This window comes from Pistacia vera, unplaced genomic scaffold (genome assembly GCF_008641045.1).
Source record: "Pistacia vera cultivar Batoury unplaced genomic scaffold, PisVer_v2 Contig482, whole genome shotgun sequence".
Lineage (NCBI taxonomy): Eukaryota > Viridiplantae > Streptophyta > Magnoliopsida > Sapindales > Anacardiaceae > Pistacia > Pistacia vera.
In genome coordinates, this window is record NW_022196315.1 from 44838 (window position 1) to 185439 (window position 140602).

General features: G+C 35.9%; 15 protein-coding genes and 4 pseudogenes across 19 annotated transcripts; 10 read left to right on the forward strand and 9 right to left on the reverse strand.

Annotated features, from left to right (window-relative positions):
• Positions 1-11096: 11096 nt before the first annotated feature.
• LOC116146695 lies at positions 11097-11699 on the reverse strand. The gene has a single exon (XM_031432118.1). It carries the CDS (start codon positions 11697-11699, stop codon positions 11097-11099), a length of 603 nt encoding a protein of 200 aa, XP_031287978.1.
• Positions 11700-14137: 2438 nt separating this feature from the next.
• Positions 14138-18135, forward strand: LOC116146696 (pectinesterase-like). The gene is made up of 3 exons (XM_031432119.1): positions 14138-14970; positions 15045-15205; positions 17279-18135. Exons 1-3 carry the CDS (start codon positions 14138-14140, stop codon positions 17971-17973), a joined length of 1689 nt encoding a protein of 562 aa, XP_031287979.1. The 3' UTR covers positions 17974-18135.
• Positions 18136-22237: 4102 nt separating this feature from the next.
• Positions 22238-24879, forward strand: LOC116146694 (endoglucanase 17). Its single transcript, XM_031432116.1, has 8 exons — positions 22238-22574; positions 22680-22886; positions 23044-23244; positions 23331-23423; positions 23525-23686; positions 23783-23894; positions 23997-24160; positions 24309-24879. The coding sequence occupies exons 1-8, from the start codon at positions 22323-22325 to the stop codon at positions 24639-24641; spliced, it is 1524 nt and encodes a 507-aa protein (XP_031287976.1). The 5' UTR covers positions 22238-22322; the 3' UTR covers positions 24642-24879.
• Positions 24880-26502: 1623 nt separating this feature from the next.
• On the reverse strand, positions 26503-32656 carry LOC116146707 (sucrose synthase 2). The gene is made up of 15 exons (XM_031432127.1): positions 32444-32656; positions 32217-32349; positions 31377-31528; positions 31057-31249; positions 30751-30869; positions 30390-30606; positions 30110-30205; positions 29830-30003; positions 29021-29137; positions 28749-28915; positions 28285-28509; positions 27588-27909; positions 27229-27473; positions 27008-27146; positions 26503-26812 (listed from the first exon to the last, which is right to left on the reverse strand). The coding sequence occupies exons 1-15, from the start codon at positions 32539-32541 to the stop codon at positions 26774-26776; spliced, it is 2436 nt and encodes an 811-aa protein (XP_031287987.1). The 5' UTR covers positions 32542-32656; the 3' UTR covers positions 26503-26773.
• Positions 32657-34255: 1599 nt separating this feature from the next.
• On the reverse strand, positions 34256-40093 carry LOC116146697 (annotated as a pseudogene).
• Positions 40094-48314: 8221 nt separating this feature from the next.
• Positions 48315-51405, forward strand: LOC116146693 (probable serine/threonine-protein kinase PBL16). Its single transcript, XM_031432115.1, has 8 exons — positions 48315-48671; positions 49004-49101; positions 49229-49920; positions 50107-50273; positions 50371-50439; positions 50642-50770; positions 50953-51099; positions 51199-51405. Exons 1-8 carry the CDS (start codon positions 48315-48317, stop codon positions 51268-51270), a joined length of 1731 nt encoding a protein of 576 aa, XP_031287975.1. The 3' UTR covers positions 51271-51405.
• A 3162-nt stretch (positions 51406-54567) lies between these two features.
• On the forward strand, positions 54568-62649 carry LOC116146708 (putative GTP diphosphokinase RSH1, chloroplastic). The gene is made up of 24 exons (XM_031432128.1): positions 54568-54854; positions 55019-55212; positions 56086-56262; positions 56381-56446; positions 56551-56643; positions 56733-56864; positions 56997-57098; positions 57177-57254; positions 57340-57411; positions 58010-58117; positions 58297-58394; positions 58770-58830; positions 58930-58992; positions 59092-59148; positions 59256-59357; positions 59557-59715; positions 59846-59977; positions 60080-60166; positions 60293-60364; positions 60934-61020; positions 61124-61580; positions 61832-61893; positions 61992-62060; positions 62198-62649. The coding sequence occupies exons 1-24, from the start codon at positions 54830-54832 to the stop codon at positions 62300-62302; spliced, it is 2658 nt and encodes an 885-aa protein (XP_031287988.1). The 5' UTR covers positions 54568-54829; the 3' UTR covers positions 62303-62649.
• Positions 62650-63278: 629 nt separating this feature from the next.
• LOC116146709 (high mobility group nucleosome-binding domain-containing protein 5-like) lies at positions 63279-65413 on the reverse strand. Of its 2 annotated transcripts, none has more exons than XM_031432130.1 (3): positions 64924-65413; positions 64800-64836; positions 63279-64513 (listed from the first exon to the last, which is right to left on the reverse strand). In XM_031432130.1, exons 1-3 carry the CDS (start codon positions 65202-65204, stop codon positions 63356-63358), a joined length of 1476 nt encoding a protein of 491 aa, XP_031287990.1. In that variant the 5' UTR covers positions 65205-65413; the 3' UTR covers positions 63279-63355. The 2 variants fall into 2 exon arrangements, with proteins under 2 accessions (XP_031287990.1, XP_031287989.1); XM_031432129.1 differs by having other exon boundaries at positions 64749-64836; positions 64924-65412.
• Positions 65414-65838: 425 nt separating this feature from the next.
• LOC116146692 (proline-rich protein 1-like) lies at positions 65839-66700 on the reverse strand. Its single transcript, XM_031432114.1, has 2 exons — positions 66467-66700; positions 65839-66339 (listed from the first exon to the last, which is right to left on the reverse strand). The coding sequence occupies exons 1-2, from the start codon at positions 66666-66668 to the stop codon at positions 66008-66010; spliced, it is 534 nt and encodes a 177-aa protein (XP_031287974.1). The 5' UTR covers positions 66669-66700; the 3' UTR covers positions 65839-66007.
• Positions 66701-73562: 6862 nt separating this feature from the next.
• On the forward strand, positions 73563-74307 carry LOC116146698 (annotated as a pseudogene).
• Positions 74308-77538: 3231 nt separating this feature from the next.
• Positions 77539-79959, forward strand: LOC116146715 (60S ribosomal protein L19-3). The gene is made up of 5 exons (XM_031432137.1): positions 77539-77698; positions 78363-78485; positions 78843-79156; positions 79562-79614; positions 79699-79959. The coding sequence occupies exons 1-5, from the start codon at positions 77587-77589 to the stop codon at positions 79721-79723; spliced, it is 627 nt and encodes a 208-aa protein (XP_031287997.1). The 5' UTR covers positions 77539-77586; the 3' UTR covers positions 79724-79959.
• Positions 79960-82797: 2838 nt separating this feature from the next.
• LOC116146714 (ethylene response sensor 1-like) lies at positions 82798-86682 on the reverse strand. Its single transcript, XM_031432136.1, has 6 exons — positions 86562-86682; positions 84820-85742; positions 84238-84606; positions 83877-84140; positions 83439-83566; positions 82798-83277 (listed from the first exon to the last, which is right to left on the reverse strand). Exons 2-6 carry the CDS (start codon positions 85720-85722, stop codon positions 83037-83039), a joined length of 1905 nt encoding a protein of 634 aa, XP_031287996.1. The 5' UTR covers positions 85723-85742; positions 86562-86682; the 3' UTR covers positions 82798-83036.
• A 2553-nt stretch (positions 86683-89235) lies between these two features.
• On the forward strand, positions 89236-89806 carry LOC116146699 (annotated as a pseudogene).
• A 3626-nt stretch (positions 89807-93432) lies between these two features.
• On the forward strand, positions 93433-95408 carry LOC116146701 (annotated as a pseudogene).
• An 8898-nt stretch (positions 95409-104306) lies between these two features.
• On the forward strand, positions 104307-105696 carry LOC116146711 (ethylene-responsive transcription factor ERF071-like). 2 transcript variants are annotated; one of them, XM_031432132.1, is made up of 2 exons: positions 104307-104681; positions 104784-105696. In XM_031432132.1, exons 1-2 carry the CDS (start codon positions 104510-104512, stop codon positions 105500-105502), a joined length of 891 nt encoding a protein of 296 aa, XP_031287992.1. In that variant the 5' UTR covers positions 104307-104509; the 3' UTR covers positions 105503-105696. The 2 variants fall into 2 exon arrangements, with proteins under 2 accessions (XP_031287992.1, XP_031287991.1); XM_031432131.1 differs by having other exon boundaries at positions 104311-104681; positions 104772-105695.
• A 3826-nt stretch (positions 105697-109522) lies between these two features.
• LOC116146704 (60S ribosomal protein L19-3) lies at positions 109523-111943 on the forward strand. Its single transcript, XM_031432123.1, has 5 exons — positions 109523-109682; positions 110347-110469; positions 110827-111140; positions 111546-111598; positions 111683-111943. Exons 1-5 carry the CDS (start codon positions 109571-109573, stop codon positions 111705-111707), a joined length of 627 nt encoding a protein of 208 aa, XP_031287983.1. The 5' UTR covers positions 109523-109570; the 3' UTR covers positions 111708-111943.
• Positions 111944-116184: 4241 nt separating this feature from the next.
• LOC116146702 (ethylene response sensor 1-like) lies at positions 116185-119428 on the reverse strand. Its single transcript, XM_031432120.1, has 6 exons — positions 119419-119428; positions 118207-118991; positions 117625-117993; positions 117264-117527; positions 116826-116953; positions 116185-116664 (listed from the first exon to the last, which is right to left on the reverse strand). The coding sequence occupies exons 1-6, from the start codon at positions 119426-119428 to the stop codon at positions 116424-116426; spliced, it is 1797 nt and encodes a 598-aa protein (XP_031287980.1). The 3' UTR covers positions 116185-116423.
• An 814-nt stretch (positions 119429-120242) lies between these two features.
• LOC116146716 (ethylene response sensor 1-like) lies at positions 120243-124127 on the reverse strand. 2 transcript variants are annotated; one of them, XM_031432138.1, is made up of 6 exons: positions 124007-124127; positions 122265-123187; positions 121683-122051; positions 121322-121585; positions 120884-121011; positions 120243-120722 (listed from the first exon to the last, which is right to left on the reverse strand). In XM_031432138.1, the coding sequence occupies exons 2-6, from the start codon at positions 123165-123167 to the stop codon at positions 120482-120484; spliced, it is 1905 nt and encodes a 634-aa protein (XP_031287998.1). In that variant the 5' UTR covers positions 123168-123187; positions 124007-124127; the 3' UTR covers positions 120243-120481. The 2 variants fall into 2 exon arrangements, with proteins under 2 accessions (XP_031287998.1, XP_031287999.1); XM_031432139.1 differs by having other exon boundaries at positions 124036-124122.
• A 941-nt stretch (positions 124128-125068) lies between these two features.
• Positions 125069-131930, reverse strand: LOC116146705 (ATP-dependent RNA helicase DEAH13). Of its 2 annotated transcripts, none has more exons than XM_031432124.1 (11): positions 131685-131930; positions 131456-131525; positions 131308-131382; positions 131177-131226; positions 131003-131063; positions 130532-130915; positions 129836-130102; positions 129505-129735; positions 128862-128975; positions 127536-128765; positions 125069-126846 (listed from the first exon to the last, which is right to left on the reverse strand). In XM_031432124.1, exons 1-11 carry the CDS (start codon positions 131735-131737, stop codon positions 125377-125379), a joined length of 4005 nt encoding a protein of 1334 aa, XP_031287984.1. In that variant the 5' UTR covers positions 131738-131930; the 3' UTR covers positions 125069-125376. The 2 variants fall into 2 exon arrangements, with proteins under 2 accessions (XP_031287984.1, XP_031287985.1); XM_031432125.1 differs by having other exon boundaries at positions 125377-126846; positions 129836-130078.
• Between the last annotated feature and the right edge of the window lie 8672 nt (positions 131931-140602).

A 140602-nucleotide genomic window follows, 5' to 3' on the forward strand; every position in this document is an offset into this window, starting at 1 on the left:
ACTACCTGGTTAAAAGCAAAGTATTCAATTAATCAATAACACAAATACACAATATATAATTGATATTCAAATTATAGTCTTCAGACTCAAACACAATATTTAGCCAAGATTCAACTATAGTGTCAAATTAAACACATAAGTCATAACAAAATCAAAATTCAAAATCGAATAAGAGCTCCAAACAAATAAAATACACAAATAATACAACAAAGATTCAAATTATAGTTTGTAACAAAAACTCACAAAGTACATAAACAACAATAAGTCAATAACAACTCAAAAAAGAGCATCGATTTTTTACTGATTTAATTGGTAAGTGAGCTGTTAAATTTTTTACCTATATATATATGAAGCAACTATAAGATAGATAAGATGCCTTTTATTCATACCATACTTAAAGATAACCATGAGACTAACCTCATGGCATACAATGCTGCAAATAAATAAAATATTAAAAGAAACCAAACATGTTTCAAACCAAATGACAGACACATTATGATAAATAAAATTAAAGACTCAAACACCCTGAGGCATGAATAAACTAAACAAACTGTGTTCTGGCAGACACCCTTTTCAACATTCTAAACCATCAAGGATTTCAGTAAAATACGTCTGAATCCAGGATGATTATATCCATGAGGAGGCATCATATTTGGATTGAAGCCAACAGACTGAAGATCAAATGGAAGATTAATCCCTCCACCACTTGATGAACTCGCTCCAAGAAACTGTGGAGGACCAGAATTCTGGATCATAATCTTCTCAGCTTGCTTTGCCGCATTCTTCTTCAGCTCCTCTAGCGCCGCTTTTAACTGCTCAAGTTGTGGCAAACTAAGGTCTTCAATTGGATTCTCCCACCAACACTGAGCCTGAGAAGCCTTCCTCATCTGAATAAGCTCTTCAATCGGATTCTCCCACCAGCATTGAGCCTGACTGAGGAAGAAGAACTGTTGACTGTCGAAGAACTGAAGAAGAACGACTGAACGAGATTTGTTTTAATTTTTTGTAAAAACCCACCAAAACGACGTCGTTTTGGGGGTGTAAGATTTTGTTTTTTTTTTATTTTTTTTTTCAAAAATTCGCGAATAATTCGCGAATTATACGCGAATTATATGGAAAACCTTATTATACGCGAATTATACGGTAGATTTTACAAAATATGTATACGCGCATTTTATACGTAAATTATACGGCTGTCCATACAATTCGCGTATAATACGCGTTTTTTCTAACTAGGATAAACGCTAACCCTGCACTCCTCTCCAATTTCAAATCATCCAATACACAAATGCAACTGTATTTGGTCGAAATCCAACAAAGAAGTGATTCGATTTCTTCATCAGTGCAATTACCCAAGGAATCATTTGTGATTGAAGAAGGCATGTTAGGTTTTCTCTTGATTTTAATTTATTTCAAGTATTAAAATCATTTATTTTGTGTTTTCGAGGTAAATCGTGTTGTTTTGACTTAGCTAGAGTAGTTTTTGAATTTAAGATTGCATGTTTGTTGGTTGGTTTAGTTGTGTGGATGGAAAATAGCAGTGGCGGTGCAACTGTGTGCGATTTTTTATCGATATACTTAGGTATTTGTCACTGTCGGTCACATTTGGTCAGAGAGCTCTTTGCCAAAATGACTTTGAATAACCGTCTATAAGCCATCGGTTAGTTCAATTTTAGGTAAATCGATACCTAAAATTGAATTGACAAATACTTCATGTCGATTATTCAAAGTGATTGATATCATTGTATCAGTCATTTATGGACTAACCGAATAGAAATTATCAGTCATTTGTGGACTGACCGAATAGCTGGTATTGGTCACTATTAGTCATTTAGGCAGATAGCTCCCTAATGAATGTGACTGACAATGAACAATACTAGGTGTCTCTCACTTTAACTGAAAATAGTTTTAGGGTTTTTTTGAACTTTTTTTTTTTCTGATATTCTATCCTTTGTCATCATGCAGGATTAGGATGGTCTCTATCAGTAAGGATTTGGTTACACCTGCGAATGTGCACCACTATCGGGCGATTGTTACAAACAAATGTGTATGCAGACTGTCTGATGCCTTCTAAGTTGTCGTCTAACAATGGGGGGAGGTTCATCCAGAACAACTAACAATGGGGGGAGGTTCATCCAGAACAATCCAATCATCATTTTCACTCAACCTGGCAAAACGGACGGGTGGGCTGGGTATGGCCTGGGTTTAGTGACGTAGTGTCTAATGGGTATGAGTTCTAAACGTGTCCAAAATATTAGACTCGGATCCTACCTTATGCGGGTAGGGGTGAACCCGCGGGTATCCGTATACTATACACTTCAAATTTATATTAAAACCATTAGCTTCCACCACCGTGGTCGACCTTTTCCACCACCAACCCACAACCAACCATGGTATAACAGATTATACCACAAACTTTCCCTTTTCCTACACCAATTATCTCCAAAATAAAAATAAGAAAAGGATTAAGATATAGAACAAAAACCAAAGCTTGTGCTTTTATTGGTTTGCTTATCCACTCCATCTAACCCATCTTACTTAGCTGCTGCCATACCACAACAAACCCACCAACAACAATAATAGAGAAACGGCCATCAAAAATCAATCTCCACCACACCATTATCATTACTTTTTGAATTGGATTTCTTAGATTTCAAACAATCTTCCATAATCAAAATGAAAACATTTACAACAATCACAAATTAGCAAAACTCAAAATGAAAAAAAAAAAAAAAAAGAAGAAGAAGAAGAAGAAAACGTGGTTTGGGGCGATTGCCAAGGAAGAAACAGCTTTGCGGCACACGAGGCTGTGACGATAGGGGGATTGAATAGAATGGCGGCTGGGTGGGTTGAGCAGAAAGTTGAGAGAGGCGGCAAGTATGTGATGTGAGAATGAGGAGAAGAGAAAGTTGAGAGGCCGTGGGTTGAGTAAAAAGTTGAGAAGAAGAGAAGTTTAGGCTCCGTTTGGTTGGTTTTTGGGAATACTATTATTAGTATTCCCAAAAAAGTTAAACTGTAAAATGCTCAAAAACTCACAATATTATCCAATATTATTCAACTTTTTTAAACCCCCTAAATTTGTTAATTTAATTAAATACTCCAAATTTTTTTTTTGAAATTGGAAAAACACCCCTAAGCCCACATTATACTAGATTTCGGCCATCACTATCGGAAGTTGACCAGAATCTGATATAATGGCGCACTACCGGTTGAATCTGGCTGGTAGTACGCTGATGTGGATCTGGCCGGAAAAGGCCAGATCTAAGACCAAAGATCTGGCCGTAACCAGACGTCAACGACGACTAACATATGGTCGTCGTTGACCATCAATGACGGCTGTATCTTTGGTCGTCGTTGATGAGCAAATGCGGCCAGATCTAGCCGTCAATGGCCAGATCTAGCCGTAGATCGGCAAAGGCCATATCGACGCACGACCGGCAAGATCCAGCCGGTCATGCGCCGATATGGCGACTCTGGCCACCCTCCGGCGGTGGTGGTCGGCTGTGATTATTCAATGGGTGGGTTGGGGCTGTTTTTGTTAACTTTCAAAGTTTTATTATAGGGGTGTTTAGTAAATAAACAAACATAGGGGGCATTTTTATTAATTTCCAAATCCACATCATAATACCCGCCCAATTCAACTTTTTTTAATTTTTTTCAAAAAAAATTTCTAAAAACTGCAAAAAAGTGAACCAAACGGAGCCTTAGGAATTAGGTTAATTTTTTTTTATTATTGTTAATTTATACGGGTAGCCGAATATACGCGGCCCATCCACTAAAAAACAGGTTGGGCCAGGTATGGGTCCAAAAAAAAGGGGTTCAAAATCAAAGACCCATACCCTATATTATTTTGATGGGTACGGGTCCACCCGTGGGTATGAACCCGTTTTGCCTAGTCTAATTTTCAACTACTAGATAGGCAAATTCTAGCTATGCCAGCCTAAATTTTTCATTGTCTTACATGTCAGAGTAGTATTTGTAAGTGTCAATTTTGTTATTTTCTCTTAAAACTGCCAAAACATGTTTGCATGGAAGCCTATCAAGCTCAAAACGATGGCAAATGCACGTCCTCGCTTCCATTATCACAACCGATTTGACACGACTTATCGATGAGTGAATGTCCAACATAATAACAAGTTCTTCAACTTCTCCAATAACACATTTTAGCTTTGTCAAAAATAATCCCACGATTCCTTAGATTCAACTTCACCAACCCTAAATGCCAAAAGGAAAATATGCTCGTTTTCATCTTTACATGTTGCCAAAAACAACGACCCCAATTACTTTAAAAGATATGTTGCGTTTATGGCAATTAGAGGTCGTATGTTCAAAATCCTCTGATTGTAGCACCCATAGCCATAAAGAAGAGCTTAAACCAGTTATCTCTATCAATAACCACATCGTGGTTGTCCTAGGATTATTTCATTTGAGCATGTGACAATACGATGGTAGCTTAGCGAATGAGTCTTCACTTGCTCCCCTAAGGAGCTTGAGGACATGCTTTTTAGCTTTCCATGTTTTATTGTATGGTATACGATGGTAGTGAATGTAGTTCCACAACTCTAGCAGAAGCATTGCTATTATCAAGGAGAAGTTGATCTCTAGAAAAAGTATGTACAAAGATGAATTTTTTTACTTCAAAATATGGAGTAGGTATCATCCTCATTGCTTAAACCCGCCATTTACACTTGACACGAACCTTGCATACGGCCTCAAATCGGTCTCTAGTGGATCGATACTCCTTATACTCAAAGTTATGTTGTAATCTATATCGACCCAATCAATCTTTTATCTCTTTGTTTTGTATTGAAAACAAGTACAGCCCAAATATCACAATCTTTTGTGGTAGAAACAACATCTAAAGCCATTTCAGGTGATCCAAGAATAGAAACCCCCAGTATCTTACCACTATATAGGCCCGCATAAGTTGGTCTAACTCTAGTATTGGTACTCTATGGTAGACGTGTTGGTGGATTGGGTGCTGAAACGATATGTTTGTTGGAACAAGAATGTCTGTTAGCGCTTCCTTTTTTACAAACAAGAACAAAGAAAGAAATTCTACAAAGAAGACAGAGAAGAGAGAGAGAGAGAAAGTTTCGTGTATATTCAATAAAGTTGTAGAGTGCCTTTACACCTCAGCTTTCTATTTATTAAAAATACTGCATATTGACTTTTCTAAACTAATGACTTACTGTACACACTTACTAAAATAATGACAGCATAATTTATTTACATAAACTAAATATACAGCTAACTATATAGTCAATATCCCCCCTCAAGCTGGACACTGATGTATATCAAAGAGTCCAAGCTTGGATATGAAGTGTTGATGTTGACGTTTGCACAAGCCTTTAGTGAAGAGATCAGCTGGCTGGTCAGTAGTAGAAGATGAGCAGTCTTTATGATATTGGCTACAATTTTCTCACGAATAAGGTGACAATCAATTTCCAAATGTTTGGTCCGCTCATGATAGACTGGGTTTGTTGCAATATGAAGGATTGCTTTATTGTCACAATACAAGAGAGTCGATGGAAGATTGTCTATTCTCAAATCTTTAAACAGACTAATTATCCAAGTCAGCTCACAAGAAATGGATGCCATAGCTCGATATTCAGCTTCACAAGATGACCGAGAAATAGTGGAAGATGCCCAATCAGCATCACAATATGCTTCAAGGTGCAATTTCTTGTTAGAAGAGAATAAAATCCCCAAACCAGGACTTTGTTTTATGTATTTTAAGACTCTCATAGCAACTGTCATGTGAGACTGCTTGGGCATGTGCATATGCTCTTAACCTCTGCACAAAGTATGAAATGTCAGGACGAGTCATACAGAGATATAATAGTTTACCAACTAACCTCTTAGAGGAAGAAAAATCATCCAATAAATGATCATTTTGATTTGCACTTGAAAGTTTGTCAAGTTCAACTGAAGTTAATTTCAGATGTTGCTCAGATGGTGTATCTACTGGTTTAGTAGCAACAAGACCAGCTTCTAAAAGTATCTCTAAAGCAAACTTATGTTGATTGATGACAATGCCTTTGCTGGATCTGCTGACTTCCATCCCTAAGAAGTAGTGCATATGGCCAAGATCTTTGATTTTGAATTTAAAATTGAGATACCTTTTTACTTCATCAATGGCTGCAATATTGTTTCTCATTAGAAGGATATCATCCACATATAGTAGTAAGATAACAAAGCTGGAACCTTTCTTCTTGGTGAATAATGAATAGTCTTTTTTGGACTGTTGAAAGCCATTATGAAGCAAAGCATTGGTGAACTTATGATGTCATTGCCTTGATGCTTGTTTCAATCCATACAAGGATTTTAGCAATCTACAAATTGTATTCTTATGCTGAGCAGTGTGTTCAAGTCCTTGTGGAAGTCGCATATAAATTTCCTCTTGCAAATCTCCTTGTAAAAATGCATTAAACACATCCATTTGGAACAAAGGCCAATGATTCATAGTAGCAAGAGCCAAAACAGTCATAACAGTAACAATCTTATCAACGTGAGAAAAAGTTTTAGTATAATCTATACCTTTCTGTTGAGTGTAGCCCTTAGCTACAAGCCGAGCCTTATACCTTTCTATAGTTCCATCAACTTTGAATTTAATTTTGTAAACCCATTTGCACCCTATTGCTTTCTTTCCTGGTGGCAACGGAACCAATTCCCAAGTTCTATTGGATTTCAAAGCTTGAAGTTCATTTTCCATAGCAACTCTCCAATCTTGGTGTTGGACAGCTTGATGATATATTTGAGGTTCTGTGTGAGTTGATAAAGAGGAAAGANAGAAAATGAAGTATTGATGTTGATTGTGGCAAAACTTGTAGTATTGGAGGCCACATGGTGTTGAATGGTTGCTATTAGAAGTGTTGATGTGTTGTTTGCATTAACTTACAATGTTATAGCAATGATGGATGATCATGGGAGTGAGGTTTTATCATTCCTTTAAGATGTTAAAGACTATTAAGGGGAGGTTTAATTGATCCATAAGTTGACATATTTGTTAATTGTCAATAAAAGTTGATATGGCATGGTTTAATATGAAAAATTCGGATTTGGCAATTTTAGGGGTTATGTTAAACATGCTTCAGTATTTAGACCATAACTTGACTTATACAAATCGAAATGAGATGACTCTTGAAGCATTAGAAATTTAAGACATAGCCCTATAACTTTTATGTTTATTCCAAGAGCCAATTCGTTTGATAAATGGATGGAAAATGGCCTGAAGAATAAACTTCTGGTTATTAAAGTTTAAGATTTAACATGATCAATTCTTATGATTATGAATTGATTATTAATGTATTGTTNGGGTTTGTAGATTTTAATGAAACCTTAAATTAAGGCTTTAAGGCATAGAATTAGTTGATGGCACATGTAGTTGAACCCATTAATGTTATTTATTGCCTTGAATTCATTATACATGAAGTTATTGCCATTTATGTTTCATGAGTTGTTATGTTTAATTGAAGAAAATGAAGTATTGATGTTGATTGTGGCAAAACTTGTAGTATTGGAAGCTACATGGTGTTGAATGGTTGCTATTAGAAGTGTTGATGTGTTGTTTGCATTAACTTACAATGTTATAGCAATGATGGATGATCATGGGAGTGAGGTTTTACTATTCCTTTAAGATGTTAAAGACTATTAAGGGGAGGTTTAATTGATCCATAAGTTGACATATTTTTTAATTGTCAATAGAAGTTGATATGACATGGTTTAATAAGAAAAATTCGGATTTGGCAATTTTAGGGGTTATGTTAAACATGCTTCAGTATTTCGATCATAACTTGACTTATAAAAATCAAAATGAGATGATTCTTGAAGCATTAGAAAGTTAAGACATAGCCTATAATTTTATGTTTATCCCAAGAGACAATTCGTTTGATAAATGGATGGAAAATGGCCTGAAGAATAAACTTCTGGTTATTAAAGTTTAAGATTTAACATGATCAATTCTTATGATTATTAATTGATTATTAATGTATTGTTGTAATTAAGCCATGTACTAATGTTTACCCATTAGTTAGATGATCTTTGAAAGATATACATGGCCATGGATGCGAATGCATGATTAATGTTATGAAATGGCATAAAGATGCAATGTAATATATGTTTCAAGATGATGAATGTGAGCAAGAGGTAATGTAAATGGATTGATAATCTATAGATGAATCAAAAGTATTAAGCTCACTTAAACATGTATTTACATGGCATAAAATGTTAGAGATGCATATAGATAGGATGGAAAACACGTAAACATATCCTCGTATACCGTTGAGGAAAAATGAATATATGCTTTAGATGCTAAATAACGCGTAAGCACGCCTCTCAATGATATGAGCTGTAGATGAATTTGAGGCTAGATGAGAGGAAAGATGAACATATACTTTAGATGCTAATTAACGCGTAAACATATCCTCATATTCCGGTTGAGGATAGATGAATATATGCTTTAGATGATAAAAAACGTTTAAGCACGCCTCCCGATTATATGAGCTCTAGATGAATTTGAGGCTAGATGAAAGGAAAGATGAATATATGCTTTAGATGCTAAATAATGCATAAGCATGCCTCCTGATGATATGAGCTCTAGATGAATTTGAGGCTAGACGATATGAAGTGCTTAAGATTCTAAAAAAGTCCAATAGGCTAGACGTTAAATGATTCATATGCATTTAGTTGCATTACATGAGTTATAATGTTATTTACATCATGAGATGATTTGTACTTATGTTAGATGATATTTAGATGTTATGTCATGACATGTGATGTGTGTGCACTATGTTTACATACTTATTTGTATGTGTACACTTGATATTTTATATGATCATGGGGAAGATGATGAAAAGTATATGAGTTAGTAAAGAAAATGAACCATACATAGATGCAAAAGAGGTGTCGTATGTGAATGAATGTCAAATAACATATTTGATATTAAATGGATCATTTCTTATTGAGCTATTAGCGCTCACCCTTTCATGGTTGAATGTTTTATAGGTAATCCAGAAGCGAAGCATGTTGGAGATAGCAAGGCTATGCGTGAAGGGAGATAATTTATTGTCATCCTGATGTTTTATCTTGATGTAAATAATGTAAATGACAAATGTTTTTGAAACACCTTTTTAAAGCTTCCACCATCTGAATGAAAATGGCATTAATATGTTTTGATTGATTGATGCCCAAATGAATTCAAGTTTTTATTTTTATTTTATTTTTGAAGGTACAAATTTTGATCCTGCGGTACATCTTATAGTAATGTTTTGGACATTATCATAATCCTTGCACAGGTTTTCTAAATACAACTCATTCCCCAGACATGAATTCTCTAGATTCTCATTAAGGGATATTCAGAGGGTACCTGACTGGAGAGGGGTTTTACACATTAGGTATTTGTGGTTATAGCATAATCTTTGTGCAATATAGGAGGTCTAGTGGGTTTAGCGGATTTTCTAGTTGGAAAAGGTTGCATAGATTGAGAAATAATATCAGTTGATGGAATAGAATTAGGAGAGGAAGAAGAAATTTTACCTGAAGAGGAAGAAAAAGTTGGTGAACTATGTACTGGTTCAGATGAAGGATTATTGTGCGCAAAATTGGGCATGAATCAAATATAGTCTTTGCACTAGGAAATAAAGCCGCATACTATGTATATAGTTTGGAATCAGAATATGGAAAAATGTGTTCAAAAAAATCAACATCTTTGCTGACAAAAATCTTATTGTTCGTAATATCAAACAATTTATATCCCTTTTGAAAAGTAGGATACCCCAAAAAGATGCAAGGTAAAGCCCTTGGACTAAACTTATCTGATTTAGGCAAAATCATAGCATAACAAAGGCATCCGAACACTCTCATGTTTGTCAAATCTGGTGTTTTATGAAAAAGCATTTCATATGGAGATTTATTTTGAAGAAGAGGTGTTGGAACCCTATTAAGGATGCATGTGGTAGTTAAAATACAGTCTCCCCAAAAATGAATAGGTACATGAGATTGAAATTTAAGTGCTCTTGCAATATTTAATACATGTTTGTGTTTCCTTTCTACAACCCCATTTTGTTGGGGTGAATAAAGACATGAACTTTCATGAATAATGCCTAGAGAACTTAAGAAAATATTAAAATCTTTGCTAAAGAATTCAATTCCATTATCTGTCCTAATTTTCTTAGGTGTAATGGAAAACTGATTTTGAACCATCACAATAAATTTTTTAAAAGCATGAAAAGTATTAGATTTTGTAACCATAAAAAAATGTCCAAGTTGCCCTTGAATGATTATCCACCAATGTAAGGAAAAACTTAAAACCATCATACATAGGTTCCTTATAAGGACCCCATATATCGATATGCAAAAGATCAAAGATTTTATCAGAATGAGAAATACTGTTTGAAAAAGACTTCCTACATTGTTTAGCCATTGGAAAAATTTTACAATGATGAGTTGATTCCTTTACATAAATGTTCTTAAGAGATGAAATCAACTTTATTGTAGAAAAAGATGCATGTCCTAATCTATGATGCCAAACAGAATCAGTAACACTAGTACAAGCATTCAGACTTGATGAACAATCTGATTTATTATCTACAACAGAGTAAGACAGATTATTATCCTGTGTTTTGACCAAATAGTATAGCCTATGATACTCTTTACCAATCGCTATCATCGATCTAGTCCATAGGTCCTGAAATAGGCAAAAATGAGGAAAAAAATAGGACAGTAACATTATTGTCCTTATAGAATTTAGATACAGACAACAAGTTATAATGAAAATTGGGAACAAAAAGAACTTTTTTTAGTTTAACTCTAGATGAAAGGGATATGTCACCAGTATGAGTGTTTGCTGTTGTCATACAATTTGGAAGATTAACATTGGGTTTTTTGAGAGAGTTGTATGGAGAAACATTTTCCAAACTTTGGAATACAAAAGTCATATGGTCGTTGGCTCCTGTATCAAGTATCCATTCATCATTTAAAATTGTTCCAAGAAGAGAAATTATATTACTTGCTACATTTGGAGTAATCTCCTGATTCTCTTGAGTCAAATTGTTGGTGATGCTTGAACCTTCTTTCCGAAGAAGTTTGAGTATTTACTAGTACTGAGTTGGAGTAAAGATGTTTGAAGGCTTGCTTACAGAGGCAGAATTTTGTTGCTGATTATCATGCACATCAGATTCACTATGATTGGGAACGGAAGTCTTGTAATTAGATCCTTTCTTTGGCTTATTTCTTTGTTGGCCTTTAGGGTATCCATGTAGCTTCCAACAATAATTGACAATATGATTTGTCAAATGACAGTATTCACACTCCATAGATTTCTTTTGTTTGGTACTTTGAGTTTGGTTATTTGGAGCCTTATGAGTAAAAAAGGCTGAAACTTCATGTTGATTGTTGATAGTGTTTGTAATTTCTCGCTGTTTCTCTTCTTGATTGAGCATTGAATAAGCCATATTAATTGTCAGTAATGGATTCATCAACAAGATAGAACTTTGGACTGCCGAATAATTCTCATTTAAACCCATAAGAAATTGCATAACCTTTTGGGTTTGTTCATGCTCTTTGGTGACTTTAGAAACAAGACAAGTATAGCTAGCAGGCAGAAGCATTGAAGCATATTCATCCCAAAGAATCTTCAGTCTTGTATGATAAGTAGGAATCGTGGATGTACCTTGTTGGATTGTAGCAATCTCCTTCATGATTGAGTAGATTCACGATCCATTTATCTTGTTATAGGTTTCTTGAAGATCTTTCCAAACTGTGGCTACATTTTCTCCATAAATGACCCTGATGAGTAGTGAAATGATATATATATTCCATGATTTGAGGGGAAGATTGTAGGGAATTCGTGACTTTTATAGATTATTTTTATTCAAGTTCTTTACATGTTTTTATTTGCAAGAATCACGGGTATGTGTATGAGTTTCAAGTTTTCAGGCAGAAAAAGTGAGGAATTTATGCTCACACGATGGTTGGAGGCTTTGTATGTGCTAAAGAAAAAAAACGGATCGTCAAACAGAAGAAAGGAAGTGAATTTGCTGGATCGCGCCACAACATGGACTTTTCGCTTCGCGGCACGAGAAGCTGAAGTTGGGCAGAAAGTTCATGCCGCGGTGTGACAAGGCCGTATTTTTGTGGAAAAATTATGCGCCACGATGCTAGAAATTCACGTCGTGACATGGATCGCGAGAAAAATAAAATCCTTAGTTTTTTTTAACTCTGACTCGAACTTGGACTCTTCCAAAAACACCCTTAGTAGAGGAAAAGTATAAATAGGACTTTGTAATTTAGTTTAGGGTTAGCTGAAGATTGAGAGGAGAGTTATTTTCTTAGTAAAAAGAGAGATTTTCCTAGGGTTTTGAAGATCATTCATGCTTTGGGGAATTTCGGGTTTGCTCTTTTCAATGTCAATGTGTAACTAAACTCTTCTCTAGAGATCCAATGTAGCCTAATTTGATGGCTCTATGTGTAATCATATATTTATTGTTGTCAATTCAATGAAATTCTAGATTCATTCATGTATTTATTACTCCTTTAATTTCCATTATTGTGTGACGACACTTAGTGCAAATTATTAGGTTGTATGTGTGACGATTATTGAATGAATGATTAATATTCTATGCATACACCCTGATAGAGTATTAGTAGGTTCATGATTTCTTGGGTAATTAGTGTTTGTGCACACGCCATGACAAATACGCCTTTGTTCAGGATTTCGAGTACTACTATGTTTAATGGGTTTTTAATTCACAGGCTAGACTATACGCCCTAGATAGTCTTGTATTAAAAATATTAGGTTAATCCCGAAAGCCTTACGGTAATGCCTTGATTTTGTGAGTGCGAACCCTAGAAATTGGATTGTGATAACAATAGTTTGATAGTTGGCATAAAACTGGATTATTATGGTGAAATTGGATACCTAGGTTGTAGTTTATTGGTTCTTAAATTAGTTTTTATTGGTGTTAATTTTTATTTTCTTTTTACATTTAGTTTTAATCACTAGTTCTTTAATTTTCACTAGTTCTTTAATTTGCTTGAATTTATTTGTTTAATTAAGACATAGTTATTAGGATTACTTGATAACTTACAAATCTCTATAGGATCGACCCTTGCTTTTGCACACTATACTGCGATAGCGATTCGTGCACTTGCGAGGAAGTAAAATTGTTCATCAGACCCCAACGACTAAATTTGTTGCAATGGTGTTCATAATCCAAGACCTAATTGTCGCATCACATTGGTCCCATTGCTAAGCTTGAATAGCTTCTGAAGGATGCATAAAGGACCCATCGATAAACCTAGCTTATTTTTGGCCAAAAGAGCAATTTGCATTGTGCGACTCCAAAGCCCATAATTGTCTGTTCCAGTCAAAATTTGTCCAACAATTCAACTACCAGGAGTGTCGGAAGGATGCAAATAGAGTGAATTGGTATAGTTTGTCACCATTATCACTCCTCGAACACTGTTACCCTTAGCTTCATTCATCTTCGATCAAGATTAGTTCAAGAAATCTTCTCAAAAGAAAGGAATGATTCAAGGAACGATCAATAAAGGATCACTTGGATCTGAATGTTGATTCTAAAGAGAAAAACAAAAATTGGGTCTGGATCGAAGCTCTAATACCATTTTACAAACAAGAACAAAGAAAGAAATTCTATAGAGAAGACAGAGAAAAGAGAGAGAAAGTTTCATATATATACAATAAGGTTGTAGAGAGCCTTTACACCTCAACTTTCTATTTATTAAAAATATTGCATATTGACTTTTTTAAACTAATGATTTACTGAACACACTTACTAATATAATGACAACAGAGTTCATTTACATAAACTCAATATACAGCTAACTAATTAAATATACAGCTAACTATAGAGGTTAATATTGATAACTATAGAGGTTAATATCTATATAGTCAATATTAACCTCTATAGTTTCAAACCAAGATTCTGATATGATCGTGTACACACAGGCCCGCAGCCCATAAACGCTAGTAAAGTCCTATATCATGCCGTCCTTGTGAGATGAGATCCAAAAACAACACCCCTTTCATTACTGCTCTCAACAGTCCTCACCAGCTCTATTTAACTACTACTTAATTACTCTTTTCTTCATTTTCCTCTTTTCGGAGACTACCAACATGTATGGTTCCAGGCGAAGAACTAAACTCTTGCTTACTTTCTTACCCTTTACCACCATTGTCTTACTCCTATTCTCTGCAATAGCAACTCTCAAAAAGACCACCAAAACCACAGAAACTCCACGCTTGCACGTTCATAGACACCTCCAAATTGCTCACTCCACATGTGAAGGCACACTCTACCCAAAGCTCTGCGTCTCAACTCTCTCTTCGCTCCCGGATCTTGCCTCCAAATCTGTCCATCAACTCATCTCCGCCACCATATACCGCACATTGTACGAGATTAGAGCCTCCTCCTCAAACTGCACTGGCATTAGACAAAAGCACAAAAACCTTAACGCACTTGAAAATAGAGCTATTATTGATTGTCTTGAACTTTTTGATGACACCATTGCAGAGCTCACATCAGCTCTCCTTGATCTATCCCCTAAAAAAACGACCTCCAAACATTTCCACGATATGCAAACTTTGTTTAGCGGTGCAATGACAAACCAGTACACGTGTCTTGATGGGTTTGCTTACAGTATAGGAAACGTGAGAGACGCAATCAAGAACAACTTGTACAACATCTCCCGACATATAAGTAACTCTTTGGTCATGCTGAAGAAAGTCCCTGGTTTTAACATGTCCTTAAAGTCAGAGTCGGAGGTTTTCCAGGGTTATGGACGAATGAAGAGAGGGTTTCCAACTTGGTTGTCCTCAAAAGATCGAAAACTGTTACAGACAACAGTGAATGGCACCAAATATGATCTGATAGTGGCTAAAGATGGCACTGGAAATTATACAACCATTGGTGATGCAGTGGCTGCAGCTCCCAACTCAAGCACCACCAGGTACCTAGGTATTCATTAAGCGTATTAAATATTCACGAACATTGATATGATAAACATTATTTTATTTCTGGCAGGTTTGTGATCTATATAAAAGCTGGGGCCTACTTTGAGAACGTGGAAGTGGAGAGGAAGAAGACAATGTTGATGTTTATTGGAGATGGTATCGGCAAAACAGTAGTGAAAGCGAGTAGAAATGTTGTTGATGGATGGACTACTTTCCGGTCGGCCACAGTAGGTGAGTTCAAAATTTTCATTTTCATTTAGATATACAGTTTTTTAATTGATGTTGACTGCTTGAGGACTTTTGGACCACCGAAACTGTAGTTGAACTTGTATCTGTATAGTAATGCCACAATTGTGGGACCAGTGAATCACAGCATACGTATGTCGATTTTGTCGTTAAAAAAAAAAAGGACTAATAATTCGAATAGTTTAAACTCACGTGAGCATTTTGCATTGGCTCTCTCCACTCAGATCCTAAGATATAAATTATCATAAAGTGATTCCAATTAATGGTGGAATCCAGTAATATTAGGCAATTTAAATTAAAATAGTTGTATTAATTTTCTCCCCCAAGAGAAATCAAACAATCAAAAGATTCTCACAATGATAGTGGGTGGGCCGGAAATGGGCCTCCCTTGACCATGGTGGTTTCCGATGCTAGGTTTTTGGCGTGGAGTGGGAAGTTCTAAGAGACGATTTATGGAGACTCAGTTGGAAGTGTAGAAGCTCGATTTGATTTTTTCTCTTGTTTTTAGTTATAATTACCTCGATTAGAAACAATAATACAACAAGACAGAACCTGTCTTACTGTAAGATCTTACGTGACAAAAGTGCTAAAGAAGTTTAGGGTGTCTTAGGCTTTGTCCTCATCTAACTCCGCTCAATTAAGTGAAAGGTCCAGGCAGTTGCTTCCTCATGTGTTCTTGCCAGTTTTGGTTGTACAGGCATTCCACATGATACGAGATTGAAATAGAAGTGCAGTAATCAACTTATATAAATATAGTGAAACAACAGTCAAACTCACCTAGGCATGGTCTTGTCTCTTACATAAATGTAGATCTAAATATTAGATTAATTTATAGATACAAGATTCATTGCAGCATTTTTCACTATACACTTATCTCTTTAAGTTGGTGAAACAGTGATGGGGATGATTGCTTCTGGTCCCATTTTTAAGGGTAAGATAAGAGATTTGTTTATAAAGAAGAGTAGATAATTATTCTTTACACCTATCATAGGATATAGATAAGGCACTAACACTCTTTGAGATGTAGCTGTAACCGACATATTTGCTCATGTGTGTTGGTACTCGATCAGTACTCAGTAGCACCGAACCATAACTTTGTTAACCGTGTTTCTTAGGTCATTGAAGAGCGGACTCCAGCTACAAGATTCTTTGTCTTCTTCTTCATTTTTTAAGTACTGTTCTTTTCAACTATTACTATTATTGTTTTTTTATTAACAAATATCTTTCTTGGATAATATTACATTTAGAATTCAATCTCATAAGCTTTCCTTCACAATCTTGATATAATAGTTCATAATTAATCAGTTTACAAATTGATCCAACCTATCTAATTGTGAGCTGTCATATCGGGATTATGAGAGAAAGTTTATAAGATTGGGTTGTGAGCCAATCTTTATCCTCCATTCTTTGACACTGTTGTTATAACGAAATTCTTAAGGTAATACTACACTTACAATCTTAGTTCATAAACTTTTTCTCATAACTTCATGCTTATAACCCAATCTCACAAATTTTTTCTCATAACTCTGACGTGATAGCTCGCAATGGATCTTGCCTGTCCAACTATAAACTGACCAATTGCGAACTGTCACATCAAAATTGTGAGCGAAAGTTAATAAGATTGGGTTATAAGCCAATCTTTATTGAATTTTCTAAGAGGGGTCATACATATAATTGAATGACTTGGGCCTAAACTGAAACGGATTTAGACAGATTTGTTCCGTATAGGAAATGGGGGATGATCAAAGGTTAAATGAAATTCAACTAGCTTCTATATGTATGCATAATTGCTTTATTTGATCATGTGGCTTTTACTCTAATGAATAATAATGCATGGAAGGAAAGATGCTAAACTTATTCAAGGGTAATGCTGGGACCATGATCTGGGGTGATGACAAAGGAGTGATCTGCCCTGCAGATTACGGCCCACATAGAATATATGAAATATCAATATTTTGCTTAGCTGGTTTGCATTTCATATAGCTTTAGCAGTTATACTTCATTATCATCCAACCCGATTCACATTCTTTATCTCTTTATATGTTTGATCGCTTTCAGCTGTGGTGGGGAACGGATTCATTGCAAAGGGTATAACCTTTGAAAACTCGGCAGGCCCTAGTAAGCACCAAGCAGTGGCCTTAAGGAGTGGCTCAGATCTCTCTGCATTTTATAAATGCAGCTTTATTGGTTACCAAGACACTTTATACGTTCATTCCCTTCGGCAATTCTATAGAGACTGTGACATTTATGGTACAATTGACTTCATATTTGGCAATGCAGCTGTGGTCTTTCAAAATTGCAACTTATATGCTCGTAAACCAAATGAAAACCAGAAAAACATATTTACAGCCCAAGGAAGAGAAGATCCCAACCAGAACACAGGAATATCCATCTTGAATTGCAAAGTCGCTGCAGCTGCAGATTTAATTCCAAATCAAACGAATTTTAAGACATATCTTGGTCGTCCTTGGAAAGAGTACTCTAGAACAGTTTATCTTCAATCTTACATTGGTGACTTGGTTGATCCGGCAGGATGGCTTGAATGGAATAGCACATTTGCATTGTCTACGCTTTACTATGGGGAGTACAAGAACAGAGGCCCTGGCTCTAATACAAGTGCTAGAGTGACGTGGCCTGGTTATCGAATCATTAATAGCTCCAATGTGGCAGGTCAGTTTACAGTTGAGGGATTCTTGCAGGGTAGTCAATGGCTTAATTCTACTCACATTCCTTTCTTTCCTAATCTGAGTTGAGCCCAATTTTTTTTATTTTTGCCCATGATGTCTCAACAGTCAACAACTGGCTTTCGTCTGGGAAAAAATTATATCCATCTACTGAGAAAAGTTCTAGTGTTATTGTCAACCACTATGTACTGGAATAAAAGTTGTTTAATAAAATCCTATTGTTTAATCCTATGATTGATCTTGTTAAAGGTATTTGTTACTCCAAGGTGTAAGTTCTGTAGAGTATAAAGGTTTCTGTCTGATTCATTCCATCACTATTTTGTTACGAGTTTTACTCTAAAGATGGCCCTTAATTTGTCTCCTAAAGACACAGCGTTTATATATATATATATAAAAAAATATAAAAAAATTCCAACGAGAAAAACGATGAAGGCAAGACATGGAGATAGGATTAACAAACGGATTTTGTTTTACTTGGGCTGGACCAAATAAGTGTTAAAAAAAGGGCCTAACCAGTCTCAACGAGGAGGAAATGGCCGTTACTAAAAATGCCAAGCCCAACTCCTCAGGGCATAGTAATGTGAAGTATAAAAACAACTAAAGCCTAGAATTTGTTTTTAAAACAGGTATTTAAAAAAAATACTTTCAAAAAATCAGAAAATTTTATTCTATGGCAAAACATCAACAGTTGATAAAGAGCATTCACCCAAGAAAGAATTAGATAATACCATTACAGCCTATATGATATGTTAAAATCAGATCATACGGAAAGATTCTGACCCACAAATTATTGTTGAAGATTACAATTGTAAAGACTAAAGAGTGGTTTATATTATATTTAATTTATGTATTTTTAATTTGCAGTGGTCAAGGGTATGGTCCCTGGAACGGCTACATATGATGGTCATAGGCTATATAGTCTACGAAGAATAATAACAATTCCTGCAAAATCCGGAAATCACGGGATGTAAATGAGAAATTATGTTCAGATTTCCAAATGGTGGTAATCATGAAACTCACTGCTCGGATCCCAGTTACTATTTTCACACTCTGGTTTATTCATGCTCACGGGTTCGTTTAATCAGTAGGTTAAGAAAAAACAGTGAATTCATGTGGAAAACTTAATGCATTTGAGGATTAGAATCACTTACTGAACCAGATTCCCTAACAAGTTAGCTGCATTAATGGTCAGTAAACCCAGTTGCAAAATTGAAGGCTTTGAGCCGAGTTTAGTTTCACTTTCACACATTGTTTGGAAGTAGTCCAGGTAGATTTGAGTTTTCAGTCCATAATCAACGACATCAAAGACTCCAAGTTATTTTCTAAACTCATCTTCACTCACATACTCCCAAAGAGAAATGCGGTGTCAGCTTTTTTGCTGCAGTGTGATTTGTAAGTCTTTTCTCCTTTATTTTGACAGTGAAGCACATATAAGATGAACATGAATGCATGCTATTGCATGTGGAAGGATATCAGAAGAGCACATGATAACATAACATTGATTGGGTCAATCCATCGCTTTCTTATCAAAAAGAACTATAGTCTATATATGCGTGACACTTGTTTTATTTTTCAACCTTTCTTATCTCAATTTCCATTATTTTTTTGTACTCTATGATATGTATTTTTTGTGATTCAATAATGGAGACGTCTCCCTGGCCATCTTCCTTTGTGCTACTTTTTTCTTTCTTTCCTTTGGTTGGCCCCTATGTATCATCACTTGCTCAACATTTTGTTCAGCCAACATGCCTTGGGTCCTTGCTCCTCCTCTCCTCTTCTACGTGTTCACTTAGTAACGAATAAAGGCATCTCTTTTACATCCACATAAATTATATATATATATATATATATATGTGTGTGTGTGTGTGTGTAGTCAATTAAAGGAATGCCGTATGCAAACAGAGACAGACCAATCATTTAAAAGAAAAGATTGTGGAAAATAATTCTCCCCTCACATGGAGTATCACGCTTTGTCAAAGGATGATCTACATAGAATTTTCTCTCATTTTATTTACCCGACAAGTGTTATTTCTACAGATATATATTAAATTAATTGCTTTATCTTTAATTAATTAAAAGCGAGATTAAAAAATCTCTCTCTCAAAAGAAAAAAAAAAAAAGAGGGGAGAGAGAGAGAGAGTGAGGGTTCAATCAAGCTGCCCCGGAAGCATTAAGGATTTCTTTGTGAACACGATTTCAACCTCTTGTCCGAATCAAAATTTCGAAGTTGAAAATTGACATGACGAGACAAAAAGTTATTCTGAAATGTTACTATTTTTGCAGCATTGTGACCCCAACACTAACATGTAATGTAATAAAAAACCAAACAAAAACTCGTAGTAAAGAAATCAGATTCAAAACATCGCTTCATTGAAGCGAAATTTTTATTTCCGTGTTAGGGTTTCTATTATAGGTTTATTACCGACCTGTACCAAAAGTTTTATGAAAAATCCACTGTATACACTTCTATTATTCAAAGCACTCAAAACTCAAAAGATTGAAAAAAAAAAAAAGAAATTGAGGGGGAGAAAATAGTATGGATATTATAAGGATAAAACAACTAATTAGAATAAGGTTCACTTTCTAATTCTCACGTGTGCTATTTACCATGTGTTATAAGAGTTGTTAGCCTGTTAGGTAACCATAAATTGGCAGCCTTTGAACCCGTGACTATTTCTGGACTTCTTCTTTAAGTAGTGGGCCAAACACCCACTCATAGTTTGCCATAAAGACAACGTGGTACCAAAAGATTTGAAAATAACAATTACCCACTTTTTTTCAAATCTGTTATCAAAATCCGTAACCAAGGATAATATAATAATTTTATATTCATTAATTTTAAATTAATCCATAAATCCCTAATTTTTTATTTCATTTTTCTCTTCTCCCTCTTATGTTCTCCTTCATCTCTCCCTTCTCTTTCTTTCTTTTGTCCGTCTTTACCCTCCTCCCCTTCTCTTTTTTGACTTTTCTTCTCCCACTTTTCCCTTCTCTTTCTTTCCTTTCTTCTCCGTCTTTTCCCTCCTCCCCTTCTCTTTTTTCCTTTTCTTCTCCCTCTTTTCCCTTCTCTTTCTTTCCTTTCTTCTCCCTCTTTTTCTTTACCTTTAAACAACAATCTCTGCTCCTTCGGCTCCAGACCAGTCTCTTGGGCAAGAACCCTTTTCAAATCCCCTTCCATTGAACCAAATATACCCATTGAACATCAATTTCAAAATGTCTAATAATTCAAATGCTGTAGCCTATGCCTATCCCACCAATTAAGTACTTAAATTCTTCATATCATTTTTCTTTAAGAAAAGAGGAAATTCAATGAGATATAACGTATTAAACATTGTAGCTACTGGGACAATAATAATTCACAGAACATTATAATAATCAAGGAAAAAAAAACACAGAAGATAAAATTACAAACCCAGAAAAGAAAAACACAAAAAAACACAGAAGATAAAATTACAAACCCAGGAAAGAGAAGGGGAGGAGGGAAAAGCCGGAGAAGAAAGGAAGGAAAGAGAAGGGAAAAGAGGGAGAAGTAAAGGAAAAAAAGAGAAGGAGAGGGGAGGGAGGAAAAGACGGAGAAAAAGAAAGAGCAGGGAGAGATGAAGAAGAAGATAAGAGAGAGAAGAGAAAAATAAAATAAAAAATAGGATAAAAAAATTAGGGGGATTAATTTAAAATTAACAGATATAAATTAGTAAATTATTATATTATCTTTAGATAAAAGGATTTTACTAAAAATAGGTAATTACCATTTTCAAATAGGTAATTATCATTTTCAAACTTTTTGGTATCAAATTATCTTTATAACAAACTATGGGTAGACGCAAATCTTCTGCCTAAGTAGTGAGACCAACTTCATTTACAATTCACATTTCATTAGTTTTTTGTGGGTTATAATCATTTAACTCAACAAAATCCATATTCAATTGACATCATCCACTCCACGGCGATTCCAATCTAAGCATTAGAAATGTGTACTCCGGTGCTTACATGTCATAAGTCATAACACGATTGTAAATTTACCAAAATTGTTCATCTTAATATTATTAAAATCCCATGCGAGCGGTTCTGCTATGTCATTAATGCCCCTATATGTCTTTACTCTCATGAGTTGAGTTCCTGAATTGACAATACCTGACTTCCAATGGTTATGTACAGTGAAGTAAAACAATGAACAAAAACAGGCCACGGTGGAATAAAGTAAATAATATTAATTAATTAATGCCAAGCAGCTGTTTGCTGATAGGCTGTTAGAGTGTGGTTTGATGAGTGTTGTAACACAGCAGGACTTTAGCAGAGGCAGCTTTTGCTTTATAAATACAGAGAAAGGCTAGTCTCTGTTGTTCACTGCGGTTTGGTTGTTGGTTGGTTAGTTGGTTGGTTGGCTGGGTTGGGTTGTTTACTTTGGGAAGCCTGAAAATATGTCTCTCTCTCTTTCGGCTTGTACTCTCTTAGCCCTTCTCACTTGGTTCACTACTTCTCTGCTTCTCTGTAATGGCTTCCCTGCTTATCAACACCACCACCACCACCCTCGCTTTGCTACACACAACTACAGAGATGCTCTCACCAAATCAATCCTCTTTTTTGAAGGCCAGAGGTCAGGGAAGCTTCCTTCTAACCAGAGAGTTACCTGGAGGAGAGACTCCGGTCTCTCTGATGGTACTGCAATGCATGTATACATACACATTCCCTCTTTCTCTTTCATTTTAGAGTTCATATTTTGTACTTTTTCCTTATTTTGTGGGTTTTGCTGATCTGATGTGGAATCGACAATGCAGGTTGATTTGGTTGGGGGCTACTATGATGCGGGGGACAATGTGAAATTTGGATTTCCCATGGCTTTCACTGTAACCATGCTTTCATGGAGTGTTATTGAGTTTGGTGGGTTGATGAAAGGTGAGCTGCAGCATGCCAGAGAAGCCATTCGTTGGGGTACTGATTATCTTCTCAAAGCTACTGCACACCCAGACACTATCTATGTTCAGGTTTATACCATCTTCACCGCATTCTTAAAATTTACGCTTGTTCTGTTTGCTGGAAAATAAAAAAAGGGCGTTTTATATAACCTGGTCATGTGCATTGTTAGACATTTGGTTAGGAAAAAACACAGAGCAGGACTAATTTCGGGTTTGTTGTTTGTAGGTGGGTGATGCTAACAAGGACCATTCTTGTTGGGAGAGACCAGAAGATATGGATACAACAAGGACTGTTATCAAGATAGACAGTAACTCTCCCGGTTCTGATGTGGCCGGAGAAACTGCTGCTGCTCTGGCTGCTGCTTCTTTGGTCTTCAGGAGATGTGACCCAACCTACTCCAAGCTTTTGGCCAGGAGGGCTATGAGGGTAAAACTTCAATTGGAACATAACATAAACTGTGACAATTTCATATTTGTTTATACACCTTGGTTTTATTTTGTTTTTATGTGAAGGTGTTCGAGTTTGCTGACAAATACAGAGGAGCTTACAGCAATGGGTTAAGGAAATATGTCTGTCCATTCTATTGCTCTTACTCTGGTTACCAGGTAAAGTTTCTGCTCTTGAACTTCTCCATCTAATTTTGGGAGTGGTTTTTTTTTAAATGTGTGTAAACTTAAATCTTTTAATGGTGACTTAACGATGAAAGGACGAGCTGCTGTGGGGTGCTGCTTGGCTGCATAAAGCCACCAAGAACCCAAGGTATCTGAACTACATTCAAGTTAATGGACAAACCCTCGGAGCTGCAGAGTTTGATAACATCTTTGGGTGGGATAACAAGCATGCTGGAGCAAGGATTCTTCTTTCTAAGGTCCATATAAATATGATCTCACCACTTTTTACTTGTTTATTGTCTTAGTTATTGATGAAAGTGGGCCTTAATGAGGGTTTGATTTTTCATTTGAAGGCATTTCTGGTTCAGAAGGTACAGTCCCTCCATGATTACAAGGGTCATGCAGATAATTTCATTTGTTCTCTCATTCCAGGGGCGTCATTTTCTTCATCCCAATACACTCCAGGTTACCCATTATCCCCTTTCGTTGTCTTTCACAGATACGAAACATTGTATAACTTTTTATTGTAACGGCTAGTTTTGTTTTTATCTTATGAATGATGAACAGGAGGACTTCTGTTCAAAATGAGTGATAGCAACATGCAGTATGTTACCTCCACTTCATTCTTGCTCTTAACATATGCCAAGTATTTAACCTCCTCTCACATGGTTGTTAACTGCGGCGGTACAACTGTAACTCCAAAGAGGCTCCGGGCCATTGCCAAGAAACAGGTATATAAATCTCACAGTAATTATTTTTACACACTTCTACAACCAGAAAGAGGATATTAATAAATAAATAAACCATATCATATTTACTGATTTTATTTTGGAGGTTAAATATTAATTAATTTGAGTGTAAAAATGCATCATCTATCAGGTGGACTACTTGCTTGGTGACAACCCAATGAAGATTTCATACATGGTGGGGTATGGTCCAAGGTACCCACAAAGGATACACCATAGGGGATCATCGCTGCCGTCCGTTGCTGCACACCCAGCCAAGATCCAATGTTCTTCAGGCTTCAGTTTTTTGAACACTCAATCTCCCAACCCCAACATCCTAATTGGAGCAGTTGTTGGTGGGCCTGATCTGCATGATAGGTTCCCAGATCAACGGTCAGATTATGAGCAATCAGAGCCATCCACTTACATGAACGCACCCCTTGTAGGAGCACTATCATACCTTGCTCACTCATTTGGCCAGCTCTAAGCCTAATATCCTCTCCATCTCCAACTTATTAGTAACTTTAGCAAATATAGGAACTCGTTTAAGTTGTTAATTAGCTCTTCTGTGAATGTGCACGAGGCGGGCAATAGAGTCAAGACCTAAGGGCTCGAGCCCCAAACCTTGAAGCACAGTGGTCAAGGGGTTATTTTTAATATTATTATTGACAGATTTAGCGGATGTTGTGAGCGTAAGTGTCGTGACAAGAACGGTGTTTGTAAGATTATATATGGCTTTTGGTCATGGACAGGTGAGAACAGGATTAGTTTGATGTTTTTATCAAAAGTATGTAAGTCTGTTTTTTGGGACTCGTAATTATTTGTAAGAACTTTGTTGAGTATTTTAACTCGTTCTCTCTCTCTCTCCCTGTATGCTTACTTGCTTAGTTTGTTTGTTCTCTAGAAACGAACAACAAATTATCAGAACAAAACGAGGGATAACAAATTAACTATAACAATATTGTCAGTGGATAATGTAGTTAACATATTGAAGTGTTGATGGGCAGAGTATTTGACTGTTTAAAGCGGAGGGAAGGAAGAGAAGATGATGAAGTATATTTTTAGAATTCAACAATAAGTGAGGCATGTGGGCTTGATGGAGGTTGGTCAAAAAAGCTGGTTAGGCTTGTCAGGAGTGTCAGAACTCGACTTTAGCTTTTAAGACAGGGAGAGGGAGATGAGATAAAAGAGAGCCCAAAGCCATGACTGGCTGCCGAAACGATGGATCTAAGTGAGAAAAGGAATTCGACAGACATTCCCACTGTCCATAAACCACCAATTGATTAATGTTCCATTGTGATGCACAGAGAAAGACCTCACTTCATTGTTTAATGTTTACAGTGAAAGAAAAAAAAAAAAAAAAAATATTCCAACTTTTTCGAATAAAAATATATATTTAAATATTTTACATCATGTATTTTACCGATAAAAAAGGGAAGATTTTTCATAAAACACGCCTCACGTTTTTTAATCATCAACTTATGGCACTTTGGTGGAAAATTGTTAAAACCACGCCTGAACTGTAACGCTATCCAATTCCATTCAAGTTGTAAGTTGAAATTTACATAAAATTACCGTTTTATCTTCACTTTCGTTATATTTGAAATTGTTTGTTATTTTCCAATAATTCAAACCTAACACTTCTAAGTATTTAATTCAAAACTCTAACCAAACTATATATTAATAATACTTTATATAACTTATTCTAAAAGCAAAAAAAAGTTAAAAAATTAAAAATTAAATAAAGATATCACACATATAACTTAATTTCGCCAGATTTAGTGAATTAATGATGAATTCGATTTGAAGGCAAAAATCTTTTTATCATATTTAATGAGTGAGGGCAAAATTGTATTTTTATAAAAATATAAGTTGCAAGTTAACGGGATTGAATGGTGTTAGGGTCCAGGGGTAGTTTTTGACTATTTTCCACGAAAGTATCATAAGTTGATTATTAGCAAAAAGTGGGGTAGTTTCTGAAAATCTCCCCTAAAAAAGTAATGACCTTCTCTGTGCAAATTTTGACTCGGTCCACATAAATAGGACCTAACAAGGGACCCACAGGCTCTACCACATAAGTAGAAACTTTATATTTAATAGGTATATAACAGTCACTCGTTGCATCAATTACGTGAGAATGGAGAAGGTGAGCAAGAATTACATGTTTACTTTAATGAGTTTTATCATGCTGATTCGCTACTCGTTTAATCTGGAATGATTTTAAAATTTAGATAGTAGGAGTTCCCTTGTTGAGTAAGTGATTGTGACATAGATATTAAGGACAAAAATCAAATCAACAATGGCTATGAATTCAGAATCAGCTTGGACGAGATAAGGGGGGAAAAAACTAACAAAAAAAATTTGGCAAGACAATTTCTTTTTTTTTTTCAGCACAACAGCCAGGATACACAAATAACTTCCAACATCAGGGAATAGTGTAAGACTTTCATAGAGAAGTTGCCGGAGCAAGTGAGTCACACATCTCTTTAAACATACAACATAAATAAACTTTTACATCCACAAACAAACTATTGACCCCACTTTATTTATATTTATACATTATATGTACTACACGACGTAGGTGGTCATAACATATGCAGTTCCTTGAGTACCTGCACCTCAATGCTGGTCGTCAATTGCCAAAGGAACAGACTTGGCCTGAAAAAAATAAAATAAATACAAGCATAAAATGCTGTTAGAAGTTCAAACACAATAAAACCAAATAACCGCCATAATAACAACTTTACTACATTTGCACACCACTTTTAATTTTTCAAATCCTGTGAATTTCATTAATTTGTTATATTATGTTAAGTGTAACCAAGGGGTTGCAACTGAAACTCCAGCACTCACCAAATCACGAAACTTGAGAATGTAGAACATCTCAAGGTATCTACGAGTCTCACGCCTCTCAAGTTTCGAGACATACTTCCAGAAACTATATACTCCAGCCAATGTCAGTAGCCTTTCAGAATAAATATTCCAAGTATACCTACAATTCAAGATCTCTTTCTAAGCCTCACAAATTGACAATTACTAGTAAAGAAGTACCAATTCTGTCAGGATATGCTAACCTTTCGTAAATCCTTTTAAGCCCTCCATCAGAGATTTTAGTCCAATGGTTTGGATCTTCCTTGCACTTTTGAAAGAAATCAGCCATGAGTTCAGCAGTCTGATCAGGGTGATATGGATCAATATGAAATCCTGACACACCATGCTCAATAATCTCTGCAGGGCCACCATGGCAAGTGGCAAATGTTGGAAGCCCACAGGTCATAGCTTCCACAACTGTAAGTCCAAAAGCTTCATAAAAAGCAGGCTGCCACAGATAAATAAAAAGAAAAGATAAGAGATAGTAGCGGGTTTAGTAATCAAAACAAAGAACTGATTAGTATGAATAGCTAAATTTCAATAGCATGAAATGCACATATACCTGCACAAAAGCTCCTTTGGTGTCAGCTATGTAGCGATAGAGCTCACCATTGCGCGCTCGATTTGTTTGGGCTTCTATCCAACGAAACTGACCATCCAAGTTGTATTTCTTCATAAGGTCATGCATCTTCTCAATTTCTGCAATTTCTTCTCTGTCTTTGGACTTCTTCACATCAATGTAACCTGCTACGACAACAAGGTTAACCAGTTCCCTCAATCTGGTATTCTTACCATAGCACTCAACCAATCCTGACATATTTTTCACGTGGTCAAGCCTTGCCATGGAAAAGATTACAGGCTTCAATCGATCACTCAATGTACCACTGCAATAATAAAAATGAAAAATCAGAAAATTTTCTATTTTTGAAAGTAGAATCTAACTGCCATGTAAATTTATCATTATATTTTAACTTTGTCAGAACTACAGCTAATAGTAGATACAATAATAATCTTTCCTAGTGTTGAGCAATCTATTACTATTAAGAATTATGTATTAGCTTTGTTCACTGCCATTTATCATTTTTGAAAGAGTTTCCTGACAAAGTCCAAGGAGGCATTATACTCGTATAGGAATAATAATAGTACAAGGGGTAGCAGATGCAGAATTGTCACCAGCAAAGATATATTTGTTTCATTAATGTGTCCTTTAGATATACCTTCTAAGGTAGAAGAACATGTAGAATCAGGAAGATACTCACACATGCTCATCGTTCTGCTCAGGATCATACAGCAACTGTTCTATTGAAGCATGGAGGGCTGTAAGTCTTTTTTGCTTTGCAGAGTACGGGAAATAAATGTCCATGTCTGCGCCCGGAGAGACAATATTGAACTTTGGATCAAAAACATCAATGCCATGAACAACTCGATACAACCCCGGAAGAGTGAATGCTGTGTGACTCTCATACTGACCAACAGTATTCTTCCTGAAAGAATACAAAGATTAATTATTACTATAAGTAATTTAGATGATTCCAAATTTAAAAAAGAGTTGACATAGTTGCTAGTAATGATGCACATCTTTATTTTATAATTGTAAAAGCAGGCTGAAGTTAGCATATGGGAACGGGCAAAATATGCCATGAGGAAGAACATTACTTTTGATAGCACATAAGAATAATGAGTAGTCATGCAATTGAAGCTGCTCATAAAGGGTCGGACTTACGTTCCTGCAATCTCCTGGTATGTACTGGTGATGATAAAGTCTGCATTGTTCATGGCTATCAGGTCAGCAGTGAATTGGCATGAAAAATGATATTTTTCATCAAACTTCTTCCAATATATATCCGAATCTGGATATTTTGTTTTCTCCAATGCATGGGCTATGGTGCACTACACATCAACAATTACAAACATGAGCTTCCACTCTTAGAACATAATATATTCATATGACATGCCTCACATTTCAAACCAAAAAGTTGAAAAGTCATAATTAACCTGAGTAATTCCCATTTTATAAGCCAACAAAGATGCAACGAGGTTCCCATCACTGTAGTTGCCAATAATGAGATCAGGAAAACCCTGTAATTCACCTGTAATTTCGCTTGCTACATCCTGATCATACACAAAAGCAGTTGGCATATTTATAGCTGAATTAGAAAAAGCATGTGAACATGGAAAATTAACAAACATAAACAAAAAAACACCTTTATTTTATAGAAGCCTAAATACACATTTGACCAAAGAAGGTATGATCAAAATAGGGAAGAGAGTAATTTTGGCATCAGCCGGAAAAAACAGTAGACAGTAAAAGATTATGATTAAAGATGGCAGGTTAGCAGAGATGGGTAATTTGTTGGATGTTAATCAGTTAAACCTAAAAAATAAATTTTGACAAAAAGAGCAAATTAGTAAATTAAATATAGATCTTCAATTTTCAGGTTCAGTTTTTAATTGAAATAGTCTGCCAATCGATAGTTGATTAAGAAAAAAAAAAAAAAAAATCCATTGTTGGGTCTGGCAAGATCCATGTTCACCCCCCCAATCTATGTCTTTGCAGATTCATAAGTCTTAACTTAAAATTAAAATTCAAAATTTTAACATAAATTCCCAATCATTGACTATAGTTAATCCAATGGTGTATAAAGTTGCTAATAGGCAACATTATTGGATTAAATAATCGAGAATTTATGTCAAATTATTCAGTCAAAATTTTATATTAACAGATCCCAAATCCTATATATATTAAGTATATAGGTTAAACTATAAAAGTAAATTCCGTATGTTAAAAGTTAAATAGACTTTACCTCAGCAAAGGTCTCTAGGTATGGCCATACATCAAATCTAGATATCCATTTACGAAGAATGCCTTTCTCTGATCTGAAAGGAACCCGCAATATATGAGTGTGTTCTGTTCCACTGACTCTTTCAAGCCGTTGGTTGCAAGTAGTCCCTTTTGCATCAGGTATCAACCTGGTCACCTTTCATAAACCAGCGAAAAATGTTTTAGAATTACAAAAGGAAAATAAGAGAAGATATGGAACAAATTGAAGAAATCCAATGTGAACAAAGAATAAATATACTTACAATAAGAATTCTAGGAGTGATGTCCAGTCCTTGCCTCTTAATCCTAAGAAGCATTTTATTCTCCAGGGCACGCACTTGGTCCAGAATATAAACAACCTTCAAATTGTAATGGAAAAAAAATTATTAGAAGAATTATATATCCTCTGAATGATTTATCATTGTAACATTTACACATAAGAGTTTATAATTCATGCATGGGACAAGAAGGAACAAAAATGTTGAAGTTATCCACGTTTGCAGCATAAAGTTTCCATAGGGATTATCATATTAATTATAATACCTGCCCACCAGTGTCAGGCAAACCTAGAACATTAGCTTGGCCGAAGTATCCATGTGGTGACAGGATGACAACATTAAACACCATTGGTATTCTCCCGAGGAATTTCTCTAGTGTAGAGGGATCAGGAGCCTGAAGGATGTCCAAGAGAAGATGCATCATCTCCAATACATGTTCTGCAGTATCCCCCCAACCTCTCTCAAAACCCATACCTTGTAATCTGCACAAAGGAAAAACAGAAATGTCAGGCATTGAAAAATATGCTAGTACTTATGTAGCCTGATTTAGACTGCATCAATTAAAAAAAAAAAAAAAAAAAAAAAAAAAAGAAATTAAATGTGATAACATGAATAAAGAAGCTTACACATATTCAAACTCAGAAAAGGGTGTATCAGGTGGAAGCTTAGAAAGATGATCTTCTGCCTTGGCCAGAGAAGATTGAAGTTGGGGTATGCTTTGAACCCGATCATTCAACATTAATGACTGCATATTATCTTTAGTCAAAACTCATTCCAGAGAATCCCCAATCAAAACAAAATACCACTGAGAAACAGTCAACTTCCATTTACTGTCTAATCCCACAGGTAAATTATATGGATCATCAATCTGACAAAATCACATGATAAAATTTTAAAATCATACAAAAAGAAATTCAAGTCATAGCACTTACATGTCCTTTATATCTGTGTGTTCGAAGGAAATCAAGCAATGGCTCCAAACAGTCTTTGTTACGGAACATACTGGAAGAAAGGTGGCGGTTGAGAAAATGAACACCATTGCCAATGGATGAAGACCGGTTGGGGCGAGGAAAAGTTGCATTGAATGGCTCGAAATCGAGCTCAAGCACAAATCTGTCATTAGACCTAAAAATTGTGTGCAAACAAAGAGACGTTACTGAGAAAAAAAATCTAAAGGGTTGTTAAATTAGGTATGCATAATTCAATTTTTTTTTTTTAAGAAAAATCTTCATAAGATATTGAAGTTACTTACGTCTCATCTACTAGTGCTTCTTTAAAGTGAAGATATTCAGATACAGTTAATTGGTCCACGCTAAGTTCATGGACGTTAACACGGACATATTCCCAAACTCCTGGTCTTGGACGAACTGCTATGACCACGAAGGGAGGCAGAATGATTGCTTCCTATCAACAAATTATACCCAAATTACGTTTGTTCTTCACAAAATGGAGGCCCACAAACTCGCTGCAGCAGCCCAAAAGAAAAGAAAAAAAAAAAAACATGGAATTCTTTTCTCCTATACCCTCAAGAAAATATGATTGTCTAAATGGCTTTGTGTTTTTTTTGTGAACATTGTGTAACTATCTTTTTATTTTTTCCTCATTAAATATTTAACAAAATCAAAGATAAAAACCTAAAACGCAGCAAGCCTTTTGTGTTAAAGTATGTGTTATACCGATAGCAGAGCTGTATCTGAGATCACATTGAACTGTCGAAATTGTCCTTTCGATTTCAATTCCTTTCATCAAATTAATAATTCAAGCAGAAAGAAATATTCTACAGTATTAAAGAATCATGAGTGAGTGACTAAATGAGCAAACAGCGTAGAATCAGCAGGTAAGTAACCAACAATAAATATTGTATTTGGATGATCTTAATTTGCATTTTAAGTTGACGTGGCGAAAATCCAAAAGCAATTAAAAAAAAAAAAAAAAAAAAAAAGGGATGGTCCCCTACATTTAAGGTAATAGAGAAAAAAAAAATTAAAGGCTTATCAACAAGTTATTCGACTCTGGAAGCCTAGAAATCAAAAGTATGTGGTAACAAAACAAAATCAGTGGCAACGAAACAAAGATAGACAAGGAAATCAACCTGAGCAGATTTAAGAACTTCACTAAATGGACCATCCCTCAGCTGTTGACGAGCTTCATCGTCGCCGATAATGTTGTCAAACTCATCAATTAGAACATGAGGTTGCAAAATACCTTTACCTTGAGACACATACCTTCAAAATTCAACAAACATCACTCTTCATTACAAAACCCTAACGGAACATATTATCCTAAAAAGGAAAAACAAAAATGGATGTGAAAAGTAACCTGGAGAGGAGAGAAACAAGTTCGTTACGATGAACAGAGAGAGTGTCCTCCACGCGCTCTCTCATGCTAGGAATCCGAGCTAGCTTAGAGGTCGCCATGATTGATTAAGTTGTGAGTGTGAAATGTTAATCTCACTTCCTTTTGCGTTACAGTATGTGATGATCAGAGGGAGGAAAGAGAAGCAAACAAGGATTTGACAAGTGTGAGTTGTAGGTAAAGAGGCAAACTTATATTTATATAGAGTGGGCTAGTGAGTAGTGGCTGATAACAAGAGGAGAGGAAGTGGTGGACAAATCAAATTGGTGTTTTGAAGTTTTGAGACTATGACGTTTTTTTTTCCAGCGCGATTGGGAAGTGGGAAAAATACAGCTAAAAAACCGTTATACGGTGATATCAACACCGTTACTATGTCCAGTCCAATTAAACCATATTGTGCCACGTCAAATCAATTATGCAATTTAAAAAAAAAGGCCACGGTTTGACATTTTGACCTTATTTGGAGGTTTAAAATGGTATCTGATTGAATAANATTAATGTTCCATTGTGATGCACAGAGAAAGACCTCACTTCATTGTTTAATGTTTACAGTGAAAGAAAAAAAAAAAAAAACAATATTCCAACTTTTTCGAATAAAAATATATATTTAAATATTTTACATCATGTATTTTACCGATAAAAAAGGGAAGATTTTTCATAAAACACGCCTCACGTTTTTTAATCATCAACTTATGGCACTTTGGTGGAAAATTGTTAAAACCACGCCTGAACTGTAACGCTATCCAATTCCATTCAAGTTGTAAGTTGAAATTTACATAAAATTACCGTTTTATCTTCACTTTCGTTATATTTGAAATTGTTTGTTATTTTCCAATAATTCAAACCTAACACTTCTAAGTATTTAATTCAAAACTCTAACCAAACTATATATTAATAATACTTTATATAACTTATTCTAAAAGCAAAAAAAAGTTAAAAAATTAAAAATTAAATAAAGATATCACACATATAACTTAATTTCGCCAGATTTAGTGAATTAATGATGAATTCGATTTGAAGGCAAAAATCTTTTTATCATATTTAATGAGTGAGGGCAAAATTGTATTTTTATAAAAATATAAGTTGCAAGTTAACGGGATTGAATGGTGTTAGGGTCCAGGGGTAGTTTTTGACTATTTTCCACGAAAGTATCATAAGTTGATTATTAGCAAAAAGTGGGGTAGTTTCTGAAAATCTCCCCTAAAAAAGTAATGACCTTCTCTGTGCAAATTTTGACTCGGTCCACATAAATAGGACCTAACAAGGGACCCACAGGCTCTACCACATAAGTAGAAACTTTATATTTAATAGGTATATAACAGTCACTCGTTGCATCAATTACGTGAGAATGGAGAAGGTGAGCAAGAATTACATGTTTACTTTAATGAGTTTTATCATGCTGATTCGCTACTCGTTTAATCGGAAGATTTAAAATTTGATAGTAGGGGTTCCCTTGTTGAGTAAGTGATTGTGACATAGATATTAGGACAAAAATCAAATCACAATGGCTATGAATTCAGAATCAGCTTGGACGAGATAAGGGGGGAAAAAACTAACAAAAAAATTTGGCAAGCAATTTTTTTTTTTCAGCACAACAGCCAGGATACACAATAACTTCCACATCAGGGAAAGTGTAAGACTTCATAGAGAAGTTGCCGGAGCAAGTGAGTCACACATCTCTTTAAACATACAACATAAATAAACTTACATCCACAACAAACTATTGACCCCACTTTATTTATATTTAACATTATATGTACTACACGAGGTAGGTGGTCATAACATAGCATTCCTTGAGTACTGCACCTCAATGTGGTCGTCAATTGCCAAAGGAACGACTTGGCTGAAAAAAATAAAATAAATACAAGCATAAAATGCTGTTAGAAGTTCAAACACAATAAACCAAATAACCGCCATAATAACAACTTACTACATTTGCACACCACTTTTAATTTTCACATCCTGTGAATTTCATTAATTTGTTATATTATGTTAAGTGTAACCAAGGGGTTGCAACTGAAACTCCAGACTCACCCAATCACGAAACTTAGAATGTAGGACATCTCAAGGTATCTACGAGTCTCACGCCTCTCAAGTTTCGAGACATACTTCCAGAAACTATATACCAGCCAATGTCAGTAGCCTTTCAGAATAATATTCCAAGGATACCTACAATTCAAGATCTCTTTAAGCCTCACAAATTGACAATTACTAGTAAGAAGTACCAATTCTGTCGGATATGCTAACCTTTCGTAAATCCTTTTAAGCCCTCATCAGAGATTTTAGTCCAATGGTTTGGATCTTCCTTGCACTTTTGAAAGAAATCAGCCATGAGGTCAGCAGTCTGATCAGGGTGATAGGATCAATATGAAATCCGACACACCTGCTCAATAATCCTGCAGGGCCACCATGGCAAGTGGCAAATGTGGAAGCCCACAGGTCATAGCTTCCACAACTGTAAGTCAAAAGCTTCATAAAAAGCAGGCTGCCACAGATAAAAAAAAGAAGATAAGAGATAGTAGCGGGTTTAGTAATCAAAACAAAGAACTGTTAGTATGAATAGCTAAATTTCATAGCATGAAATGACATATACTGCACAAAAGCTCCTTTGGTGTCAGCTATGTAGCGATAGAGCTCCCATGCGCGCTCGATTTGTTGGGCTTCTATCCAACGAAACTGACCATCCAAGTTGTATTTCTTCATAAGGTCATGCATCTTCTCAATTTCTGCAATTTCTCTCTGTCTTTGGACTTTTCACATCAATGTAACCTGCTAGACAACAAGGTTAACCAGTTCCCTCAATCTGGTATTCTACCATAGCACTCAACCAACCGACATATTTTTCACGTGGTCAAGCCTTGCCATGGAAAAGATTAGGCTTCAATCGATCACTCAAGTACCACTGCAATAATAAAATGAAAATCAGAAAATTTACTATTTTTGAAAATAGAACTAACTGCCATGTAAATTTATAATAATTTAACTTTTCAGAAAACAGCTAATAGTAGAAATAATATCTTTCCTAGTGTTAGCAATCTATTACTATTAAGAATTTGTATTAGCTTTGTTCACTGCCATTATCTTTTGAAAGAGTTTCCTGACAAAGTCAAGGAGCATTATACCGTATAGGAATAATAATAGTACAAGGGGTGCAGATGCGAATTGTCCAGCAAAGATATATTTGTTTCATTAATGTGTCCTTAGATATACCTTCTAAGGTAGAAGAACAGTGAATCAGGAAGATACTCACACATGCTCATCGTTCTGCTCAGGATCATACAGCAACTGTTCTATTGAAGCATGGAGGGCTGTAAGTCTTTTTGCTTTGCAGAGTAGGGAAATAAATGTCCATGTCTGCGCGGAGAGCAATATTGAATTTGGATCAAAAACATCAATGCCGAACAACTCGATACAACCCCGGAAGAGTGAATGCTGTGTGACTCCATACTGACCAACAGTATTCTTCCTGAAAGAATACAAAGATTAATTATTACTTAAGTAATTTAGATGATTCCAAATTTAAAAAAGAGTGACTAGTTGCAGTAATGATGCACATCTTTTTTTAGAATGTAAAAGCAGGCTGAAGTTGCATATGGGAACGGGCAAAATATGCCATGAGGAAGGACATTACTTTTGATAGCACATAAGAATAATGAGTAGTCCTGCAATTGAAGCTGCTCATAAAGGGTCGGACTTACGTTCCTGCAATCTCCTGGTATGTACTGGTGATGATAAAGTCTGCATTGTTCATGGCTATCAGGTCAGCAGTGAATTGGCATGAAAAATGATATTTTCTAAACTTCTTCCAATATATATCCGAATCTGGATATTTTGTTTTCTCCAATGCATGGGCTATATTGCACTACACATCAACATTAAAAACATGAGCTCCACTCTTAGAACATAAAATATTCATATGAACTGCCTCACATTTCAAACCAAAAAGTTGAAAAGTCATAATAACCTGAGTAATTCCCATTTTATAAGCCAACAAAGACGCAACAGGTTCCCATCACTGTAGTTGCCAATAATGAGATCAGGAAAACCCTGTAATTCACCGTAATTTCGCTTGCTACATCCTGATCATACCAAAAGCAGTTGGCATATTTATAGCTGAATTAGAAAAAGCATGTGAACATGGAAAATTAACAAACATAAACAAAAAAAACACCTTTATTTTATAGAAGCCTAATACACATTTGACAAAGAAGGTATGATCAAATAAGGAAGAGAGTAATTTGGCACAGCGGAGAAAAAACAGGAGCGTAAAAGATTATGATTAAAGATGGCAGGTTAGCAGAGTGGGTAATTTGTTGGATGTTAATCAATTAAACCTAAAAAATAAATTTTGACAAAAAGAGCAAATTAGTAAATTAATATAGATCTTCAATTTTCAGGTTCAGTTTTAATTGAAATAGTCTGCCAATCGATAGTTGATTAAAAAAAAAAAAAAATCATTGTTGGGCTGGCAAGATCCATGTTCACCCCCCAATCTTGTCTTTGCAGATTCATAAGTCTTAACTTAAAAAAAATTCAAAATTTTAACATAAATTCCCAATTGATATAGTTATCCAATGGGTATAAAGTTGTAATAGGCAACATTATTGGATTAAATAATCGAGATTTATGTCAATTATTCAGTCAAAATTTTATATTACAGAACCAAATCATAATAAATTAAGTATATAGGTTAACTATAAAAGTAAATTCCTATGTTAAAAGTTAAATAGACTTTACCTCAGCAAAGGTCTCTAGGTATGGCCATACATCAAATTAGATATCCATTTACGAAGAATGCCTTTCTTGATCTGAAAGGAACCCGCAATATGAGTGTGTTCTGTTCCACTGACTCTTTCAAGCCGTTGGTTGCAAGTAGTCCCTTTTGCATCAGGTATCAACTGGTCACCCTTCATAAACCAGCGAAAATAAGAGAAGATATGGAACAAATTGAAGAAAACCAATGTGACAAAGAATAATATCTTACAATAGAATTCTAGGGTGATGTCCAGTCCTTGCCTCTTAATCCTAAGAAGCATTTTATTCTCCAGGGCACGCACTTGGTCAGAATATAAACAACCTTCAAATTGTAATGGAAAAAAAATTATTAGAAGAATTATATCTCTGAATGATTTATCATTGTCATTTACACACTAAGAGTTTTTGCATGGGACAAGAAGGAACAAAAATGTTGAAGTTATCCACGTTTGCAGAAAAGTTTCCATAGGGATTATCATATTAATTATATACCTGCCCACCAGTGTCAGGCAAACCTAAACATTAGCTTGGCCAAAGATCCATGTGGTGAAGGATGACAAACATTAAACACCATTGGTATTCTCCCGAGGAATTTCTCTAGTGTAGAGGGATCAGGCCTGAAGGATGTCCAAGAGAAGATGCATCATCTCCAATACATGTTCTGCAGTATCCCCCCAACCTCTCTCAAAACCCATACCTTGTAATCTGCACAAAGGAAAAACAGAATGTCAGGCATTGAAAATTGCTGTACTTATGTAGCGATTTAGACTGCATCAATTAAAAAAAAAAAAAAAAAATGTGATAACAATGAATAAAGAAGCTTACACATATTCAAACTCAGAAAAGGGTGTATCAGGTGGAAGCTTAGAAAGTGATCTTCTGCCTTGGCCAGAGAGATTGAAGTTGGGTATGCTTAGACACGATCATTCAACATTAATGATGCATATTATCTTTAGTCAAAACTCATTCAGAGAATCCCCAATCAAAACAAAATACCACTGAGAAACAGTCAACTTCCATTTACTGTCATCCACAGGTAAATTATATGGATCATCAATCTGACAAAAAACATGATAAAATTTTAAAATCATACAAAAGAAATTCAAGTCTAGCACTTACATGTCCTTTATATCTGTGTGTCGAAGGAAATCAAGCAATGGCTCCAAACTGCTTTGTTACGGAACATACTGGAAGAAAGGTGGCGGTTGAGAAATGAACACCATTGCCAATGGATGAAGACCGGTTGGGGCAGGAAAAGTTGCATTGAATGGCTCGAAATCGAGCTCAAGCACAAATCTGTCATTAGACCTAAAAATTGTGTGCAAACAAGAGACTTACTGAGAAAAAAAAATCTAAAGGGTTGTTAAATTAGGTATGCATAATTCAATTTTTTTTTTTTTTTTTAAGAAAAATCTTATAAGATATTGAGTTACTTACGTCTCATCTACAGTGGCTCTTTAAAGTGAAGATATTCAGATACATTAATTGGTCCACGCTAAGTTCATGGACGTTAACACGGACATATTCCCAAACTCTGGTCTTGGACGAACTGCTATGGCCACGAAGGGAGGCAGAATGATTGCTTCCTATCAACAAATTATACCCAAATTACGTTTGTTCTTCACAAAATGGAGGCCCACAAACTCGCGCAGCAGCCCAAAAGAAAAAAAAAAAACATGGAATTCTTTTCTCTATACCCTCAAGAAAATATGATTGTCTATGGCTTTGTGTTTTTTTTGGTGAACATTGTGTAAATATCTTTTATTTTTTTCTCATTAAATATTTAACAAAACAAGATAAAAACCTAAAACGCAGACAGCCTTTTGTGTTAAAGATGTGTTACACGATACAGAGCTGTATCTGAGATCACATTGAACTTCGAAATTGTCCTTTCATTTCAATTCCTTATCAAATTAATAATTCAAGCAGAAAGAAAATTCTACAGTATTAAAGAACATGAGTGAGTGACTAAATGAGAAACGAGTAGAATCAGCAGGTAAGTAACCAACATAAAAATAGTATTTGGAGATCTTAATTTATTAATGTGACGTGGCGAAAATCCAAAGCAATTAAAAAAAAAAACGGATGGTCCCTAATTTAAGGTATAGAGAAAAAAAAAAAAAAAAAAAAAAAAATTAAAGGCTTATCACAAGTATTCGACTCTGGAAGCCTCAGAAATCAAAAGTATGTGGTTAAAAAAAAAAATCAGTGGCAACGAAACAAAGATAGACAAGGAAATCAACCTGAGCAGATTTAAGAACTTCACTAAATGGACCATCCCTCAGCTGTTGACGAGCTTCATCGTCGCCGATAATGTTGTCAAACTCATCAATTAGAACATGAGGTTGCAAAATACCTTTACCTTGAGACACATACCTTCAAAATTCAACAAACATCACTCTTCATTACAAAACCCTAACGGAACATATTATCCTAAAAAGGAAAAACAAAAATGGATGTGAAAAGTAACCTGGAAAGGAGAGAAACAAGTTCGTTACGATGAACAGAGAGAGTGTCCTCCACGCGCTCTCTCATGCTAGGAATCCGAGCTAGCTTAGAGGTCGCCATGATGGATTAAGTTGTGAGTGTGAAATGTTAATCTCACTTCCTTTTGCGTTACAGTATGTGATGATCAGACGGAGGAAAGAGAAGCAAACAAGGATTTGACAAGTGTGAGTTGTAGGTAAGGAGGCAAACTTATATTTATATATAGTGGGCTAGTGAGTAGTGGCTGATAACAAGAGAAGAGGAAGTGATGGACAAATCAAATTGGTGTTTTGAAGTTTTGAGACTATGACGTTTTTTTTCCAGCGCGATTGGGAAGTGGGAAAAATACAGCGAAAAAACCGTTATACGGTGATATCAACACGATTACTATGTCCAGTCCAATTAAACCATATTGTGCCACGTCAAATCAATTATGCAATTTGAAAAAAGAAGGCTACGGTTTGACATTGTGTCCTTATTTGGAGGTTTAAAATGGTATCTGATTGAAAAAAAATGTAATTTTATGTTTTAATGTAAACTTTAAAATTTAAATACATTTGAAAATCCAAGGAGGCTTGATGAAAAAAAAAAACCTATGAAGATATGTTATATCTTGTTAGAAACATGCCGTCAGAGATTAAGCAATATTTTTTTAAATTATTTTTTACATATGCTATTAATTACAATTTTAGATTTTATAACTATGAAATTTAACTTAAAAAAAAAAAAAAAACCATGAATATTCTTGTAATTTTGCTTCAATGGTGTGATTACGATGCAGAATTATAAAGTCAACAATGAAAATTTTATGACCCAATGTCGGCTGACTCAGCTAATCCTAGAATCTTATGTCTTTGGATGCTTACAGTTTTCCCCTTCGCCCATAGCTTTTGCTTTTGCTTTCGGCCTTGGGGGTGCCGTCGTTTCCTCAAGTTGCATAATAATGTGGCGTGAGTATATTAAAATCGATTTATATGCTTTTCATATTCTCATCTTATTTCCATACAATGCATCATTCACTTTGAAAATTTCAGTAGCATGTGGACCCTATAGAGAGCTGTAGGTCCATCACACTACAAACCATCAAACGCCACCTGATTCCAGTAACTCTGTATTTGCAAACCGATAATGTAATTAAATTGGGTTGGTTCCTTTGTTTTGTTATTTAGTTTTGGATTCTTTTTCTTCTTAATTATTATTCTTTAAAGAAATGTTACTTTCACAAAGGCTTTCCACCAACAAATCATAAACTCCACGCTCCCCCTCCATCCGTCAATGATCTTTAATTATAACATTAGTCAATCATGGTTAGTAGGATTCCAATTAAGATAATAGGTAAAATCAATACCAAAACCAAACCACTGCCTGACAAAAGACTCCAGTAATGAATCGCTTTCATCTATATTTTCGGATAATATAAAGACAGATATTTGGTTATACAAGAACCTACATAGAATAAAGCTCATTCAAGACGAATTTATTGATGTTGAAATTACCAATTATACATTGAGACCATAAGCAAACAGTTATATGCACCCGTACACAGGGACGGATCCAGAAATTTCTGCTAGGGTGGGTCAAAATAAAAATTAATTATACATCAGTACTTTTGTCCATTAATATTTTTGTTATGGTGGGCCAAAATATATAAATTATACATATTTACATTTAAAAAAAAAAAAATCAGAATGAGCCAAAAAGTGGCTGGATCCGCCCCTGCCCTCAGGCAAGCAATAATAAACTTTGCTGTAATTCTGTTAAAATGGTTCCTCAAGCTAATCTTGAGAAAATAGGGAGGAAGAGGGATTTGAAATTCTTGAACAGCTCCTCCTAGAGCAGAAGAGAAAGACAACTCAGGGTGGAAAAGTAGTGGCGCCTGGCCATCAAGTGCAAGACATGGACCGTGATCAGGTCTCTAGCCAGGATGTTCGGTGGATCATGCATCAAGTACTTTCATCCAAGAAAAGCTACTTCGAAGCTAGAAGCATCATTTCTGATAAAGAAATACTACATTTACAAATATGCATACAAAGATAAATCCAATCCTTGAAAGAAGGGGAAAAGAGAGAGAGAGAGAAAGACAATCATGAAGATTAAGGGTAAGATTTATCTTTGTATGTCCTTCTTTATAAACATCTTTGTAAGACTAGCATTTTCCCTTTTTATATTCAACTCTACCTGTTTTAATTTTTAGCATGAGTCTTTGGCATATATAGCTTACTTAGCGTTCATTGTTTTGGTCCTTTAAGCCATTGTGGCCATACTTTAATTTTCACTAAGTCAGAGCTCAAATAATATACTCCAGATGGAAGCACAAGAGGTAATCCGATTTTTTTAAGTCTTTGGAATTGTTAGATTAATTTAGATAATAGCATATACAGAGCAAAAATATTACTATGATCGTTGATATTCACATTTTAAATGACGAGTTAATAATCATGCAAACTAGTGGCACCACTTCTTTTTGGCACAACTTTGCCAGGTGGTAGAATAAGATTCAGCCAGTGTGATGGCCTACTCACCAATTAATATATGGTGGTTCTACTTTATTTCTATCTCATGATGCTGAGGAAATTCTTATCCATATCTAAATTACAACTTTACAGTTTACACCTTTTTCAACAACCGAAAAGGACTGGAGAGAGATCCCCCACTGAAACCGACAAAGTGGAATATTAATTGGAATATTCCTCAATTACAAATTTACAATATATCTTCATGGCTAATCCCTTATCCTTCTTTCTACCTATCCTGAATATGCTGTTCCCCAAATATTGGAAGAATCGGCCCATTTGAATCCACCTTATACTTTTTAGCCCAAAATTCAATAATGACCGTTCCATTATCTGTTTTCACCACAATAATTTAGGTAAGATAGGAAGAGAGATGTTCCCAGATGACCAAGTACACTAGTTAACTGACTGACCACACAAATATGCTGATGTTGGCAGCTTGTTTTCTCTAAGGACAGGAAGGAATTTTACTAGCGGCATCAAATGCGTAGCCACCGAAAGCAAATAAAATGGATATATCCACCATCTTTTATGGAAATTTTGAAAGAAGAGTGAGAAACTGTTAGAATTTGAGATGGGTCTGACTCCTCACCTAATAAGACTTTGTTGAATAGGAGGATTACCCCCTCTTATAACCCAATAGGCTTGAGCGTGTCTAGTCAATGTAGGATTCCAACACTCTCCCTCACGGTCAAGCTCATATGTTGGGTCATGTCTATTATTGGAGGTAGTTGCTAGGGCTATGCAAAAAAATCCGATATCCGATATCTGATCCTGACCCGATCTGAAAAAATCGGATATCCGAAAATTCGAATAAGATACGGATCGTTATTTTAAAAAATCCGAATATTCGGATCGGATACCGGATCGAGAATGTTAAAAAATCGGATATCCGAATCTGATCCTGATTTTACTAAACTACGTCGTTTTGAGTGTAACAATAACCCTAAGTCTAACACAATTAACTCAATTACTCTCTGTCTCTCTCACTCATCTCAGTCTCTCTCGCTGGAAGCCTGGAACACGCAGTCACGCACAGTCGCACAGACCTCACACACTCTCTGTCTCTGTCACTCTTAGTCTCTCTCGCTGGAACATGCAGTCATGCATAGTCGCATAGACCTCACAGTCTCACTCACAGTCACTCAAACTCTCAGACCAGATCTCAGCTCAGTCTCTCACTCTCTCTCGCTCAACTCTCTCGGTCTCTTTCGCTCTAACACGCACAGATACAGACAGACACACAGTCAGTCAGCCACTCAAACTCTCTTAGACTCAGATCTCAGTCTCTCTCGCTCAACTCTCTCGGTCTCTCTCGCTCGAACACGCACAGTAGCCAGTCTCTCTCGCTCAACTCTGTCAGATCTCAGCCTCTCTGACGATTGAAGCCCCAAATCGATCGTAAGTTAATTTCTTTAGAATTTAGAGTTGCTGAATTTTGTTCACGTTATGACTGTTGTTTGATTGCCTCTGGTTATTTGATGTTCTATTATGTGATATGTGTTGATTGTTGAAGTGGGAAAATCCAGCCAATTGGTGGCTGGTTTGTTTGATTGGAAAAATAGAAGTGTTTTAATTTTTTGCAAGTTGAGTGGGGAAATTGTTTAGATGCTTGAGCAGTGAATCTTCTTCTAGAAGTTGTATTTGTTATGGTTCTTACTTCTTCCTAGTGGTTCCTGTACTCTGAAAACAGCTATCTAATGCCCAAAATTTTTGTTCCAAACTACTTTTTCGACCACTAAAACGAAACAAAACAAAAAAAAAAAAAAAAAAAAAAAAAAAATTCAAAACTATATCAGTGTCACTGTCTCAGTGAGGGGCTGAAAACCAAAAATGAATAAAAAATTATCCACTTAATGATCTAGTTAATATGTTCTCTTTCATGGATTGCAATATGAATTGGTCATATAACCAATAAGTTGACTGATATCTGGCAATTCAAATAATTCTGTTAATGGCAATAATAATATGGTATCCAATTTTTTGCCTTAAAGTATATAAGTAGAAAGCTATATCCCTGCATCTTTGGTGCTTCTAAATTTACCTATGGGTTACATCAACACCATTGAGGCCCTTTTGTAGCTCTTGCCATTGATTTACTCGAATCTCTTGAACTGCAGGTGCTTGTGAATTCTCTCCTTTATGTAACCAATCAAAGCATAACATTAATATCATTGTTTTGCTGGAAATGACTTTTGGTTGCATATACCAACCTGTTTCCTCCGTGGTTTACACTGTAGTTCTACTCATCTGATTTAATTGTGGAAGCTTCTTTTTACTTTGCAGTCAAGAGAGCTAATTACATTATGATTTGCTCTACAGGATGTAGACTAGTGCTGAAAGTATGTGAAGGAGAACTTAGGGAGCATTACATTATTATCCATATGATTGGAAGTCAAAGTTAGGGGGCATTTTGATATTGTAGCCTCATGTTGCTGTTCTGTCTTCTGTGTTCTCTAAGCATGTTGGGCTAATCTCTCTAGCACTTGCTTCAAGTGATGTCAATGACAATCTAACTCTGGATGGATATAAAGTTAAATAATGCTTTTTCTTATTGTTTTAATATAGAGTATTTCTAGTTGGAGTCATGGTATTGCTTGCTTGTTGGTGTGATCAAGTTTAGTATATGATTGGAAGTCAAAGTTAGGGAGCATTCCAAATGCATGTTGCTTTAATCGGTTTATTGAGCATATTTTCATTTTAAAAATATTGATTTTATTGTTAATCTTAAAAATTGTTTATTGAAATGGTTTATTTGTTTTGTTTTGTTTTGTACAGGAGGATGATGACGAGTAGTTAAGGGAGACAAAGCCATCTGATATGAAGATAAGCCTANGAAAAGCTACTTAGAAGCTCTGTTTTAAAACCCGGACCAGCCCGGTAGGTTTAACCGGTTGGACCGGGACCCAGGGCCTTCTCCGGGTCGGGTTACTCTTTTTAATTGTTTCAAGTTTCAAATATAACAAGCACACCCCTGATTAATACGCATCAGTCCCTGAAGGTTTCAAATCTAGCAAACACACCCTCTGGCCAAATGCAAATCGGCAATGACCTCCCCTTTTCCGGCGACCTTCCACCTTCCCTTACTGTCGGAAACCACCTTCTGACTTTCTTCGACGCTGTCACGCTTCATCTCCAACCGTCGCGTGATGTTTCATCGTCCACCTTTGTCGCATGATTTTTCTTCCATTTCTCGGCGTCGATCGGCCTTCTCCGGCATCGACAGGCTTCCTCAGCCACCGATATACCTTCTTCCAAGCTCACTTGCCATCGTTCACGAAGACCCAGTCATCTCACCAAAAAAAGCCACCGTGACCATTGACTTCCACCACCAATCTGCCATTTTCCGATGATGCCTCTACTTGCTAGCTGCCGATTAGCCCTCCCCATCATCCGATCTACCCTCCCTAGTGTGTCGCCGTTGCTCTCCCAATCGATCGTCGATTTGCATTTGGCCAGGATTGTGTTTGCTAGATTTCAAACCTATAGGGTCTGATGGTATTTATCAAGGGTGTTTTTGTTAGATTTTAAACCTGTCAAACTATTGGCTCAACCGATGGTCTAACCGGTTAGACCGGTTGAACCGTGACCCAACCATCAGAGCGGGTTACCCTCCGATCTGGTTTTTAAAATAATGCTCAGAAGCCAGAAGCATCATTTATGATATTCAACTCTACCTGTTTTAATTTTTAGCACAAGTCTTTGGCATATATAGCTTACTTAGCGTTCATTGTTTTGGTCCTTTAAGCCATTGTGGCCATAGTTTAATTTTCACTAAGTTAGAGCTCAAATAATATACTCCAGATGGAAGCACAAGAGGTAATCCGATTTTTTTAAGTCTTTGAAATTGTTAGATTAATTTAGATAATAGCATATACAGAGCAAAAATATTACTATGATCGTTGAAATTCACATTTTAAATGAGGAGTTAATAATCATGCAAACTAGTGGCACCACTTCTTTTTGGCACAACTTTGCCAGGTGGTAGAATAAGATTCAGCCAGTGTTATGGCCTACTCACCAATTAATATATAGTGGTTCTACTTTATTTCTATCTCATGATGCTGAGGGAATTCTTATCCATATCTCAATTACAACTTTACAGTTTACACCTTTTTCAACAACCGAAAAGGACTGGAGAGAGATCCCCCACTGAAACCGACAAAGTGGAATATTAATTGGAATATTCCTCAATTACAAATTTACAATATATCTTCATGGCTAATCCCTTATCCTTCTTTCTACCTATCCTGAATATGCTGTTCCCCAAATATTGGAAGAATCGGCCCATTTGAATCCACCTTATACTTTTTAGCCCAAAATTCAATAATGACCGTTCCATTATCTGTTTTCACCTCAATAATTTAGATTAGATAGGAAGAGAGATGTTCCCAGATGACCAAGTACACTAGTTAACAGACTGACCACACAAATATGCTGATGTTGGCAGCTTGTTTTCTCAAAGGACAGGAAGGAATTTTATTAGCGGCATCAAATGCGTAGCCACCGAAAGCAAATAAAATGGATATATCCACCATCTTTTATGGAAATTTTGAAAGAAGAGTGAGAAACCATGTTCCAATTATAGTGTAAAAAGTGGAATAAAAACGTCGCTATAAAAGGGTCGTAGGGCTCCCGTGTTTGATATAGCACAAGCACAAGCACAACTTAACAGATACTGTTAGAAGAAGCTAACAGAGAATTGCACGAAATGGAACCATCAGCAGACCTAGCAAAAGTTGGAAGGGAAGGCTTTGCATTACTGGAAGAATGTGTAGGGCGAAAAACAAGGCCTGTAAATCAAAATCATCATCCTCAGCACCAATTTCAGTATGCAGCTACTCAAGGTTATAATCCAAGCGTTGAGATCGACTGCAATGAGGCAGCCAAAATGTACGGTGGTGTGGTAATTACAGATTATCGGGCTAAGAAACCCCTGAATATTCCAACTACAAGATATAATGGTTTAAGCAGAGAAATGAATTGTCCCCCACCAAACATAAGTATTATCAGGAAAGAGTTCACAGTCGCCACCTACAATTTTTAGAGACGAGATCATGAACTACTTTTGTCTTTTTTGTATTTGTAACTAAAATAATTCACTACAGTTTCACCAATCCCAAATATTACCTGGAGATATAAGTCATTTGGCAAACATCTTGGAAGTTCTCTCGAAAAATAGTTTGCACTTAGTAGAACTGTACTATAAAAAGATAACTCTCCTGGCTATGCCAATGCGATGATGGCTAAAAGGAAAGCTTAGCAATAACCTCTCCTGTTTTTCAATGTACTGGTAATGGCTACATAAGCTTGCAAAAACATAGGTAGCCTGCAGCAAGGTCTCATGTCATATGAAATTGACCATATTTTCATGTGCCCAAAAAGAGAAAAAAGACAAATATAATTATTTTTTAAGTAAGTTGACCTTCACTTGAAACGACAGCCGAGTTTCTCCTAGGCTATGGCGTTAATAGTCACGCGAGCAAACACACTGGCTTGCTACGCCGAAATGGGAGGATTAGCATTTACCGTCCATTACTGGGGATATTAAATTGGTGGCAGTTGTTTTGCCGCCTCTAAACACTCCAGCTGTTTGAAGAATGTTCCCATGTTGATGGAGAGCTAATGTTGTCTTACATATGATTGGGTATTTGGGTATCTCGTAAGACTTTTACCTTTTAACAGGGAGAAATCTAGAGATAGAGAAGCCGGGGTGTTCTGTTCTGTTATTGTCCAGATTGTAAAATCCAGTGATAAAATTTGGAAAGTCACAATTCAATTATGCAAATGGTATTGGAATGAATAAAGAAATATTCTGTGACGTGTAATGTGTCCCGTGACGCGGCGAATGGTAGCAAGAAAACAGAAAAATCTCCGGTGAGCTCGAAGTTATACGTTAATTACTAAGGTGGAAATTAACAAGAATCATTATACAGACATAACGCCACCACCCATGCATCGAAATGCATACAAATAAAGCCGTCTATTTGGTTAGAACTATTAGACATGTATCTAATGAAAAACATACACATTAACAATTACAGTATCCAAAAGTAAGAGCTCATAATCCATTCAAAAAAATGATGACTAGAAAAAGGAGGGAGAACAAACTGAGCGTGCTTGTGGTATTGGAAGGAATCAAGGCCTCCAAAGATAGGACAGGTATTGCACCGCTATGCAAGGCTATGCGAGAAGTGAATAATGATGAGGATGAAATATTGGTTCTCACAATTCTCCCTGCGAAGGAGGAATCTGCGACTGGAACGTCTTCTGATGTAGGCAATAGTGAATGTGGGCCAGATCATCATCATCTTCAATGTAATCAATCATGGGGACAAGATTCATACATCAACTTCCTCCGCCAAGAGATCACTCAGAAAATGGAGGTTTACCGCCGGACTTTTAGGCCTTTTTATGATACTTGCAAAACAAATGGAGTAAGTCCAATCTCTTACCACCGCAACCATTTTGACTAGCTTTGAATTGGCTTTGTCATGTTATAAAATATAAATTAAATTTATGAAAATAGTTTTTCTTTTTCTAGTTTCCCATATATAAGAAGATAGATTTTTAATCCTACAATTTTTTTCTAGCTTTAGACAATAGAAAATGTTGCTCCCAAAGTGAAAATAAATTATTTACTAATGACAGTTATTCTTTGTAATTGCTAATTGGCCTTTTATTCTTAGTGATGATAACGGTCATGTGTATTTTTATGCTGATCTTGTAACCTCCTAGGTTCCATCATAATGAATAGCTTTTGTGACAGGTCAAATTTCAGGTGAAGATTGCTGCATGTTTCCGGCTGAAGGATATTATAATAGAGGAGGTTAACAATGCCAAGGCCACTTGGATTTTTATGGATAGGTTCTCCTGCTCCTTCCTCCTTCCATCTCCATACATAAAACACAACTGAATCAAGGATTTTTCAGACTCATATTGTTTTCTTATTCTTGATTACTTAATCCCTTGGAAATTTTCCTCATTGTTGCAGATATTTTACTAGGGACCTCAGTTTCCGACTCAGTGGCGCCGAATGTAATGTATCATTGATTGGTGATGACGACGAATCCATGGTTCCTGATCACTTGCTTTTATGTGATGGATCAGAATGTTCAATGGTCGTGGAAGAAAGACTAAACCCAAAATCTCCAAAGCCCATGAATGGATCCACACAACAGGAACCGTGTATAAATTGTTCTTTGGCTGTACTTGAACTCTCTTCTCCATCTCTGGCAAGTACAAGAAAAGAGAGGGGAAAGCAAAAAATATCTGAGCCACAAGAGCAAAATAAAAACGTAGGAAGCTTGGAGCCACTCAAAGAAGAGATAACTCCACATGAATATACTCCAATAAAATACGCAGACGCCAATATGATGCTTGGTGTACCAGTGCAGTTAAGCTGGGAAGAGATTATGGATATTACAAGTAAGTTTTCGACAAAGTTCTGTGCGAGGCAGAAGAACTATATGACCTATACTGGATATTTGACCCAACAACAGAAGTATGTCTTGGTAAAGAGATTCACAGGAAATTCTAGCCGCATTTTTCAAGCAGAAAATAAAGCAGCCTTGTCTATTAACCACAAAAACATAATGCAGCTACTTGCTTACCACAAAAGTGATACTACTACAGTTTTACTCTACCCCCTACCAATAGAAGGAACACTGGACGATATTCTTTCCGGTGAGTTCTGACATCTCTTCCTTTTAGATCATTACCAAAATTCTTTAAAAGTTTAGCGGACATAATCAATCATTACCAACTATTCTTAATACTTCAGTGGAAAGAATCAATCTTCAATAATAATTGATTCATTGAAAATCATTGCAGATTTTATGACTAATAATGTCTGCGGCATGTCATTATCAGGCTTGGGGGAATATAAACTGAAACTGAAATTTCAACAAAAATTGAAGATCGCCATAGGTATTGCTCAAGGCGTTCGATACATGCACGAAGAGTGTCCTGGAGGCCCAGTTGCTTATGGTCAATTACAGCTAAGCAACATTTTTCTAAGATACGACTTAGAGCCATTGGTGAAATCTCAAACCTGAGTTTCTTGTTAAGGGCGTATATTTATTTTCCCCTAACTGGGCGGCTCTCTTTCTTAAATCTAAATGGTGGTTCTGACAGATCTCTGGCTTTGGTAAAGCAAAATGGATTCATCTTGAACAACCATCATCTATTTTTGATAAGAGGTATGCTTTCAAGCCAAGTTACTCAGAATTCCTTTCCACCAAATTTTAGACATTCAATCTACTCAGTACAGTCAAAGGAGACGAAGCTAAATTAATACATTTTAAAGTGTGATTTAAACTCTTTAATGAACAGGCCCAAACACATTTTTGTTAAGTTTGATTATGATCCATTAAATTGAAGTTGCTTTTGGTGTTAAAGGTGCAAGCTTAAGGATCCTTTGAACCATGGATCAATGGAATTACTGAAATCAGATGTCTATTCCTTTGGAGTTCTGCTCTTAAGGCTCTTTTGTCGGCGACAGTTACCAGAGGACGACAGAAGTTTGATTGAGTTGGTAAGTGGGCAACTCTTTTCATATTATGCTCACGGGTTATATCCGTTTCCATGAATTATACATCTCCTATTGTGATTGGTGAAATTAAATACCTTTAAAATTTCCTCATCCAACCCTTGAAATTGGCTTTAAATCTAATATTGCCGCAATTTTATGTGTAATACTATATGAAAATTTGACAGGCTCGGCCTTTGTTGCTGGAAAGGAAATTCCATGAATTATTGGAGGAGAACTGGGAGATCTCCGACATGCATGGATTTTACAGGGTGATGGCTGCTGCAAATCAATGCACACAAACTAAGCCAACTTCACGACCCTTTATGAGTGAGGTGCTCATTAACCTCTCATGTTGTTGTATGCTCCTGCCCTTTTCTAGAGTGATTTCTTATGTTATTATAATTTATGTTTTTCCCTTTCTGTTCATTCAGGTGATTTCCATTCTTAAAGGAGATAATTTCAGTGATATAGAACCATCTTCATCTAGCAGCAGTTCTTATTAAGAGGAAGCAGAAACATATATCCCAGGCCTCCATAAAAACTCAATTGTTGTAATGTATTTACATCAAAAATATTATTGTATCAGCCTCATTGCCCAAAAACAATGAAATGTGAGGAAATATTTAAAACCTTTACAGTTATGTACTGTTTTTCTTTCTAGAAAGATTTGAAAAACAAAGCGCCTCGTCTCGCCAAAGCAATTGATTTTACAGTATGTTTGCAATTGTTTTCAAACTGTAAAATGTTTGCAATTGATTGCAGGAATTTGGTCCCTTCTTAAAAAAAAATATTTGATCCAAATGGATATTCAGTTCACATTCTTTCTACTTGATTTAATTTAACCTTAACGACAGTTAATGCTTAAATAATGTACAAAAAAAACCTATAAAGGTGGTCAGTCTACCATAAGACAAATTCCTAAGATAGGATCAAAACAAAAGTCTAACCAAGACAAAAGAAGTATACAAAACATTATCTTCCAATGCACATTCTATCACAGGACAATCCCTGAGTTAGGACGAAAACAAAACCTATACAAGACCATCTTCAAAACATATACAAGACAACTATCACCAAAACAAAGCCAACTAACAAAAATTCACTATTTAAAAATGCACATTGATAACCCCTAATCCAGAGCAAGACTCCTATTACTAATGGTTCTCTTCATCTTCCTAAGGTCTATAGCTTTATCCCTCACAATTAACTTAATCATAGTAATAATTGAAGTTGCATCCTTGTACCCCCCACCAAACACTCTATTGTTTCTTTCCCTCCAAATCCAATAGACGGAAGCACTCAAACACAACTTCCCTAAGGCATACTTCAAGTTATTCCTCTTCCAATTATTGGACAGTCAATGCTTTGATAACTTTCCAGAGGATATCTCTTTAATCGTTACAATGTGAATGATTTTATACTATTACTCCCACCAACTATCTCTTCCAGAAACATTTGAAAACAACTAATATGATTTATTCACGTATAGGTAACCAAGCACTGCCTCATTCTAAGCTTAACTCTTCTGTGCTTTGAATTAATTTATTTCGCAACCGTAAATATGATATTCATTACATGCTTTCGGCCCCATGTGCCATATTTTTTATAAGAAAAATATTTCTGACCTAAAAAGTTTTTTTTTTTTAATTTTAATTAACTTTACAAATTAAATACCATAATATCTTGCTTATTTTAGTTATGTATTTTGTCGATTGTAGATTACGCGTTGAGATGTTATAACCTCTTTTTTTATGCCACCAACTACTCTTACCTAATCACTTATGTAATAATTTCCCAACAAAACCTAGTGCTTCCAACCAGTGTTTATAATAATTTATTCGTTAATTATATTGTGATTAAATACCACATTACTTTTTCATTAACCAAGAATACTGTACTCAAAAGCATTGCCCATGGTGTTGATTGCCATAGCGCCTCACATTCTATTACCATTAACCTTTTCAACATTATTATATAAATATATATTTTCTCCAGCTTTCTCACCTTGCAACTGCAAATGCTACCAAATTTAAATTACATTAAAATTTTCGTAATATGTAATTCTTCAAAACTCCTTTTTACACACCGAGAATTATATTATTAATTAATCAGCATCATCAAGTCACCTTGACACTCCTACATAGCACCGACATTTGCAATAGTCAAGTCTTTGAACACTTTTTGTGCAAAACATTGTCCCCCGTCTAAAGAAATTTAACACGCAAACGTAGAAAACAACAATACAGGGAAAGGCCGAATGAGTTGTGTATACCCAAGGTTTGTTATAACGACAAGTTGATACCTAAAAGGTTTTGAAACGATAAATAGGTACCTTCCGTCATATTCTGTTAGTGATTTCTGTTTATTAATAGTGAAAAGACTAAAATGCCATTGAAAGTTTGAATTTTAGTTTTTTATAAATTTAAAAATTTCTAAAAAAACCCCCTAGGTTTACAAATTTAACAAAATACCCCAATATATAAAATTTTTGTAAAATAACAAAAACACTCCCGCCACCCGCAGTGCCAGATTCCGGCCACCACCGCCGGAATCTGGCCGGAAAGTTGCGTTACGACACAGACCCATCGGATCTGTGTCGTAACGTGTCGATCTTGCCTTTTCCGGCAAGATCTGCCACAGATCTGGCCGGAAAATGCCAGATCTGGCCGTCGAAGCAGCAGCCAGATCTGGCCTTTTCTGGCTAGATCCGTGGCTGATTTGATCGGAAAAGGCCAGATCTACGGCCAGATCTAGCCGTCGACGCCGCAGATGGAGTTTGCGGCGTCGACGGCCAGATCTAGTCGTAGATCTGGCCTTTTCCGGTCAGATCAGCCACGGATCTGGCCCGAAAAAGTCAGATCGACGCTTTACGACACAGATCCGACGGGTCTGTGTCGTAATGTAACTTTCCGGCCAGATTCCGACGGTGGTGGCCGGAATCTGGCACTGCGGGTGGCGAGGGTGTTTTTGTTATTTTACAAAAATTTTATATATTGGGTTATTTAGTTAAATTTGTAAACTTAGGGGGTCTTTAAATTTACAAAAAACTAAAATTCAAACTTTTAAGGGCATTTTAGTCTTTTCACTATTAATAAACAAAAATCACCAACATAACATGACGGAAGGTATCTATTTATCGTTTTAAAACTTTTTAAGTACCAATTTATCATTATAGCAAAACTTGGTATGTGTAAGTCGTTCTCCCTGCAGGGAAATACATAAGACAATACAGTAAAGTACACAATTCACAGGACATAATGCTGCTAGTGCTAAATGAAAGAAATAAAATTTAAAAAGTTACTGTTGGAGTTTCAAAATAAATATAAGGGCATTATTGTAAATAAATGTGAAAAAAAAATGTGGCTGTTGCCAACGTGTCTTTTGGCGTCAAATTCCATTCTACTTGGCACAAAAGTCTACTAAGATCCCAGCCCATGGAAATTTTCAGCGCTTCACGATTCACACGAATCACACCTAGAAATTGCCAAGAAAATTTAATTATTAAAAATCAAGACAAATTCAAAAATTCTGTCATCACCTATAAATCAGGAGAATAGAAAAAAGAAAATAAATATCTTTATCGAACGGTATTTNCTACTTGGCACAAAAGTCTACTAAGATCCCAGCCCATGGAAATTTTCAGCGCTTCACGATTCACACGAATCACACCTAGAAATTGCCAAGAAAATTTAATTATTAAAAATCAAGACAAATTCAAAAATTCTGTCATCACCTATAAATCAGGAGAATAGAAAAAAGAAAATAAATATCTTTATCGAACGGTACTTGTGTGGCCTTGGCTAAAACTCAATCTCTCTCTCTCTCTCTAGATTATCTCTTCACCTCCTTCCTTCAAATCCATCGGTTATTTGTCCAAAATCCCCCAAAACACGAAACACAAAACACAACTCTTCTCTGTACCACACTTAATAACACATAATCTTCTCTCTCTTCAATCAAGAAAGCTTAGTAAGCATTTGATTCAAAAAAATTTAGTTGTTAATCTTTGTGTATTGATTAATGCTTAGTTCGATTCAATGAGATTGTTCTCTTTCATTACAAATGGCTTCTGCTTCGTCTATGTCAGGTTCGTTATCTCTTTCTTGTCAATTTTACACTTTTATAAGCTAGTTTGGCTACTGAGAAAGTCTAGGAAATCAAATTCATTAGAGTAATTCACTTAATTTGGCCTAATACGAGTAGGTTTTTTAGTTTGACTGTAGCGTAATTGCGTATTAAATAATTTTGTAGTGTCAGTGGAATGTGTGAACATATGCAAGTTTCCGAAAGGCGACGTCAGTGGAAGATATTATGATTGTAGCGTTTTCTCGTGTGCTTGGAAAGCGCCGAGAGCTCTGACTGGGTTTCTTGCCAGCACTGCACATCCTGCTCACTGTTCTTCTTTGTCCTATTCTTCTAACGGAAGAAGAAATCGTATCAATTCGGTAAGTTCCTTTTAATTGAGACTTCTCTCTTCTCTTATGTATTTTGTTCTAAATTTGATGAGATATTGTGACTGTTTTAGGTAGTTCGGTTATTGGACCAGTTAAAAATACTTAAAATCAATTAGTTATAAAGGTTGTTTGAATTGTGTTTAAGTAGGTTTATATAATGCAATCTAGTAATTGAGTATTGGTGGAAAGATTTAACCTCAATCATGACGGTGGAAGAGTGTTGATTTTAGATATTTGATGTTCTTAGCTTAATGTTATATGTCAGGTCCAGCCAACAAAGGAAATGAGATGGTATTTCCTTTTTGTACTTTTCAGAATAATATTAACTTTGGAATTTGGTGTCATAAATTGGGGACAGACATCTTTCGGGGTATCGTAAAAGGGATTTATAGAACCTCAGATTTTTGGTCTAATAGGCAGCTTTTCTTTCATGAAACCTTTTAATATCAGCTACTAATATACGAGCAATAAAATGAGTTCAATAATACTATACTTACTAAGAAATCTTACAAAGATTTCCGTACAAAGTGAGGTAGCAAAAAATGAATGGAAGAGTGAAAGAAAAAGTCAAACTCATTAAATTCACTCTTCCATTCATTTTTTGCCACCTCACTTTGTATGGAGATCTTTGTAAAATTTCTTTGTAAGTGTAGTATTACTCAAATGAGTTTATGGTTGGACAAGTATTATAAGTTGTTTTTGCTTTTTTTATTTTTTTCTTCCCTTAAAGTTGTGAAATTCTCCCTAAGCCTTTAGGAAGGCTGTATAGATGGATGATCTTATGTACTATAACTTAAGCTGTAACATGGACACTTGTTTAACTTATTAATTTTTGGTATTGGTTTGACCTTGAACTCTTGCCAGAGATGTGAAGCCTTTGATGTTGGAGGTTGGTGTACTGATGCTTCAGACTTTATACTTCTTGGAAAACTCTTCAGATCAAGTTTGCTTAATGTTCCTTGTAAAAGATGGCAGTTGTGCTGTTCCTCACCCATCTCTTCAACTGCTTTCAGCAACGTTTCTCCTGAAAGGTTGTGGGAGGTATAATTGTCTCTTGTTGAACATGCTAACTGTCATAATTGTTCTTGTCTTGCAAATGGGCTATATTTTATTCATTGCGGTCAGAACCATACTTATTGTCATATAACTGTTGTCTCAGGATCTTAGACCCACCATATCATATCTTTCCCCTAAAGAATTGGAATTGGTCCATAATGCGCTTAAGGTAAGGCCTCTGCTTTTCGCCAGGAATTTTAGCATCCCTCCTTTTTAAGCCATTTCTTTTTGAACTGGTGATTATGTCTAAATGTAGCTCTTGTGTTGTTATAGCTGGCTTTTGAGGCACATGATGGTCAAAAAAGACGCAGTGGAGAGCCTTTCATCATTCATCCTGTGGAAGTTGCACGAATTCTGGGAGAACTTGTATGTTGTGCAAAAAAATCAATCACGCACAAGTTTGGAATGTAATTATGTTGCATTCTGCAATCTAAGTTGAATCTTAACTGCTGTAGGAACTAGATTGGGAATCTATTGCTGCTGGATTACTGCATGACACGGTTGAGGATACAAATGTGGTCACTTTTGAGAGAATAGAAGAGGAGTTTGGTGCTACTGTAAGACACATTGTAGAAGGAGAGACCAAGGTGCTTTATTGTTTATTTGAAACAAGTGTTTTCTTCAGCAACTCAATTAATTAAGTGCAGGGTGGAAGTTGGAAAATTCTCCATTTTAATGTGTGCTCACTCTGGTTTCTTTTTCATCTTTTTCCTGGTTAGGTATCCAAGCTAGGAAAGTTGAAATGTAAGAAGGAAAACAATTCAGTGCAGGATGTTAAAGCTGATGATCTTCGGCAAATGTTTCTAGCCATGACAGAGGAGGTAACCTTTTTATAGTTTTTGGATGCCTTTGTTATCTATTTTCAAAGCCAGTTGGCAACTAAATGGCTGCTATTTCAGGTCCGTGTTATCATTGTCAAATTAGCTGACAGATTACATAACATGCGCACTCTTTCGCACATGCCTCCTCATAAACAGGTGCTGTGTTAATATTGATTAAATAAATATTTGGTTATTAGTTATGTGGCTGTCATGGTTTCTAATATTATTCATTTGTGTCCAGTCCAGCATTGCAATGGAGACATTGCAGGTCTTTGCTCCTTTGGCAAAATTGTTAGGGATGTACCAAATAAAGGTATACCCTTATACTTCATTCTCACATTTGTAATTGCTGTTTGTGCTTTTAAAGTTCAGATTGTAATATGATATGTACATGCTGCTGACATACACTAGTAGGGATGTAGAATTTTGGTATATTATTTTCATTCCTGGCTGCCATATTAAATTTCTCTAGTACAATCAATTACCATCTTGAATTTACATAGTTCAAGATATCATATCCAGTGTGGTCCAAACTAAATTGTTCATGACTTCTTCATCATTCAAGATGAAATGGAGTGTTTGATGCTTTAATCCTCATTATTAAGATGTACTGCATAGTAGTTCACTTTTGAGATTTGTAACTATTTATTCGACACATACAACTAGAATTTTTTGAATTGCATCATTTTATTTTCAAACCTGCTATAAATGAGTCATTATATAGTTTTGTTTCATATCTGCATCACTTTGTTTTTCTTTATTTAAAAGTGGTGCTGATGTTATGTTCCTTCATCATTTAGCCAAAACCCTAGCAATGAGGAGGATTTTCACTTTAAAGCACTTATTACATCATATTTTTGGTTAATGGTCCTGTTAATTCATAATCTGAACTCTTATTAACATTATTGCAGTCTGAACTTGAAAATCTATCCTTCATGTACACAAACGCTGAAGATTATGCGAAGATCAAAAGACGAGTTGCAGATCTTTATAAAGAACACGAGAAAGAACTTGCGGAGGTAATTTTCCTTCTTTTGTTATAATAATGTTGGATAGAGGTCTAAAGTTGTCTTTATCACAGGCTGGTTGGCATGACTATCATGTCGACCATTTAACATTTTTTGACTGTCAAAGTTTTTTAGTCTCTAAAACTGAGTCTGTATCTTTGTGATTCATAAATTTTCTTTTTTCGTACTAGGCAAACAACATTTTAAAGAAGAAGATTGAGGATGATCAGTTCTTAGGACTTATGACTGTGAAAACCGAAGTTCTTTCTGTATGTAAGGAGCCTTACAGGTGAAGCCATGGATCAATCTTCTAATATTCATTCATTTATTTGTTTAGTTTGTGTGCTGATTGTTTAGTTCATGATCCCTGTTTCTTTGTCAACTGTGATTTACTAGCTTTTTTGGATGGGTCTGTTGCCATTTTAATGAAGTTCAACGCATAAATTGACTAAAGTTTTCACATAGTTTCCCTGGTTAACATGATTATCATGCAATTGAAATACTTCGCAAGACTGTAGTATATGTATATGTTCATCTTGCTGGAGTTTAATATACTGATAGGGAAACTTTTTTGCATAGATGTGATAATGAGCTCTCATATGTTTTCAAAGAAACAGACTTTTGCTGATTTTTAATTGGAATTTTTTTTTTTTTTTTTTGGCAGTATTTATAAATCTGTGCTTAAATCAAGATGTTCAATCAATGAGGTTAACCAAATTGCACAGGTTTGTTCTGGTATTTGTCTAGATTATGTTGATAACTTCTTATAAAGAAACTTTTCTTTGTTTGTATTCACTTGTTAATATGTTGTTGGTCATGCCCAGCTTCGCATTATCATAAAACCAAAGCCATGTGTTGGAGTTGGGCCTTTGTGCAGTCCTCAGCAGGTGAATTCTTTGCCCATGCCAGAGGAGCTGGGTATCTTTTGCCAAACTGTGTGCTTGGTGTGGCATATGGCCTTTTTCTCATGTATGTGCTTTCTGCAGATATGCTACCATGTCCTTGGGTTGGTTCATGGAATCTGGACCCCTATTCCTCGAGCTGTGTGTATTCTTACCTTCTCTTTTTTCCTTCTTTTTGAATCTTGAAGTAAATAGTTGTTATGTTAGGAAATTACTGTACCTTAATATTTGTTTTTCCATTGTAATAGATGAAAGATTACATTGCGACCCCAAAGCCTAATGGTTATCAAAGTCTCCATACCACTGTGATTCCCTTTTTGTATGAGAGCATGTTGCGACTGGAAGTTCAGGTAGTTTGGATGTTCATTTCTTTATCATTTCCTTTCTGTCTTCATAGTTGAGGATGATTTTTTTTGTTTATTAGTTATTTGTTAATTATTCTTCTTTGAATGCCACTATTTGCTATAATTACTGTAAAAGTCAATCAGAATTGTTGGTTTGGTTTGTTGTGAAGATATTTACACACAAATTTTTATTCATTCTCGGCAGATAAGAACTGAAGAGATGGATCTGATAGCTGAGAGAGGCATTGCTGCTCACTATAGTGGGAGAGTATTTGTCACTGGCTTAGTTGGACATGCAATGCCTAATGGTAGAAGTTCAAGGGGGAAGACTGTCTGCCTTAACAATGCAAACATTGCACTCAGGGTATATCACTCTACCTTGATGCATCGTTATAATTACTAGTCATCTTTAAAAGATATTTCTTAATAAACCATTTTCCAAGTCCCCTGATTTTGATGCTAATTTTATGGATGAAGTCCTTTCTTTCCTACAGATTAGCTGGCTCAATGCTATTAGAGAATGGCAAGAGGAGTTTGTTGGCAACATGACCTCCAGAGAATTTGTAGATACTGTCACAAGAGATCTCTTAGGTAGTCGTGTCTTTGTCTTTACGCCCAGGGGAGAGGTAAAATAGTGGATTGATTCTCTTTTAAGGATTATAGAGATTTACATATATATTCAAATGGAGCTGATTATGCTCTTGATAATTATTTTAATATATGTACAGATAAAAAATTTGCCTAGAGGAGCAACTGTTATTGACTATGCTTATATGATACATACTGAAATTGGCAACAAGATGGTTGCTGCAAAGGTATTTTTCTCACTTCTAATTGCTATGGTGTTCATTTTTCAGTCCTGAGTTATACCTACAAATCAGAAGCTAAAAGCTGAATGAATTATGAATCAGATTTTTAGTCCTTGATTTTATTTGTTGCAGGTCAATGGTAATCTTGTTTCTCCTACGCATGCACTTGCCAATGCTGAAGTTGTGGAGATAATCACCTACAATGTTAGTAGTCATTTGTCTATTCTATGAGCTCTTTGTATTGGGAACTACATTTAGGTTTAAAGTTTTCAGTGTATCATAGAAAATGAAGATTCCATATTCTTCTTCTTCTTCATCATCTCGCTGTCTCTCTCTTCATGAAGTTGAAAAGATCATGAACAGAGTTAGAGTTGTGTTATTAGGGTTAGTTGTTCTTGTTAACATGCTACTTTGTGGCATGTTACAGTTTTGCAGCCAACAGTGCAACTCATCTGTTTCTTTCGAAGATCTGTGCTGTCTTAAATGATTAACTGATTTTTACAGCACAGAGAACAAGTTATATGTTTTAATTTCAGTCTGATGGTTGCTGAATTACAATCTCAAGGCTAGTTGTCTCTCCATTAGTTAATTTAGTTTCCTGTGGTCCGAGCAAGAATAGGAATTGTCAATGATACATTGATTACTTTTTTAACATTACTTGCATGTGTTGTTTAGTTTCTCTTTTCCAGAAGTTCATCAGGTTGCATATACGCATATTATTAGTTAACAAGTGCAACCCTAATCAGCTTTCACTTGCTTTGTTGTTTTATCAGGCGCTCTCTAGCAAATCGGCTTTCCAAAGGCATAAGCAGTGGTTGCAACATGCTAAAACACGTTGTGCCAGGCACAAAATTATGAAAGTAGGTTTACTTAGAATGTGGATTATTATTTTTTCCTTTTATCCTCTAGGATGGCCTCTATTTTCTTTTTTCTTTTGTTTTCTAATTCTTCATCTGTGATTAGTTTTTAAAGGAGCAAGCCGCAATGTCTGCTGCTGAAATAACGGCAGACACAGTAAGTAATTTTATTGCTGATTCTGAAGAGGAGAGCGAAGGAGAAGAGCTTTTAGGTAGTTCCAAACAGAGCAGACCTTTGTGGGAGAAGATCCTTATGAATGTTGTCGACATGTCCTCTCCAATTAGAAGTTCTAAAGATATATTTCCTGTTAACAATGGAAGTATTTGGCGTCCAAAGGTCAATGGCAAACATAACAAACATGTACAGCATGCCAGTTCGAAGGCCAAGGGAGAGTTGTCTTCACAAGAAAATGGTTTTGCCAAAATGATGTCAGCAAATATTCCTATGTATAAGGAAGTCTTGCCTGGTTTGGAAAGTTGGCAAGCCAGTAAAATTGCTGCTTGGCACAATCTTGAGGGGCATTCCATTCAATGGTTTTGTGTGGTATGCATAGAACGAAAAGGTAATTTTCGTTCTGTAAAAGTAATGATGCAAGCTAGGAACTTAATCAGAATATTTCCTAACAAATTTCTGATTGGGTTTCCAAAATTTATTGAGCATCTGTGGATAGTGATGGACAAAATCTGCGTATGGGGGTATGGAAAGACATTGACTGTGTTTGTTCATACCCTCTGTGCTAAAATCCACTGCCTGCCTAGATCTGAGTGTCTGGTCATAATGCTTAAACTATTAACTAATTACTTTTTATTGCAGGCATGATGGCTGAGGTGACAACAGCATTAGCAGCTGTAGGCATCACTATATGTTCTTGTGTGGTGAGTGGTAAAAATATATCCAATATATTGCTAAACTTGTTTGTTTACAGTCCACATGACTATGTATTATTTTTAACACTTGCATTTCCTGTGTTTAGGCTGAAATTGATAGAGGAAGGGGAATGGCTGTCATGTTGTTTCATATCGAAGGGAATCTTGAGAGTTTGGTAGTGTGCCCAATATTTCTTTGCTGATTCTCGTTTGTCACTGCTTCAATGTTGTCTTTTCTTCGTTTCCCTATTTGTTTTTTAATGGCAATATGACCATCTTGTCCTAATAATGGGAAGTGTATCTGCTTTCTCAGGTTAATGCTTGCTCAAGTGTGGATCTAATCCTGGGTGTTTTGGGATGGTCTATTGGCTGTAGCTGGCCAAGCTCCATGGAAAACCATCAATTTCTTGAATGCTAAGCAATCAGCAGAGCCAGTTGCACATATTGAAATGGTTAACCCAACAATTGCAATGTTGGGTATGAAGTTTTGTCCCAGAGGATTGGTTGCTTATAATAGATTTTGGCTAGTTAGTTACAAAGTTCTCATCTATTTGTTGGACATAGTAACAAAATAAACCCGCAGCAGCCATTTGAGCTAAATCTGTGGAGTCAGGGCACTGTATATAGAAAAAGAGTGATAGTTAGAAGCGAGTATACTCTATACACTTGCAAAGATACATGCTATAAGAGGATGGCAAAACATATATACAAAGCATTGTACGGATCTCTTGCTGCTATATGTAAATTTTCTTTGGTCGGTCTTAACTCGTGCTTTTATGTATTGCTTAGCTTTCCCTTTTGAGAATTGTGCTATGTATTGTACTTCTGAGTATGGACTGGAATTTGCAGCCTATAACTAGTTCTAGTTGACCAGAATTGTTTTCTAAACAATCAGCCGCATGGTGCAGCCAGTATAATGGGTAACTACAATCTGGAGTCAGCAGTCATCATCATGACTAATAGTTGGCAGTTTCTAACTCATGAATTATAGTTGGCAGTTAGTCAAGTATAATTACGGTACAAATAGTTAGTCGAGTGTAATTACTCTTAACTCAAGAATTATAGTTGGCAGTTAGTCGAGTACAATTACGGTACAAATAATTTTGCCAGGTTGATTATGCTAGTGGTAGAAGTTGCATTTTTTGCTACTTCATGACTCTATGCATTTTTTACCGGCATATTTATTTATATGGATGATGTTATCTAATAGAGATCTCTCTACTAATGTGTCAATATTATATAAATTATAGGAAAGTAAATCTTTTATCAATAGATTATAATTATATATATAACATTATTGATTAATTAATTTTTACATGCATAAATGTCTTAATCACATAGTATTTATATTAACAGAAGTTGGTATATGGGTTAATCGTGCATTGCTAACAACGTTGACAATGAATAAAAGCCTTTATTGTATACTTCAACTCATGGAAAATTCATTTTTGACAGGGACAATTTATTCAATTCAAGGAACAGTGACAGGTTGATGATAAGTAAGATTGGCGGGGACAGCTGTACGATGAATATGCAACAGTAGCAGCAGCAACAGTAACACCAAAATTGACCAAACCCAAATTCGCCGGTTCAGATCGTTCACTGTTAGATCCTTCATCATGACGACCGCCTGAGCTGCTTTCTTGTGAAATACAGTTGTTGCGTTTTCAGTAGTTTCATTATTGCTTTCGTCTTCAATCTTGATATTTCTCTTCCTTTTGCAGTCCAAGAAATGGTAATTCTCTGTTTCGTTTGCTTTCTTCTGGTTGATGGCATTCAATCCTTTGAGTTCCTCTGACAAGGCCTCTATCATCTCTGCTGGCCAAATTGCCTGAACGTTAGATTCAATAGATGAGCATACAGTTCCTTCTGAGCTCTCTTCCTCTTTCTCCATCACATGTTCTTCACCACTATCCTCATCATTGTTGTCGTGGCCGTCTTCTTTTTCCTTTTCAGCTGATTCCATTGCTGCATTTTCTTCTACTGACAATTTTCCTTCCGAGCTTTCTTCCTCTCTCTCTATGTTATGTTCTTCGCTACTATCATCAGCTTCTTCCTCTTCAACTGATTGGGTTGGTGAATTTTCTTCTACTGCCAGTTTTCCCATTTCTCCCCACTCATCCTCTTTCTTTACTTCATCTTCCACTGACCATTCTCCTTCTGAGCTCTCTCCCTCTTTCACCATGAGGCATTCCTTTCCCCTATCACCAACACCATCTTCTTTTTCTTCTTCTTCAACTGATTGTATCGGTGAATGTTCCTCCAATGATGATTCTTCTTCCAAGCTCTCTACCTCTTCCTCTGTGACATCTTCATCACTACTCCCACCACCATCATCATCATCATCTTCTTCTTCTTCTTCATCTTCAGCTAATTGAATTGGTAAATTTTTTTCTACTGCCAAATTTTCCGTTTCTACTTCATCATCCCCTTTCTTTACTTCAATGGTTTCCTTCAAATGCAAATCCCCACCAGATTCATTCTTGATCATATTTTCTGTTTTAGCCAAAGAGGGGCCATCAGGCGCTGGCAATGAAGACACTTCAGCGCTAATATTAGAGAAGTTTTCTGGATGAAAATTGCTAGGTTTCTCTTTTTCTCCATCCAATATCGGCACAGCTTGATCTCCCTGGATCAAATTACTCAGGATATTAACATTTGTATCCTTTTGGAGCACATAATTTATTAATAGTCACGAAGGTTTGTTTCACAAATTTTTACAATTTACAATATGTTCATACACACCATGGCCATAAAAATTGATAATGCACAAAATGTCAGTTAAACGCAAAGATTTATTTTTTTCTTTTAAAAAAAAAAAAAAAAAGGTACACGGAAAACACTTCGTGGAAGGGACAAATTACCAAGGCCAAACTATGGATAGAGACAGTCTCGGGAGAATCAATTTGACTTACAGTGACGGCAACCTTTGATGTTTCATGGCTTGTGATGCTGCAAAGACTCAGAATTAATATGATAAATCAAACTCACGCAGAAAAGACAAAATTTAACTTAATTACTCAATTTTCAAAGCCTAACCATGAATTCTGATTCTGGTGCAAAGGGGTTGATGGAGTTTGAAGAAACAAATCGAGGCCTTGTGTGGCATCCTTTTTTTCGTTGGAAGGAGTGGCGGAGTTATCACACTTCTTTCCATTTCTGTTCTTGATGATTGAAAAAGCTGCAATCAAACCTGCAACAGCCAAACCTCCACCCAACAAAACAATCCCTCCTATACCATCTCCAGCACCAACAGTTAAGCCTAGCCGCTGAGACTTGTTCTTCTTCCCATGCGAGCTCTTATTAATCTCCTCCGTCATAATTTTATTGAATTCTTGATTGTAAGTGTTAACTATTGATTTAATTTGTGGTATAGGCTTCAATATATGCAACGGTTTTCTTGATTTTTAAAGAGGGGATTGACTCGGGGAGGAGTGAAGTATCAAACTCGGAGTTTGAAGCGGACGTCTCTTTGACAGCGGATTTGTTACTTGGCATCTTTATTTCCTTCCTCACCGCTTGCTCTTTGATATTCTGCTACTATAACTGCCTGTCACATATATTTTCTCACCCGACACCTATGTGGAAACACTTGACAAATTATATAATAAATAAGTCAGCAGTAACCGCGGTGAGGTTATCATGCTAAGGCTAAGTCTCCAAGTTGTGTCCTTTTGTCTCTGGATTCATCCGAGATCCAGGCGGTGGTGATTAACACGAGTTTTAAGTGTCACTGCAACACAGATACGCAACCAAAAAGGATCTTTCTTAGAACAAACCTAACCTAACCTAACCTTGTGTACATTAACGATGATGCATTTATTGTAGGTAGGGGTGGTTAAGCCTCAGCGAATTGCTAGTAGCTGAGGCAGCATGACTTTAAGTGGAAGCTCTGTGTTAGGTGAATCATATTTACTGATCCAACATTTTTTACCTTCCAATTAAGGGCAATTCTCTTACCAAAGTCCTATAATTAAGCAAACAAGTTTAAAGGAGGTAGGTGGACAAATTAGGTTCCTTTCCAAAATTAATGTCTTGCTCATTACATTTCTTCAAAGCAAAATGGCCAGTAAAATCAAACAATGAACAACATAATTTATTGTCCGTTCATCAATGAATTAAGTTAATAACCATTGGAGCTTGTTTTATCTTCTTGGAAATAGAAGGGCCAAACGGAGAACATTATCATATTCTTGTTTTTGATGGGGCGATGCTTAGCAAGAACATAACCACTTGTCCCATTGTTAATGTCAGTGGGAACGTTGCAAGTCTCAGATGGAGAGAGCTCAAGAAAAGCCTTGCACTCTTTAAGCCTCCAGTTATGTTTCATCTCAGAAGGGGACAACGTCGCCAAGTAGTAGCCTTTATTATCAGTTGCATCACTCAAGATTGAGAAAGGTGCTATTTCGTTGCCGCGCTTATCCACTGATAGGCATGTTATCCTTGCCACAGCTCCTGCTCCATGGCATAAAACATCATAATTTTAGGCAAATCTCTTTACAGAAAATGGGACTACTTTATCTGGTTAGATTGATCGACTGAGTCTTTTAAGGCATAAAATACAAGCAAGTAGATTAATTACCTTCAAGTGGGGTGAATTCTGAGCCTGATTTGCAATATATCGTCCCTTGAATTCCTAAGGTTGTGGATAATGAGTTTTCGGTTTCTGCTGGTCCCGGTTTTTCAGTTGCGGGAGCGGTATCATAGCCACCATCAGCTGAGACAATAACCATTGTTGAAAAAAGAAGCATGAAGACTGCAAAAAAGGAATTTGTGAGTGCCATTTTCAGATACAAGATCGATGCTGACACAGAGAACAAGGATTGAAGAGTAGTCAAGTATGAAGCGTTTGAGCCATGGGCTTTTATATGTTGATGGGATTATATCGTGTTGTTCACTATCAAATAAAATAATATGCAGTATAGGAACTAACTTGGCTGCACGACAGAAACGAAATCTACATATCAAAAGCCTGGCACCTATTAGGCTATTTTATTTAACGAGACGTGCAAACCGCAAAGCTGATAATCAATAAATTAAAATAATTTTCATATTCTTATTTCAACCCAATCTTTAATGACAAAGCAGACAAATTATCTACATAAAATCTTGTTGTCTTGCAGTGTTGAACGCAGTCAGGGTACAAATTCATGTTTTTGTTTTTGCAGTATGGTAGTATCTGGATTGAGCCTAGATGAATATATTTTAATTCTAAAAAAAAAAAAAAAAAAAAAATTAATAGAGACAACTAATCAGTTTGCAAACATTATTCAAGGGCTGTGCAAAACCGGATACCCGAATCGGTTTTGCCCCAAAAATATTCGGGTACCCCTAAAAGGTTGCCCGCAAACCGAACCACTTTTAAGGATACCCGATTTTTGGGTACCCGAATTTGCATAAAGTTTAATTTTTTACATTTCAAATTTCAATTTGTGAATACAATTCCTTCCGTATACTAAATCAACTTTTAATTTAATAACTTAAATACTAAAGATTTGGGGCTTTTGTCTCTTGATCTTTGAAAGTTAAAGGAAAATAAGTTTAAAAACTAGGTTTTTTATTTTTTAATAAACCAGGTACTTAGTTCTCTTAAAATAAATACCCGATACCTAAACTGAAAATTTGGATATCACATAATAAATACCTGAAACCGACCCGATTTTTGGGCACTTGAAAAATCAAAATTGGTTCGGTTCAGTTAGCGTGTTCAATTTGGTTAACAGTTTTTTTTGCACACCCCTATTATTCATCCTCAATGGGGGTGATCCTATTTTTTTTAAAAAAAAAAAAAAATATTATAAAAATAAAATAAAATAAAAAAAAGAAAAAAAAATATAAACAAAAAATAAAAAAAAAAAAAAAGAAAAAAAACACAACAACAAAAAAAAAAAAAAGAAACACAAACTAAACACAATAATTATAAAAAAAAAAGAGTAAAAAAAAAAAAAAGCAAAAAACAAAAATAAAATAAAATAAAAAAAAGAAAAAGAAATATAAACAAAAAATAAAAAAAAAAAAAAAAAAAAAAAACACAACAAATAAAAAAAAAAAAAGAAACACAAAATAAACAATTTTTTTTTTTTAAAATGACCAGAATGTCTAAGCTAATTTAAGCGTACCTCAACTAATAAACAAAATCCATTAAACACCCTACAAACTAAATGTTTAAAGTAGGCCACAAATATAGTTAGAGACCCTAAAGTGGTTTAAATCAAGGAGGTCAAAAAAAGAAGAAAACCTTCTTAACCGACAGACAAACCATAAGGTTCACCTTTCAATCTCTCTTCATCTGTTTCCTTTTATTTTATGAAATTATTTCATGTTTGACTTATTTATTTTGTAATTGCACATGTGGATTTCATTTTATATCTTATTGACTCCATATTATAAACAATATAATAAAGCTTGACGCTGAACAAAATAAATATTTATCTTATTCACTCCATTTTGTAAAAGGTTGCGGACTGTAGATGATTGGGTCCGGTTGCGAGGGGTAGACCAAAAGGCCCAACAGGCCGATAGGCTACAATCTCATATTGTTGTGATCGAAATTAGTTGGAAATTTACAGGTGTAGTAGAGAGCTCTCAAAGAAATCTTGCATTTTAAGCTTTGAAGTAGAATATTAATGTTGCAAAGAAACAGGGCTTTGCATCGGTTGAAGAACTCTTAATTAATCATAACCATGACAGGGATTAGTCTTATCTTGAAACATTTGACTTGTAGGTGTTCAATGAGTCTCAGAGATTAGTCTTATCTTAACACATTGAGTCTGTAGGGTGTTCAATGAGCCCCAAAGATTAGTTAAGGTGCACACAAGCTGACTCGTATATCTAGTCATAAAAAAAAATAACCTTACCCTTTAGGGTGCGTTTGGTTGGGGATATTTGACATTACTCTAATAATGTCATCTTATATTACTTATATTACCATGTTTGGTTATCAATGTTATTTATCTCCCTGTTACTGATTTTAAAAACTACCACTGATGATACTGTTTATGGTGCATTTGGTTGGGGGGTATTTGACATTACTCCAATAATGTCATCTTATATTACTTACATTACCATGTTTAGTTATCAAGTAATATAAAACTCCGATAATATCATTGTTAGTTATATAGATGATAATCTGATTACCATCATTTTTTTATGTATTATAAGATTACTTGATAATCTTATTTTTGTTACAATTTTACTCCTTATTAATAAATTTTTAAGCTTGACTTGTCAAGGTCAGATTTTGGGTTGTGACTTTTGGTTTGGAAATGTGTTTATTATTATCTAGGTTTTCGTTGTTTTCACCTCGAATAATTTGTATAATCCCATAATTTTCCCCATGCAATAACTTCACAATCTTCAATTACTTTGCAATGATTCGAACAATATATATTAATGATCCTGAAAGAAAAAAAAGGCAGATATCTTTGTTCTTCGTCATAAGCTAATTGGGAATTAATTTGGCTAAGGTTGAGTTTTATCATGTTCAATAACGCAAAGAAGAGTAACACTATGGTTTGCGTTTGTTTGTTTGATCGACAACAAAAACAAATTGTCTTTGTCTAAAATATTAAGCCTTTCAGAACAACCTGTTTGTAATTATACCTTCTTATTTTTTGCTATCGTCCAACAGTGAATAAATTGTTATTCATCTCACTTGTCTTAAAAACTACTTTAAAATAATGTAATTATACCACCTTCTTTTTTGCTATCGTCCAATAGTGAATAAATTGTTATTCATCTCACTTATCTTAAAAACTACTTTAAAATAATGTTATAGAGCAAGACCACATGTTCCCACATGAGGTATAGCAAAATCCCAAGTTAATACCCTTAATTGTATTTATTCCATATTCCCACCCTTGAACTAATGACTTTTCCTTTACTTTAACAGTTAAAAGGTAAAAGAGTTAAAATACCCTTGGTTCGTAGCCTAATTACCTGTTTTTGGTCGAAAGTGCCGCCATCGCCACTGGTCAGTTTTCTCATCGAAACTAGTCAAAATCAACTCATTTTTGCAAATCCAACGCTTTCCCACCTCAAATTAGCACAGATTCCACTGTTTTCGCCCTCACCAACCATTTTTTTGCCGGCCACCTCCTATCTTTCTAAGTCAGATTTCGATCAAATTCGGCCGCCAAAATCAAATCTTCCACCACCCTCTTAACCACTGGCCTCCACTCTACAAAAGCCCTCAAACCCCATCATTGGTTGCCTTCCGGTCGTTGGTCATGGAATGTTGCCCTCTCGTCGTTGGGTTTTTGCGATTTGCTCGTTTTGGGGCTTTTTGGAGGCTGATTTTTTTTGTAGTTTTGTGTTGGTTGCTGCTATTGGAGTGTTGTGTTGCGTTTTGTGTTTTTCTGGGTTTCCATCATCACCCAACCATTCCCAACTCTCTTCCTCTTAAGGGCATGCCAGATGCTCAAGGAAAAGAACACAACAGCGCGCGTAAGCTACCCCTGCGCACCCACCTATAGCAACCACCCTCCCACCAGCACGACTGCCACTTTTAGGCCAGCCGGTTGTTCCCAACGCCAAAAACTCTACCTACCCCCACCATTAACACCATCAACATCTCCTTAACATAACCCCCATCTCACTGGATGATGGTTTCTCATCAATCGCCATTTGCCACCCACCTTGCGACCTCTCGCTTCCTGGCTGGATTTCGACCATTTCTGACGCTAAAAACCCTACCTTCCCCTACCATCAGTACCAAAATCTCCTTAACAAAACCCCATCTCATCGAACAATGGTTACTCATCGATCGTTGTCTACCACCCGGCCTAAATGGGTGGTTCAAAGGCATTTTGGCAATTGCAGTCATTGCATCTGTGTCAGAACCTAACAGTACTTAACAGTGTTAGTTTAAAAGTGAAAATTTGGAATAAATGTAACTAGGGAATGAACTTGGGATTTCGCTAGACCTCATGTGGGAACATGTCATTTACTCTAATGTTATATTATATTACTCATACAAGCTAATAATGTTATATAATATTTAGGGTGCGTTTGGTTTAGGGAATGTTGGATTACTGGAATCTTATATTACCTTGAAGATTATTGAGAATTTTTAGGAAAATGTGTTTAGTTAGTTGGAATAAATGGCTGAGTATGTTATATTAATATATTTGGTTATGAGGAATAAATTGGTGGGTATGTTATTTAAATGACTAAATTGCTCTCTTTTTAAATATTGATATAATATTATTTTTATTATTAATTTTTAAATAATCTTTTAATCCCCAAGATTTCAAATTTAGCTAAAACACCCCCGCTTATATAAAACTTTAATTTATAACAAAATCACCCCCACCACCCTGCCGCCACCACAAACCACCGTCAGAAGTCACCTGGAGTCACCGTGAGTAGCCCACCATGATCGAGAGGCCCTGATATGTTCGTTTTTGGTCATATTGATGGCCGAAAACGACCATATTAGACTAGATATGGCCATTAGCAGCCAGATTTGGGTGAGATCTGACTGTTAACGGTCATGGATTTGGGTGATTTTGTTATAAATTAAAGTTTTATATAAGCAGGGGTGTTTTAGCTAAATTTGAAATCTTGGGGGTTAAAAGAATTATTTAAAAAATAATATTATATCAATATTTAAAAAGAGAGCAATTTAGTCATTTAAATAACATACCCACCACCCTGCCGCCACCACAAACCACCATTAGAAGTCACCTGGAGTCACCGTGAGTAGTCCACCATGACCGAGAGGCCCCGATATGGTCTTTTTTGGTCATATTGATGGCCGAAAACGACCATATTAGACTAGATATGGCCATTAGCAGCCAGATTTGGGTGAGATCTAGCCGTTAACGGTCATGGATTTGGGCAAGATCTGGCTGTTAACGACCATAATAGATCTAGCCGTTCCGATAAAGGCCAAGGGTCTGGCCATCAATCTGGCTGGAAATAGCCAGATCTACTCCCGATATGGCCTTTTCAACCATCAATATGCCTAGAAACGGCCATATCGGAGCCTCCTAGTGGGCTACTCCCGGCAACTCCAAGTGACTTCAGCAACTTCCCGTCGCGGCCGGCAATGGTTTGGCTGGCGACAGGTGGGTGGGGGTGGTGGCTTGGGTAAGCTAAAATTTATTTTGATTTCAAGGGTAATTTTCTTCAAAAAGTTAATTAATTGTGGTGAAATGATAAAAGCAAGATTCATATAAATAAATTTAAAAGTAAGGGTATTATTGTCCTAAAATTTTATTAATAAGGGATAGAATTGTAATAAAAAAAAGATTACCCTAGTAATCTTACAATATATAAGAAAATAAAGGTAATCAGATTACCTTTAATATTACCAACAGTAACTATTATTGGTATTTGAATATTACCAAAATTTTATATTACTTGACAATCAAATATGGTAATCAAGTAATATAAAATGATATAATTCCAGTAATCTTACATAACCCCCAACCAAACGCTCTTAAAATTTCACGTTACTATCTCTACGATCAATCTCTCGTATTAGGTGCGAAAGAGTAAATTGGACAACAATCCATCCCTTCATTTTAATATGTCCAACTTGACATAAAATAAAAGTATATTGTGATAAACCGTTGTTAGTATTAGAGAGTGTTTTAAGCATTTTCTGAAATCAAGCAGCTATCAACTCTGACCTGACCATCCAAAGTTTGAAGTCAAAATTATCGACTTTCTCGAGACACTAGCATTTTAGCGGCAGTATTCTAATATAATATGTAGTGACAGGTCTGAGGCCTCATTGTATAAAAATATTGTCAATTTCACTCCCACATTCTAGACCCTTCCAGACCACATGATAATCATATACATGCTCTGGCTTGGCTAAATTTATTGTATTATCACTAAGTTTGTCTTTTCATTATTATTAAATTACATGAGACATAATATTTATTTAAAATTAGAAAAAAAAAGTATAAAATAGACAAAGATACATATATATTATATAAAAAATAAACTTACGTCATAAAAAACAGAAGAATTCAAATACAAATATGAGAGGGCTAGTTAAGGAGCAGCTGGCTCCGAGTGTAGTGGATTTGAAGGTTAATTAAGTAATTGAATTAAAAATGAGATAGGGTTGCCAAGTTGGTAAGAAATACTGAAATAGTAAGATAATCTAGACTCTAGAAGACTATCAAATATTAATTTACCAGGACACGAAAATCTGAAAAAACTTCCTAAAATACTCTGTTATGCACCCCACCCACTTTTCCTCTCAATACAAAACCCCCCATCAATCTTCTCTCTCCCAATTCAAACAATTCCAAGTCCTTAAACCCTTTTGTTTGCTGTCATATACTCATATCCTCTTAATATCATCTCTCTTTTACATCTCAATTTACATCAATACTCTCTCTTCATAAACTTAAACATGTGTGGCGGTGCTGTCATAGCAGACCTCATACCTCGCCGAGGTGGCGGCCGTGTCACTGCTTCAGACCTCTGGCCTAACTCACCCTTTGCTACCAAACCCAAGAACAACTTTGAGTATTTTCCTCACGCACATGACCACTCACTCAAACGACCACAGACTATCTCTTCAGGTACACACTTTTCCCTTCTTTTTTTTTTTTTTATTTTTTTTTTTTTTTTTGTAGTTTATCTATCACTTCTTTTTTATGAAGAAAGCCTTCTGAGTTTGAAAATTGAACAGAAACTGATCCAGGTAAGGGCAAGTGGAAAAGAAAGCGAAAAGGCAGAGGAAGAACTTGTACAGAGGAATAAGGCAACGGCCCTGGGGCAAATGGGCAGCTGAATCGTGACCCAAGAAAAGGGGTCCGAGTCTGGCTTGGTACCTTCAGCACCGCTGAAGAAGCAGCCCGTGCCTAGACAGAGAAGCCGCACACGGCAAGAAAGCAAACAGTCAACTTCCCAAACGAAGACGACAGCTTCACCGGCCACCAATTTCACCATAATCCAAAACCTAATCCCCTTCGTCATCAACCCCAAACTGGTGATTTTAGTTAATTTATCTAAAACATTGGTTTGGAGTTTGGTTATGATCTGAACCAGATTGGAGGATATGGAGTGGAGATTGCTGAGCAGATTGTTTCTCCTGTTGGGACAATTATGTCTCTGGTTCTGGTTCTGAGTTTGGCTATGATTCAACGAGGTGCAGAACGTGAATGATGCTCAAGTTAATGTGAAAGAGGAGGAAATGCGAAAGCTCAAGAGGAAGAGAACGAAGTGCAGAAGTTGTCAGAGGAGCTAGTTGCATACGAAAATTTCATGAAGTTCTATCAGATCCCTATCTGGATGGCCAATCACCGATGCCCAAGTACTTCTGTCCAAGAAAGTGTTGTTGGTGATCTTTGGGCTTTGATGATGAAGCCCATGCTGCCGCCCCTTCGAACTCAGTGCCGCTGTAACCATGCGCCGTTTTTGTTGTTTTTAATTATTTGCGTCTTGTATTGTGTATAAATTCCTTGAAATCGGTCATTAGTCTGTTGTCTACGATTGTGTTTAGATTCATAATTTTAGCTAAGATTAGCGCTCATGTTGTTATGGAGGTTTAATTTAATGAAATTGTACTAAATTCGGTATTTTCTTATATTTGCGTTTCACGTTTTGTTTCCCTGCTTTAACTTGCTCTCATTAGATATTCTTGATACGCTATTGGGGTTTTAGCTTGCCTTGAATGCCTGAAACATTGTTCTTGTGCGCCACATAACCATCACGTGTAGATAATCGAATTATGAAGGCCTTAATCATAGAAAATCCTGACTTGCAAAAGAATTAAAATAAATATTTATACAATTATTTTTATATATTATTCGAATTTTCAAATATTAAGGGGCTAAAAAGATTAGGAAGAATTTGGAAACCCCTGCGAGAAGGTTTAAAGTTCAAATGCATGCCATGCAATTGAGAATCCAAGGCGGCGGTAGGTGCAGACAATAAAGGAGTTAGAAAGCATAATAGTTGGCAAATAGCAGAGATTTTGCTGGATTCAATAATCCCAACGGCGCCACTGGTTTTGTGATTATTTTATTTTTACCCTTGCATGTTTCATGTTTTGAAATGGCGCTTGGTGTGCCGTGTGCGCCTATGGTTTGGGCCTCAAAGACTTGTACGTTTCTCTCTTCATGTAGTACAATTGTACTTCATTAACACTGTTGCCACCCCGTGTGTTTACCGCCAATTTTCCATCTTTCATCCCTGTACATATGATATGAGATGCACATAAATTAGGATACAAAATTGGAAGTCAACTTTGAATATGTATCTTTATTTATTATAAACGTATATATTTGTTTTAATTCTACTAATTATTGGAAATTTAATTTCAAAAAATAAAGATGTGTAAATTCAGTTAAATTAAATTACTTTTATTGATTGTTGAATTTTAAATCTCTGTTTTGTTTGGACTTGTGTGGGTAAGTGCCCACATGTTCATTGTGATGACATAATCAACGCTGTTTAAATATCTATAAGTTAGCGTTTAGTTTAGAGAATATTATATTATTGGAGAATGTTATATGAAAAGAAATATAGATTACTCGAGAATGTTTAGAGAAATATGTTTGGCGGGTATGTTATATAAATTACTAAATTACCCTTATTTTTAAATAATAATATAATATTAATTTTAGGATGTGTTTGGTTCGGGGAATGTTATATTATTAGGGAATCTTTAGAGAAATGTGTTTGGTTGGTTTGAATAAATAAGTGGGTATGTTATAATAATATGTTTGGTTGAGAGGATAAATGAGTGGGTATGTTATATACATTACTAAATTGCTCTCCTTTTTAAATAATAATATAATATTATTTTATCCTATTATTTTTTAAATTATTTCTTTTAACCCTCTATATTTGAAATTTTGCTAAAACACCACAATCATATAAAACTTTAATTTGTAGTAAAATCACCCTCACCCACCCCAAGCCACTGTTGGCAGCTATTCACAATCGTCGGTAGTTGCCATAATGGCGCACAACCAGCTAGATCTGGCTAGTCGTGCACCGGTAAGGCCTAATTTGGCCACGGATAAAAAACAGTTAGATCTGGCCGCGAATATGACCGTTTCACGACCACATCTTTGGCAGTGGAATGGCCACATATGGTCATTTCCAACCATGGATCACAAATCCATGGTTGGAAACATCCTTACCAGCACACAACCGACAAGATCTCGCCGGTCTTGTACCGCTATGACGACTTTCACCAGTGGCCAACGGTGGTGGCTAGCGGCCGGCGGTGGTCTTGGGTGGTTGAGAGTATTTTGTTAACTTTTAAACTTTTTTGTGGCGGGGATGTTTTAACTAAATTCTCAAATGTAGGAGGTCTGGGGAAATTATTATTTGATAGACATATGATGACAAATGTGTTCGAAATGATAAAAGATTAAGGACAAAATAGGGTCAAAATTAAGATTATCTCGATAATCTTATATTAACACCCCTTGTGAAGGTAATCTGATTACCCTTGATATTACCAACAGTAAACACTATTTGCAATTAAAGATTACGTAATATTTTATTACTTGACAACCAAACAAGGGAATCTTGAAAATTAAACAAAGATTACAAGATTAATCTTATATCACCCCAAACCAAACGCAACCTTAGTATTATTTTTTGAATCATTTCTTTTAACCCCCTATATTTGAAATTTTGCTAAAACACCACAGCCATATAAAACTTTAATTTGTAACAAAGTCACTCTCATCCACCCTAAGCCACTGCTCGCAGCTAGTCAACACCGTGGGCATCCATCGTAATGGCGCACGACCAGCCAGATCTGGCTAATTGTGTGTCGATCAGACCTTTTTCAATCAGATTTGGTCGTGAAATGGCCAGATTAGGCTGTTTTGATCCATGGTCGGAACATCCTTATTGGCACACGACCAGCAATATCCCACCAGTTTGTGCTGATATGACAACTTTCGCCAATGGGTGGCCGTGGTGGTTGCCAGCGAGCGATGGTCTTGGGTGGCTAGGGGTATTTTGTTAACCTTTAATTTTTTTTGTGGTTGGAATGTTTTAGGTAAATTCTCAAATGAGAGGGTTTGGGCTACTGGTTATTTGGTAGACATATGAGGACAAATGTGTCCAAAATGATAAAATATTAAGGACAAAATAGGGTCAAAATTAAGATCAGCCTGATAATCTTATAATAACACCCCATTAGGAATATAATCTGATTACTCCCAATATTACCAACAGTAAATACTATTTGTAATAAAAGATTCTATAATATTTTATTACTTGATAATCAGACGAGGGAATCTTAAAAATTAAATAACCATTACAGTATTAATCCTATTTCACCCTAAACCAAAAGCAACCTAAAAATAAAATAACGTCTCTTTCGTCATCAGGACACCAACCAAATTTCTAAAGAAACCCAAGGGTGAAGGGTGTGTTCCAATCTTTGACCAAATCCCATTCGTAAGGCCCATGGATGTATTAGTATTCATTTGGAGTAGTACTAAATGCACTAAACCCATTTTTAACGGAGCGGGCTTTGTTAGAAGCAATCTGGAGTGTGTTTGCTATTAAACATTGGGTTGGTGTCGGGATGCATGTTTAAGGCCCATTAATGTCATAAAACTCAAACCCGAACCGGCCCAGAGAAGAAAGAAAGGCATATGGATTATGGAAACCCTAGCGCTAACCCTTGGTATATATAACCTCAATCTCGACTTTTCTTATCTTCTCTGATTTAGCAGCTGCGAAGAGAGACGCACAACAAAGATGGTTTCGCTCAAGCTTCAAAAACGTCTGGCAGCCAGCGTCCTCAAGTGCGGCAGAGGGAAGGTCTGGCTCGATCCAAATGAAGTCAATGAAATCTCCATGGCCAACTCTCGTACGTCTTCCTTCTTATTTTTTTTTGTCCCATTTTTTTGTCGTACCATTTTCTCTCTCTCTAATTTCTTTTGTACGTCTCAAGTTCTTTGATCAAACGAATTGAAAGGTCAGAGTTTTGTCTGAACAAGCGGGTTAGCGTCTTCTGAAGATGTTTAGTTTGAGGCGTTATTTTTACCTGTTAAGCTTATTAAAGTCGTGTGCTTATGCACACGATTTTTCCTGTCTTAAGTTTGTTCATGCGACTTTCTTATAATAGTTTGTAAGTAGATAGGCTTGTTTTTATTGCTCTGTTATCGTGGATGGATGATAATTCACTTCTTTACTGTTTGTTATATTTTCAATAGTTCTAGTTTCGAAATAAAAGAAAATCAAGTTATTAATTCCCTTTTCAGTCATAATCTCATCAATTCTGAGAAATGATTAGTTTTACTAGGGTTTTGTTTGCTGAAGGTTAACTTTTAAGTTTAATCAAATTGTTTTAGTTTTTTCTATGTTTTAGTAAGTAGGTTGAATGGAATTGTAGTTGTGTTATTATGTTTGGGAATTCTGCGACATTTCTGAGGAATTTTTTACTAGTTGACATGGTAGGATTGTGGGCTTTTGTAGCATTATTTTCTACTTTTATTGCGTCTTTGATGGGGTTTATATGGATCAAATTGCAGGCCAGAACATCAGGAAGCTGGTCAAGGATGGTTTCATCATCAGAAAGCCAACCAAGATTCACTCTCGTTCTCGTGCAAGACGCATGAAGGAAGCTAAGAGGAAGGGCCGCCACTCTGGATATGGTATCTTTCTGTCATTCATAAGATATGGAACTTGTAGGAATTTGGTTTTAAGAAAGCTTAATGTTGGACTAATCACGTATGATTATATACCTTATATGTTATTGGTATTGTGGATAGATTGTTCAAATTATCATTGGTGTTGTTCATCCAACTTGATTATGTTGACCAAGTTACTACATCTTTGGTCAATCAAGTAGTAAGTAGTTGAGTTATGTTTTCTTATTTTTAGTTTAAAATTATTATAGATAAAGTATCCAATTGGTGCACATAGATAGGAAATTGGTTTCATTTTTTTGTTTTTTTAACTTCCAAGAAATCGGCATGGAATAATTAATAGTGCTGTATTCTGATTTTTAGGTAAGCGTAAGGGTACAAGAGAAGCTAGGCTGCCAACTAAAATACTGTGGATGAGGAGGATGCGTGTTCTCAGGCGCTTGCTCCGCAAGTACCGGGAAGCAAAGAAGATTGACAAACACATGTATCATGACATGTACATGAAGGTGAAGGGTAATGTCTTCAAGAATAAGAGAGTTTTGATGGAGAGTATCCATAAGACTAAGGCTGAGAAGGCAAGAGAAAAGACTTTGTCTGACCAGTTTGAGGCTAAAAGGGCAAAGAATAAGGCAAGCAGGGAAAGAAAATTTGCCAGGAGGGAGGAACGACTAGCCCAGGTCAGAATTTTAACCGCATTTGATTTCTTTGGGATGAAACATGATAGCAATAAAGTAATTATATGATTACTTATTTTATGAAACCTTTCAGAAATGCGATTATGCCGTGCTTACCTCATTTTTGATAGTATCATTTTGTTTATGAATTACATGTTCTTGCAATGTATAAAAATCTTTTTTCTGCCACGATGTTTGTGAGTGTGGTATTGTAGTTTATTTTCTTTTTAAATAACTTTTGTTGTCCTAATGCCACATTGCCCTGTAACATTTTAGCGATATGCTTGTCTGGATTTTTTTTCTCAGCTCAAGCAAAATCGTATTGACTTGTTGACTATTTAGATCAATCTGCAAAAGTTGGTAGTTTCATAATTAATATGATTGTGATAATTTTTTCTCTGGAAACAGGGACCTGGAGGAGGAGATAAGCCAACAACAGCACCACCTGCTGCTTCTACTGAGTGAGTATATAGATGATGATGAGTATGCAATACTGTAATTAAATTAAGTTTTATCCCATGTGCTAATTTTTCCTCTTTTTGCAGAGTATCAAAAAAGTCTAAGAAGTAAGACTGCTAACAAAGCATTGAAGGATAAATCTATAGATAGCATGTGTACTCAGTTACTGTGGCAGAGTAGTTTTGTTGAAGCTATGTTTTTTTTGGTTTCTTTTGAACCTTGTTACTTAAATATGGTAGTTGAAAGCAGATTTCTTGGTATTTGCTTAATTTGTACGTTATGTTTCTTGACCGGTTTTATTAATTTTTCTTGGCTTATTATATCAGTTATGATGTTTATGTGGTGAATTTCAAATGTCAGTTGATAGTTTTACAAAATCTTTCTAGGTTGGGTGTTTACGCTAAATGGACTCTTACTTGTTCTTGTTAACTCATATATTGAAGCTTGGAAAGTAATGGTTTCGTTTTTGGATTCCCCATTTTCACTGAATCTTTGTGCTACATCTTAAACGATACAAATCGTTAAGTGGAAAAATGATGTTTGTTATTCAAGGTTTTTAATATCCATTTTCTAAAATGAATCCAATACTAAGGAGTTAGGGTGTGTTTAGGTAAGGGCTATTATCTAGTTAGGGTGTGTTTAGGTAAGGGGCATATAAGATAATAGGGTAATCTTAATTTATTTTAATAATAAAATATTATAGATATTTTTTTATTGTAAGTAGCGCTTACTTGTGTTAATGTAGTGGGTAAATTAAAAGATTTTTTATACCTATTTTGTTTTTAATTAAATATTATTTCAAAAATAATTACCTTCAAAGTGTTTGTCAAATAACAATTAGTTTAATCCTTTTGGGGGTGTTTGGTTCAGGAATGTTTAATTACTGAAAAGATATATTATCTTGAAAGATTACTGAGAATCTTTGGGAAAATATGTTTGGTTAGTTGGTGAATATGTTATATTAATATGTTTGGTTATAGGGAATAAATTGGTGGGTATGTTATTTAAATTACTAAATTGTCCCTTTTTTAAATACTAATATAATATTATTTTTATTATTAATTTTTGAATAATTTTTTTAACCCCCAATATTTCAGATTTAGCTAAAACACCCTGCTTATATAAATCTTTAATTTATGATGAAATCACCCCCACCTCCTGTCGCCACTGCAAACCACCGCCGGAAGTCTTGAAAAGTCCCTGTGATTAGCTCACCGTGACCAAGACGCTTCACTATGGCCGTTTCTGACCATATTGATGGCCGAAAATGGTTATATCAGGCTAGATCTGGCCATCTGGCCATTTCTGGCCAGATCTGGATGAGATCTAGCCATTAACGGCCATGGACTTGGCCAGTAGCGGCCAGATTGATTCCGACAAGAATAGATCTGGCCGCTAACGGCCAGGTCCATGGCCGTTAACAGCCATATCGAAGCCTCCCACAGAATCTTGTTCTTTTTCAGGGATTCCGGTGATTTTTTGGCGGCGTTCCGTGGTGGTTGTCCTGCTGTCAGCGGTGGTGGTTGGGTGGCAGTGGTGGTCTGTAAATTATTTTAAATATAAGGGCATTATTGTCCAAAATTTTAAGTAAACAAGGGTAAAATTGAAATAAGATATTAATGTAATTTGTTTTAAAGTAGGGGTATTATTGTCCAAATTTTTTATTAATAAGGGATAAAATTGTAACAAAAAAAAATAACACTGGTAATTTTAGAATACCTAAGAAAATGGAGATAATCAGATTATCTCTGATATTACAAATAGTAACCACTATTGGTATTTGAAGATTACCGATTTCTTATATTGCTTGACAACCAAACATGGTAATCAGGTAATATAAGATGATATAACCCGTGTAATCCCACATCACCTCCAACCAAACTCTCCCTTTATATTTGAGAAATTAGTTAAAACACCACAGTCATAAAAAATTTAAAAGCTAACAAAATACTCCTAGTTATCCAAGACCACCGTTGGCCACTACCACCAGTTATCGTAACGGCGTAAGATCAACAGGATTTGGCCTTTTGTGTGTCGAATCCATGTTTGGAAATGGCTTTGTCAGGGCACGATTGGTCATATACAATCAGTTGTGCGCCATTCCGTCGACTGTCACGGTGGTAAATAGAGTTTACTAGTAAATATTATTTACAATAGATATTTTTTATTGTAAATAGTATTTACTGTTGTTAATGTAGTGGGTAAATTAAAAGATTATCGGATAATTTGATTTTTATAACTATTTTATTTTTAATTAAATATTATTTCGAACTTACCTTCAAGTGTCTGTTAAATAACAATTAGTCTGATCCCTTTACATTTGAGAAATTAGTTAAAACATCACAGTCATAAAAAGTTTAAAAGCTAACAAAATACTTCCAGTCATCCAAGACCACTGTTGGCCACTACCACCAGTTATCGTAACGGCGTAAGATCAGCGAGATCTGGCCTTTTGTGAGTCGGATCCATGGTCGGAAATGGCTTTGTCAGCTCACGATTGGTCATATACAGTCAGTCGTGCGTCATTTCGTCGACTGTGGACGGTAGTGTTAGCTGCCAGTTACAAATTAAAGTTTTATATGGTTTGAGTGTTTTAACAAAATTTCAAACGTAAGAGATTAAAAAAATAATATTATAATATTATTAAAAAAGAATCAACTTAATAATCTATATAACATGTCTATGCATTTATCCTCTCAATCAAACATATTACTCATTAATTTATTCGAACCAACTAAATACATTTTCCAAACATTTATAATATTCTTCAAGGTGATCTATCTTTTCATTAATATAATATCCCTTATAATCTGTTATAATAAAACATTATATCATATGGCTTGAAGCATTGAATTTTTCCCTAAATTATTATACTGATGATATTACCTTTTTTCGCCCTTTTTTGAGTTACTTTGGCAACAGTATCAGAAAATATACATGTCGGGGTCTTTGCTTTGCTTCACGGTCACGGGTCGGTACATGGGTTGGTTTTATTTTTATTTTTATTTATTGGTTTTTTCCTTCAAAACGTGGCTCATTTCTGCTTTACTAAAATTGGAATTGGTGACGGCGTCCACTCTGGTGTTTGGTGATCATGCGCAGTGGTGAATTGGTGATCAAGTTACTTTCATCAAAAATACTGAACATGGCTTTAGTTAAAGATTTTATCAATTTGCAACTTATAATAAACCTTAACCCAGAACAAATGGCAGCATATCATCATTTAACATTTATCATTTATGACTATACTAGTAAATGGAATGCGATTATCATTTATAGCTATAGTAGTAATTGGAATCCGATTCTTGGTTGCACGGTTAATATTGGATTCATACTTCTCTGACACAGCTTATAGTAGTATATGAAGAAAAATCATTTCTTGAATAAGCGGGTCCCTGAATGCTGCAGCTGCTGTCACTGCCACCTACAGGCTTCTTTGGTATCGTGTTTTGGACAAAGCCACCACATCAGTATCTCGAAATACCGGTTTTTGCCTAGTGAGATCTGCACTTCCATGATTTACTCGACCTTTGGGTACAATTTGGTGTGTGGATAAATCAAACGGCTTGGTGCATATCCCAAGTTTGACAACAAATGTTGCTGTGCTACCTTTGTTGAGACCCTCACTCTCAATCCAAATGTGCCCTCCCATGAGATTAACAAACCTGATTCAATTATTTGCAACGTAAGTTAGGAAATATTTACGAATATGAGGCAAGCATGACTTTGCTTGGTATTTACTCTTTTTGTGAGTAAATAGTTAGACAACTTCTTCTACACTATGGTTCTCCTTGCAGTGTATTGAAATGCATAGCTTCCGGTATACCTTCTGCAAATGGCAAGTCCGAGTCCTGCTCCACCTGTACTTCTGTTGGAACCACTTCGAGATTGAACAAATCTGGTAAAGACAAATGGAATATCTTGTGGCGGAATACCACAGCCAGAATCAGTAACCTGCAGTTCATTATCAGAGATAACAGGGTCAACAAAAAACAACTGACATGCAATAGTGAGAAATCCCAAACAATCTCTACAAAGCGGGAACGAAGAGAGACTAGCCAAATGAATCACACGGTCACACCCACAAGCCCATACTTTATATGAGCACCTCAACTTACCCATATGACTTCGAAAGCTCTCAAATTTTAAACAGCAAATCTTAGGAAGAGTACCTTGAACTTTATAAGGTACAACCCGGAGAGAGCAAAAGACAGGAAACTCAAATGAAACAAGCTTAGTGAAGTTAAATGCAGTAGTCAACTACCTGTACTTGTAGGTAGAAGTGGCCATTGCTTGACACAGGGTAAAATTCAGGTCGCCAGTCTCTTGAAGAATCTGGTTTTGCAACAGACACTTTAATCGAAACACAACCCTCCTTTGTAAACTTTACAGCGTTACCCACAATGTTCAAAATAGTTTGCATGAGCCGTTTCTTGTCACCAATCGAATACGTTGGTAAATCCGGTGCCATAATCATATTCATGGATAACTTCTTTACAGATGCAATAGGTTTTATCAAATTAATGACCTACAATTACATACATAAAATAAATGATGTAATTAAGATGCCTATGAGAACTGTAAAGGAGCAAGCTTATTTTTAGTGCCGAATTAGTAGTAATTACCTCTCTGAAAACTCCATGAAGATTAAATGGTCCAATTTCTAATTCTAGACTACCATCTTCAAGTCGGGAAAGATCCAAAACATCATCAACAAGTGTTGTCAAGAGGTTACTACTCTTTAGAACTGTCTCTATCATAGCCCTTTGATCAGGAGTTAGTTCCGTTTCTAAGAGAAGTGAAGACAATGCAATAACTGCATGCATCAATGTCCTCATTTCATGGTTCATTACAGCACGGAAATCATTTCGAGCATGGATTGCCTTCTCTGCCTCTTGACGAGCCAAATCTAAAGCATCATTCTTCTGCTTGAGCTGATCACGGGCCCGCATAGATTCTTCCAGTATAGCAGCATGTGAAAGAGCAACAGCAACCTCATAAAGATTAAAGAATTATAATTAGTCATTGAAGAAGATGTTCTATTAGTATTTCTTCAACTTTTTCATTATAGAAGGGAGTAGCAGGCAATAAATGTAAGGAAGAAAAATTGAACAAGAATAGGAAACAACATGCAAAATGAGAGAATTTATAGAGTGGACGATTATTATTAATGGAGCATATCTAGATATTATCATTGAGATATATACCTGATCTGCAACTACTTCCACAAGTTCCAACTCATGGTCTCTCCATTTTCTACCACTGTCAGTAGGGAGGATCAGAACCATGACTGCATAGCTTTTTGCAGAGAAGTCAAGCCAATCACTGATTTGAAAATTTGAGTGATGTAAAAGAGGTACCCGGACAGCAACACTCTCAGACGGCCCGTGTCTTCCGACAAGAGGTCTGGTCCTTGCCAGTGGGCAGTTATAGGGTAAACGCATTGCTCGAGCAGTACCAAAGACTTCATTGATTATAGGAAGGTTTATTGGCACAGAAGACACTTGCATTTGGTGGTTTAGAGTATGAGAAAGTTCTAAAGTGATACTAGTTCGAGAAGGCATCCACAATGCACATTCCTCCAAGCCTAAGGTCCTACCTAACTCAACAAGAGTGGTTCTTAAAATTGTATCTCTATCGAGTGTGCTTCTAATTTCATGAGTCAACATTCTAACATGTCTTCCAGTTTCTTCTTGAGTAAGGATAAGGCCCATCTCCCGGTCAAGCTCTTCGGCCCTGTTCTTCAGGAATAGTTCTCGAGTTTTGACACTCAATAGATCAGGAATAATGTAAACAAGTAGCAAAGCAGTTAGACATGACACAAGAGCACAAGAAATCTTTGCAACAGCCATCACCACAGCAACGGCCTTGGAGTGCAGAGAGAATGTCCACAAGTTTATGAAGTGGGTTGCTCCACAGAGAATAATAAAAGCACCAAACTGCATTAGCACCCATCTGTATGGGAAAAATGCTGACTTCTGCACGAAATATATAAGCTCCAGGGGAATGGAGAAATATGCAAGGGCAATCAATACATCTGAGATATACTGATATTTCACCAGGAGTTCATCCTGGGGCCATTGCGTATCAATGCAATCACAAGACTCCATTGAACAATTGCCTTATGGATCTGAGAATTAAAAAGAAAAAAAGAAGGCTATAATGACATAATGATAACAGTATATATCACTACAAAATATACTATACAGCAGGCTAATGCTAGATCCGAAGATCAACACATATCAATGCCATAAAACACAAGAGATGACATTTTACAAGCATATACACCAGTATACAAAGCAAAAATATCACATTATGTATCACCTTCCCCTCATTAAATACACACAAATCAAATTATGCACATATTCTCCCAACAATGTTCTGCATCAATGTCAGTATCTTTCAAAAACTGGGTCTTAAGCTGTTCACCAAAATCATAGTTTTACCTTCTTCATAATGTCTAGGTTTCTCTTAATTCTTAAAAATCACGCGAGAAAATATCCCGATATATGCTTTAGATTACAAAGAAAAGATCAGACAAGATCTGTCCTTGATCCTCAAACTTGCTTCTTAAGCAAAAATTTAACTTGAAACTATTTTTCATCAAAATACAAACCGTGCCTAAGAAGCTACCAAAACCTTGTAAAGCGAATTCACAAAATTTTCCTACCATCATTAACTAACCAGACACACGCTCTACACTAATTTTACAGTTTACCCCCAGACCTCCAAGATCAATCATATATTATGCGTAAAAGCTTCTCTGCAGTGGTGCTTATCCACATAATCACAGCATGTTTAAAGCGAAATTAGCAGACTATTATTTTTAAAATCTGGTTAACCTTTAAAACTCAAAATAAACGAAATTTATAAATAGTGCTAATGAATTTCAGAAAATGTTATTACCAAGGTGATTAAAAAGAGTAAAGTGGACGGCCAGAAATATTACCGGGAATGAGTGAGTAATCTGAGCCTTACATTTTAAGCTCTCACCAAGAGAAGTTGTTGTTCAAGTTGACCGCAGAGAAGTACAGTAGTATTTACTATCATATGAGGAAAGTGGAGGGAGACAAGCATGAAGAAGAAGAAGAAGAAGAAGAAGAAAAGTTTTAGAAATAAAACTTATAAGAGAAATTGCATTGCACGTGCGAGGATTGAAAATGCAATAGATTTTAAAAAAATATTCTGACACACGTGTGTTTAATTCAAATTGGACACAAATTCATTGAACTTAGAATAGCAAGTAGGGTCCAATTCTTTCAACAAATTAGGAGAAATCCATTCGGGATTTAGATAAAAAATGTCTCCATCTGGCATTATAAAACCTAGGATGTTCATATTAATAGTTTGATTACTGGAATCTTTATACCTTGAAGATTATTGAGAATTTTTAGGAAAATGTGTTTAGTTAGTTGGAATAAATGGCTGAGTATGTTATATTAATATATGGTTATGATGGAATAAATTGGGTGGTATGTTATTTAAATGACTAAATTGCTCTTTTTTAAATATTGATATAATATTATTTTATTATTAATTTTTAAATAATCTTTTAATCCCCAAGATTTCAAATTTAGCTAAAACACCCCCGCTTATATAAAACTTTAATTTATAACAAAATCACCCCCACCACCCTGCCGCCACCACAAACCACCGGCAGAAGTCACCTGGAGTTCACCGTGAGTAGCCCACCATGTCGAGAGGCCTGATATGTTCGTTTTTGGTCATATTGATGGCCGAAACGACCATATTAGAATAGATATGGCCATTAGCAGCCAGATTTGGGTGAGATCTGACTGTTACGTCATGGATTGGGTGATTTTGTATAATTAAAGTTTTTATAGCAGGGGTGTTTTAGCTAAATTTGAACTTGGGGTTAAAAGAATTATTAAAAATAATATTATATCAATATTAAAAAGAGAGCAATTTAGTCATTAAATAACATACCCACCACCTGCCGCCACCACAAAACCACCATTAGAAGTCACCTGGAGTCACCGTGAGTAGTCCACCATGACCGAGAGGCCCCGATTGGTCTTTTTGGTCATATGTGGCCGAAAACGACCATATAGACTAGATATGGCATTAGCAGCCAGATTGTGGTGAGATCTAGCCGTTAACGGTCATGGATTGGGCAAGATCTGGCTGTTAACGACCATTAGATCTAGCCGTTCGATAAAGGCCAAGGGTCTGGCCATCAATCTGGCTGGAAATAGCCAGATTACTCCCGATATGGCCTTTTCAACCAAATATGCCTAGAAACGGCCATATCGGAGCCTCTAGGGGGTACTCCGGCAACTCAAATGAATCAGCAACTTCCCGTCGCGGCCGGCAATGGTTTGGCTGGCGACAGGTGGGTGGGGGTGGTGGCTTGGGTAAGCTAAAATTATTTTTGATTTCAAGGGTAATTTTCTTCAAAAAGTTAATTAATGTGGTGAAATGATAAAAGCAAGATCATCATAAATAAATTTAAAAGTAAGGGTATTATTGTCCTAAAATTTTATAATAAGGGATAGAATTGTAATAAAAAAAGATTACCCTAGTAATCTTACAATATATAAGAAAATAAAGGTAATCAGATTACCTTTAATATTACCAACAGTAACTATTATTGGTATTTGAATATTACCAAAATTTATATTACTTGACAATCAAATATGGTAATCAAGTAATATAAAATGATATAATTCCAGTAATCTTACATAACCCCCAACCAAACGCGCTTAAAATTTCACGTTACTATCTCTACGATCAATCTGCTATTAGGTGCGAAAGAGTAAATTGGACAACAATCCATCCCTTCATTTTAATATGTCCAACTTGACATAAATAAAAGTATATTGTGATAAACCGTTGTTAGTATTAGAGAGTGTTTTAAGCATTTTCTGAAATCAAGCAGCTATCAACTCTGACCGACCATCCAAAGTTTGAAGTCAAAATTATCGACTTTCTCGAGACACTAGCTTTTAGCGGCAGTATTCTAATATATAGTAGTGACAGGTCTGAGGATCTGTATAAAAATATTGTCAATTTCAACCCACATATGAGACCTTCAGACCACATGATAATCATATACTGCTCTGGCTTGGCTAAATTATTGTATTTAACTAAGTTTGTCTTTTCATTATTATTAAATTACATGAGACATAATATTTATTTAAAATTAGAAAAAAAAAGTATAAAATAGACAAAGATACATATATATTATATAAAAAATAAACTTACGTCATAAAAACGAGAAGAATCAAATACAAATATGAGAGGGCTAGTTAAGGAGCAGCTGGCTCCGAGTGTAGTGGATTTGAAGGTTAATTAAGTAATTGAATTAAAAATGAGATAGGGTTGCCAAGTGGTAAGAAATACTGAAATAGTAAGATAATCTAGACTCTAGAAGACTATCAAATATTAATTTACCAGGACACGAAAATCTGAAAAACTTCCTAAATACTCTGTATGCACCCCACCCACTTTTCCTCTCAATACAAAACCCCATCAATCTTCTCTCTCCCAATTCAAACAATTCCAAGTCCTTAAACCTTTTGTTTGCTGTCATATACTATATCCTCAATATCATCTCTCTTTTAATCTCAATTTATCAAATACTTCTCTTCATAAACTTAAACATGTGTGGCGGTGCTGTCATAGCAGACCTCATACCTCGCCGAGGTGGCGCCGTGTCACTGCTTCAGACCTTGGCCTAACTCACCTTTGCTACCAAACCCAGACAACTTTGAGTATTTTCCTCACGCACATGACACTCACTCAAACGACCACAGACTATCTTCAGGTACACACTTTTTCCTTTTTTTTTTTTTTTTTTTTTTTGTTAGTTTATCTATCACTTCTTTATTTATGAAGAAAGCCTTCTGAGTTAGAATTTGAACAGAAACTGATCCAGGTAATGGGCAAGTGGAAAAGAAAGCGAAAAGGCAGAGGAAGAACTTGTACAGAGGATAAGGCACGGCCCTGGGGCAAATGGGCAGCTGAGATTCGTGACCCAAGAAAAGGGGTCCGAGTCTGGCTTGGTACCTCAGCACCGCTGAAGAAGCAGCCCGTGCCTACGACAGAGAAGCCCGCAAGATTCGTGGCAAGAAAGCCAAAGTCAACTTCCCAAACGAAGACGACAGCTTCACCGGCCCCCAATTTCACCATAATCCAAAACCTAATCCCCTTGCATCAACCCCAAACTGGTGATTTTAGAATAATTATCTAAAACATTGGTTTGGAGTTTGGTTATGATCTGAACCAGATTGGAGGATATGGAGTGGAGATTGCTGAGCAGATTGTTTCTCTGTTGGGCAAATTATGTCTCTGGTTCTGGTGAGTTTGGCTATGATTCAACAGAGGTGCAGAACGTGAATGATGCTCAGTTAATGTGAAAGAGGAGGAAATGCGAAAAGCTCAGAGGAAGAGAACGAAGTGCAGAAGTTGTCAGAGAGCTAGTTGCCTACGAAAATTTCATGAAGTTCTATCAGATTCCCTATCTGGATGGCCAATCACCGATGCCCAATAGTACTTCTGTCCAAGAAAGTGTTGTTGGTGATCTTTGGAGCTTTGATGATGAAGCCCATGCGCCGCCCCTTCGAACTCAGTGCCGCTGTAACCATGCGCCGTTTTTGTTGTTTTTAATTATTTGCGTCTTGTATTGTGATAAATTCCTGAAATCGGTATTAGTCTGTTGGTCTACGATGTGTTTAGATTCATAATTTTAGCTAAGATTAGCGCTCATGTTGTTATGGAGGTTAATTTAATGAAATTGTACTTAAATCGGTATTTTTTAATTTGCGTTTCACGTTTTGTTTCCCCGCTTAACTTGCTCCATTAGTATTTCTTGATACGTCTATGGGGTTTTAGCTTGCCTTGAATGCCTGAAACATTGTTCTTGTGCGCACATAACCATCACGTGTAGATAATCGATTATGAAGGCCTTAATCATAGAAAATCCTGACTTTGCAAAAGAATTAAATAAAATATTTAATACAATTATTTCATTAATATTTATTCGAATTTTCAAATATAAAGGGGCTAAAAAAGATTAGGAAGAATTGGAAACCCCTGCGAGAAGGTTTAAAGTGTCAAATGCATGCATGCAATTTGAGAATCCAAGGCGCGGTAGGTGCAGACAATAAAGGAAGTAGAAAGCTAATAGTTGGCAAATAGCAGAGATTTTGCTGGATTCAATAATCAACGGCGCCACTGGTTTTGTGATTATTTTATTTTTACCCTTGCATGTTTCATGTTTTGAAATGGGGCTTGGTGTGCCGTGTGCGCCTATGGTTTGGCCTCAAAGACTGTACGTTCTCTCTCATGTAGTACAATTGTACTTCATAACACTGTTGCCACCCGGTGTTTTACCGCCAATTTTCCATCTTCATCCCTGTACATATGATATGAGATGCACATAAATTAGGATACAAATTGGAAGTCAACTTTGAAATAGTATCTTTATTATTATAACGTATATATTTGTTAATTCTCATAATTATTGGAAATTTAATTTCAAAAAATAAGATGTGTAAATTCAGTTAAATTAAATTACTTTATGATTGTTGAATTTTAAATTCTGTTTTGTTTGGACTTGTGTGGGTAAGTGCCCACATGTTCATTGTGATGACATAATCAACGCTGTTTAAATATCTATAAGTTAGCGTTTAGTTTAGAGAATATATATTATTGGAGAATGTTATATGAAAAGAAATATAGATTACTCGGAATGTTTAGGAAATATGTTTGGCGGGTAGTTATTAAATTACTAAATTACCCTATTTTAAATAATAATATAATATTAATTTTGGATGTGTTTGGTCGGGGAATGTTATATATTAGGGAACTTTAGAGAAATGTGTTGTTGGTTGTTTGAATAAATAGTGGTATGTTATAAAATGTTTGGTGGAGAGGATAAATGAGTGGGTAGTTATATACATTACCAAATGTCTCCTTTTTAAATAATAATAAATATTATTTTTCCTATATTTTTAAATATTTCTTTTAACCCTCTATATTGAAAATTTGTTCAAAACACCACAATCATATAAAACTTTAATTTGTAGTAAAATCACCTCACACCCAACGCACTGTTGGCAGCTATTCACAATCGTCGGTAGTTGCCATAATGGCGACAAACCAGCCGATCTGGCTAGTCGTGCACCGGTAAGCTAATTTGGCCACGGATAAAAACAGTTAGATTGGCCGCGAATATGACCGTTACGACACATCTTTGGCAGTGGAAGGCCACTATGGTCTTTCCAACCATGGATACAAATCATGGTTGGAAAACATCCTACCAGCACACAACCGACAAGATCTCGCGTCTTGTACCGCTATGACGACTTTCACCAGTGGCCAACGGTGGTGGCTAGCGGCGGCGGTGGTCTTGGGTGGTTGAGAGTATTTTGTTAACTTTTAAACTTTTTGTGGCGGGGAGTTTTAACTAAATTCTCAAATGTAGGAGGTCTGGGGAAATATTATTTTGATGAATATGATGACAAATGTGTTCGAAATGATAAAAGATTAAGGACAAAATAGGGTCAAAATTAAGATTATCTCGATAATTTATATTAACACCCCTGTGAAGGTAACTGATTACCCTTGATTACCAACAGTAAACACATTTGCAATTAAAGATTACGTAATATTTATTACTTGACAACCAAACAGGGAATCTTGAAAATTAAACAAAGATTACAAGATTAATCTTATATCACCCCAAACCAAACGCAACCTTAGTATTATTTTTTTGATCATTTCTTTTAACCCCCTATATTTGAAATTTTGCTAAAACACCACAGCCATATAAACTTTAATTTGTAACAAAGTCACTCTATCCACCCTAAGCCACTGCCGCAGCTAGTCAACACCGTGGGCATCCATCGTAATGGCGCACGACCAGCCAGATCTGGCTAATTGTGTGTCGATCAGACCTTTTTCAATCAGATTTGGTCGTGAAATGGCCAGATTAGGCTGTTTTGATCCATGGTCGGAACATCCTTATGGCACAGACCAGCAATATCCCACCAGTTGTGCTGATATGACATTTCGCCAATGGTGGCCGTGGTGGTTGCCAGCGAGCGTGGTCTTGGGTGGCTAGGGGTATTTTGTTAACCTTTAATTTTTTTTGTGGTTGGAATGTTTTAGGTAAATTCTCAAGAGAGGGTTTGGGCTACTGGTTATTGGTAGAAATATGAGGACAAATGTGTCCAAAATGATAAAATATTAAGGACAAATAGGGTCAAAATTAAGATCAGCCTGATAATCTTATAAACACCCCATTAGGAATATAATCTGATTACTCCCATATTACCAACAGTAAATACTATTTGTAATAAAAGATTCTATATATTTATTACTTGATAATCAGACGAGGGAATCTTAAAAATTAAATAACCATTACAGTATTAATCCTATTCACCCTAAACCAAAAGCAACCTAAAAATAAAAATAACGGCTCTTTCGTCATCAGGACACCAACCAAATTTCTAAAGAAACCCAAGGGTGAAGGGTGTGTTCCTTTGACCAAATCATCGTAAGGCCATGGATGTATTAGTATTCATTGGAGTAGTACTAAATGCACTAAACCCATTTTTAACGGAGCGGCTTTGTAGAAGCAATCTGGAGTGTGTTTGCTATTAAACATTGGGTGGTGTCGGGATGCATTTTAAGGCCCATTAATGTCATAAGACTCAAACCCGAACCGGCCCAGAGAAGAAAGAAAGGCATATGGATATGGAAACCCTAGCGCTAACCCTGGGTATATATAACCTCAATCTCGACTCTCTTATCTTCTCTGATTTAGCAGCTGCGAAGAGAGACGCACAACAAAGATGGTTTCGCTCAAGCTTCAAAAACGTCTGGCAGCCAGCGTCCTCAGTGCGGCAGAGGGAAGGTCTGGCTCGATCCAAATGAAGTCAATGAAATCTCCATGGCCAACTCTCGTACGTCTTCCTTCTTATTTTTTTTGTCCCATTTTTTGTTCGTACCATTTTCTCTCTCTCTAATTCTTTTGCACGTCTCAAGTTCTTTGATCAAAATAATTGAAAGGTCAGAGTTTTGTTCTGAACAAGCGGGTTAGCGTCTTCTAAGATGTTTAGTTTGAGGCGTTATTTTTACCTGTTAAGCTTATTAAAGTCGTGTGCATGCACACGATTTTCCTGTCTTAAGTTTGTTCATGCGACTTTCTTATAATAGTTTGTAAGTAGATAGGCTGTTTTTATTGCTCTGTTATCGTGGATGGATGATAATTCACTTCTTTACTGTTTGTTATATTTTAATAGTTCTAGTTTCGAAATAAAAGAAAATCAAGTTATTAATTCCCTTTTCAGTGATAATCTCATCAATTCTGAGAAATGATTAGTTTTACTACGGTTTTGTTTGCTGAAGGTTAACTTATAAGTTTAATCAAATTGTTTTAGTTTTTTCTATGTTTTAGTAAGAGTTGAATGGAATTGGAGTTGTGTTATATGTTTGGGAATTCTGCGACATTTCTGAGGAATTTTTTACTAGTTGACATGGTAGGATGTGGGCTTTTGTAGCATTATTTTCTACTTTTATTGCGTCTTTGATGGGGTTATATGGATCAAATTGCAGGCCAGAACAGGAAGCTGGTCAAGGATGGTTTCATCATCAGAAAGCCAACCAAGATTCACTCTCGTTCTCGTGCAAGACGCATGAAGGAAGCTAAGGGAAGGGCCGCCACTCTGGATATGGTTCTTCTGCATCATAAGATATGGAACTTGTAGGAATTTGGTTTTAAGAAGCTTAATGTTGGACTAATCACGTATGATTATATACCTTATATGTATTGGTATTGTGGATAGATTGTTCAAATTATCATTGGTGTTGTTCATCCAACTTGATTATGTGACCAGTACTACATCTTTGGTCAATCAAGTAGTAAGTAGTTGAGTTATGTTTTCTTATTTTTTTAGTTAAAATTATATATAAAGTATCCAATGGTGCACATAGATAGGAAATGGTTTCATTTTTTTTTTTTTTTAACTTCCAAGAAATCGGCATGGAATAATTAATAGTGCTGTATTCTGATTTTTAGGTAAGCGTAAGGGTACAAGAGAAGCTAGGCTGCCAACTAAAATACTGTGGATGAGGAGGATGCAGTTCTCAGGCGTTGCTCCGCAAGTACCGGAAGCAAAGAAGATTCAAACACATGTATCATGATATGTACATGAAGGTGAAGGGCAAGTCTTCAAGAATAAGAGAGTTTTGATGGAGAGTATCCATAAGACTAAGGCTGAGAAGGCAAGAGAAAGACTTGTCTGACCAGTTTGAGGCTAAAGGGCAAAGATAAGGCAAGCAGGGAAAGAAAATTGCCAGGAGGAGGAACGACTAGCCCAGGTAGAATTTAACGCCATTTGATTTCTTTGGGATGAAACATGATAGCAATAAAGTAATTATATGATTACTATTTTATGAAACCTTTCAGAAATGCGATTATGCGTGCGTTACCCATTTTTGATAGATCATTTTGTTTATGAATTACATGTTCTTGCAATGTATAAAAATCTTTTTTCTGCCACGATGTTTGTGGTGTGTATTGTAGTTTATTTTCTTTTAAATAACTTTGTGTGTCCTAATGCCACATTGCCCTGTAACATTTTAGCGATATGCTTGTCTGGATTTTTTTTCTCAGCTCAAGCAAAATCGTGTTGACTTGTTGACTATTTAGATCAATCTGCAAAGTTGGTAGTTTCATATTAATATGATGTGATAATTTTTTCTCTGGAAACAGGGACCTGGAGGAGGAGATAAGCCAACACACGCACACCGTGCTTCTACTGAGTGAGTATATAGATGATGATGAGTATGCAATACTGTAATTAAATTAAGTTTTATCCCATGTGCTAATTTTTCCTTTTTTGCAGAGTATCAAAAAAGTCTAAGAGTAGACTGCTAACAAAGCATTGAAGGATAAATCTATAGATAGCATGTGTACTCAGTTACTGTGGCGAGTAGTTTGTTGAAGCTAGTTTTTTTTGGTTTCTTTGAACCCTTTACTTAATATGGTAGTTGAAAGCAGATTTCTTGGTATTTGCTTATTTGTACGTTATGTTTCTTGACCGGTTTTATTAATTTCTTGGCTTATATATCAGTTATGATGTTATGTGGGAATTTCAAATGTCAGTTGATAGTTTACATTTTAAATCTTTCTAGGTTGGGTGTTTACGCTAAATGGACTCTTACTGTTTTGTTAACTCATATTGAAGCTTGGAAAGTAATGGTTTCGTTTTTGGATTCCCCATTTTCACTGAATCTTTGTGCTACATCTTAAACGATACAAATCGTTAAGTGGAAAAATGATGTTTGTTATTCAAGGTTTTTAATATCCATTTTCTAAAATGAATCCAATACTAAGGAGTTAGGGTGTGTTTAGGTAAGGGCTATTATCTGTTAGGGGTGTGTTAGGTAAGGGGCATATAAGAAATAGGGTAATCTTAATTTATTTTAATAATAAAATATTATAGATATTTTTATTGTAAGTAGCGCTACTTGTGTTAATGTAGTGGGTAAATTAAAAGATTTTTATACCTATTTTGTTTTTAATTAAATATTATTTCAAAATAATTACCTTCAAAGTGTTTGTCAAATAACAATTAGTTTAATCCTTTTGGGGTGTTTGGTTCAGGAATGTTTAATTACTGAAAAGATATATTTCTTGAAAGATTACTGAGAATCTTTGGGAAAATTGTTTGGTTAGTTGGTGAATATGTTATATTAATATGTTTGGTTATAGGGAATAAATTGGTGGGTATGTTATTTAAATTACTAAATTGTCCCTTTTTTAAATACTAAATAATATTATTTTTATTATTAATTTTTGAATAATTTTTTTAACCCCAATATTTCAGATTTAGCTAAAAACCCTGCTTTATAAATCTTTAATTTATGATGAAATCACCCCCACCTCCTGTCGCCCCTGCAAACCACCGCCGGAAGTCTTGAAAGTCCCTGTGATAGCTCACCGTGACCAAGACGCTTCACTATGGCCGTTTCTGACCATATTGATGGCGAAAATGGTTAATCAGGCTAGATCTGGCCATCTGGCCATTTCTGGCCAGATCTGGATGAGATCTAGCCATTAACGGCCATGGACTTGGCCAGTAGCGGCCAGATTGATTCCGACAAGAATAGATCTGGCGCTAACGGCCAGGTCCATGGCCGTTAACAGCCATATCGAAGCCTCCCACAAATCTTGTTCTTTTTCAGGGATTCCGGTGATTTTTTGGCGGCGTTCCGTGGTGGTTGTCCTGCTGTCAGCGGTGGTGGTTGGTGGCAGTGGTGGTCTGTAAATTATTTAAATATAAGGGCATATTGTCCAAATTTTAGTAAACAAGGGTAAAATTGAAATAAGATATTAATGTAATTTGTTTAAAGTAGGGTATTATTGTCCAAATTTATTAATAAGGGATAAAATTGTAAAAAAAAAATAACACTGGTAATTTAGAATACCTAAGAAAATGGAGATAATCAGATTATCTTGATATTACAAATAGTAAACACTATTGGTATTTGAAGATTACCGATTTTTATAGCTTGACAACCAACATGGTAATCAGGTATATAAGATGATATAACCCGTGTAATCCACATCACCTCCAACCAAACTCTCCTTTATATTTGAGAAATTAGTTAAAACACCACAGTCATAAAAAATTTAAAAGCTAACAAAATACTCCTAGTTATCCAAGACCACCGTGGCCACTACCACCAGTTATCGTAACGGCGTAAGATCAACAGGATTTGGCCTTTGTGTGTCGAATCCATGTTTGGAAATGGCTTTGTCAGGGCACGATTGGTCATATACAATCAGTTGTGCGCCATTCCGTCGAACTGTCACGGTGGTATAGAGTTTACTAGTAAATATTATTTACAATAGATATTTTTTATTGTAAATAGGATTTACTGTTGTTAATGTAGTGGGTAAATTAAAAGATTACGGATAATTGATTTTTATAACTATTTATTTTTAATTAAATATTATTCGAACTTACCTTCAAGTGTCTGTTAAATAACAATTAGTTCTGATCCCTTTACATTTGAGAAATTAGTTAAAACATCACAGTCATAAAAAGTTTAAAAGCTAACAAATACTTCCAGTCATCCAAGCCACTGTTGGCACACTACCACCAGTTATCGTAACGGCGTAAGATCAGCGAGATCTGGCCTTTTGTGAGTCGGATCCATGGGCGGAAATGGCTTTGTCAGCTCACGATTGGTCATATACAGTCAGTCGTGCGTCATTTCGTCGACTGTGGACGGTAGTGTTAGCTGCCAGTTAAAATTAAAGTTTTATATGTGTTGAGTGTTTTAACAAAATTTCAAACGTAAGAGATTAAAAAAAATAATTTAATATTATTAAAAAAGAATCAACTTAATAATCTATATACATGTCTATGCATTTATCCTCTCAATCAAACATATACTATTAATTATTCGAACCAACTAAATACATTTTCCAAACATTTATAATATTCTTCAAGGTGATCTATTTTTCATTATATAATATCCCTTATAATCTGTTAAATAAAACATTAATCATATGGCTTGAAGCATTGAATTTTTCCCTAAATTATTTACTGATGATATTACCTTTTTTCGCCCTTTTTGAGTTACTTTGGCAACAGTATCAGAAAATATACATGTCGGGGTCTTGCTTTGCTTCACGGTCACGGGTCGGTACATGGGTTGGTTTTATTTTTATTTTTATTTATGGTTTTTCCTTCAAAACGTGGCTCATTTCTGCTTTACTAAAATTGGAATTGGTGACGGCGTCCACTCTAGTGTTTGGTGATCATGCGCAGTGGTGAATTGGTGATCAAGTTACTTTCATCAAAATACGAACATGGCTTTAGTTAAAGATTTTCAATTTGCAACTTATAATAAACCTTAACCCAGAACAAATGGCAGCATATCATCATTTAACATTTATCATTTAGACTATAGTAAATGGAATCCGATTATCATTTATAGGTTAGTAGTAATGGGATCCGATTCTTGGTTGCACGGTTAATATTGGATTCATACTTCTCGACACAGCTTATAGTAGTATTGAAGAAAAATCATTTCTTGAATAAGCGGGTCCCTGAGCTGCAGCTGCTGTCACTGCCACCTACAGGCTTCTTTGGTATCGTGTTTTGGACAAAGCCACCACATCAGTATCTCTAAATACCGGTTTTGCCTAGTGAGATCTGCACTTCCATGATTTACTCGACCTTTGGGTACAATTTGGTGTGTGGATAAATCAAACGGCTTGGTGCATATCCCAAGTTTGACAACAATGTTGCTGTGCTACCTTTGTTGAGACCCTCACTCTCAATCCAAATGTGCCCTCCCATGAGATAACAAACCTGATTCAATTATTTGCAACGTAAGTTAGGAAATATTTACGAATATGAGGAAGATGACTTTGCTTGGTATTTCTCTCTTTGTGGTAATAGTTAGAAACTACTTCTACACTATGGTTCTCTTGCAGTGTATTGAAATGCATAGCTTCCGGTATACCTTCTGCAAAGGCAAGTCCGAGTCCTGCTCCACCTGTACTTCTGTTGGAACCACTTCGAGATTGAACAATGGTAAAGACAATGGAATATCTTGTGGCGGAATACCACAGCCAGAATCAGTAACCTGCAGTTCATTATCAGAGATAACAGGGTCAACAAAAACAACTGACAGCAATAGTGAGAATCCCAACACTCTCTACAAAGCGGGAATGAAGAGAGACTAGCTAAATGAATCACACGGTCACACCCACAAGCCCATACTTTATATGAGCACCTCAACTTACCCATATGACTTCGAAAGCTCTCAAATTTTAAACAGCAAATCTTAGTAAGGTACCTTGAACTTTATAAGGTACAACCGGAGAGAGCAAAAGACAGGAAACTCAAATGAAACAAGCTTAGTGAAGTTAAATGCAGTAGTCAACTACCTGTATTGTAGGTAGAATGGCCATTGCTTGACACAGGGTAAAATTCAGGTCGCCAGTCTCTTGAGAAATGGTTTGCAACAGAAACTTAATCGAAACACAACCCTCCTTTGTAACTTTACAGCGTTACCCACAATGTTCAAAATAGTTTGCATGAGCCGTTTCTTGTCACCAATCGAGTATGTTGGTAAATCGGTGCCATAATCTATTCATGGAAACTTCTTTACAGATGCAATAGGTTTTATCAAATTAATGACCTACAATTACATACAAAAATAAATGAGTAATTAAGATGCCTATGAGAACTGTAAAGGAGCAAGCTTATTTTTAGTGCCGAATTAGTAGTAATTACCTCTCTGAAAACTCCATGAAGATAAATGGTCCAATTTCTAATTCTAGACTACCATCTTCAAGTCGGGAAAGATCCAAAACATCATCAACAAGTGTTGTCAAGAGGTATACTCTTTAGAACTGTCTCTCATAGCCCTTTGACGAGGGGTTAGTCCGGTTCTAAGAGAAGTGAAGACAAGCAATAACTGCATGCAATCACTTGAACTAATGACTTTTCCTTTACTTTAACAGTTAAAAGGTAAAAGAGTTAAAATACCCTTGGTTCGTAGCCTAATTACCTGTTTTTGGTCGAAAGTGCCGCCATCGCCACTGGTCAGTTTTCTCATCGAAACTAGTCAAAATCAACTCATTTTTGCAAATCCAACGCTTTCCCACCTCAAATTAGCACAGATTCCACTGTTTTCGCCCTCACCAACCATTTTTTTGCCGGCCACCTCCTATCTTTCTAAGTCAGATTTCGATCAAATTCGGCCGCCAAAATCAAATCTTCCACCACCCTCTTAACCACTGGCCTCCACTCTACAAAAGCCCTCAAACCCCATCATTGGTTGCCTTCCGGTCGTTGGTCATGGAATGTTGCCCTCTCGTCGTTGGGTTTTTGCGATTTGCTCGTTTTGGGGCTTTTTGGAGGCTGATTTTTTTTGTAGTTTTGTGTTGGTTGCTGCTATTGGAGTGTTGTGTTGCGTTTTGTGTTTTTCTGGGTTTCCATCATCACCCAACCATTCCCAACTCTCTTCCTCTTAAGGGCATGCCAGATGCTCAAGGAAAAGAACACAACAGCGCGCGTAAGCTACCCCTGCGCACCCACCTATAGCAACCACCCTCCCACCAGCACGACTGCCACTTTTAGGCCAGCCGGTTGTTCCCAACGCCAAAAACTCTACCTACCCCCACCATTAACACCATCAACATCTCCTTAACATAACCCCCATCTCACTGGATGATGGTTTCTCATCAATCGCCATTTGCCACCCACCTTGCGACCTCTCGCTTCCTGGCTGGATTTCGACCATTTCTGACGCTAAAAACCCTACCTTCCCCTACCATCAGTACCAAAATCTCCTTAACAAAACCCCATCTCATCGAACAATGGTTACTCATCGATCGTTGTCTACCACCCGGCCTAAATGGGTGGTTCAAAGGCATTTTGGCAATTGCAGTCATTGCATCTGTGTCAGAACCTAACAGTACTTAACAGTGTTAGTTTAAAAGTGAAAATTTGGAATAAATGTAACTAGGGAATGAACTTGGGATTTCGCTAGACCTCATGTGGGAACATGTCATTTACTCTAATGTTATATTATATTACTCATACAAGCTAATAATGTTATATAATATTTAGGGTGCGTTTGGTTTAGGGAATGTTGGATTACTGGAATCTTATATTACCTTGAAGATTATTGAGAATTTTTAGGAAAATGTGTTTAGTTAGTTGGAATAAATGGCTGGGTNAAAATACCCTTGGTTCGTAGCCTAATTACCTGTTTTTGGTCGAAAATGCCGTCGTCGCCACTGGTTGATTTTCTCACCGAAACTAGTCAAAATCAACTCCTTTTCGCAAATCTAACGCTTTCCCACCTCAAATTAGCCCAGATTCCACCGTTTTTGCCGTCACCAACCATTTTTTCACCAACCACCTCTTGTCTTTCTAAGTTAAATTTCGATCAAATCCAGCCACCAAAATCAAATCTTCCACCACCCTCTTAACCACTGGCCTCCACTCTACAAAAGCCCTCAAACCCCATCACTGGTTGCCTTCCGGTCATCTGTCATTGAATGTTGCCCTCTAGCTGTTGGGTTTTTGTGATTTGCTCATTTTGGAGCTTTTTGGAGGCTGATTTTTTTTGTAGTTTTGTGTTGGTTGTTGCTAATGGAGTGTTGTGTTACGTTTTTTTTTTTTTTTGGGATTGTGGGTCTTTTTCTGGGTCTCCATCATCACCCAACCATTCCCAACTCTCCTCCTCTTGAGGGCACGCCAGATGCTCAAGGAAAAGAACTAGACAGCGCGTGCAAGCAACCCCTGCGCACCCACCTATAGCAACCACCCTCCCACCAGCACAACTGCCACTTTTAGGCCAACTGGTCGTTCCCAACGCCACAAACTCCACCTGCCCCCACCATTAGCACCATCAACATCTCCATAACATAACCCGCATCTCACCGGATGATGGTTGCTCATCAATTGCCATTCGCCACTCACCTTGCGACCTCTCACTTCCTAGTTGGATTTCGGCCATTTCTGACGCCAAAAACTCCACCTTCCCCCACCATCAATACCAAAATCTCCTTAACAAAACCCTATCTCATATAACAGTGGTTACTTATCAATCGTTGTCTGCCACCCGACCTAAATGGGTGGTTCAAAGGCACTTTGGTAATTGCAGTCATTGCATCTGTGTCAGAAGCTAAAAATCCCTAACAATGTTAGTTTAAAAGTGAAATTTGGAATAAATGTAACCAGGGAATGAACTTGGGATTTCGCTAAACCTCATGTAGGAACATGTCGTTTACTCTAATGTTATATTATATTACTCATACAATCTAATAATGTTATATAATATTTAGGACGTGTTTGGTTTAGGAAATGTTGGATTACTGGAATCTTATATTACCTTGAAGATTACTAAGAATCTTTAGGAAAATGTGTTTGGTTAGTTAGAATAAATGGGTGGGTATTGTTATATTAATATGTTTGGTTAGGAGGAATAAATTGGTGGGTATGTTATTTAAATGACTAAATTGCCCTCTTTTTAAATATTTATATAATATTATTTTTATTATTAATTTTTAAATAATTCTTTTAACCCCCAAGATTTCAAATTTAGCTAAAACACCCATGCTTACATAAAACTTTAATTTATAACAAAATCACACCCACCACCCTGCCGCCGCTTGCTGCCACAGCAAACCACCGTTGGAAGTTGCCTGGAGTCACCGTGAGTAGCCCACCATGACCGAGAGGCCTCAATATGGTCGTTTTTATGGCAAAAAACGGTCATATTAGACTAGATCTGGCTGTTAACGACTAGATCTATTTTGGTCGGAATAGATATGGTTGTTAACGGCCATATCTCATTCAGATATGGCTGGCCAAACCCATCAATCTGGCTGAAAATGGCCAGAAAATTTCCGGCCAAATCTACTCCCGATATGGCCTTTTCGGCCATCAATATGGCCAGAAACGGTCATATCGAAGCCTCTTAGTGGGCTACTCCCGGCAACTCCAGGTGACTTTGGCGACTTCCCGTGGCAGGCGGCGTGATTTGGCTGGCGATAGGCGACGGCAGGTGGGTGGGGGTGGTGGCTTGGGTAAGTTGAAATTTGTTTTGATTTCAAGGGTAATTTTATCCAAAAAGTTAATTAATTGGGTTGAAATGGTAAAAGCAAGATTCATGTAAATAAATTTAAAAGTAACGGTATTATTGTCCTAAAATTTTATTAATAAGGAATAGAATTGTAATAAAAAAATGATTATCCTAGTAATCTTACAATACCTAAGAAAATGGAGATAATCAGATTACTTTCAATATTACCAACAACAACTATTATTGGTATTTGAATATTACAAAAATCTTATATTACTTGACAACTAAACATAGTAATCAAGTAATATAAGATGGTATAATCACAATAATTCCACGTAACCCCCAATCAAACGCTGCTTAAAATATCACGTTACTATCTCTATGATCAATCTCTCGTATTAGAAGCAAAGAGTAAATTGGACAACAATCCATCCCTTCATTTTAATATGTCCAACTTGACATGCACAAAAATAAAAAAAAGTATATTGTGATAAACCGTTGTTAGTATTAGAGACAGTTTTAAGCATTTTCTGAAATCAAGCAGCTATCAACTCTGACTTGACCATCCAAAGTTTGAAGTCAAAATTATCGACTTTCCGGAGACACTAGCATTTTAGCGGCAGTATTCTAATATAATATGTAGTGACAGGTCTGAGGCCTCATTGTATAAAAATATTGTCAATTTCACTCCCACATTCTAGACCCTTCCAGACCACATGATAATGATATACATGCTCTGGCTTAGCTAAATTTATTGTATTATCACTAAGTTTGTCTTTTCATTATTATTAAATTAAATGAGACATAATATTTATTTAAAATTAGAAAAAAAAAAAGTATAAAATAGACGAGGATACATATATATTATATAAAAAATAAAAAAATAAACTTACGTCATAAAAAACGGAAGAATTCAAATACAAATGGGAGAGGGCTAGTTAAGGAGCAGCTGGCTCCGAGTGTAGTGGATTTGAAGGTTAATTAAGTAATTGAATTAAAAATGAGATAGGGTTGCCAAGTTGGTAAGAAATACTGAAATAGTAAGATAATCTAGACTCTAGAAGACTATCAAATATTAATTTACCAGGACACGAAAATCTGAAAAAACTTCCTAAAATACTCTGTTATGCACCCCACCCACTTTTCCTCTCAATACAAAACCCCCCATCAATCTTCTCTCTCCCAATTCAAACAATTCCAAGTCCTTAAACCCTTTTGTTTGCTGTCATATACTCATATCCTCTTAATATCATCTCTCTTTTACATCTCAATTTACATAAATACTCTCTCTTCATAAACTTAAACATGTGTGGCGGTGCTATCATAGCAGACCTCATACCTCGCCGAGGTGGCAGCCGTGTCACTGCTTCAGACCTCTGGCCTAACTCACCCTTTGCTACCAAACCCAAGAACAACTTTGAGTATTTTCCTCACGCACATGACTACTCACTCAAACGACCACAGACTATCTCTTCAGGTACACACTTTTCCCTTTTTTTTTTTTTTTAGTTTATCTATCACTTTCTTTATTTATGAAGAAAGCCTTCTGAGTTTGAAATTTGAACAGAAACTGATCCAGGTAATGGGCAAGTGGAAAAGAAAGCGAAAAGGCAGAGGAAGAACTTGTACAGAGGAATAAGGCAACGGCCCTGGGGCAAATGGGCAGCTGAGATTCGTGACCCAAGAAAAGGGGTCCGAGTCTGGCTTGGTACCTTCAACACCGCTGAAGAAGCAGCCCGTGCCTACGACAGAGAAGCCCGCAAGATTCGTGGCAAGAAAGCCAAAGTCAACTTCCCAAACGAAGACGACAGCTTCACCAGCCACCAATTTCACCATAATCCAAAACCTAATCCCCTTCGTCATCAACCCCAAACTGGTGATTTTAGTAATAATTTATCTAAAACATTTGGTTTGGAGTTTGGTTATGATCTGAACCAGATTGGAGGATATGGAGTAGAGATTGCTGACCAGATTGTTTCTCCTGTTGGGGACAATTATGTCTCTGGTTCTGGTTCTGAGTTTGGCTATGATTCAACAGAGGTGCAGAACGTGAATGATGCTCAAGTTAATGTGAAAGAGGAGGAAATGCGAAAAGCTCAAGAGGAAGAGAACGAAGTGCAGAAGTTGTCAGAGGAGCTAGTTGCATACGAAAATTTCATGAAGTTCTATCAGATTCCCTATCTGGATGGCCAATCACCGATGCCCAATAGTACTGTCCAAGAAAGTGTTGTTGGTGATCTTTGGAGCTTTGATGATGAAGCCAATGCTGCCGCCACTTCGAACTCAATGCCGCTGTAACCATGCGCCGTTTTTGTTGTTTTTAATTATTTGCGTCTTGTATTGTGTATAAATTCCTTGAAATCGGTCATTAGTCTGTTGTTCTACGATTGTGTTTAGATTCATAATTTTAGCTAAGATTAGCGCTCATGTTGTTATGGAGGTTTAATTTAATGAAATTGTACTTAAATTCGGTATTTTCTTATATTTGCGTTTCACGTTTTGTTTCCCCTGCTTTAACTTGCTCTCATTAGTAATTCTCTTGATACGTCTATTGGGGTTTTAGCTTGCCTTGAATGCCTGAAACATTGTTCTTGTGCGCCACATAACCATCACGTGTAGATAATCGAATTATGAAGGCCTTAATCATAGAAAATCCTGACTTTGCAAAAGAATTAAAATAAATATTTAATACAATTATTTTCATTAATATTTATTCGAATTTTCAAATATTAAAGGGGCTAAAAAAGATTAGGAAGAATTTGGAAACCCCTGCGAGAAGGTTTAAAGTGTCAAATGCATGCCCTGCAATTTGAGAATCCAAGGCGGTAGTAGGTGCAGACAATAAAGGAAGTAGAAAGCATAATAGTTGGCAAATAGCAGAGATTTTGCTGGATTCAATAATCCCAACGGCGCCACTGGTTTTGTGATTATTTTATTTTTACCCTTGCATGTTTCATGTTTTGAAGTGGCGTTTGGTGTGCCGTGTGCGCCTATGGTTTGGGCCTCAAAGACTTGTACGTTTCTCTCTTCATGTAGTACAATTGTACTTCATTAACACTGTTGCCACCCCGCGTGTTTACCGCCAATTTTCCATCTTTCATCCCTGTACATATGATATGAGATGCACATAAATTAGGATACAAAATTGGAAGTCAACTTTGAATATGTATCTTTATTTATTATAAACGTATATATTTGTTTTAATTCTACTAATTATTGGAAATTTAATTTCAAAAAATAAAGATGTGTAAATTCAGTTAAATTAAATTACTTTTATTGATTATTGAATTTTAAATCTCTGTTTTGTTTGGACTTGTGTGAGTAAGTGTCCACTTGTTCATTGTGATGACATAATCAACGCTGTTTAAATATCTATAAGGTAGCGTTTGGTTTAGAGAATAATATATTATTGGAGAATGTTATATGAAAAGAAAGATAAATTACTCGAGAATGTTTAGAGAAATATATTTGGCGGGTATGTTATATTAATATGTTTGATTGGGAGGATAAATAAGTAGGTATGTTATATAAATTACTAAATTGCCCTCATTTTTAAATAATAATATAATATTAATTTTAGGATGCGTTTGGTTCGGGGAATGTTATATTACTAGGGAATCTTTAGAGAAATGTGTTTGATTGGTTGGAATAAATATGTGAGTATGTTATAATTAGGGGTGTTCAAAAGAAAAGGATTGGAACAAGAACCGACGGGTACCCTGGGTTTGGTTCCGGTTCCTACCCAGAACCAATCGTCAATGGGTAGGTTCCGGTTCCAAATTTTTGGAACCGAAACCAGGAACCAGGAACAGAGACTAATATAAAATAAAATTAAATATTAGGGGTTTAATAAAAACTTTTGTAGAAAAAGTAATGTGAATATATTTATATTTATATTTATATTTCATAACATTTAAAGTAAGTTGGTTTGACTTTTGGGAATCTACCTTTACAAAGTAATGGAGTTTGTAATTTTGAATTTATAATTTGCAATTTTATTTTTGTTAACAAGTGCCAGGTGGGGGGGTATTTGTAAGTTTTTAAGGGTTTTTTTTGTCATTTTAAAAACTTTTGAGGGGTCATTGTAATTTTATAGGGTACCCAGAACCAGAACCAGAACCGTTGTTACAGGTTCTGGTTCTGGGTACCTAGGAACCGAAACTGTCGGTTCCGGTTCTGATTCCAAATTTCAAGGAACCGTCGGTTCCGGTTCCTTAAAAAAGTGCAGGGTACTCGTAACCGAACACCCTTAGTTATAATAATATGTTTGGTTGGGAGGATAAATGAGTGGGTATGTTATATAAATTACTAAATTGCCCTCCTTTTTAAATAATAATATAATAATATTTTATTCTATTATTTTTTAAATTGTTTCTTTTAACCCCCTATATTTGAAATTTTACTAAAACACCCCAATCATATAAAACTTTAATTTAGAGTAAAATCACTCCTATCCACCCCAAGCCACCATTGGCAGCTAGCCACAATCGTTGGTAGCTGCCGTAATGGCGCACAACTAGCCGAATCTGGCTAGTCGTGCACCGGTAAGGCCTAATTTGGCCATGGATAAAAAATAATTAGATCTGGCTGCGAATATGGCCGTGAAATGGCGGTAAGGCCTAATTTGGCCATGGATAAAAAACAATTAGATCTGGCCGCGAATATGGCCGTGAAATGGCGGCCATTTCACGGCCACATCTTTGGCAGTGGAATGGCCACATCTGGTCATTTCCAACCATGGATCACAAATCCATGGCCGGAAACATCCTTACCAGCACACGACCGACAAGATCTCGACGGTCTTGTGCCGATATGACGACTTTCGCCAGTGGCTAGCGATAGTGGCTAGCGGCCGGCGGTGGTTTTGGGTGGTTGGGGGTATTTTGTTAACTTTTAAACTTTTTTGTGGCGGGGGTGTTTTAGCTAAATTCTCAAATATAAGGAGTCTGGGGTAATTGTTATTTGGTAGACATATGATGACAAATGTGTCCGAAATGATAAAAGATTAAGGACAAAATAGGGTCAAAATTAAGATTACCTCGGTAATCTTATATTAACACCCCTTGTGAAGGTAATCTGATTATCCTCAATATTACCAATAGTAAACACTATTTGCAATTAAAGATTACGTAATATTTTATTACTTGACAACCAAACGAGGGAATCTTGAAAATTAAACAAAGATTACAAGATTAATCTTATATCACCCCGAACCAAACACAACCTTAGTATTATTTTTTGAATCATTTCTTTTAACCCCCTATATTTGAAATTTTGCTAAAACACCACAGCCATATAAAACTTTAATTTGTAGCAAAATCACTCCCATCCACCCTAAGCCACTTCTCGCAGCTAGTCACCACCGCCAGTATCCATCGTAATGGCGCACAACCAGGCAGATCTGGCTAATTATGCGTCGATCAGACCTTTCTCGATCAGATTTGGTTGTGAAATAGCCAGATTAGGCCATTTTGATCCATGGTAGGAAACATCCTTATTGGCACACAACCAGCAATATCCCACCAGTTTGTGCTGATATGACGACTTTCGCCAACGGGTGGCCGTGGTGGTTGCCAACGAGCGATAGTCTTGGGTGACTTAGGGTATTTTGTTAACCTTTAATTTTTTTTTTTTTTTGTGGCTGGAATGTTTTAGGTAAATTCTCAAATATAGAGGGTTTGAGCTAATGGTTATTTGGTAGACATATGAAGACAAATGTGTCCAAAATGATAAAATATTAAGGGCAAAATAGGGTCAAAATTAAGATTAGCCTGATAATCTTATAATAACACCCCATTGGGAATGTAATTTGATTACTCCCAATACTACCAACAGTAAATACTATTTATAATAAAAGATTCCGTAATATTTTATTACTTGACAATCAAACAAAGGAATCTTAAAAATTGAACAACCATTACAGGATTAATCCTATTTCACCCTAAACCAAAAGCAACCTAAAAATAAAATAGCGTCTCTTTCGTCATCAGGACACCAACCAAATTTCTAAAGAAACCCAAGGGTGAAGGGTGTGTTCCAATCTTTGACCAAATCCCATTTGTAAGGCCCATGGATGTGTTAGTATTCATTTGGAGTAGTACTAAATGCACTAAACCCATTTTTAACGGAGCGGGCTTTGTTAGAAGCAATCTGGAGTGTGTTTGCTATTAAACATTGGGTTGGTGTCGGGATGCATGTTTAAGGCCCATTAATGTCATAAAACTCAAACCCGAACCGGCCCAGAGAAGAAAGAAAGGCATATGGATTATGGAAACCCTAGCGCTAACCCTTGGTATATATAACCTCAATCTCGACTTTTCTTATCTTCTCTGATTTAGCAGCTGCGAAGAGAGACGCACAACAAAGATGGTTTCGCTCAAGCTTCAAAAACGTCTGGCAGCCAGCGTCCTCAAGTGCGGCAGAGGGAAGGTCTGGCTCGATCCAAATGAAGTCAATGAAATCTCCATGGCCAACTCTCGTACGTCTTCCTTCTTATTTTTTTTTGTCCCATTTTTTTGTCGTACCATTTTCTCTCTCTCTAATTTCTTTTGTACGTCTCAAGTTCTTTGATCAAACGAATTGAAAGGTCAGAGTTTTGTCTGAACAAGCGGGTTAGCGTCTTCTGAAGATGTTTAGTTTGAGGCGTTATTTTTACCTGTTAAGCTTATTAAAGTCGTGTGCTTATGCACACGATTTTTCCTGTCTTAAGTTTGTTCATGCGACTTTCTTATAATAGTTTGTAAGTAGATAGGCTTGTTTTTATTGCTCTGTTATCGTGGATGGATGATAATTCACTTCTTTACTGTTTGTTATATTTTCAATAGTTCTAGTTTCGAAATAAAAGAAAATCAAGTTATTAATTCCCTTTTCAGTCATAATCTCATCAATTCTGAGAAATGATTAGTTTTACTAGGGTTTTGTTTGCTGAAGGTTAACTTTTAAGTTTAATCAAATTGTTTTAGTTTTTTCTATGTTTTAGTAAGTAGGTTGAATGGAATTGTAGTTGTGTTATTATGTTTGGGAATTCTGCGACATTTCTGAGGAATTTTTTACTAGTTGACATGGTAGGATTGTGGGCTTTTGTAGCATTATTTTCTACTTTTATTGCGTCTTTGATGGGGTTTATATGGATCAAATTGCAGGCCAGAACATCAGGAAGCTGGTCAAGGATGGTTTCATCATCAGAAAGCCAACCAAGATTCACTCTCGTTCTCGTGCAAGACGCATGAAGGAAGCTAAGAGGAAGGGCCGCCACTCTGGATATGGTATCTTTCTGTCATTCATAAGATATGGAACTTGTAGGAATTTGGTTTTAAGAAAGCTTAATGTTGGACTAATCACGTATGATTATATACCTTATATGTTATTGGTATTGTGGATAGATTGTTCAAATTATCATTGGTGTTGTTCATCCAACTTGATTATGTTGACCAAGTTACTACATCTTTGGTCAATCAAGTAGTAAGTAGTTGAGTTATGTTTTCTTATTTTTAGTTTAAAATTATTATAGATAAAGTATCCAATTGGTGCACATAGATAGGAAATTGGTTTCATTTTTTTGTTTTTTTAACTTCCAAGAAATCGGCATGGAATAATTAATAGTGCTGTATTCTGATTTTTAGGTAAGCGTAAGGGTACAAGAGAAGCTAGGCTGCCAACTAAAATACTGTGGATGAGGAGGATGCGTGTTCTCAGGCGCTTGCTCCGCAAGTACCGGGAAGCAAAGAAGATTGACAAACACATGTATCATGACATGTACATGAAGGTGAAGGGTAATGTCTTCAAGAATAAGAGAGTTTTGATGGAGAGTATCCATAAGACTAAGGCTGAGAAGGCAAGAGAAAAGACTTTGTCTGACCAGTTTGAGGCTAAAAGGGCAAAGAATAAGGCAAGCAGGGAAAGAAAATTTGCCAGGAGGGAGGAACGACTAGCCCAGGTCAGAATTTTAACCGCATTTGATTTCTTTGGGATGAAACATGATAGCAATAAAGTAATTATATGATTACTTATTTTATGAAACCTTTCAGAAATGCGATTATGCCGTGCTTACCTCATTTTTGATAGTATCATTTTGTTTATGAATTACATGTTCTTGCAATGTATAAAAATCTTTTTTCTGCCACGATGTTTGTGAGTGTGGTATTGTAGTTTATTTTCTTTTTAAATAACTTTTGTTGTCCTAATGCCACATTGCCCTGTAACATTTTAGCGATATGCTTGTCTGGATTTTTTTTCTCAGCTCAAGCAAAATCGTATTGACTTGTTGACTATTTAGATCAATCTGCAAAAGTTGGTAGTTTCATAATTAATATGATTGTGATAATTTTTTCTCTGGAAACAGGGACCTGGAGGAGGAGATAAGCCAACAACAGCACCACCTGCTGCTTCTACTGAGTGAGTATATAGATGATGATGAGTATGCAATACTGTAATTAAATTAAGTTTTATCCCATGTGCTAATTTTTCCTCTTTTTGCAGAGTATCAAAAAAGTCTAAGAAGTAAGACTGCTAACAAAGCATTGAAGGATAAATCTATAGATAGCATGTGTACTCAGTTACTGTGGCAGAGTAGTTTTGTTGAAGCTATGTTTTTTTTGGTTTCTTTTGAACCTTGTTACTTAAATATGGTAGTTGAAAGCAGATTTCTTGGTATTTGCTTAATTTGTACGTTATGTTTCTTGACCGGTTTTATTAATTTTTCTTGGCTTATTATATCAGTTATGATGTTTATGTGGTGAATTTCAAATGTCAGTTGATAGTTTTACAAAATCTTTCTAGGTTGGGTGTTTACGCTGAACGGACTCTTACTTGTTCTTGTTAACTCATATATTGAAGTTTGGATAGTAATGGTTTCGTTTTTTGATTCCCCATTTTCACTGAATCTTTGTGCTACATCTTAAACGATACAAATCGTTAAGTGGAAAAATGATGTTTATTATTCAAGGTTTTTAATATCCATTTTCTAAAATGAATCCAATACTAAGGAGTTAGGTTGTGTATAGGTAAGGGGCATATAAGATGCTAGGGTAATCTTTATTTATTTTTCAAGTGCTTGGTTTGTAAATAATAAAATATTATAGATATTTTTTATGTAAGTAGTGTTGTGTTGATGTAGTGGGTAAATTAAAAGATTTTTTATACCTATTGTGTTTTTAAATAAATATTATTTCGAAAACAATTACCTTTAAGTGTGTCAAATAACAATTAGTCCAATCCTTTTAGGGGTGTTTGGTTTAGGAATGTTAGATTACTGAGAATATTTGATTATTGAAAAGATAGATTACCTTGCAAGATTACTGGGAATTTTTGAAAAAATGTGTTTAGTTAGTTGGTGGGTATATTATATTAATATGTTTGGTTCGTTGGTGGATATGTTATATTAATATGTTTGGTTATGGAGAATAAATTAGTGGGTATGTTATTTAAATTACTAAATTGTTTCTTTTTTAAATATTAATATAATATGATTTTTATTATTAATTTTTGAATAATTTCTTTTAACCTCCAATATTTCAGATTTAGCTAAAACACCTTGCTTATATAAAACTTTAATTTATGACGAAATCACCCACACCTCCTGCCGTCATCGTAAACCACCGTCGGAAGTCTCGAAAAGTCCCCCCGTGAGTAGCTCACCGTGACCAAAAGGCTTCGCAATGGCTGTTTCCGGTCATGTTGATGGCCGAAAATGGCCATATCAAGCCATGGACCTAGTCGCTAGCGGCTAGATCGATTCCGGCCAGAATAGATATGGCTGCTAACGACCAGATCTCGTGTAGATCTGGCTTGATATGACTGTTTTTTGCCATTAATATGGCTGGAAACGGCCATATCGAAGCCTCCCAGAGCTTCCCACAGAATCTTGTTCTTTTTCAGGGACTCTGGTGAATTTCCGGCGGCGGTCCGTGGTGGTTCACCCGCTGTTGGCAGTGGTGGCTGGGTGGCAGGGTGGTCTGTAAATTATTTTAAAGATAAGGGCATTATTGTCCAAAATTTTAAGTAAACAAGGGTAAAATTGAAATAGGATATTAATGTAAATTTGTTTTAAAGTAGGGGTATTATTGTCCAAAATTTTTATTAATAAGGGATAAAATTGTAACAAAAAATGATAACTCTAGGAATCTCAGAATACCTAAAAAAATAGGGGTAATCAGATTACCTCCGATATTACCAATAGTAACCACTATTGGTATTTGAAGATTACCGGCATCTTATATTATTTGACCAAAAATGTTATATCCACCGAAAAGTTGCATCGAAAAATTGCACCGAAACACGTGGAAGCCGCCACAATGGACCGATTGAAAACAGACATAAATGGACGCCCGTCCATCCATATGGACTGGCCGTCCCTAAATGATGGACGCTCGTCCAAATTAGCTGGACGACCGTCCCCAGTTTGTAAAATTTTTTTATTATTAAAATATGAAACCCACACACCCTAGGAAGCTGTGACCTATGACATTGTTCTGATGTTTATAATATATAAAAGCTCCATTGGTTAGTTTCAACAACTCATGATAAATCAAAAGATCCTTGCCCTTCACTAATTGCATATAGCAGTTTCTTCTAAAACACCCAAAACAGAACACTTCTATTTGTCAATCACACAAACCAGTCCCACCAAATTGACTGGATTTCTCTTTATCAAATCAACTCCATTCAACACAAATGTAAATCCAACATAAAAAAAATAAAAAAATAAAAAATTGAAAAACGGAAGTATCTAATTACCGCGGCTGATTTGTTTTTTTGAGATGAAGAAGACGATGAACTAGAGCGCGCAGATGGGATGAAGAACCCGATGAACCAGAGCGCAGATGGAAGAAAGAAGAAGAAGACCGCTGCCCTTTTTTTTTCAAACGCTTTCCCAAAAAGTTTTAAATAAACCTAAAACTTTTTTAATTCTAATTTTTGATTTTAAAAGTTTTAAATAAACCTAAAACTTTTTTAATTCTTTTTTTTATTTTAATTAGAGGTGGGACGGCAGTCCATACTTAAGGGACGGCCGTCCCTAAGGAATGGGACGAGCATCCAAATATTTTTTTTTTAAAATTTTTAAACAAAATTATGGATGAGCGTCCAAATTTTTTTTTTTTAATTTTTAAACAAAATTATGGACGGGCGTCCATTCTATACGGACGCTCGTCCACACATTAGGGACGCCGGTCCACAATTTGTGGACGAGCGTCCCAGATTTTTTTTAAATTTTTATATTTTATAAAATCGTCCAAAATTAAAGGACGGGCGTCCATTAACATATGAACGCCCGTCCAATGTTCATGGACGACCGTTCATGACCTGTGAACGGCTGTCCCTAATTTTTTTAATATTTTTTATTTTTATTTAGCAATGGACGAGTGTCCTCTAAATCAAGACGTCCGTCCGTAGTAAATGGACCCCTGTCCATATAATATGGACTGGGGTCCATATGAGTGAACGGCCGTCTATATTTTATGGACGGCCGTTCATTAGATAAAATTTAATAACGCCAAAACACGTTGGATGGTTGAGTCAGCACACACGTCAGCCGGTACAAAATTTCGGTGTAAAAACACCGGTGTCTGTAGCATTGCTGATTACTTGACAACTAAACATGGTAATCAGGTAATATAAGATGACATAACGCTAGTAATCCCACATAACCTCCAACCAAACGCCCCCTTTATATTTGAGAAATTAGTTAAAACACCACAGTCATAAAAAATTTAAAAGTTAACAAAATACTCCTAGTCATCCAAGACCACCGTTGGCCACTACCACCAGTTATCATAACGGCATAAGATCAGCAGGATCTGACCTTTTGTGTGTCGAATCCATGGTTGGAAATGGCTTTGTCAGTGCACGGTTGGTCATATATAATCAATTGTGCGCCATTCCGTCGACTGTCATGGTGGTAAATAGTGTTTACTGGTAAATATTATTTACAATAGATATTTTTTATTGTAAATAGTGTTTACTGTTGTTAATGTAGTGGGTAAATTAAAAGATTATCGGATAATTTGATTTTTATACCTATTTTATTTTTAATTAAATATTATTTCAAACACAATTACCTTCAATTGTCTGTTAAATAACAATTAGTCCGATCCCTTTACATTTGAGAAATTAGTTAAAACACCACAGTCATAAAAAGTTTAAAAGCTAACAAAATACTTCCAGTCATCCAAGACCACCGTTGGCCACTACCACCAGTTATCGTAACGGCGTAAGATCAGCAAGATCTGGCCTTTTTTGCGTCGGATCCATGGTCGAAAATGGCTTTGTCAGCGCACGGTTGGTCATATATAGTCAGTCGTGCGTCATTTCATCCACTGTGGACGGTAGTGTTAGCTGCCAGTTACAAATTAAAGTTTTATATTGTTGAAGTGTTTTAACAAAATTTCAAACGTAAGAGATTAAAAAAATTATTAAACAAATAATAATATTATAATATTATTAAAAAAGAACCAACTTAATAATCTATATAACATGTCTATGCATTTATCCTCTCAACCAAACATATTACTCATCAATTTATTCGAACCAACTAAATACATTTTTTAAACATTCATAATATTCTTCAAACTTATCTATCTTTTCATTAATATAATATCTCTTATAATCTCTTATAATAAAGCATTATATCATATGGCTTGAAGCATTGAATTTTTCCCTAAATTATTATACTGATGATATTACCTTTTTTCGCCCTTTTTTGAGTTACTTTGGCAACAGTATCAGAAATTATACATGTCGGGGTCTTTGCTTTGCTTCACGGTCACGGGTCGGTACATGGGTTGGTTTTATTTTAATTTTTATTTATCGGTTTTTTCCTTCAAAACGTGGCTCATTCCTGCTTTACTAAAATTGAAATTGGTGACGGCGTCCACTCTGGTGTTTGGTGATCATGTTCAGTGGTGAATTGGTGATCAAGTGACTTTCATCAAAAATACTGAACATGGCTTTAGTTAAAGATTTTATCAATTTGCAACTTATAATAAACCTTAACCCAGAACAAATGGCAGCATATCATCATTTAACATTTATCATTTATGACTATACTAGTAAATGGAATGCGATTATCATTTATAGCTATAGTAGTAATTGGAATCCGATTCTTGGTTGCACGGTTAATATTGGATTCATACTTCTCTGACACAGCTTATAGTAGTATATGAAGAAAAATCATTTCTTGAATAAGCGGGTCCCTGAATGCTGCAGCTGCTGTCACTGCCACCTACAGGCTTCTTTGGTATCGTGTTTTGGACAAAGCCACCACATCAGTATCTCGAAATACCGGTTTTTGCCTAGTGAGATCTGCACTTCCATGATTTACTCGACCTTTGGGTACAATTTGGTGTGTGGATAAATCAAACGGCTTGGTGCATATCCCAAGTTTGACAACAAATGTTGCTGTGCTACCTTTGTTGAGACCCTCACTCTCAATCCAAATGTGCCCTCCCATGAGATTAACAAACCTGATTCAATTATTTGCAACGTAAGTTAGGAAATATTTACGAATATGAGGCAAGCATGACTTTGCTTGGTATTTACTCTTTTTGTGAGTAAATAGTTAGACAACTTCTTCTACACTATGGTTCTCCTTGCAGTGTATTGAAATGCATAGCTTCCGGTATACCTTCTGCAAATGGCAAGTCCGAGTCCTGCTCCACCTGTACTTCTGTTGGAACCACTTCGAGATTGAACAAATCTGGTAAAGACAAATGGAATATCTTGTGGCGGAATACCACAGCCAGAATCAGTAACCTGCAGTTCATTATCAGAGATAACAGGGTCAACAAAAAACAACTGACATGCAATAGTGAGAAATCCCAAACAATCTCTACAAAGCGGGAACGAAGAGAGACTAGCCAAATGAATCACACGGTCACACCCACAAGCCCATACTTTATATGAGCACCTCAACTTACCCATATGACTTCGAAAGCTCTCAAATTTTAAACAGCAAATCTTAGGAAGAGTACCTTGAACTTTATAAGGTACAACCCGGAGAGAGCAAAAGACAGGAAACTCAAATGAAACAAGCTTAGTGAAGTTAAATGCAGTAGTCAACTACCTGTACTTGTAGGTAGAAGTGGCCATTGCTTGACACAGGGTAAAATTCAGGTCGCCAGTCTCTTGAAGAATCTGGTTTTGCAACAGACACTTTAATCGAAACACAACCCTCCTTTGTAAACTTTACAGCGTTACCCACAATGTTCAAAATAGTTTGCATGAGCCGTTTCTTGTCACCAATCGAATACGTTGGTAAATCCGGTGCCATAATCATATTCATGGATAACTTCTTTACAGATGCAATAGGTTTTATCAAATTAATGACCTACAATTACATACATAAAATAAATGATGTAATTAAGATGCCTATGAGAACTGTAAAGGAGCAAGCTTATTTTTAGTGCCGAATTAGTAGTAATTACCTCTCTGAAAACTCCATGAAGATTAAATGGTCCAATTTCTAATTCTAGACTACCATCTTCAAGTCGGGAAAGATCCAAAACATCATCAACAAGTGTTGTCAAGAGGTTACTACTCTTTAGAACTGTCTCTATCATAGCCCTTTGATCAGGAGTTAGTTCCGTTTCTAAGAGAAGTGAAGACAATGCAATAACTGCATGCATCAATGTCCTCATTTCATGGTTCATTACAGCACGGAAATCATTTCGAGCATGGATTGCCTTCTCTGCCTCTTGACGAGCCAAATCTAAAGCATCATTCTTCTGCTTGAGCTGATCACGGGCCCGCATAGATTCTTCCAGTATAGCAGCATGTGAAAGAGCAACAGCAACCTCATAAAGATTAAAGAATTATAATTAGTCATTGAAGAAGATGTTCTATTAGTATTTCTTCAACTTTTTCATTATAGAAGGGAGTAGCAGGCAATAAATGTAAGGAAGAAAAATTGAACAAGAATAGGAAACAACATGCAAAATGAGAGAATTTATAGAGTGGACGATTATTATTAATGGAGCATATCTAGATATTATCATTGAGATATATACCTGATCTGCAACTACTTCCACAAGTTCCAACTCATGGTCTCTCCATTTTCTACCACTGTCAGTAGGGAGGATCAGAACCATGACTGCATAGCTTTTTGCAGAGAAGTCAAGCCAATCACTGATTTGAAAATTTGAGTGATGTAAAAGAGGTACCCGGACAGCAACACTCTCAGACGGCCCGTGTCTTCCGACAAGAGGTCTGGTCCTTGCCAGTGGGCAGTTATAGGGTAAACGCATTGCTCGAGCAGTACCAAAGACTTCATTGATTATAGGAAGGTTTATTGGCACAGAAGACACTTGCATTTGGTGGTTTAGAGTATGAGAAAGTTCTAAAGTGATACTAGTTCGAGAAGGCATCCACAATGCACATTCCTCCAAGCCTAAGGTCCTACCTAACTCAACAAGAGTGGTTCTTAAAATTGTATCTCTATCGAGTGTGCTTCTAATTTCATGAGTCAACATTCTAACATGTCTTCCAGTTTCTTCTTGAGTAAGGATAAGGCCCATCTCCCGGTCAAGCTCTTCGGCCCTGTTCTTCAGGAATAGTTCTCGAGTTTTGACACTCAATAGATCAGGAATAATGTAAACAAGTAGCAAAGCAGTTAGACATGACACAAGAGCACAAGAAATCTTTGCAACAGCCATCACCACAGCAACGGCCTTGGAGTGCAGAGAGAATGTCCACAAGTTTATGAAGTGGGTTGCTCCACAGAGAATAATAAAAGCACCAAACTGCATTAGCACCCATCTGTATGGGAAAAATGCTGACTTCTGCGAAAATACTCCTAGTCATCCAAGACCACCGTTGGCCACTACCACCAGTTATCATAACGGCATAAGATCAGCAGGATCTGACCTTTTGTGTGTCGAATCCATGGTTGGAAATGGCTTTGTCAGTGCACGGTTGGTCATATATAATCAATTGTGCGCCATTCCGTCGACTGTCATGGTGGTAAATAGTGTTTACTGGTAAATATTATTTACAATAGATATTTTTTATTGTAAATAGTGTTTACTGTTGTTAATGTAGTGGGTAAATTAAAAGATTATCGGATAATTTGATTTTTATACCTATTTTATTTTTAATTAAATATTATTTCAAACACAATTACCTTCAATTGTCTGTTAAATAACAATTAGTCCGATCCCTTTACATTTGAGAAATTAGTTAAAACACCACAGTCATAAAAAGTTTAAAAGCTAACAAAATACTTCCAGTCATCCAAGACCACCGTTGGCCACTACCACCAGTTATCGTAACGGCGTAAGATCAGCAAGATCTGGCCTTTTTTGCGTCGGATCCATGGTCGAAAATGGCTTTGTCAGCGCACGGTTGGTCATATATAGTCAGTCGTGCGTCATTTCATCCACTGTGGACGGTAGTGTTAGCTGCCAGTTACAAATTAAAGTTTTATATTGTTGAAGTGTTTTAACAAAATTTCAAACGTAAGAGATTAAAAAAATTATTAAACAAATAATAATATTATAATATTATTAAAAAAGAACCAACTTAATAATCTATATAACATGTCTATGCATTTATCCTCTCAACCAAACATATTACTCATCAATTTATTCGAACCAACTAAATACATTTTTTAAACATTCATAATATTCTTCAAACTTATCTATCTTTTCATTAATATAATATCTCTTATAATCTCTTATAATAAAGCATTATATCATATGGCTTGAAGCATTGAATTTTTCCCTTAATTATTATACTGATGATATTACCTTTTTTCGCCCTTTTTTGAGTTACTTTGGCAACAGTATCAGAAATTATACATGTCGGGGTCTTTGCTTTGCTTCACGGTCACGGGTCGGTACATGGGTTGGTTTTATTTTAATTTTTATTTATCGGTTTTTTCCTTCAAAACGTGGCTCATTCCTGCTTTACTAAAATTGAAATTGGTGACGGCGTCCACTCTGGTGTTTGGTGATCATGTTCAGTGGTGAATTGGTGATCAAGTGACTTTCATCAAAAATACTGAACATGGCTTTAGTTAAAGATTTTATCAATTTGCAACTTATAATAAACCTTAACCCAGAACAAATGGCAGCATATCATCATTTAACATTTATCATTTATGACTATACTAGTAAATGGAATGCGATTATCATTTATAGCTATAGTAGTAATTGGAATCCGATTCTTGGTTGCACGGTTAATATTGGATTCATACTTCTCTGACACAGCTTATAGTAGTATATGAAGAAAAATCATTTCTTGAATAAGCGGGTCCCTGAATGCTGCAGCTGCTGTCACTGCCACCTACAGGCTTCTTTGGTATCGTGTTTTGGACAAAGCCACCACATCAGTATCTCGAAATACCGGTTTTTGCCTAGTGAGATCTGCACTTCCATGATTTACTCGACCTTTGGGTACAATTTGGTGTGTGGATAAATCAAACGGCTTGGTGCATATCCCAAGTTTGACAACAAATGTTGCTGTGCTACCTTTGTTGAGACCCTCACTCTCAATCCAAATGTGCCCTCCCATGAGATTAACAAACCTGATTCAATTATTTGCAACGTAAGTTAGGAAATATTTACGAATATGAGGCAAGCATGACTTTGCTTGGTATTTACTCTTTTTGTGAGTAAATAGTTAGACAACTTCTTCTACACTATGGTTCTCCTTGCAGTGTATTGAAATGCATAGCTTCCGGTATACCTTCTGCAAATGGCAAGTCCGAGTCCTGCTCCACCTGTACTTCTGTTGGAACCACTTCGAGATTGAACAAATCTGGTAAAGACAAATGGAATATCTTGTGGCGGAATACCACAGCCAGAATCAGTAACCTGCAGTTCATTATCAGAGATAACAGGGTCAACAAAAAACAACTGACATGCAATAGTGAGAAATCCCAAACAATCTCTACAAAGCGGGAACGAAGAGAGACTAGCCAAATGAATCACACGGTCACACCCACAAGCCCATACTTTATATGAGCACCTCAACTTACCCATATGACTTCGAAAGCTCTCAAATTTTAAACAGCAAATCTTAGGAAGAGTACCTTGAACTTTATAAGGTACAACCCGGAGAGAGCAAAAGACAGGAAACTCAAATGAAACAAGCTTAGTGAAGTTAAATGCAGTAGTCAACTACCTGTACTTGTAGGTAGAAGTGGCCATTGCTTGACACAGGGTAAAATTCAGGTCGCCAGTCTCTTGAAGAATCTGGTTTTGCAACAGACACTTTAATCGAAACACAACCCTCCTTTGTAAACTTTACAGCGTTACCCACAATGTTCAAAATAGTTTGCATGAGCCGTTTCTTGTCACCAATCGAATACGTTGGTAAATCCGGTGCCATAATCATATTCATGGATAACTTCTTTACAGATGCAATAGGTTTTATCAAATTAATGACCTACAATTACATACATAAAATAAATGATGTAATTAAGATGCCTATGAGAACTGTAAAGGAGCAAGCTTATTTTTAGTGCCGAATTAGTAGTAATTACCTCTCTGAAAACTCCATGAAGATTAAATGGTCCAATTTCTAATTCTAGACTACCATCTTCAAGTCGGGAAAGATCCAAAACATCATCAACAAGTGTTGTCAAGAGGTTACTACTCTTTAGAACTGTCTCTATCATAGCCCTTTGATCAGGAGTTAGTTCCGTTTCTAAGAGAAGTGAAGACAATGCAATAACTGCATGCATCAATGTCCTCATTTCATGGTTCATTACAGCACGGAAATCATTTCGAGCATGGATTGCCTTCTCTGCCTCTTGACGAGCCAAATCTAAAGCATCATTCTTCTGCTTGAGCTGATCACGGGCCCGCATAGATTCTTCCAGTATAGCAGCATGTGAAAGAGCAACAGCAACCTCATAAAGATTAAAGAATTATAATTAGTCATTGAAGAAGATGTTCTATTAGTATTTCTTCAACTTTTTCATTATAGAAGGGAGTAGCAGGCAATAAATGTAAGGAAGAAAAATTGAACAAGAATAGGAAACAACATGCAAAATGAGAGAATTTATAGAGTGGACGATTATTATTAATGGAGCATATCTAGATATTATCATTGAGATATATACCTGATCTGCAACTACTTCCACAAGTTCCAACTCATGGTCTCTCCATTTTCTACCACTGTCAGTAGGGAGGATCAGAACCATGACTGCATAGCTTTTTGCAGAGAAGTCAAGCCAATCACTGATTTGAAAATTTGAGTGATGTAAAAGAGGTACCCGGACAGCAACACTCTCAGACGGCCCGTGTCTTCCGACAAGAGGTCTGGTCCTTGCCAGTGGGCAGTTATAGGGTAAACGCATTGCTCGAGCAGTACCAAAGACTTCATTGATTATAGGAAGGTTTATTGGCACAGAAGACACTTGCATTTGGTGGTTTAGAGTATGAGAAAGTTCTAAAGTGATACTAGTTCGAGAAGGCATCCACAATGCACATTCCTCCAAGCCTAAGGTCCTACCTAACTCAACAAGAGTGGTTCTTAAAATTGTATCTCTATCGAGTGTGCTTCTAATTTCATGAGTCAACATTCTAACATGTCTTCCAGTTTCTTCTTGAGTAAGGATAAGGCCCATCTCCCGGTCAAGCTCTTCGGCCCTGTTCTTCAGGAATAGTTCTCGAGTTTTGACACTCAATAGATCAGGAATAATGTAAACAAGTAGCAAAGCAGTTAGACATGACACAAGAGCACAAGAAATCTTTGCAACAGCCATCACCACAGCAACGGCCTTGGAGTGCAGAGAGAATGTCCACAAGTTTATGAAGTGGGTTGCTCCACAGAGAATAATAAAAGCACCAAACTGCATTAGCACCCATCTGTATGGGAAAAATGCTGACTTCTGCACGAAATATATAAGCTCCAGGGGAATGGAGAAATATGCAAGGGCAATCAATACATCTGAGATATACTGATATTTCACCAGGAGTTCATCCTGGGGCCATTGAGTATCAATGCAATCACAAGACTCCATTGAACAATTGCCTTATGGATCTGAGAATTAAAAAGAAAAAAAGAAGGCTATAATGACATAATGATAACAGTATATATCACTACAAAATATACTATACAGCAGGCTAATGCTAGATCCGAAGATCAACATGTATCAATGCCATAAAACACAAGAGATGACATTTTACAAGCATATACACCAGTATACAAAGCAAAAATATCACATTATGTATCACCTTCCCCTCATTAAATACACACAAATCAAATTATGCACATATTCTCCCAACAATGTTCTGCATCAATGTCAGTATCTTTCAAAAACTGGGTCTTAAGCTGTTCACCAAAATCATAGTTTTACCTTCTTCATAATGTCTAGGTTTCTCTTAATTCTTAAAAATCACGCGAGAAAATATCCCGATATATGCTTTAGATTACAAAGAAAAGATCAGACAAGATCTGTCCTTGATCCTCAAACTTGCTTCTTAAGCAAAAATTTAACTTGAAACTATTTTTCATCAAAATACAAACCGTGCCTAAGAAGCTACCAAAACCTTGTAAAGCGAATTCACAAAATTTTCCTACCATCATTAACTAACCAGACACACGCTCTACACTAATTTTACAGTTTACCCCCAGACCTCCAAGATCAATCATATATTATGCGTAAAAGCTTCTCTGCAGTGGTGCTTATCCACATAATCACAGCATGTTTAAAGCGAAATTAGCAGACTATTATTTTTAAAATCTGGTTAACCTTTAAAACTCAAAATAAACGAAATTTATAAATAGTGCTAATGAATTTCAGAAAATGTTATTACCAAGGTGATTAAAAAGAGTAAAGTGGACGGCCAGAAATATTACCGGGAATGAGTGAGTAATCTGAGCCTTACATTTTAAGCTCTCACCAAGAGAAGTTGTTGTTCAAGTTGACCGCAGAGAAGTACAGTAGTATTTACTATCATATGAGGAAAGTGGAGGGAGACAAGCATGAAGAAGAAGAAGAAGAAGAAGAAGAAAAGTTTTAGAAATAAAACTTATAAGAGAAATTGCATTGCACGTGCGAGGATTGAAAATGCAATAGATTTTAAAAAAATATTCTGACACACGTGTGTTTAATTCAAATTGGACACAAATTCATTGAACTTAGAATAGCAAGTAGGGTCCAATTCTTTCAACAAATAAGGAGAAATCCATTCGGGATTTAGATAAAAAATGTCTCCATCTGGCATTATAAAACCTAAGAAAACTTGTTCAGGATGGTGATGATTACGACTGGTTAATGCTCGATTCAATGCACTACCTGCTTATATAATTCATTTGAATACTTTATAACTTTTTACTTAAAAATATTTGAACAATACTACAGTAACCAAAGAATGTATACTGAATTTATATATCGAATGATGTTGTGTAATCCTGATCGTCTATTAATATTAATTCATAACTAATAGATAGTTAAGATGACACTACGGTATACGAATTCGGTACGTATTCTTTGATAATGTATTATTTTCCAAAATATTTTTATACTCTTCAAAGTCTAAACATGATTTCCCACCCATGAAAAACGTGATGAAAGAAGGGTTAAATCACAAGCACACAGATAATATCAGGATCACGAGGAGGGAAAAAGGTTGTTTTGGGCATGTTATGCTGATATCCTATTCTCACCACATGATTTTGAATCAAGTGTTAAGGATGAAAAATATTACATAGAATTATTTTCCTTTGTCACAAAACCACACTAGTAAAAAGTGACCACACAATGTTCAATGTATCCGGTGAGCTTAGTCATCATGCCGCCGCCATCAAAATCAACGATTCAGCAGATGTGACATTTCATGTCCCACGCTGTCTTACGTTTTACATCCCTTTCCAATTTCACGCAAAATTATAATACCAGAAATCAATTGATGCACGCAATTAAACCTAACACCAGTACTTTTCTTATAACAACTTTGACAAGATCCAGTCAAGAAACAATTAAATTATACAAAATCCCTATTTATACCGTAATAAGATTCTGCCTCAACAAGTGCCAACTACTATTAAAACGCAGAATTCTAAGCACAACATAGATACACATGCGTTTACCTCAACGCACAAACATCTTACTTTAAGAACGTACTCCAGTCAACTAGTAACTTTAAATGATGGATCCTACATTTTTCCTCGGTAAGTAAGTTCTTTAAACTGCACCAACAGTTGATTAATACCAGTATGGGTACACTTTACTTCTTCCTTTTTTCCTTCACCTTTTTAGGAAAGCGTTCTTGAGGCTCTAAATGTACTTCAGCAAGCATTTTTAACCAAAGCTCTTCAAATTTATTGTGGAAACCCTTCTGAAACCAGTTCAGAATTTCTGAATGCAGAGCCCTAGAATCATCATCCCATGCCTTCTTTAACATTGCACAGCTGTCAATTGACCGGGTTTTTAGTTTACTTAAAAGTTTTCCAACCCTTCTTTGACCAGATTCCTCAGGCTTTAAAATTGTACTAGGTGAGGCAGCCATGAATTCCTGGACATATCTTAAGCATGGCAAGACCCGGCCTTCAAGCAAAGCACAAGCAAATACTGCCACACGATGCCCGTCATCACTACTAAATGGTAAACTATGCAATGGGAGCTCCCAATTATGAGGCCCAAAGATTGGAATGACCCAATAAAACACTTGGTCTGTTTGACAATCATAATAAGATTTGGAGGTTCTGAGAGATCTTGAAAAACTGCACAATGCTCGAGCGTGCTCAACAAGCCAATCTGATTTCACACATGTAGCTCCATGAAGGTACGGTCGTTTTGTTTGTAACAATTCACTGTACACCAAGAACTCAGGAGCTGAACTAGCAACAGATGACCGACGATGGAGAAACACATCTTCTTTAACCATACAGGCTTGATACCGAACTGCATTAACTTTTCCATCTTCTTTCAATGATCTTGCTTTTGGTCTAATACGTTTGGCAACTCTGTCAGCCCAGCCAGCACAAATAGCTCGGCATAAGAGTTCTTCCTCATTTTGTAAAAGGATGTTCTTACTGGAGGAAATCCTCCAAGAGTGTTCTACATCCTCCAGAGTCCCATAAGTCCATGAGAAATCCTGACCACAATTACCACTTTGATTAAAGACCAAATGAAGAAGTTGCTTTCTCAACTTGGACATTTCCTCCATGGTTTTCAGGTGCAAGGCATTTTCATTGCAGAATTCCACTGGGCTTTTAGAAAGTTCAAAACACTGTAAGGCATAAGATACAGTCAAAGCATCACTGGTAGGATTGGAGAATTTTTCTCGGGACACTTTAGCCACTTCTTTTAGTTTCTTTTTCCTCATTTTTTCTCGCTTGTGAATAATATTTTCACTCTCCAGAATATTGGAGCCCTCATTGAGGTTCAAGTCATCTCTATTATTCTGACTTCCTTCCAACTGCATGACAAAAGGATTTGACAAGCTCAAAGCTGCTGCTGCCGCTGCTGCGTATCCCAGAACTAGATTTGCTCGAGCACAACCTTTTGCTTTCATAATTTGGATAAGTGTAAGGAGCATGCGGGAGTGGCGGGGACTCATCGGGTAGTGAGCCATGGCCTTCCCCAAAGTTGTCAGTCTTCCATTGCTATCAAGAGCTTCAAGAGCCTTCAAACAACGTTCTGCTTCAACCAAAGCACTAGCCTCAGGAGGAGTTGGAAACGGGAAATTCGCAACCTATAGGCACCCAAAACAGGAAAAGAATTAGTAAAGGAAGATACTCAGTTTAAAACAAAAGAGACTAAATGTAAACCAGTTATGTTACCAATATACCAAAAACTTTGAGGAACAGTGCAAAAATTTTGTCATTAGTAAAGGAAGATACTCAGTTTAAAACAAAAGAGACTAAATGTAAACCAGTTATGTTACCAATATACCAAAAACTTTGAGGAACAGTGCAAAATTTTTGTCATTATCAGATAAAAGCATATATGCTAAGAAAACAAATGTTAATTTCCACTTGTCAACCCAATAACAAAAGGCCAAGCACCAGAAGAGCAGCATTCTGCATGATACACTTCTTTAGTGGTAAATTAAATGACTTGATAGATTCCTAGTGCTGACCCAATTCAGAAATGTAGTCAGGAAATGAATCACAGTTTTGACAAAAATCAGAGCACTCAACCCCCGTGAAAAGAAAAGATGTATGATGAATGCTGTCATTAACACCGAACTTTGACAAAAGAGAACCAACAACAGTATGTCTACCATGATCTAACAATAAAAAACTCCAAAATATTGTTGCCTAGTCATGTGTGCAAAATACAACCATTACTAGAAAAAGAATTATCTACTTCCCCAAAGAGAAAAAAATCAAAGATGTCACAAAGTGGTAGCTCAATGATGAAAATACTCATAAAACCCACCTTATCAATATTCATGGATTTCATTAGAAGGACCATGCTGTCAACGGGTACTTTAGATATTTCAGCACAGGAGAAGTCAGGAAGTATGTTACTGAAAACTGCAGATGAATAGAGGCGGTAGCAGTGGCCAGGCCCAGTTCTTCCAGCTCGTCCAGCACGTTGAGCAGCCGATGCCTTACTTATCCATTGTACCTCATATGATTCCATGCCATTTGCTGAGTTGAATTTCTTCACTTTCTCTCTTCCAGTATCAACCACATACTTTATTCCTGGAATGGTTAAGGATGTTTCAGCCACATTGGTGGCAACAACAACAAGCCGCTCTCCTTCCTTAATCTCTTCAAATACACGAAGCTGTGCTGCAGCAGGCAGCATGGCATAAAGAGGCAGAACACGCAATATACCATAGGAACCTTTATCAACTTCCATCTTCTCTAAACCAGAATTGAATTGCTCAGAGCATTGTTCTGGTGTAGTAGGAGTGGTCTGGTTTCTTTCAGCATTAGAGTCTAATGCATTTTTGTCAGCCAAAGCTTCAAAAGCCACCTTAAGAGAAGCAAGACTCCAGTTCTTCCCTGATACATCTACAATATTATCATCATCCTTTGGGGGTTCCTGCACCAGTAAATTTCCATCCTCACCAAGAATTTCTGTTTCGCTCTCAGTTTCTGAATCATAAGAAGCATCCGACTCATCTTCATGCAAACTAAACTGATCTTCATCATAAGAGCTAAACCTGTCAGTCTGCTGCTCAGTTGAGTTTCCCTGAATCTCAAATGCTTCATTGATCTCCTTCATATTAATGCTTTCCAAAGTGTTTGTTTCAGAGACAGCAGTGACCTCATCACCAATATTCCCTTTAGAAGTATTTGCTATCAGCTCCTTCGAAGCTTTACGTAACTTACAACATAAATATTCTACCTCCCTTTGACCCGTGACAAATACAAGTATGCCACCTTGTGGCAGCCTCTTGTGAATTGACATAACTTTTTTGTAGGCTTGGCCTATATAATCAACAATTTCTGTTCTCTTTGAGAAATGTATAGTCACTGGATACTGTCTGTTAGGAATTTCTATAACAGGAGGATCACGAAATAACCTTCCTCCGCAAATGAAGTCTTCCACTCGCATGGTAGCACTCATCAGAATAAGTTTTAGGGGAAAAATCTTATCTTTAGGGTCTAAATATTGTCCTGAAAGCAACAACTGTTGCTGCTTCTCATATAGAGCCTGCCACACAAGGTGCAACAAGACATATGTTAAAGATAAAGGTGAAAGCACAATAGCCATAAGCTTTCTACACTACAAGGCAACGACAGGCTTCACCTGGCGAGGTTGAATTATACGAGAAAGCATTCCAATAAGTATGTCTGTATTCAAGCTCCTCTCGTGAGCTTCATCCAGAATTATGACAGAGTATTTCCTTAATAAAACATCATACTGCAACCCACAAGTTATTTGTCAAGGAAACCATTTGAACAAGCATATGGAAGTAAATTTGCTTATCAAATACCAATTCACATACATTCCTGAGAAATAGAGACAATTAAAGACAGCATAGCACGTGATCAAAAGATAGCTTTGGAACAGAAATTCTTATAACTATAAGGATTTCTGGAAAAACTTCCATGAATATAGTTCTTCCAACCAAAAAAGAACGTAGTTTGGACAACATATTTCCAAAATGATTCAGTGAATTCCCTACCTTATAACTATTACAAACTAAGGTCTATCCACATACATGATTTTGAATTTGTATTAACCCCTCCCTCAGTGAGGAGAGATGAAGGAGTAGGGAAGATGTAAAAGACATTGAGAAAACATGAATGCACAATAGACATGATAAAAAAAATGTAGAAACCTTAAGAATAAAAAATAATCATCATAATTAATAATTCTTTATACGTACTCCTTTAGCATTCACACTATCACATACAAGTAAGATGTACTATCCAGAGAAAGGAAAAACCTTAAGTTCCCGTAGTAATATTCCGTCGGTCATAAACTTGATGGAGCAATTGTCACCAATTTTCTTGTCATGCCTAACTTGAAAACCAACCTCTTTGCCTAGATGAAGACCGAGTTCAAATGCCACTCGCTTTGCAGTGGCAAGGACAGCAACACGACGTGGTTGAGTCACACCAATAATACCACATCGATTGCTACATTGGTTAGAACCAAAACCAGCTTCATAAAGGAACTGAAAGGAGAAAAAAAGAATGCAGAATTATGTTTCCTGGAAACAAAGATAGTTTTTTAATCCTGGCAATAACCTATGGCCAAAAATTAAATGAGCCTACCTGAGGAACTTGTGTGGTCTTGCCACACCCTGTCTCTCCACATATAATAACTGTTGGGTTGTAATTTACAGCTTCCATTATCTCCTGCTCCATCATAACTATTGGAAGATCTTTCCTTTTGTTTTCAACCTCATTTGGTCTCGATACATGCACCACAGTTGGAGCTATAGGAGGTCTCTCCAAAGAAGCAGGAAGATTGCTAGTCCTGCCGATGTTTACATTTAGGCTCTCATCTGATGTAACCTGTCCGAGCGTCAAACCCCCAGTCTCCAATCAGCACATAACAAAAAAGTAATAAGAAGATATAGAAATAATGCTTTGATCAAAGTTTCACATGGAACGGACTATGTAATTATCTATCTTAGATAATAGTTCAGCGTCAGAAATCAGAGAATCAATATAATAGAACACAATGTCTCAACATTTTTAGTTGAGATGAACAATATTTGCTACATAATAGTTTTTCAATATCAATATCTACTTTCAACTTATTTATCACATCTTCAATTAAGTCAATTTTATGAAAGGCAATAAATAGGATTAGAGTATGCATGACACAAAATGCAAAGTAAATGTTAACCTACAAAATTTGATGCGGAAAGAAACATATAAAATTATAAGTCCTTTTCCATATTCTGATCATTAAAGGCATATGTTTATCATTTGACATTCCAACATCTAAGCATTTAAGCATACCATTGGCTTAGAACTCCTTCCACCATCATGAATAGATAACGTTGGTGCACAATTTCTAATGTCTTGGAGCATACTTGTCCTGCTGTCATTGTTTGAAACTTCTTCACAGGATAGAGCAGCAACAGATCCACCATTTGAAGGCTCCTGAGAAGAACCTATAGAAACAGAGGCATCATCCAACACATCTTTGTTAACCATTAATGGTTGCCCAAAGTCATATGCTTTGATAGGCTGCCCAAGATGGGGTTTGTCCAACACAGGTTCAGCTTCACAAGAAGCACCACCTTCACGCCTTCTCTTGCAACCTTGGTCGTTTTGCAGATCTTCTAAACCTGCCTTGGAAAATTGCACAGCATTCCTTTTCTTTTCAAGCCTAGTTTGAACCTACACAATCAGATGCCAATTAAGCAAATACAATCACAAGCCTACTTTTATAATATCTTAAAGCTTGCAGTGGTTCATCATACAGACCTTACCCATATCTTTGGAAGCCTCCAAAAGATTATATAAGCCTGTTGAGATCTTGTATTTCCTGAAAGTTTGAATTCCAAAGTATTTCTTGACCATTCATTGTGCTTTTGAGTTCACAAAAGAACATAACAGAGAGAATTTGTGGAGGAAAATAGAAAGAAAAAAAGGACATACTCTAAGTTTTCCATGGTTTTCAAAGACATGTACGCTTTCTCCTTCTCCTCCTGCAGAAATTAAAAGCGGTTCAATTATAATAATCACGGTAACCAAACAATTGAAACAAGGAAGCAGAGAATAGAATTGACCTCCAGCTTCTTTAACTTTCTTTTCTGAGCTTTGCTGAGGTTTGAATTTTCTTTTGCTTTAACCTTTTCAAACTCCTGTAGAAGAAAATTTTAAACACAAAATTGCTAACGTGATAGAAGAAATGTAAAATTATAGAGCTAAATATACCTCATTCATGTGCTTCAAGTTACATTTATTTGCCGGCAAAATCATTGCATTGCTATCAATACCCTCCAAACTACCAAACGGAAGCAAAGTGAACACATGTTCAGCTTGTGTTATAACAATTATTTCAGTTTTAAAAACTAAACTGAAAGTATAAAAAAAAATATTTTTTTCTTGTATCAATCGATGAAAAATAGTCAAAACTTGAACCCTATTTGAAAATGTTACTCACTTGCGTGAACCTTGTCGTTGCTTTGTTTCGCTCCTGCTCTTTCTTTTGGCCATAATTTTAACTCTAGAATCAGAAAAAGAAAACCACCGACTATGAAACGAGCTTAACTGAACTTTTTGGTATACTCGAATAAACTCTCCATTTGTTTCCAATAGTAGCAGTAATCCTCAAAACTAAAAATTACACCAAAACTGTAAGAAATTAGAGGGGCGCCGGCCGAGCAATTTTCTTGGCGTTGGTGGTTTGAAAAATCCCAGGGTTGTTTATATAAATAAGTTTTTTTTTTTTTTTTTTTTTTTTTAATAGAGGAGCTACGTGGCACTTTTGAGTTCTGGGCCGAGTTACTTGATCAACAGTCCAAAAAGTGTTTTTAAATGAGCCCATTGAATTGTGAAATTAAATCAACCCCCCCCAACCCACGATCGAACAAGGGCAAACTTGCAAAATAAAAATTAAAAAATTGATCATCAACAGTTTTTTAGGGTAAAATTAAAGAGTAATGCTACACCCACAACATCTTCTCACAAACTTTCTCTTATAACCCAGACGTGGTAGCTCACTATTGGTCAGACGCAATTTATCAGGTGAGACTCAAATAAAACCTATTACGAGCTGTCACAAGGAGGTTGTGAGAAGAAATTTGTGAGAAAAAGTTGTAGCTGTAACATTTTCCAAAATTAAATAAGCCCTTTGACTTGCTCCACTGTTAAGTTGCTCGAAAAAGGAAGGGTTAGGTCCAGGCGTCCAACCAAAAAAAATACAAGAATCAATATAATTACCATTTTGAGGAGCTAGATTCTTTCATTTTGACATATTTGCATATTGCCCGACACATAGCTGTATTTGATTGGTGATGATGTGGATTGTTTACATTTGGCTAGATGTTACTGGTGATGATGTGGAATAGATCGATGACTTGTATTTTATAGTATATGTGGCTTCATGTAATTGGTGTTTGATATTGTTTGTTATTAATGACAGATATTAATAACTTTATTGATTATAGTTTGTTTCACATTGACAATAAAAATTGTCATTTACATTTACATAACCTTATACACGTAACGTTATTGATTGTTTATAAATTTATGAGAATGTAAGGGGTCTTAGAGCATCTCCAATGGTGTTCTTTATTTTAAAGAGCATCTTCATTAATTTATAAATATAAAGAACAAAATTTTTATTTAAATCAAATGGATTCTTTAAATTTAATGAAGATGCTCTTTATTTTCAAGAAAAAGACTTAATGGGAGAGAAAATTAATAAATAAAATGTATAGAAACTTGTAGTTTATTGATTAAAATTAGGATAGAAAGTGAAATTTGATTATCTAATGTATAGAGTCAAACTCACTCTTTAATTTATATTTTAAAGATAAAGAGTTTGTTCGACTCTTGTTTTTATGGATAAACTCTTTATAATAAAGAGTTTTGGTCATATAAAGAGTCATTTGAAGATACTCTTACACGTTGTATGTAATTCACAATTCATTTATGTGAATTTAAGGAGTTTAAAAATATGAATGGTTTGATAAGTTTTTATTTTGTTACATTATATGCTTTATGTGTTGCTCTTTAATATAAACGATTAAATATATTTATGAGAATGTGAAGAGTTGTATACTTTAATTGGATGTACATAGTATATATATGTAATTATTTGTGTAATTTGGTACATTATTACCGGCAAGAAACTGAGCAAGAAACAGATGTATAGTTATTCGATATTGTAATTTTTATATGTTTATATTTTTTTGCTTATGTTCATGCCAATTACTTTTTCCTGAAATTTCATTTAGGTATATACAATTTGTGGAAGGAACAAAGCTGTTGCTTATATATCTTGGTGAAGGTAAAGTTATTCGATATTGTAATTTTTATATGTTTTTATGTGATGTTCTTGCCAGTTCCAGATTATTTTTAATGTTTTTTTTTTTTTTTTAATATAATGATTTATATTATAAGTTATGGTTTGGCAAGCGAACCATAATGAATCATTGGTATGTTTGTGATTATGTCATAAGAACTCCACACGGCGAATCATGTAGAGCACTATGAGCGGCTGAAGTATAATGATTTATGTTATAATTTATGGTTCGACAGCTGAACCTTAATGGACCATTAGTATGTTTACAGTGGCGTCGCACATGATCTACAAGGCCAAACTATAATGATTTATATTATAAGTTATGTTTCAGTAGCTGAGCTGTAATGAACCATTAGTGTGTTTGTGATTACGTCACAGGAATTCCACACAGCGAATCATGCAGAGCACCACAGCGAACTATGCAGAGCACTTATTGATTATTCAACTATAATTTATAATTTTCAACATACAATTCAATTGCCGAATTATGTTGGTTCATAATTGATATAACAACTACTTTTTCCTCAAATTTGATTTAGGTATATACGATTTTTGGAAGAAACAAAACTGTTGCTTATATATCCCTATGTAGGTAATGTCTGTTTTTATTTGTTTATTTTCATTAAAAATCCAGTTGACCAAATTATAATTTTATATATAACAAGTTAATGTTTATATGTCAAACCATAGCGATGTTGTCGGACAAAATCTACAAGAGCGAACTATAATGATTAATATTATAGTTACAGTTCGGCAATCGAACCATAATGTATCATTAGTATGTTTGCGTTTATGTCACAAGAACTCGACACAGCGAAACATGAAATTTTTGATTATATGGTAAAAATCCAAGTGTTGAATGATGTTGCACCATTACTATACGTTATTGATAATTGTCTTTTTCCCCCTGCAGGCAATTCATTGCAATATCTTATTGTTCGCTTAAAGATCTTAACCAATCACTTGAAGATTGGATGATCGTTGCTAGAGTAATAAGATGTTGGGAATGTATTAATTTTAAAATGAATAACGATGTGTTTAGCATTGATATGGTTTTGATGGATGAACAGGTACAAAATATAAATATTTATATTAGTTAAAAGTTTTATTATTTATAAATTACACATAACTGTTAATGCTTTTCATTTTCATTGGTTTTATAGAGCAATGTGATGTATGGAACTATACCAAAAAATAGGGTTCCCAAGTTTAGAAGCCAGATTCATGAAGGTTGTATATATCTCATTAGAAATGTAAGGGTTATATGATGTGCTACTTCTCATAGACCCGTGGAAGGCACATATCGTATACAATTTCTGATGACCACATCTTTGAAGGAGATCAAAGAACCAAGAGTAGCCATTCCAAAGTTTTATTTTAAATTTTCTAGTATTTATGATATTGAAAATAGATCACATGATACTACTTTGTTGTCAAGTATATTTAGTTTTTCTTATAGATACTTCAAATCTATGAAAAATGAAGTTATATATTATATTTAACATAAATAATGATATACAAATGTGATTGGTATTCTGAATGGAAAAGGAGAAACTCAAGAAATTGTATCAACAAAGAGTAATAAAAGAGATATTAGATTGCAAATTGAACAATAATTTTTTTTTTCAATACTAGTACATCCTACTATCAATTGATATAACTTACATTGTCATTAATTTCAGAGAAACAATTAATATATCTTTTTGCGGAAAAATCTGTGATGAAATCAGTGAAGTTGTGCAAATGGAAAATGGCAAGGCTCTTGTTATGATTGTTACATAGACCTGGCAAACGGGCGGGTATGGTCCGGGTAGCAACGGGTCGCGGGTCAACGGGTGAAAAATTCTCACGGGTCGACATTTTCATGATCCGTACCCGCCCGTGCGGGTACGAGTCACTCGCGGGTCACCAGTGAAAATGGAAGCAGCCTTTTACATTTTTCATATTTTTTTACTGTTTTTTTTAATTCAAAATTTCAAATTGCATACTAAATTATATTAATTTAAAAACTTGATATAAAATTCATTTATTAAACTTATTAGTTATTAACTTATTATATTAAATAAATGGATGATTAAATTAAATTTGATTAGATTTCACCAAACATTATTAATTCAATATTAATATTTTTCATATTTATATCAAACTCTATCATATAGATAATAGAATTAATAAACACTAAACATACATAGTAATTACTAATTAGTAAACACTAAACATATAAAATTGTTTAACATTCAACATACATAACTTAGTAAACACTAAACAATTAAACATTTATAATTGTTTAACCAAAGTACCAAACACACTAAACAAACAAAGCCGGCCTTGATTATGCAATCTCCTTCCCCAACACTTGACTTAATGGCACAAGCAGCTGAACATTATCAATTTCATCTTCTACAATTAACAAGATATAAGTTAACTATCGTAATATATTAATAAACAAAAATATTAAAACATGTGAAATATAAGTTAAAATGTTACCTTTAACTTCATATCCATAAATCCATGTCTTGGTGCATATCAAAGACTCTACATTCTCTAGTAAAAGTGAACTTCGATATTTACTGAGCACTTTGCTACCAATACTGAAACTGGACTCCGAAGCAACAGTCGTTATTGGTATACTCATCACATCACGGGCCATCATTGCAAGTATTGGGTATCGATCACTATTTTTCTTTCAATGGTCCAGGATATCCAAATTGCAAAATTTGATGCGATCAAACCTTGTCTCTCCCAAATAAGTATCTAATTCGGACTTCTTAGTAGCACTAAAGTCACTCTTGTAGTAGTCAAATTTCTGCACCATTTAAATATTTAAATTTAATAAAGCAAATTACAAAATAAAGAAAACTTTATTAATCACAAGAATATAAAAATATTTAGGGAGTATTGACTTATACAAATATCATCTCCAATGATATTAGGATTACTAGCTTGTACGCAATCATCTCCAGTGGGAACTTCATTGTCACTTAGACTCTCATAAGCAGCAAAAAGCCTATACAACTCCTGCTTGACCAACTCCAACTTTCTTGTTGCAACTACTGGGCCATCAACTTTTTTGTAACAAAACTCAACAAACTCAAACTTGAAACGTGGGTCCAGAATTGCTGCAATTGCTAACACAACAGTATAAGAATCCCAATATTTGTCAAATTTTCCTTTCATTTGACTTGCCATGGTACTAAGAACTTCATCCTCATTTTCCATCTCTTCATATAAACGCACTTGAACTCTCCACACATTTCTGAGATACAAGTTTGCTGTGGGGTATTGGGAACCCGAAAAAAGAGTAGTGATCTCATAAAATGGTTGCAAGAACTTGCAAATCCTCTCCCCCCTATCACATTCTTCATTTGAAGGACAACTTTTATAATTGGGATCTATCAGTGCCAAATGAATAAACACACGACGGTATATTAACGCACTTTCAAGCATTAAATAAGTGGAATTCCATCTCGTGGGAACATCCACTCGCAATCCTTTTGAGCTTATTACACCAATTTGCTTAACAAGGTCTCCAAACTTGATTCTTTTAGCCTCAATCCTTTAATATATTTTACACTTTCACGAATTTTATGCAAGCCACGCTACTCACCTTTAACCCTTCTTGAACTATGAGATTCAAGATATGTGCACAACATCGCACATGAAAAAAAGAACCATCACATATAAAACATTTTGCACACAAGTTGACTCCTTAAAATGTCTTCCATTTTATCATTGTTGCTTGCATTGTCTAATGTAAGAGAGAAGGCTTTCTTTTCAATTCCCCAATCTTTTAGAAAATCTACTATGTTGACAAAAGAGCCCCCGAGTGTGGAGGAGGAATATGGCTAAAATTCAGAATTCTACTCTGTAACTCCCAGTTTTCATCAACATAGTGAGCCGTTAAAGAAATATACTCATCAGTAGTACAGAAAATCCAATATCAGAAGTCAGCATATTCTACCCGAAACCCTCTCTAAAGCAAGCTTAATCCTTTCATTCTTTGTAATATATCTTCAAGCAATCCGCCTTAGCGGTGTTCCTAGTATAATGCTTAACTTCATGATTCAAATACATGTGGACATCCCTAATTCCTTCATGCTCCACTATTGAATATGAGTAATTATGTTTTAGATTCTATTGCCATCTTCTCACGATAAATTTCTTGAGAATCTTCAAACGTCTCAATTAGTGTCACAACCATATCATTTGATCTACACTAGTAGTAATGGTACGTTTAGGACAACCTCCATATGGCGCCTCATATTCTTAGTCCCATGACTAGAACTACCATGTATATAAGACTTACCACAAATCATACACTTTACCCTCACCTCCCATATCTTTACAATGTTGTAAATTGATCCAAACATCTGAAACTTTACGTCTTTTTGGACAAACAGTACTACCAGTAGAAGGAAGTGACCTACGGTACATTACGACCGTTCTTAAATCTGTAGGACTCCTCCATACCAAGCCAATCTAAAGGACACAACAAAGTATTTACATTTAAATTAATTAACCAATCATAATTCATAACAATTCGTCCAAAAAAAATAAAAACACTCCCATATATTTTACAAGCAAACCAGCCCTACCAAATGACTAGATTTTTCCAACTCAACAATCAACACCCCTCAACTCCAATAAGTATAACCAATCATAATTCTTAACAATTCATCCAAAAAAAAAAAAAAATTATAATGTGGGATATGCTGTGAAATTGTGAATCATCATTATTTGAGTCAAAAGAAAATAAATATTTGAGCAGGGGCCAATATTAGGGGCCAAAATTTATTTTCAAAACTTTTTAAGCCTCCCTCACGTCACGTTTTTAAGCAGTCAATTTTCACGTTTTTGGTCCCAGAGGCAGAGGGGCATGATTTCTCAGTTAGTCAGTCAGACCACATGCTTTGTTCTATACTTTTGTCACATGCTTTACCAAAGACAAACTATTTTAATGCACTACTTTTTCAACTCTCCCCTACTATTTTTTATTTTAATCACTAATCAAACATTTCATATTGTTGAGATAAATATTAAGTATTTCATAATTAAAATACAAAAGTAACTTTAAGTCTTTAACCAAAGTTTCCACTTTCCAGTACTCATCTTTTAGCTGCAAAGGCAGGATATATAGCTAAAAGTAAAACGAGATTTGATCAACCTATACGTTACCTGCCGTGCTGCTGCTGTCATTGCTGTCGTGAGAGGAGATCTGCTGCTGCGGTGCTGGTGCTGTTGTGAGAGGAGATTTGCTGCTGTCGTGCTGGTGCTGCCATGAGAGGAGATCTGTTATTGCCATGAGAGAATGGGCTGCCATGACCTGTTGCTGCTGCCGTGACCTGCTGCTGCTGGCGCCTGCTGTTGCCGTGAAAGAAGTCAGAGAATGAGGGAGAGTGGAGCTGTTGTGAGAGTGAGAGAGTAAGGGAGTAGAGCTGCTGTGAGAGGACTGAGGAGTGGTTGTGGAGCTGCTGTGGCCTGTGAGAGAAAAGAATGAGCTGCTGCGTTTTTTAACTTTTTTGTTTTTTTCACTGATAAGTTTTGGTTTAGATTACGGTTTGACGTTTGAGAGTGAGAAGTTATTTATTTATTTTTTTTTAATTTCAAATTTGCACAAAAGTCACGAGAGGGCCGGGTACGGGTCAGATTCTCACGGGTCGAAGTATGTGTTACCCGTACCCGCCCGTTGGGTGCGGGTACCCATTGACCCGCGGGTACACCCGCCCGTTTGCCAGGTCTGTTGTTTACATCAACAAATGTGAAGGTAATTTAAACATATTATAGAAAATTATTATATTGTGAATAATTAACTTCTTATTATTATTATTATTATTATTATTATTTTGTAACAAGGTGATTATTTCTTAATACAACTTTAGACTAAATACAAAAGCACATAAAACAATCTCTTTGTCGAGACCATACGAAGTATGGATAAATCACCCAGTCGTGATTACTCTGTGTCATAGCCAAGAATAGAAAAAGGCCATGTCTCTTTCCAAAACCATATGTGCTTTTTGAGATGTCCTTACCTTTCTTGCTACCTTTACCATAAAAGATTGAAACTAGGGATCTTCTCTTCTTTGTCCTCGAAATCTCGTAAAAGAATAATAGGACTATTTCCTTCCCTCAAAGGGGTGCTTTTCCCCCTCGTGATTGGGTTCCCATCCTTGCTTATCTAGTACTTTAATAAGAGTAATACTATATTTACACCACTCTTTTACACCATATTCATTACATTATGATGTGGCATATGCCACAAATTTTTAATTATTTTGAATTTTTAATATTATAATAGAATTTGTGTGGTTGTGACATATGCCACATCATGATGTAATGAAAATATTGTAAAAAAGTGGTGTAAATGTAGCATTACTCCTTTAATAATGGGTCTTGAAATTGGCAGCATCTATTCTCTCTGTACAGGTCTTTCGCTGTCTTTGATAGGAGATCTGAGCGAATTTCTACTTTTTCTCTTTTTATTTTTATTTTTGTTTTGGAAATCTTTTTTCTATCTTGTTCAGTCTCTCTCTGATTCAGTTCAGATGTGAAGAAGAAAAGACAGAAACGACATTCATATTTTTGCCAATCTGGAGCGTTTGTATGTAAATGTGAATGTGGAGCCTCAGTGTTTATGTGAAAATTAACCAAGTTTTAATTAGAGCTTTCGAATGTCCCTATTACATTCTCATAAATATCTCTGACCATTTATATTAAATAGCAACACATAACACATACAATTTATCAAAATAAAAACTTATGAAACCATTCATATTTACAAACCCTTCAAATTCACGTAAGTGTATTATAAATGACATACAATATATAAGACCCCTTATATTCACATAAATTTATCTTTATATAAATGACAATATTTATAACAAACAACACTCAATAAGATTATTAATATCTGTCATTAATAACAAATAATATCAAACACTAATTATATGAAGTCACATATACTTTCAAATTCAACTCATTAATCTATGTCACATCATAACTAATAACATCTAACCAAATGTCAAGAATCCAAAACAGCACCAATAAAATTG

What these genes read in the sequence shown, in the direction of transcription:
- LOC116146694 (XM_031432116.1), top strand. Translation starts at nt 22,323, where the DNA reads ATGTCTCTCTCTCTTTCGGCTTGTACTCTCTTAGCCCTTCTCACTTGG. An exon ending in TGGCCAGGAGGGCTATGAGG is followed by an intron (nt 23,245 to 23,330) that starts GTAAAACTTCAA and finishes TTTTATGTGAAG; the next exon opens with GTGTTCGAGTTTGCTGACAA. An exon ending in GCTCTTACTCTGGTTACCAG is followed by an intron (nt 23,424 to 23,524) that starts GTAAAGTTTCTG and finishes TAACGATGAAAG; the next exon opens with GACGAGCTGCTGTGGGGTGC.
- LOC116146715 (XM_031432137.1), top strand. Translation starts at nt 77,587, where the DNA reads ATGGTTTCGCTCAAGCTTCAAAAACGTCTGGCAGCCAGCGTCCTCAAG. An exon ending in AATCTCCATGGCCAACTCTC is followed by an intron (nt 77,699 to 78,362) that starts GTACGTCTTCCT and finishes ATCAAATTGCAG; the next exon opens with GCCAGAACATCAGGAAGCTG. An exon ending in GGGCCGCCACTCTGGATATG is followed by an intron (nt 78,486 to 78,842) that starts GTATCTTTCTGT and finishes TCTGATTTTTAG; the next exon opens with GTAAGCGTAAGGGTACAAGA.
- LOC116146704 (XM_031432123.1), top strand. Translation starts at nt 109,571, where the DNA reads ATGGTTTCGCTCAAGCTTCAAAAACGTCTGGCAGCCAGCGTCCTCAAG. An exon ending in GGGCCGCCACTCTGGATATG is followed by an intron (nt 110,470 to 110,826) that starts GTATCTTTCTGT and finishes TCTGATTTTTAG; the next exon opens with GTAAGCGTAAGGGTACAAGA. An exon ending in CCACCTGCTGCTTCTACTGA is followed by an intron (nt 111,599 to 111,682) that starts GTGAGTATATAG and finishes CTCTTTTTGCAG; the next exon opens with AGTATCAAAAAAGTCTAAGA.
- LOC116146702 (XM_031432120.1), bottom strand. An exon ending in TGGAAGTAGTTGCAGATCAG is followed by an intron (nt 117,994 to 118,206) that starts GTATATATCTCA and finishes AATCTTTATGAG; the next exon opens with GTTGCTGTTGCTCTTTCACA. An exon ending in GGACTTGCCATTTGCAGAAG is followed by an intron (nt 116,665 to 116,825) that starts GTATACCGGAAG and finishes TAATTGAATCAG; the next exon opens with GTTTGTTAATCTCATGGGAG.
- LOC116146696 (XM_031432119.1), top strand. Translation starts at nt 14,138, where the DNA reads ATGTATGGTTCCAGGCGAAGAACTAAACTCTTGCTTACTTTCTTACCC. An exon ending in CCCAACTCAAGCACCACCAG is followed by an intron (nt 14,971 to 15,044) that starts GTACCTAGGTAT and finishes TATTTCTGGCAG; the next exon opens with GTTTGTGATCTATATAAAAG. An exon ending in TTTCCGGTCGGCCACAGTAG is followed by an intron (nt 15,206 to 17,278) that starts GTGAGTTCAAAA and finishes GATCGCTTTCAG; the next exon opens with CTGTGGTGGGGAACGGATTC.
- LOC116146714 (XM_031432136.1), bottom strand. Translation starts at nt 85,722, where the DNA reads ATGGAGTCTTGTGATTGCATTGATACGCAATGGCCCCAGGATGAACTC. An exon ending in ACTTCTACCTACAAGTACAG is followed by an intron (nt 83,567 to 83,876) that starts GTAGTTGACTAC and finishes AATGAACTGCAG; the next exon opens with GTTACTGATTCTGGCTGTGG. An exon ending in GGACTTGCCATTTGCAGAAG is followed by an intron (nt 83,278 to 83,438) that starts GTATACCGGAAG and finishes TAATTGAATCAG; the next exon opens with GTTTGTTAATCTCATGGGAG.
- LOC116146705 (XM_031432124.1), bottom strand. Translation starts at nt 131,737, where the DNA reads ATGGCCAAAAGAAAGAGCAGGAGCGAAACAAAGCAACGACAAGGTTCA. An exon ending in TATTACTACGGGAACTTAAG is followed by an intron (nt 128,976 to 129,504) that starts GTTTTTCCTTTC and finishes TGTGGGTTGCAG; the next exon opens with TATGATGTTTTATTAAGGAA. An exon ending in GTATAATTCAACCTCGCCAG is followed by an intron (nt 128,766 to 128,861) that starts GTGAAGCCTGTC and finishes CTTGTGTGGCAG; the next exon opens with GCTCTATATGAGAAGCAGCA.
- LOC116146692 (XM_031432114.1), bottom strand. Translation starts at nt 66,668, where the DNA reads ATGGCACTCACAAATTCCTTTTTTGCAGTCTTCATGCTTCTTTTTTCA. An exon ending in AGAATTCACCCCACTTGAAG is followed by an intron (nt 66,340 to 66,466) that starts GTAATTAATCTA and finishes GCCATGGAGCAG; the next exon opens with GAGCTGTGGCAAGGATAACA.
- LOC116146695 (XM_031432118.1), bottom strand. Translation starts at nt 11,699, where the DNA reads ATGAAGGAGATTGCTACAATCCAACAAGGTACATCCACGATTCCTACT.
- LOC116146709 (XM_031432129.1), bottom strand. Translation starts at nt 65,204, where the DNA reads ATGACGGAGGAGATTAATAAGAGCTCGCATGGGAAGAAGAACAAGTCT. An exon ending in CACCAGAATCAGAATTCATG is followed by an intron (nt 64,837 to 64,923) that starts GTTAGGCTTTGA and finishes GAGTCTTTGCAG; the next exon opens with CATCACAAGCCATGAAACAT. An exon ending in CTATCCATAGTTTGGCCTTG is followed by an intron (nt 64,514 to 64,748) that starts GTAATTTGTCCC and finishes AATTTGATCCAG; the next exon opens with GGAGATCAAGCTGTGCCGAT.
- LOC116146708 (XM_031432128.1), top strand. Translation starts at nt 54,830, where the DNA reads ATGGCTTCTGCTTCGTCTATGTCAG. An exon ending in ATGCAAACATTGCACTCAGG is followed by an intron (nt 59,716 to 59,845) that starts GTATATCACTCT and finishes TCTTTCCTACAG; the next exon opens with ATTAGCTGGCTCAATGCTAT. An exon ending in TGGAGATAATCACCTACAAT is followed by an intron (nt 60,365 to 60,933) that starts GTTAGTAGTCAT and finishes TTGTTTTATCAG; the next exon opens with GCGCTCTCTAGCAAATCGGC.
- LOC116146716 (XM_031432138.1), bottom strand. Translation starts at nt 123,167, where the DNA reads ATGGAGTCTTGTGATTGCATTGATACTCAATGGCCCCAGGATGAACTC. An exon ending in TGGAAGTAGTTGCAGATCAG is followed by an intron (nt 122,052 to 122,264) that starts GTATATATCTCA and finishes AATCTTTATGAG; the next exon opens with GTTGCTGTTGCTCTTTCACA. An exon ending in TTCATGGAGTTTTCAGAGAG is followed by an intron (nt 121,586 to 121,682) that starts GTAATTACTACT and finishes ATGTAATTGTAG; the next exon opens with GTCATTAATTTGATAAAACC.
- LOC116146711 (XM_031432131.1), top strand. Translation starts at nt 104,510, where the DNA reads ATGTGTGGCGGTGCTATCATAGCAGACCTCATACCTCGCCGAGGTGGC. An exon ending in ACCACAGACTATCTCTTCAG is followed by an intron (nt 104,682 to 104,771) that starts GTACACACTTTT and finishes AAATTTGAACAG; the next exon opens with AAACTGATCCAGGTAATGGG.
- LOC116146707 (XM_031432127.1), bottom strand. Translation starts at nt 32,541, where the DNA reads ATGGCGACCTCTAAGCTAGCTCGGATTCCTAGCATGAGAGAGCGCGTG. An exon ending in GAAGCACTAGTAGATGAGAC is followed by an intron (nt 31,250 to 31,376) that starts GTAAGTAACTTC and finishes CACAATTTTTAG; the next exon opens with GTCTAATGACAGATTTGTGC. An exon ending in TTCTCAAGTTTCGTGATTTG is followed by an intron (nt 26,813 to 27,007) that starts GTGAGTGCTGGA and finishes TATTTTTTTCAG; the next exon opens with GCCAAGTCTGTTCCTTTGGC.
- LOC116146693 (XM_031432115.1), top strand. Translation starts at nt 48,315, where the DNA reads ATGATGACTAGAAAAAGGAGGGAGAACAAACTGAGCGTGCTTGTGGTA. An exon ending in CTATTTTTGATAAGAGGTAT is followed by an intron (nt 50,440 to 50,641) that starts GCTTTCAAGCCA and finishes TAAAGGTGCAAG; the next exon opens with CTTAAGGATCCTTTGAACCA. An exon ending in ACAGAAGTTTGATTGAGTTG is followed by an intron (nt 50,771 to 50,952) that starts GTAAGTGGGCAA and finishes AAAATTTGACAG; the next exon opens with GCTCGGCCTTTGTTGCTGGA.